Source organism: Manis javanica, chromosome 3 (assembly GCF_040802235.1).
Source record: "Manis javanica isolate MJ-LG chromosome 3, MJ_LKY, whole genome shotgun sequence".
In the NCBI taxonomy this organism is placed as follows: Eukaryota; Metazoa; Chordata; class Mammalia; order Pholidota; family Manidae; genus Manis; species Manis javanica.
The window spans coordinates 148,170,208-148,278,604 of NC_133158.1; the positions used below are offsets into that span (position 1 = coordinate 148,170,208).

General features: G+C 41.2%; 1 long non-coding RNA gene across 3 annotated transcripts; it reads left to right on the top strand.

Annotated features, from left to right (window-relative positions):
• The first annotated feature begins 5,450 nt into the window (after window positions 1-5,450).
• LOC118970481 (uncharacterized) lies at window positions 5,451-95,614 on the top strand. Of its 3 annotated transcripts, XR_005058534.2 has the most exons (4): window positions 79,551-79,630; window positions 80,412-80,507; window positions 92,252-92,381; window positions 95,088-95,614. It is a non-coding gene; the product is annotated as an uncharacterized lncRNA (long non-coding RNA). The 3 variants fall into 3 exon arrangements; XR_005058536.2 differs by lacking the exons at window positions 79,551-79,630; window positions 80,412-80,507 and adding an exon at window positions 5,451-5,582 and having other exon boundaries at window positions 92,224-92,381; XR_005058537.1 differs by lacking the exons at window positions 79,551-79,630; window positions 80,412-80,507 and adding an exon at window positions 5,451-5,582.
• Window positions 95,615-108,397: the final 12,783 nt, after the last annotated feature.

A 108,397-nucleotide genomic window follows, 5' to 3' on the forward strand; every position in this document is an offset into this window, starting at 1 on the left:
TAGTCTACATTACATCATTATAACCCCAAGTCCATAGTTTACATTAGGGTTCACTTTTGGTGTTGTACATTCTATGGTTTTTACAAAAGTATAATTATATGTATCCACCATTGGAGTAGTGTCAAGTAGCAAGCAAACTATAGGCTTCATGATTGCAGCTGGTCCCAAGATCATAGCTGATACTGATCAACTCCCTCACCTGTCACTCATTCTAATTTCTCTCAGCATTTCAGCTGCTCTAGGTTGCTTGCCTAGTATTTTGAGTCTCTCATCTCTGGTAGATGTGACCCCTTGGTTACTTTCCTTTGTCCAGTAGGTAATAGTTGGTGTGAGTGTCCATTTAGAACTATCACTGGGCACAGAATCACCAAAAGGTGCCTCAGTGAGCCTTACAATCCAGATATACTCATGTTTGCCCCCACTGCATAGCAACAACCCTAGCTTCTCATGATTTAAGGGTCCATTCAACCAGTCAGTACAGTAATTCCTGTCCACTGGCATGAGGAGTTCAAAGTAGTTCAGCTTCAAGTTCAGTGAAACTGTTTCTAGGAAGCAATGCCTTCCTGAGAATCACAGTCTCTAACACAGCAGATATAAGATGACAAGGACAGAAAGTACAAATTCTGCAAGTGAGTCATTGAGAGAGTTGGTGAGATGGGCTGATCCCAGTTCCACCCCTTCATTCTTTGAGCCTCAGCTTTTGGATCCATATGTGGCATCTGGATCTGCCACCATGCCGCTTTGTTCCCTGTGTATGGTGCCTGCAGTGGATTGACCAAGGAGAGAAGCTGGCTGAAACCAGAAAACAGATCATCCTATCTACCTGGCTGTTGAGAGCTTCCTTGGGGCTCTACCTTTTCTTTCAGAGTCACTCCTGAGAAGGGCTGTGTTGGGGCAGTGATCCATTCCTATAGAACCCCAATGTAGCATACTAAACTGTCTTAGAATTGGGTTTAAGAGCTTTCCTTCTCAGTCAGTTGGTTATTGGGAATTTCCCTTGAGGCCATAGGTGTGACACCAGCACAATAGAAGTGGGTGCAATGAAGTTCTAGGCCAACAAGTCATTTTTTTTGCATAGTCTGGACTACTTAAGTCTTCTCCTAAATACACCTTCTCCTTCATACAATAGTTATTTCTATACCTCTCAATATTCTGGGAGTTTCTGTTATCACCAAGCTCATGATGGGGACTTCCAACTGACAGTTACTTGGTGTATCATAGTCAGGTTCTCAGGCTTTACTTCAGAAGGTATGTCCCTTCATTTTCCAGACCAGTGAACTCCTAGAAATTTCACTGATGGAGCAGTCTCCTTAATTATCAAGGACTTAACCACCTACCTTCTGGCATAATATGTGTTTTATGAGGGCATTCAAATTACTTGACCTGTTCTCCTTATTAAGTCCAATTAGTAAAATGTCAATCAGTATAGAAGGCTGGCTGGCATGGTTGCACTGTACAATATCAAGGTGATTGAGATCACTAGAGAGCAGACCATGACAGACGACAGGAAAATTAACACAGACCTAGGAAAGACAGTGAAAATTTACTGCTATCCTTGCAATGAACAGGTGAACTGCTTTTGATCTTCTCTGTTGATGAGAATCAGGAGTAAAGTATTCAGCAAAACAGTAGTCACAAATGAAGTGACTATTGTTCAAATGAAGGTCATATCTAGAACAGAAACACTGTGGATATCACTTTAAGTTTATAGTCTACTGGCATCCACCATGATCCATATGATATTTTTGCAGAGGCTAGATAAGGTGAGATGAATAGGTATACTATAGGAATTACCATTTTTAAGTCTTTTAAGTCTTTGTTGGTACTAATTTCTGTGCTTCCTCCTGGGAGTTGATGTTGCTTCTGATATACTATCCTGGCCTGGAGGAAAGAGTCATTTTACCTCTTTTTCATAATATACTTTAATTCATAGCTTAGGAAACCGGAGGCCAACTTCTAAGTATATTTGTCCCTTTAGACATTTAGAGATTAGAGAAATAGCTGCAGAATGGGTCCTTGAATTTATTGGATCCATTGTGAGATGGGCTTGAGCCCAACCATCATTCACAGTCTGGCATCTATAAAGCTCCAGTTTCAGCTGGAGAACCATGGTAGTGTTTTGGGTTCCCTGACACAAGTGTCAGCTGTGACTTCATTATGACCATCCTCAGGAGGGCTGAGTATTTCTTTTCCTTGAGTGCACAATTACTCTAGCAAATTTGCCAGGCTTGCGGTGGCACTGCGAAACCCAGCTTTCCCTTCAGTCAATGGTTGCTGGATCTGTGAACTTAGATCTAGTAACTAGAAATTGCAAATTTACATTAGATTGTCTAACATCAGTCTTATGGTCACCAGATTTCAATTATTTTCTGTTGTACAAATCAAAACCCTAGTTCAGTGGTGCTCAAACTTTAGCGTGCATGCAAATCACCTAGAGTGTTAATTAACACAAAGAACATTAGACCACATCCTCAGAATTTCTATGTCAGTAGATCTTGGAAAGGATGTGAGAATTTTCATTCCAAGTAAGTTCCTGGGTGATGCTAAAGCTGCTGATCTTAGGACCAGACTTGAAACCATGGCTCTGCATGATTGGTTGGTTGTTACCTTTGGGAAAACCTTCATCAGTCAGGTGTAATAATGGATTCACTTTGGGCCAAGGAAGCTTGATTGCCATTCTGGCCATACTACTCAATATGGTGATTATGTGCACCCCACCTCTGCCTTTCCAGAACCCCATTATTCCCATTGATACTAAAAAGCCCAGTGTAGGCCGGGATCTTCCACTGTTGGCCTTGGCCTGAAGAGGACAGCCAACAGTGAGTTTCTCAGTGATGTTGGCGTCCCATCAGCGGTGCATTTCTCAGTGAGGAGAGTGTCTCCTGGGCCCTCCTTGGAGATATACTCAGGTGGTGGGTGTGTGTGTATCCTTTTTCCTGAGCCTTCAGACCCCTTCCTCATTACTCTGCCAAGGAAGTTCCAACAAATCCACTTCAATTTACTGATCCATTATGAATCCAGGCTTTTAAGGGTTATTCCAGCTTACTCTTAGACTGGTACACATTAAATGTTATTAGGAAATTAAGACTTGCTGCACATTAAGTTCCAAGTTATGGATGAATTGTCTATTTCAATGAGTTCTCTCCTGTTCAGTCTTAAGTTCCACTTCTCTGGCCTATCCTCCTCAAGACCTACCCCCACAAGTGGTGCTATGTTATGCTCCCTGCTTGATGTATTCATGACTTAGCACCTGCCTTGCAACCATCTATGACTTTCACAGAATGCCTTAAATGACAATTAGCTGCCCCAAACCTATCAAGGATTTCAATCCCATCAGAAGTAGCCAACCACTGCAAAAGTCCTATAATTATAATTACCCCCATATTGATCAACTGTAGTGGCAACTTGATATCCCAAGTCTCAACCTCCACCTTATACCAATCAACAACAAGTGAGAGCATTGGTAATACTGATGCTATAGCATGCCTGCTGTTATTACCAACTCCTTCTGGCACCAATTATCTCAGGCTGGGTTTCTGAGGGCATAGCTTCTGTGCTAGTGTTTTCTTGAGGTACAGTCCCAGGAAAGCCAGAGTAAGGGGGAAAGAAAACTCAAGAAAGAAGGGAGAGAAACTACACAGAGTATTGCCAGGCTGGCCATGGCTTCAAGACAAACATAGCTGGTTGCCCAGTCGTATGGGACATTTCTAGAGAGTGCTTTTCAGAAAGTCCATTACAGGCAGGAATGACAAAGAAACTGCTAGTCTCTTGTCTTTCATTGTCGAAATCTGCCTCCTTAGACTGTAAACTTTCCCACCTTTCCAGCTGTGTCGCCCAGCCTTTCCCAGCTGCTCTGAGAAAGCCAGAGCCTCCAAGGATCCTGTCTGGCAAGTGTGCAGACCTGGTGCTTTCACCTTGTGAGCTGGGCTTGTACACGGGGACTCCCTGGTCAGTGGGGGTGGCAGTGGCCATAGCAACTGGGATGTGAAACTGTGGATCAGGTGGGATGCCTTGCGGGGGCTGTGCTGGCTGGGAAGCGCGGGACAGAACTGTGGTGCTGGTGGTGGCAGGCCTAGTGGGGATGGTGCATAAATTGGGCCCAGCTCAGCCAGTCTATTTTTCCAGTTGTTAAAATACAAATCAAAAGCCTATTGAGAAGCACTTTCAATACTGAGAATACTGTATTTTAATTTCAATACTGAAGTTAAAAAATACAAGTAAAGATTGAGCCAAATTCCTTAACTTTAAGAAGTTTACAAAATATTTTGTGCAATATAAATATAAATAGGTAATATTAACATAATGTGCTAAATTATGATAGATGAAAACAGGGTGCATAGACAGGGGCCACTAGCTCTGTGGGGCTGGGCAGGGAAAATTTCTGGGAGGCAGGACCAGCTTCATGCTCATGCAACCAGTAGGTCAGCACCCCGATGCTTAGAAGTGTCCATGCCTGGGGCTTGATGCTTTGTGGTCTGTTTTTGAAATTCGTAGTTGTTTTATCATTGTGTCTCTTGTAAGTGAAGTCCAGCGGGGCAGTGGAGCATATGCCAGGAGCTCGGAGCCTCAGCTCAGCGCAGTCCCACCTTCTGCTCCCTCTCAGAAGGGTTTTAAGGGTTATTCGGACTGGTACACATTGAATGTTATTAGGAAATTAAGACTTGCTACACATTAAGTTTCAAGTTATGGATTAATTGGTCCCCCCAAGAGGGGTTCTCAGTGGTCCATTCTCACCTTCTTGGAGCCAAGGGGCAGTGCAGGCAGGGGGAAGCCTGCATGCTGCCATGACCCCTCATCCCCAGCACAGCTCAGGGCTCTGGAGCAAGGAGAATCAAGGTCAGGCTGTGCCCCATAGTGTCTTGGGGTGGGGCAAGGTAGCCGTCATCCTCACCCTGTGCTGGCAGCACTGCAGGCATGTTTTGTAGGCAGTCAGTGGGGGGTGCTCTCCCACCCTCTGTTCAGGTACCAAGTGTGTCCCTATGCGGAGGCCTTTGGCTGTATGACAGGTACATTGACTTCTCTACCCTCATTTCACTTTGCACTGGACCCAGAAAATTATTTGATCAGCCCTGCCTGTAGGTAATGAGTCTGGAGCTGATTCTTGAATAGGAACTTTCCTGGTGAAAAGGATGGGGAAGGGGCTGAAAGGATCTCTAAGAAGAGGGAACAAATATGTGAAGCAAAACAATGTCACCATGTAGCTAGAAAATGCTTTTTAAAAATCTGTCTTGAACATCTTGGTGAATGGTGGTTCCATTTCCTGAGATGGGGAGGAGAGGAGGGTATGGGTGGGTCAGGGTAGAGTTCCTTTTTGGCCCTGACAAATTGAGATTCCTACTAGACATCCGTTTGGAGTCATCATGTTGATAGAGTCCGGAGTGTCTGGCAGAGGTCAGGGCTCAATATAGTTTGGGAATCTCTGGCACATGTAGCAGAAAGCCATGGGATCAGGCTAAGTTTCCCAGGGAGAGGACATAGATCAGAGAAGGGGACCCAGAATACCCTTGTTTGAGTTGATGAGCAGAAGAGGAAGAACCAGAAAAGGAGCTGAGGAGCATCCGGTACAGAAGGAGGAAACTCAGGTGAGTGTCATGGAAGAAAAAGGTGAGAGGGTTTTAAGAAGGAAGTCTGCACACAGTTTGAAAAGTTTCAAGTAAGTATTGGAAGGTCAAGTTATTTCCTACAAAATGTGAAATTTTAAGCCTTTCTAGCACAATTGGCAGGTCTGACAAGGCTGGAAACCCATTCTGCATGGGAAAAACCAGCTGCAGGCCCAGAGCCTGTGCCCATCTGTGGGTGGGCCTGGGCTCTCCAGCTTCCCATCCTCCCATCCAGTCCTTCTTTTATTAATGTCTCCCTGATTATTAGGTTTGTCAGTCCTCATTTATCATAATGCTTACATCGCTGAGTGTCCCACAGGAGAGCACTGTTTCTCTATGCATAGGTTTCTCCATCAAAGCCAGGAAAACAAAAGGTAGCCTGAAAAAGCTGTGTGTTTAAAAGCAAAATTGAAGAGAGCATATTTCTATGTGGAAGTAATGAATTGTCTGTGTGCTTAAGAAGGAAACAAAGCCTCTTCAAAAGCAACAGCTCTGCCTGTTTTACTCAATTATAATCCATTACCTTCTTGGCTTCTGTAGGCTTTTGAGTCAACCCTGCTCTAAATTCCTTTGCAAATTTTGTTTCCAGAACAAATATTTCTCAAATGTTCTCATGATGTTACTTTTCCCATTCAGTTACTTTTCCTATTCAGTTAACCTCAGTGAGTCCTGACCTTTGGTGTCCGTATTCTGTGAACACAATAGGAACTGGTTGAGGAGGTTTTTCACATCTAAATTCACACTTAGGAGCATTTATCCATTGTCTTCCACTGACTCCTCCCAGTTATCAATTTGGTACCAAGTGTTACCTGCACCAAGGCCCTGACATCCCCAGTTCAAATCAAATTTGACCCAAATGACCATTTTCTAATCATTCCACATGCAGGAGACCATCTTGAGAACAAGGCAAAGAGTGTCTGCACAGCAGGAAGGTTTACTCTGGTCCCTCCCAGAGCCCTGCCACTAGGGGGGCTGCCACCAGCCTCAGGGGCGGCGTGAGCCATGTGGCTCTGCACCTGATGATCTGAGCCTTCTCGCCATCCCTTCCCTGCGGTCAGTTCCTCACCTTGCCACCGATGCCCTAGTCATCACTTCCTGGTGACAGGAAGGTCCTATTTCTGGGTACTGATTATGTTAAGTCATAATAGTGTTATAAGTTAGAAGCTTCATCTTCCAGAAGGGGAAACTAATCTATTTAGTCAAATCTTTTGCTGCAGATTCAAATCAGTGTCATCTTGTGGTTAAAAGCTTCATCTCTGGGCCATACTGCTTGCAATCAAATCCCATTTTTGCCATTTGTTTTACTGTCATCTGTTAAAACAGGAATAATAGTAAATTTACCTCATATGTTGTGAGGATATATGAATTAATGTGCAAAGTCCTTGATTAATAGTGGTTGGCATATAAAAAATGCTCAAATTTTTGCTGACTATAATATGTCATTTATTATTATTATTATTATGGCAGACTTTTCCATCTTCTTTCCATTTAGCTTTTGTGGACCACTGGGCTGATTAAATTTTTTCTATTTGGAGTACCATCCCAAATTCTTCCACAAAATTTTCTGATTCATGCACAATTCCCTATACCCACCCTTTCCTGCAGAGAAGTTTCTATTAATAATTTATAGCCACCTGCATATTATTAGAAGATATATAATACCTATATTCATCTATAGTGAAACACATTTATAATTTATTATCAGAAATTAATAGAGGAAATCACTCACATATATCAAAATCTTTCACTTGTTAACAGTCACATTTTTCTTCACTTATAAACCCTTCAATCAGTTCTTTACTCTGAATTCCTTTGACATTTAAGATTGAATATGGTCATTTTGCATTGTTCTTCATGCTGTTTTGTGATTTTTTTTACATCTAGTTTCTTATTTCCATTTTGCTTTTCACAACAAAACCATGGCTTGCTTTGAACCTTGTATGATTTCAGAGGGCTAATCAGTATTCTGGATATTTTCACATTTGCTCCCTCACTATCTTTCATCTTCAGTGACTATTTTAGTGCATGTTTGTGTAATTTAATGTTTTAAACTTATTTTTCAACTTTTGTTGCAAAAAGCACAAGTAATTCCTACATATCCTTCACACAGATCCCCCACCTGTTGACACCTTACATAACCACAGTATAATTATACAAAATAGGAAGCTAATATTGATTTAGTACTATTAACTTATCTATGGTCTTTATTCCAATGTTATCAATTGTCCCACTTATGGCATTTTTCTGGATGAGATTCCAATCCAGGATTCCACATCGCGTTTAGCTGACATGTCTTCTTGGTCTCCTACAATTTGTAAAAGTTCCCTAGCCTTTGTTTTCTTTCATGGCCTTGACACTTTAAAGAGTATTGGCCAGTTATTTTGTAAAATGTCCCTGTTTTGGTCTGTCTGATATTTTCTCATGATTAAATCCAGGTTATGCATTGTTGACAAAATTCCACATACCTGATGCAATGCCACTTCACTGGGAATAGGGAGGCCTCTTCCACTGGTAAAGAAAACTCATCAGAAGTTAGGACCTCAGTGTCCCCAGCTGTGTCACAGGGTCCCCACATATCCCTGTGCTGGCTTACAGGATACCATTCTATGCCCTCACTTCAACATGAGCCACTCTGTGAGGTTGGGAGTTCAATTTGTGCTGTAATTCAGTTAATCACAGAATGCGGTTCTGCCTTTGACTTTCAGCAATCTCAGCCCTGCAGCTGCAAGAGCTGGGGTCCTTCAGAGCACACACACGTCATTTATGTGGTGTCTGAGCTGGGAATTTGAATCTGTGAAATCATCCTTTTTTTTTTTTTTTCACCACTTTGTCCAGCAATATTTAGGAGTAACCAGCCATCCTCATATTTGTTAGATTTCCAAAAATGTTTGAAAGTATCATATACAGTTATCCAGCATCTTGTTTCTTATAAGTGGTTGATGAGGAGTATCCAGTGCAGACATTTTGCGTATCTCTATTGTCGGATCCTGCCGTGGACTATCAGTGCTCTATTTACTACTGGATATAGAGTCATTGCCATCTTTAATCAGATTAGAGAGCCAATTCCAGAAATACTAGAATCAATTTAGAAAATTCATCTGTAAAATTCTGTTCCTCTAGAACCACTCTTGGTACCAAAATGTCTGTGTTCATCAGGGTTCTCCAGAAAATAAGAACCGACAGTGTGTATATGAAAGAATTGGCTTGTATGATTATGGAAGCTAAGAAACCCAGACCCAGGAGAGCCGATGGTATCGTCTCAGTCCAACTCCAAGCCCAAGAGCCAGAGAAGACTGATGTCTCAGCCTGAAGATAGTAAGGCAGAGAGAATTTTTATTACTCAGCCTGTTTATTCCAGTTAGGTCTTCAACAGATTGGACAAGGCCAGCCACACTGGAGAGGGCAAGCTGCTTTACTCAGTCTACTAATTCAAATGTTAATTTCACTTAGAAACACAAATATACCCACAAATAATGTATAACCAAATATCTTGGCACCCAATGGACCAGTCAAGTTAACACATAAAATTAACCCATTATACCTTCTCAGCATATCAAATCAGGAAGCAATGATACCATTTTGTCTGATTACTCATGTTTACTTAGATAAGGCAGAGACTTCCAAGTTTCTCTGCTGTAACATTACTGTTTTCATATCTGGTACTTGTGGGGAGATATTTGAGACTATATAAATATATATAGTATTCTGGTAAGAATTCACTACTCTCATTATTTATTTTGTTTCTCAACTTGTCCTAAATTTGAATGTTAGGAACTTCTCTTTAAATCATATTTAAATAACTTCTATTTAGGAATTCTCATGTTCAGATATATAAGATTAGCATAAATAACAAGACTTCTCTATGATTATAGCATTATAGATGTATTTGCATAGAAATCTCTGAAGTACTTTTTACTCTAAAAAAACATTTAATTTAAAGATTCTACACAAAATAATAGGAACTTAATAGCAGAAAAAAATAAAACAGCAAACAAAATGACCCCTCCCTACTACCAGCAATTTATTTTATTCTTGCAGATCAATAACTGTTAATGGGAACTTTGTTGAAATGTGAGAAAGACATTCTTACCAGCTAGAGATTCTATTTCGGTAAAATGTGAAGAAACATGAAAACACTGACATTTGCAAGTAACTTGTATGGATTTGATTTTATGAATAATATATAGCATTTAGTGCTCTTATACTTTTTATAACTCATTCATTTATATCACAAAATTTTAAAGCTGAAAGAGCTTAATATACCATCTATATTTATTGGTTTCTTTCACTTCAAGTGCTAGAAAGCAATTCTAGCTATCTCATCCCCAAATGAATTCTTTGAAAGGATACAAAGTAACTTGTAGAACTGGGGGAAATGACTAAGGGATCTGGCTCAGAAAAGACAGGTGTTGGAGGGGCTGCAGGAATCCATAAGGAAGGGATTAATGAGCAGACCTTCTGAAGAGCCTCTTCCTCTCTGAAAATAGTCTTTGTGTGATTCCAGTCAATGTTCAAATCTCCAGGACAGAGCAAGTAATGTGCCCTGATTGACAATCCCCAAAAGACTGGGTCATTTGGGGAGGGATAGTGTCTTGACTTGGGGTTCCCTAGATTCTGACTCTCAGACAAGGATTCAAGAGCAAGCAATCCTTTTAAGAGCTGATCCTAGAGTTTTATTTGGGAGTGGAGAACAGAGGCAGGGAAGGGAAAGAAGCCAATAAAAGATGTGTTGACAAAGCAGTTCCCATTCTGGGCAGCTAGAGCTTAGTCTCACAGGAAGACAGTTCAGAACACACATCGGAGTTATCTACACTGAATGATAGGAAGCTAGGATATTTTCCAACATACGTATTTACATGAGTTGAGGGCTCCTGAGACATTAACTCTTGGGTACTTCTGGCTTGCTCTGTATGTGAATTGAGCATGCTATTATAACTAGCCCAAAGTTCTCAGGCAGAGTCTTAGGAGTTTGCAATGAGTGGCTTTCTGTGTGAGTGGAAGTGGTGATGAGAAGACATGGTGGGGGAATGCACATGTCTGCTGCAGTGGTTTCCTTATGCAAAACTGGGATGTTTTTACTAGAAGATGGAGATGAGCTGGGGAGGCAAAAATGGTAGGCATGCATTTCAGTTGAATGCCACCCTCTCATTTTACAGAAATAGTTGTTTGCAGGTCAAATTGCAATTAGAATGCTTTCAGCTGCAAGTAGGAGCGTGTCAAACTACAAGTGGCTGAAAGAATGGAGATTAGACCAGGCACAATAGGTTTCAAAATGCTGTGGCAAAAGCAACCTCCATCGGTGGCTTAACACAACAGAAGTTTATTTCTCACTCATGCCAAGTCGGCTGAGGGTTCAGGCAGCTCCTTACAGCAGCTGTGTTTAGGCATTCATTGGCTCATCATCTCAGGCTGCTTGGAGTTTGGGCTCCTCCGTAAATGTACATACCTCCCTGATTACCACTGCGGGGAAGAGCAGCAAGGAGTCAGCACTGGGCATGGCACACAGCCCTTCTGGTTACATTTCATCCCAAGGCACAGAGCCATGCTTTGGTGGCAGGGAAGTGCTGTGCTCTGTGTGTCTGCAAGTGGAGAGAAACGGGACATTGGCAACCGGAGACATAAGTATTCCCAAGGGTTTATTCTTTCCCCAAGAGAAAATCTGGGGTAGGTAGTCCCAGGGCTGTTTCAGTGGCTCAGCAATTATTGAAGCCTCAGATGCTTGCAGTCTCTCAGTCTGGCATCCCTGATTCATCAGGCACATCTTTTTCTCATGAGAGGAATACAGCAGCTCCACATTTACATCCTCTCACATTAGTATCCAAACACAGGAAGAGATGGAAGGGACCTCTCTCTTTTGTAATCAGGTATGGTGGGGCCTCCTTGCCTGTCAGTGCTTCCCACAACCACCCTTCATCAGTGAAGAAAATCTTGCCTCACAACAAGCTTCTCATTACACCTCACTAGTCAGAACTAGTTATATGGAATCAGCCTGGCTGCGAGGGAGATGGCAAAGTGAGCATCTGACATTTTCATTCTCTCATGAGAAGCAGGCCCTGCCAGCTTAGAAAAAGAGGCAGGGGAATGGTTGTTGGGATCAAAATCAACAGGATACCACGTGTCTGCCACACACAACAGCATCTTCTAGGTCCGAATATAGAAAAATCAAATATTTGCCCCAGGTCACCATGTTAAAACATGACTTCCTAAGCTCTTATCACGTGGGACTCTGAATCACTACTGCTGATGGCAGAGTTGGACTCAATCACAACCTCCGGAGAAAATTGATTATTTCCTGAGATCTAATATCAAGCACCTCCTGGGAACAAGTCTGTTTGGCTGATTAGATGAAAAATGATGGCTCTGGCTTGATAATTCAGAACAATTCAAAATAAGTTTCTACTACACAGTTTTTCAGAACTCAATAAAAATGGTAGACTGCAGATGAGTAGGAAACAGGGCCTTAATTGTGAAATTTTCCCTCCTGAAAGACACACCACAACTCGGCTTATTTTTCAACAGAACAGATTCTCAGACACTAGGGAAAATTGAAAGACACTAAATAATTAGTTACTGTGTATTTTAGAATCATACACATTATCTGGGACTTTAATCACAGTTAAAAATTAGAAGAGATGGTAGCAGAGACTTCTTCCTGTTTTCAAATATCAGCTGTCTAACAGTTTCCAGTTAAATTGCTTATGATGACAACAGAAGAAAAGAGATTGCAATACATCAAAAGTGAAAACTTAAAAACAATTATAATAAATGGGAAGAACGTCCCTAAGTTTAAAGCAAATGGAGCTGGACTAAAAAAAATATTCCCATTTAGTCTTTTATTCTGAAAACAAAGACAGTTTAAAAACATTAGAACATGTTTTCTATCCCCTCTGTCTGCCTCAGGGATCCAGAGTCTGCCCCAAACACAAAAGACATTTGCTTCTCTAAGAAGTCTAGAAATATTCTTCCCCAATCTCTTCTTCTCCTAGATTATTTCAGAGATATTAATCTGCCACCTCAAAAATTCAGCTCAGGAAGTTTGTAAGTTAGTTCCCAGAATGCAGTGTGCCATCACCAATCACAAGTCAGGCATGGAGAGAGGAGGTTGGGTAGAAAGGATCCTGGGGGCTGTGCATGTGTGACCCATGTCAGAGACACTGTGTGTGAACTTGCTTGTTTTAGGTGTGCAATATCTGATGACTAACATTTACTGAGTGCCTACTCTGGGCCATGCACTATTTTAAACGCTTTATATGAATCAACCAGTAACCCTCACAAGAACCCCATGAAGTAGACACTATTATTATTTATTCTCATTTATAATTCTCATGGGATTTGAATCTAGAGAATCTAAACCAATTCTATACTCTTAATTACATTTCTGTATGGTTCTTAAAATATATATAGTGAAACAATTTGTTTGCATTGATGTGCATATTTATGTAGGTATAGACAAATATGTACATACATATGTTTGTCAACTGATCAATGTGAAGATATAGAAAGGCATGAGCTGAATAATATTCCATTGTGTATATGTTCCACATCTTCTTTATCCATTCATCTACTGATGGACACTTAGGTTGCTTCCATTTCTTGGCTATTGTAAATAGTGCTGTGATAAACATAGGGGTTCATCTGTCTTTTTCAAACTGGGCTGCTGCATTCTTAGGGTAAATTCCTAGTAGTGGAATTCCTGGGTCAAATGGTATTTCTATTTTTTTTTTTTTGAGAGGGCATCTCTCATATTTATTGATCAAATGGTTGTTAACAACAATAAAATTCTGTATAGGAGAATCAATGTTCAATGCACAGTCATTAATTCACCCCTAGCCTAATTCTCGTCAGTCTCCAATCTTCTGAAGCATAACGAACAAGTTCTTACATGGTGAACAAATTCTTACTTAGTGAGTAAGTTCTTACATGGTGAACAGTACAAGGGCAGTCATCACAAAAACTTTCGGTTTTGATCACTCATTATGAACTATAAACAATCAGGTCAATTATGAATATTTGTTTGATTTTTATACTTGATTTATATGTGGATCCCACATTTCTCCTTTTATTATTATTATTATGTTTTTTTAAAATAAGATGCTGAAGTGGTAGGTAGATGCAAGATAAAGGTAGAAAACATAGTTTAGTGTTGTAAGAGAGCAAATGTAGATGATCAGGTGTCTGCCTGTAGACTATGTGTTAATCCAAGCTAGACAAGGGCAATAATACATCCACGGGTGCAGAAGATTTCTCTCAAAACAGGGGGGTGAGGTTCTAAGCCTCACCTCTGTTGATCCCCAATTTCTCACCTGATGGCCCCCCTGCGACTGTGCCTGTCTTAGGTTGTTCTTCCCTTGAGGAATCTTACCCGTCTCTGGCTAGCCAGTCATCTCCGGGGCCATACAAGGAAATGTAAAGTTGGTAAGTGAGAGATAAGCCATATTCTTTGAAAAGCTTAGCTTTTTACTTCTTTGCAGATTTATGCCCTGTGGCTTCTATGCCCAGCATTTCTCTTGAGGTATCTTTACCACTTGGAGGGGTTATGATACTCGGTGAATTCAATATGAGGCACGAATTCTATTTAAGGGTTGTAATTAGGCAGGAAGAAGAAAAGCTATAGAGGTAGCAGATGGAAGAAAACATGGGAAGATTGATTATTTCTTTGACATATCTTCTTGTAGATTAACTTAAGCATGTATAGGTTTTAAACTCCTAATTAAATTGCACACACATTAACATAATAGGAATACAGTTACATAACCAAAGCAGATCTATATGGTATTTCTATTTTGAGCTTTTTGAGGAACCTCCATACTGCTTTCCATAGTGGTTGAACTAATTTACATTCCCACCAGCAGTGTAGGAGGGTTCCCCTTTCTCCACAACCTTGCCAAAATGGAATATTATTCATCCATAAGAAGAAAACAAATCCTATCATTTGCAACAACACGAATGGAGCTAGAGGGTATTATGCTTAGTGAAATAAGCCAGGCGGAGAAAGATAAGTACCAAATGATTTCACTCATATGTGGAGTATAAGAACAAAGAAAAACTGAAGGAACAAAACAGCAGCAGAATCACAGAACCCAAGAATGGACTAACAGTTACCAAAGGGAAAGGGACTGGGGAGAATGGGAGGGAAGGAAGGGATAAGGGCGGGGAAAAAGAAAGGGGGTATTACGATTAGCAGGTATAATGTGTGTGGGGGTCATGGGGAGGGCTGTGCATAGAAGACAAGTAGTGATTCTACAACATCTTACTATGCTGATGGACAGTGACTATAATGGGGTTTCTGGGGGGGACTTGGTGAAGGGGGGACCCTAGTAAACATAATGTTCTTCATGTCATTGTAGATTAATGATAACAAAAAAAAATTTAAAAAAAGAAAGGCACGAGCTAATAAGTTGATGCTAATATGGTAAAGGCTGGGGTAGGGGATATATTTATATAAGTATGATCTGTCTTTCAACCTAGGGGCCCCAAATATAGAGAAAATAGGTGAGAAGACCCATGTAAAGAGACAGATAAAGATGGACACTCACACTGGGTAAAATACTACTAGACCTGGCTCCTGGCCCTGCCTGCATTGTCATACTAGTCAGTTAATGGTGTTATAATCTTAAGTAAATAATATAATCTCAAGTATAATCTACCTCAGGAACAAATAACTTTTATGGACTGCCTTTATCTCAGAATTCTATAAAGGGGCATCTCTACTTGTCATCTGCAAAGAAGTGTAGGAAAACTGCTCTGCCCTATCAGCTGTATGTTTTCCAGACCTCATTGCGTACTAAGACCCAAGGAGAGCTGATAGGACTTCTCTCACCCTCCCTTTTCCCTTTTTGTTCTTTGAGGGTAAAGAGGAGCATGTAGGGGGGCATCAGAGAGTGAGACAAATAAATATCTTTTCAATCATACCTACCTTTATGTTTGTTTTCAGGTCTTAAGTTACTGTGGATAGTGACAATGATAGAAAAATGTAAGCTTGTATGTATTTTAAAACCCTGGAAGGATAAAATTGGTTACATAAAACTTCAAAATTTATAAAAAGAAAAAAATGAAGAAAGAAAATACAAAACGAAGTGTGAAGGAAAAATATCAAGGGGAGGTAAGATTGCATAGGTAAGTCTGAAGTAGTTCATACTCATGATGATTGTGAGTGACTCTTGGACTGGATTCAAGTCTAAGAGAGAGATGTATGGGAGCTATCTAAAATGAAGTGACTTAGAAAGACTGAAAACAAAAGGAATAAAAAATGTATCCCAGGCAAATAATGGTTAAGGGCATGTTCCTTGTCTTCATTGACTGATTGCAGGGGAGCCCACAGGTATTCCAAGGACAGCCTAAGCAGTGCAGAGCCATCATGGGTTCTTAATTTGGGATTTATGAACTTGGATGCCAAAACAATTTTATCTTTATTTTCACCAATCTCTAACAGAAATTCAGTATTTCTTTCAAACACTACATCATCAAAACATAGTAACTAAAAGTATCTGAATTCTTTTGAATACTTCCACCCCTTTCTCCTATGTTAAAAATCTTAAGGAATGCAATAGACAGAAAACCAAAACAAACAAATAAACAAGCTCTGTTTGGCTTCCGGGTCCCAATTCCAAAGTGTGTGGGTGGAGGAGGGGGTTTTCCCATGCATGACACCAAGCAATTCTCAAATAACAATAGGGTGTTCAACAATTCAACTCAGTTCTGACACTATCTGCCTGGAGACAGCACCAGATCACCCAGATTAAGGACTCAGTCCTACAAAATTGCCCTCCAACTCCCACTCCAGATGCCATTCACAAGCTCCAGCTGTTGCTTGTGCTTCTGACTGACGCCAACCTGCTGAGAGCTCCCTTGCGCACTATGTGAGAACTCAACCCGGGAAAGGGTTCTTAACTGGTTGAGAAAGGATGCATGAGCAGGCTGAGCAGGTACAAACAAAAAAGGTCTTTTAAAAAGGCCAAAGCACACCCTCCAGGAGGGAGTACAGCTGTACTCCAGAGAGGAGCAGCCCAGGGGAATTCTGGTTGTGTGGTCTTACAGCTAGAGTTCAAGTAGGGGGTGGAATATTCATAGGGTTAGGCAGGGTATTCTCAGGAAAGGAAGGGGACTTCTGGGAAACAGGGTGACACCCTCTTTTTGTCCTTAGATGTTCTGCCTTGGAACTGTCATAGCACCAGTGTGGTTTTTAGTATACAAATGAGTGCATAGCGTATTTTGAGCTGAACTCAGGGTCAACCTTACCATGTTGGAACTAGCCAGTTTTGGTAGGTCTGTTATCTATAATCTCACTCCCCACATCCTTCCAGAATGTTTAGGATATAAACAAACATCTAACTGAATGTAAACACTAGCCAAAGTTCCCAACAGCCTTCCTGCTTATGTCTGGCTGTCTACCTACCGTAACAGAGCGGCTCACAGAATTCAGAAAAACACCTACCTTTACCAGTTTAAATAAGAATACTGTAAAGATACAAGTTAACAGCCAGAAGAAGAGATACATAGGGTAAGATCCCAAATAAAGGAGCTCTGTCCTCATGGAGCTCAGGACCTGGCTCAGTGGTGCATTGACACATTCTGGTTCCCCAAGCATGGAAACCCTCTCTGACAGGAAAGCAGGATGCAAAAAGGAGAGAGAGCAAAATGGTCTTCTCATGGGTTTTTGTGAAGGCTTCATTGTGTTGTCATGATTGACAAAATCATTGGCTGTTGGCTGATTTTAATCTCTAGCTCTTCCAACCTCTCCTCTCCCAGGGGTTGGGGGATTGGAGCTCAGAGGTCCTGCCCTCTAATCACATGGTTGGTGCCCCTGGTAGCCTACCCCTACCCCTGGGTGGGCTCTGAAAGACTCCATTAACATAACAAAACACCCATTTGACGTTTATGTCTTTTTATGTCTGAAGTCTTTTTTAGGAATGTGGACGAAGACCAAATATACCTGAGAAATATTTTTTGGTCATCTGAATGGCCAGATATGTATTTCTTATAACTCACACACAAGGAAACAAAAAGGTCATAGCAACAATGGCAATCAAATAGAAAATAAAAGGAAAAAGTGATTCAATTCCAAATAGCCACTAAAAATATTAAATGCTTATTCAACCAGTCCTATATAAGAAAGCTAAAATATTTTAATGAAGGACATAGATGGCTTGATTAGGGAGACAGAGTGGCTGAAAGGAAGATTCAATTTTGCGGAACTGTCTGTGGGGAAAATGCAAGTTCCAATGGCAGGATCCTCACCTGACCCTGAGCTTGATGATGTAACTGGCCTCCTGCTGGGCTAATGCCTCCACATCCTAGGTAATGAGCCAGTACTGACTGAGTCACTGGATAAAGAGTTCTGCAGAGACAGAGGTGGGTTACGGACCTGCAGACTGCTGGATGCAGACATGATCCTAGTGCTCGAGCTACCTCTGGGAGAATGAAGCCAGATATAAACCCTTTTATCCTAGGAACATTTCATTGTCATTTCTCAGTCTAGTTGAATCCATAGTGAACTTGCCCAGGGCTGAAACCCTCAGGCAACACACTGTGCATCTCCCTTCCTATTATATAAACACAAAATATAAACCCATCACATAACAATGTTAAAAAAAAAAAAACAAGGAAAGAACAAAAATTTCAGAATGATCTTAATGATCTATGTATGGACGTTTTTTAAATAAAGAAAAGTGATGAAGAGGGTCAAATCTATGTTGAAAGTATGTATTTTAAAAGAAATCATTTACAAATAGGCTAATTTGCTATGGGGGTGAGGGTAGAGTTGAGGAATAGGTGTCTTCCTAGCTTACATTTTAAATCTAAATAAGTTTCAGATATTAAAGTTATAAATATAAAAAATAGAACCATATAAGCTGCAGAATATAATGTAGGTGGATGTTTATATAGATTCAAGGTAGAGGAGTCCCTACTCAGACACCAAAGGTAGAAACAATAAGGTACAATAAAAAGATTTGATGTCATGGAGATTTAATTCTTCAGGACATAAAAAACACGTTAAAATATACAGACAAGTGAAAACTAAGAGAAAAAAATGTTCGCAGCATTTATGGAACACAAGGGGTTAATAATCTGCACAGAGAGCTCTCATTTGTCAGTGAGAACAAGGCAAGTGCCCCACAAAACAGCACCTGCGAAGGAAACAGCCATTAAATTGGTGATACATTTTCCAACGTACAATGAAAGAAATTCAAAACAATACAGTGAGCTACTTTCTCCAATGATTGTGTTGACAAAGTAGGTCTTTATTTTGAAGACCATAGCTAATAATCAAGGAAAGATTTTTACTTATTGCTGGTAGATACATAAATTAACCTTTGTGGAGAGCAGTTCAAAAAATTTGTCCAAAGTTATTATAAGAAAAAATATTCACATTACTTGGCCAAGTAAAGAAAAAGTTATTTCATAAAATGATTTACATTGTAAGTATATATGAAAATTACACATAACTGAACAAAGAATATGTTATAAGCAATACAAATTACTCCCTAATGAGAAGTAAAAACAATTTAATAGGTAGTAGTTCTTTCAGTAATTATAATCTACTGTACCTAATGTTGTCTTTTCCCCATAAAAATTTTAAATTATCACTAATATTACTGATTTAAATATCACTGATTTAAACCAGGGGCTTAAATTTCTTATATTTGCACACCATAATGTAAGATACATAAAGGGGGAATGATTTACTGCAACTTTATGAATACCCTCTATCCTCATACCATGAAGCCTTTTACCCAGAGAAAAAAGAAGGGAGGGGGGAGAAAAGATCCATTCTACGCTACATAGTATAGTTATTATAAAATATATTATTTGTATAATTTAAGGGTTAGTAAACTAATTGAAAGATATCTCCAGTATTATGCATTTTATAGTGTGGTAGAAGTTATATGCAACTGCAGACAGGCAATTATCCCTTTTTTGCAGCCTGGAAGAATATGTCCTCATTTTTGTCAGTTCCATTCCATTTCTTTTATGCTGGTGTTCCCTATTCTTTCTTCATCAAGAATATAATTCTAGGTCACGCTAACCTGAACATGTTGGGGATTATCAATATTCAGTTCTGTTATCTTGCCTTGCAAGGTAAGAGAATGAGAGCAAATATTAAGTTAGCTTATGTGCAACATATACCTTTAAAGATAGCAAACTGAATCTGTATGAAGTAATTCTCTGACTGCAAATATGTGCTGGTCCCCAGTGTTGCCAATTCTTGGTGTACTATGAAATATATAAGCTGGTGTGCCAATGAGAAATAAACCCCCATTTCCATGACATAGAAGAAAGCACGTCGGTGGGAGGTAAGCTCCTGCTTTTCAATGTAGCAATCCCAGGGGACATGGCCTTTCATGGTTAATTTTATGTGTGAACTTGCCTGGACCAGGGGATGCCCAGATATCCAGTTAAACATTATTTCTGGGTGTGTTCATGAAGGTGTTTCTGGAATAGATTCACATTTGATTTGGTGGACTGAGTAAAACAGATCCCCCAACCCTTAGTGTGGGTGGGCATCATCCAATCTGTTAAGGGTCTGAATAGAACAAAAATGTAGAGGAAGTCTGAATTATCTCTCTGCCTGACTGTTGAGCTGGACTTTCTTCTATGCCCTCAGCACTCTTAGTTCTCAGACTTTCAGACTTGAACTGGATTCTACACTATTGGCTCTCTAGTCTTGGGACACCACTGCTAGATACTGACATATCATCCATAATTTTCCAGAAGAAACTGAGATGCAAATTCTGAAAATGTTCACACATTCCAAACTATGGAGATGCTAATAACTGTGTCCATTGGGTTAACCCAGGCAAAACAGGATACCACCTGGGGTTGAGGAACCATAGGTAGAGATGTAGGAAAAGAAACCGGGGTTGATCATTAGAAACCAGATGAGCTGGACTATCAGTTTTTTAGACTTGTACCCAACATGCCAGGCATGGTTGTGCTGCCATGAGTTCAAAGGGGTCAGTGCCCTGGAATGTTCAGACTGGTATTGAGAGTGGATGAATAAGCTGGGACACCACCTAAGGTATAATTCTGAAAACAGACACTAAATCCAATAGAGTTCCTACAGAGGGATCTGAACTGCCTGTACCCTAAAGTGATATTTGACATTGATGAGCCATCTCAGGTATCATTCCCCTGGGTGCTTCCTCCTCTCCCCACCCCTCTAGCTTCAACTTCTAGAATTGGCTCAATTCAAGTACCTGAGGCTCAGATGACATCATCCTTTCTGAAAACTTTGGTTTACTAAATACTTCAGGGTCTTCGCCTAAATATTAAAGGAACAATGAGAAAAAAAAAAAGCTCATTGCTTCCCAGCACTAATTCTTCTCATTGGGTTTTTTATTTGAGGGGGTCTTCAGATCTGTTTTTGGGTTTGTATGGGAAAAATAAAAGACCTTTATGAAAAGATAGTATAATTCCAAGTCAGGGGATTTGAGGGGAAAATAGGATTTAGGGTTTATCAAAACTTGAAAGCTGAAAACAAAAAGTGATTTTAGTTTCTGAAATAAACTCTGGATCTGAGGGGTAGGTGTGATTCTGAAATTTCAAATCTGTGTAAAACCAGTACTCTTTCCAAAAGCCTTCTTACCTGTGGTGTAATTTGTCTTATAGTGCCATTTGTTCAAAGGACAATGGAAGACGGTTTTGTTTTTGTTTTTGTTTTTTTTAAGAACAAACTTCTGAAGTGGGTGAAAATTTTCAAATTTCACCAAACATTTCTTCAAAAGTTACTAGTAACCCCTGAGCTCTGAGCTAAAATGGGTAAATACATGAATGGTAATTTCTTGGTCTTGCTGGGTATAAAAGCATGCTGGTAGGTGCCCAGGCAATGCGAAGCAGAAAACTGGCAAGTGGACATCTCATTTTCTATGCAACTCATGTTTCTACTTTATTCACTCTGGAAACTTGTTTAACACATTTAATATATTAGAGTAAATAATTTCAAAAAAATTTCCATAATTATGCATAATATTATGAACAAAAGTAATTGAAAAACACCAAGAGTATTTTTTTAAATTACCCATTTGAAAATTGAGCTTTAAGAGTTCACATTAAATATAGAAACTTGGAATAAAAAAAGTTTATAGAACCTATGTAATTGAAGAGGTCTATGAATGAGTGGGTGGGAGCACAGTTTGGTATTGTTGACTGAGCATCAGTGTAAGAACTAGACAGAGTTCTTTTCTAATTGCCACCACAGTTTGAGTTTTGTAGCAAGAGGATGCTTTAGTCCAGGGGTTCTTGAACAGTCTATGAACTAGCAGTGACATGGACTGAATTGGGTGCCTCTCTCCTCCACCGGAAAAGATACCTAGAGTCTTTAGAGGTAACCAAGTTAAAATGAGGTCATTGGAGTGAGTCTAAATCCAATAGGACTGGTGTCCTTGTAAAAAGGGACATTTGGACCCACAGATAGACATGCATAAAAGAGAAATAACATGAACAGACACAGGGAGAAGATGGTCATCTACAAGCCAGGAGGGGGATTTGGAACAGATTCTCCCTCTCAACCCTCAGAAGGAACCAGCCCTGCGGACACCTTGCTTTTGCATTTCTAGCTTCCAGACTGTTACACAATAAGACACCGCTGTGGCACTTTGTTACGGCAGCCCTAGTGAATGAATGCAGGCGGTTAGTGCATATTATTTTACAACTGTGTACAAGATTTTGTGTGTTTGTGAGTGGAAGAACACATTTTTCCTCCTTTCCCTTCCTCTTCCTACCACTGGACAAAGTGCTAGGATAATGGAAGGAAACGGGTTCTTTAGAAAGCATTATCTTAAATAGGCAGAAGTGGGTCAATGTCCTGGGAAAGGGGTCACTGTTTTCAGTTTCATATTGGAGAAGGGGTATTATCAGAGACTCCTGATTGAGGAAGACGAGATAAGCCCCAGAAGGATGCCCACATTCTGCTGAGAATTTTTGGCAGGCAAGATGCCTCTCTACTGCCCCTGTGGGAATGGGGTGGGCAAAATCCTCAATGAGAAGTCTCAAAGCTGTGGGTAGTGGAGGAAGGGGAAAAGCCAGCCCTGTAGCAATGAAGGTACAGGGCTTTTTCCAGACCAGGAGGGCTCTGCTCCAGAATGGAGTGTGATATAAATTCATTAAATGCACCATAAATGGACTATGAGAGCATTTGGAAATAGTCTTGTCTGGGACCTAGGGTGGTGCATGATGACCTGTGCTATGAGGGGAGTAAAGAAACTCTGGGGGTACTTAGGGCAGTTCTACCTCTGAGGATGGAGACTGTGGTGACAAAATGAGATTGCTGGGTCTGCTGCATTCAAGGCAAGTCCTTTCCCCAAAGGCAGTCTGTCTAGAAATCACTCAATTAGCAAACCTCTAGAATTGATTCACATTGACATTTTTGTTTGTTTGAGGGCTAGACATCTGAATCCTTGATCATTTATTGGTGGTAATGGACTGTTTAATCTACTCTTTTTCCCTATCACATATCACACAGTTACAGAAAAGAATCTTAACAATCTAAAGATTTCTCTCTTGGATCTATTCTGATCAAAGAAGACATTTTGAGATCTATTTACCACCAAAAGTGTTTTGTGTGAGATTAAAAAGTCTAAGACTAGTCCACTGTCACCTGCAGAGGCATTGGCAATCCAAGATACATAACAGATGGATACTAAACAGAATTTGAACCCAACATTCAGTCTAATAAAAGGCCAGCTGGGATACCTTCAAGTTTATAAAGTTTGTTTGAAGGTAGGACCAAGCCAGGGCTCAGAACGCAGAACGCTCTCCTATTCATTTGCAGTTTGGTGGGGGAGAGGGTCTGCTATTTCTCAGGAGGCTGACCTTATCTCCTATGGGAGCTTAAAAGCTTTGATTCCAAAATCAGCAAGAGTTCCCTCTACTCTCTTACTCTCCCTAGGGGGAGAGAGAGAGAGATAAACAGATGAATACTTGAAAGTGAGGGTTTAGGGATTCAGTGATTCTTCCTCTGAGGTGTGTGGGGAGATTTTTACCATTCCGAATCAGGGAGGAAATGCATCCCTTGTAAAGAACTTAATCTGAAGCCAGCAGTATTCAGATGAGGACTGAAAATGTTATACTGGAAACAGAGTGCCCTATGGGGTGTACTGGTATGGCAGAGGGCGTGCTGGTGGTGCAGAGCTGTGTCTAAGCTCTTGGTCCCGGGACACTGCTACAAGTCTAGAGACTGAACGGTGTAGGCCAAGGTGGGGAGAAACCTCAATACCTCTTCACCCACAGGTGGGGTTAGGGAGGGATACTGGTCTCCGTGAAGACTGAGAGATTTCCATGGAGGGGGCATATCAGAGTGGGTCTGTTTGCTCCTTTTCTCACTGGTGGAAACACGCGTAAGAACACACTGGAGGTGCACAGGATTTCTGGGCACTGTGAAAGTGCTCATTACCAGGAAGCTATCACATCTCAAATGCAGACATCCATGAACTCCTCTTTACCTCCCTAGATGCTTTGCCCAGGAACCATCTAGATGGCATTTGGTAAAGGGCTGACTATCTGAACATACAAAGAAAATATTCTACAGGCAAAAAATGAAAGAGGAACCTCTTTGGTGTGAAAAGATCCTTGGAAAAGATAAAGCTGGAGTAGGAGAGGGGGTTTCCCTGCTCAGGTGGTGGCTATGTGGATGTGTGAAGGGTTAAGAACTTAGGTTCAACCCCAGTCAGAAGTCAAATCTGAGGGAATGCACTGTTTGGTATATGCTTTTGGATTCTGTATGTGTTATGAGCTAACAGTAAGACAATTGAGGTCTAGACTTTACATTTTCCATGAGAAGCCAATAATACTAGAGTGTCAGGAAGATGTGTGATCTTCTCCCTAGGGGACATACAGCTTGAAAGACGATGTAATTTGAGAACCATTACTTGAATTATGGTTCTTGTATTTTCCCTTGCCAGCTGTTATAGCTGGGGACAGAGGATGCTGAAAGGTATGATGGCCACCATTGGATGTAGCCTACTCTGTGCTGGGTTCATGTACACATAACCCCTTATTAATCCTCACAAAACTCCAGGAGGTAGATATTATCACCTCTATTTTCATAATGAAGGATTTGGAGCTCTACAAGTTTAAATGATTTAACCAAGGTCAACAGTGGATCAACCATGGTGAAGAGCTTGGATTCAGATTGAGTTCTGCCCTCGTCCACAGCCCTGTCCGGGTTCTGTTCCTCTTACCACACTGTCTCCTTGGATGTATGAGTGTGTGTGCGTGTGTGTGTAAAGAGTCTTCTTTTGAGTAGAATGGTACTACTCACATGGCTAGAGGCTAGATGCCTTTCTTCCTTAGGCTTTCACCTTGGCAGCTTTGGGACAAAACTACATGGTTAATCCCCACCTCTATATTGAAGGTTCAAGTGAGGCTCAAAGCTGGGATTGTCTTGTCGAATTATTTTGTTAACCATCTTTATCGAGCAAGGAACTTTTAAAATGCATTATTCCTCTGAATATATTTATGTGAGGAACACTGAGTGAATTCAGTGGGAGACTGAAAGGGTTTGGGGGCCTTCACCAGAAATGTTGATTTATATGCACATATTTTGCCAAGTGAGATTTGTAAATTATAATATTTTATTCAATCCTTTTCTTTTGAGTCATGCAAAATATTCTTGAAACTATTCCTTGAAAATAATTTCATTGTGTCAAAGAGCTAAGGCTGTGGAGGGGATAGTATGAGGTCTGTTGCTGAGGGGAGAATGAAATAACCTTTAGTGAAAATTGAATCCAAATGGCTACAGATGATGGAGTTGACGTTGTGTCATTTAGCTTGTTTCACCACTGTGCTTTTCAGAATCTCCTGCAGCAACAGTGGTAAACAAAACCTTTGAAAATGTTGCTTCTCAGAGGTCTTACCATCACAGGAAAGAAATCTGAGTCTAGCCATTCTTGCCTCCGTTTGCTAAGATCAGAATTTCATTGGCTTGTCCGTTTTATGTTGTGCTTATGAACATATTTAACAAGTTGGTTCTCAGTACTTCTTCTTTCCTCAGTGTAAACACTGACCACTTTCATGGGTGGAAACATTGATATTCTTTTAAATTTGTTAAGGTCTTTGCATCTATTCTATCTTGCAAAGTTGGGCTTAGTCATCACATTATGTTGGGAATGCAAGATGGAGCTTTTCTCATTTCTCAGTCAATGTTTAACATGCTTTATTTAGTGGCAGAAAGCAAAGAATGCAGTGGTAGATGATTCCTGAGAGCTCTGAAATCCAGAAAAATTTCCTGGGAATTCTGAAACAGATTTTTTATGTTTCTTTTAATTTATGAGCTGAGGAAGTGATCAATATTAATATTCAAGGGGCTTGAATAGGAAACTATGTCAGGGAAAATTATTTTTGGTTCTTGATGACCAGTAATGAGACAATTGTACCATATTTACTCATATTTTTCTCTACACAGGCATTTCTGTCCATTTCTCACCTCCTCACCCTTCCCAGCTCCTACCAACTATGCCTCTAGTTTGAGGATAAAATCTGTGTCTCCTCGGAACCTGCTACATTTTTCTAGTTTAGGTTCTGTAGTTGACAACAGCACCAGATGATGCGTGGAAGCCTTTGTGAGAGCAGCTGAAGATACCAGAAACTTCCTGTTCCTGGAGTGTTTCCTAAGAGTTGCCAAGTTGGGTAATTTCTTAGCATATATGGCTTCCTTCTCTGGGGTCCCCTGGCCATTGGTTATATTTGAAGGCATTTTTAACTTGCATGATTTCTCCTCACTGCCCCACTATAGTTGTAAAATACTTTAGTTAAAGGGGAATTATTACTTAAATAAATGCAGAACACTCCTGGATCTGCCTCTTCATGTTTATTCACATGGAATAAACCTAGTTCTGTTCAGAATATCCATAGTCAAAAAATGCAGGGTTTATATTCCCTCATGTCTCAGGTTTACAAATGTTCCTATGTTGTCAAGGCTCCTCTTCCAGAGGAGTTGAAATGATATTTGGGTATGCCAAAGTTATATTTTTAAAAGTGTAGGAGATTCTTGGTTTTTAGTTTCTTACAATAAACATTAGGAGTGTTCTAAGCTGAGGGTATTCTGTTAATTCTCACTTAATATTCCTTTCTTTCTTTTCTTAAGTTATATTAGATCTTCTCACCATTCCCAGGAAAAACAATAGCTGTTTTTTTTCTAAGTGTCCCTTCTATATCTGCAGTTTCTGCCGATTTCTATCCAGGTTCTCTACTGGTTATAGTAGAAATCATAAGGCTGATGGGTAAATATCTGTTTGGGTTTTAGAAGCAGGCCCATAAAGGGGTTAAATAGCACAGAGAACATTGAAACCAAAGTAATAAAGGAGAGAAAAATGTTAATGCATGCCAGACAGCAGTAACAAACCATGTAATAAATAGTAAATGTTTTAGTCCAGTTGAGATGCTCTAACAAAATACTGCCAACTGGGTTGCTTGTAAACAACAGAAATGTATTACTCACAATTCTGGAGGCTGGGAGGTCCAAGATCAAGGCACCAGTGGATTCAGTGTCTGGGGGGATCTGCTTTCTAGCTCATAAAGCAGCTGTTTTCTCATTATAACTACACATGGAAGGGGCCAGGGTGCTCTCTGGGGCCTCTTTTTTTAAGAGCAATACTTTCACAGGGGCTCCACCTTCATAACCCAATCGTCTCCCAAAGCCCACCTCCAGATACCTGTAAACTGGGGGTTAGGTTTATGGCATATGACTTTTGAGGGAACACAAACATTGAATCTATTGCAGTAGGGAATTAAAATAAGATGTATTTCTCCAGAGCTTATTTCTTTAGTATCTCAAGACTGAACTTTTGAAAGACACACAAGAAAAATTCCCTTTACTAAGGACTTAATATAATGGAAATCTCTTCAGTATTTCAGTATCTAGTAAACTATCTATCCCCTGCCAGACTGAGGAGCCTCAAAAAAAATATCAGGCTGAAGAGGGGTCTGTAAAGTATGCAAACTGAAGCATATAAAGAAAACAAAGTTGCAAATGTGGACACAAATGTTAGAAAAATGTAGGTCTCAGTGAAGAGTTTTAACATATATGTAATTCGAATCCCAAAAGGAGAGGGAACATCCCAAAGGAATCGGACAGAAATATTTGAAGTTATAATGGCTACAAGTTTTCAAACCTCCAAAAGAGATCAAGTCAATAATTGAAAGGGTCCATAAATTACAAATGAAATAAAAATTTCAGACCTCAGTCACATAATAATAATGCTGAAAATCAAAAACTAAAAGCGCATCTTAAAAACAACAAAGACACATTCCTTTCAAGGGTCAGCAGTAAGACCTGACCACAGACTTAAAAAAGCAAAAACAAAAAACCCAATAAAAACCTGGGGACAACTGAATGAAATTTTTAAAGCACTCAAAATATTTTTGCCAACCTAGAATTCTATTTACAACCAGGGACAGTGAAAGTGAATGAATGGTTTTTTTTTTAGACAAACAAAACTCAAGAAAATTCATTGCCAAAATTCCATTTATTTATTTATTAAACACTATATGCCAAGAACTATGCTAGGCAGTATTTATAAATCATTTTTCTTAAATCCAATAACAAATCAATGAAGCAATATTATAATTATTACCATTTTGTACATGAGAAAACTGTGACTCATAAAGTTTAAGACCAAAAACAATTAAGTTGCAGAGTTAGCTTTCAAGTCCCTAACCTCAGAATCCATATTTTTAATTATGTTACTATAATTGTGTTCAGGAGATGATGGATCATACAATTGTAAATGCATTGATTCAGTCCCTGAGTGCCTTGAATCTCTCAAACCTTTTGGGAATGTCAGCGGTTTGTGCTTTGACATAGTTAGGTTTTTAAGAATGCAGTGCTCTATCACAGATCCATCACTAAACCTAATTTCTTTGCTCATTCATTCTTTTATTTATTTTGAGAGCCCATTCTGTGCCAGATACTTCGATAGACATAAGTATTATATTTTTATAAGCATAATTTTATAGGCCTAAACATCATACTCACTGTCCTTAAGTAGCACTTGGCATAGTAGGAAATACAGATAAAAGCATAAATTACAATGTAATACCATAAATGTTATAACAACTGTCAGTAGCTGGCATTACTGGGCACTTATCAAATCCAAAGTATTGTTTCACCCCACCCCCCAGCTTTATTGAGGTATAATTGGTATGCAAAAAACTGCACACAGTTAATATATTCAATTTGGTGAGTTTGGACATATGTATGAATTTATGTTATAATCAAGGTAATAAACATATCTATCACCTCCAAAAGTTTCATTTTGCCATTCACCCCCACCCCGCTTCTTTTTGGTAAGAAGAACTAGACCTACCCTCTCAACAAATTTTTAGGTGTATAATAATTTGTTAAATACAGGCACTGTGTCAGACAGTAGATCTTTGGAACTTACTCCTGTTGCATAACTGTAACTTTATACTCACTGAACAATGACTACCTAGCTCTCCCTGCCCCCATCCCCTGGTAACTATTCTACTGTCTACTTTGGCAACCAGAACATGGAGAGGCTCAGGGGTATACTGTTAGGAAGCAGCTTATATAGTGAGAAAACAGTGACTTTATTCTTCATAGAGATTGATTACAGTATTACAGTTGTCAGTAGTTACCTCATATCAACTATGGGAAATGGCTCAAGTTTTACTTGTCATTTGCAGGGACACAAGCAAGAAATGATCCAGATCAAGTTAGTATTGCAAAATACACTGAATTAAGCTTTGTTTGCATAACTAAACAGCTGGGAATTTTCAAGGTTGGTCTCCATTTGTTTCTGATTTTAACAAGTACCAATTACCTATTTTTACTATTGTTTTCTTTACTTTTGATGTCATATCCAGGAAATCATTGCTGAGACTAAGCTTTTTCCTTCTAATGTTGGGATGATGATTTTTAAGAAAATAAGATTTAGATTCTGGACATTCCTAAGGAACAGGGTCAGGGTATTAAGATGTATAGGGAGATCAAATAACGTATTTGAGATTTTTCCGGTTGGTTCTTTGATATGTAAGCAAGAAGGATGAAAAAAAGGCAGCTAGAGGGAGGGAATGTTTGAATATTATGACTTTTTGCTGTCATGGGCTTGGTTTTTACTTTTGAGAAATTGCATTTCACTTTGAAACCTCACATGTTGCTATGATAAAATGGGTGGGTCACTTCACCTTGGAAGAATAATATAAATCATTTCAACTTTGCAAAGCAAGTACTTTGTTTTCTCTTAAAGTGAAGATAAGTTCTTGCCAAAAGGAAGGAAAAATCGTTAGAGTGTTTAATTTTTCTCTGACAATGTCTGTCATTTATTAGTATTCTTTGAATGAATTGTCCTTTGATTTTATTTTGGATGGGGTGAGATGATTTTTAAGACCCAGGGAAGAGTTGATGTTGCAACTTGAATCCAAAGGCAGAAGTCCCTCTTCCTTATGGAAAATCAATCTTTTTTTCCAAAATCCTTCAACTGATTGATAAGGCTTACTCACATTATGGAGTGTAATCTGCTCTACTCAAAGTCTACTGATTTTAATGTTAGCCATCTGAAAAATACCTTCACAACAAAATCCAGTTGTGTTTGATCAACTACCTGGGTATCATAGTATATATTATGTATCTTTCTCATTTCCACTATATCCTATCCATAGGAGCAGGTGGCTTTGTATATTAATTACCACTATTTTCAGGATATATACCATTGGTTACATGAGCCAAAAGCCCATATTTCAATGGTATTCTTAGGTGTTAATTTAACTCCCTTTCCCTAACATATTTTTAGTCTTTCTGCCCTGTCATGACAATACTCAGACTATTTAGATTCTACATGCTTATACAGCATGAAATACTGTCTCATCTTTAGGGTCATTTACTTCACTAAAAACGTAATTCTAATTATAATTGGAGAAACATTTACTGAAAAACTGAAAAACAAGAAGTATACCCTCCATCATAGCAAACAATTGAAGAATTAATTGTATGTAAAAGCTTATGGGTTCAAAATACACTTGAAATACTAAAATAGCAGCCCTTTGAGAGTCAAATTCCTCAAAACTAGTTTCAATCTCATAACTACAAAGACTTTTAACAGAAAAATCATTAGTAAAAACTATTATACAAACTTGTCAAAGTGACCTACTGATTAAAATTCCTTATGCCATAATGGTGTACTTATGTCAACTATAGTTTCAAAATGCAACTTCTATTTTAGAAAAATTACTGTATTTCTGTAACCATGGCCTTATAATTACATTTCTTTACATGCAAAATTATCTTATATAAGCATGATAGACACCCATGAAATAAAAACAGTATGTAGTGTTACCTGCAATTATTTTAATTTTAATTTTATTATGTTTACAAATTCTTTGCTTAATTCTGTACTTAATGGATAACATTGATAATATATTCTTAATCACAAGATAGTAGGACATCAATGTTAGTTATGAATATATAGACTATGAAATACTAACTTTGATTCATTATATGATTTCAACACTGACTTAAAACCGGGAAAATTTTATCTATTAGAACTTGAGAATCAAATAGTATGACTCATAGACCTTCTCAGCAGTATATTAGTCTCATCAAAAGATGTGCTCTACTCATGAGCTGTGCTATCTTTAGATTTAAAAAGACAGATTTAAATCAAGCTATGTTAACATTCACAAGACCTGATACTTGTTAAGGACAGTGCTTCAAAATCTTGATGCAATCCTTGAAATGGCACCTATGGAATATTTCAAAAGCTGATCTGCATCCATACTCTAAATTAACTGAGGAGCTCATATAACATTAACCTTTTCAGTTAAACATTGAGAGCTTAAATTCCTCCTCAATGTCATGCCCAATTAGCTACAGCACCAGAACCACTAGTGTCTTATCAGCAATTCTAACACCAGTTAGCAACTTTCAATTTAAATTTCTGGTTCTATTTTTACACTACCACCCTTGATCAAAACACTTGAAGTAACCAAACACCCAGCCCCTTTAGAGAGAAAAGGAAGTGAAATGTATTTGCCTCTTTCATTACCTTACAATATTAGAATTACCTATTGTAATCTTGATTATATTTCCAACAATCCGTTCCTCTTACCAAACCGTTTTATTAAGAACTACATAATCCATTACATTCCAGCAGTGAGTAGTCTAATTACTCTTAAAACAACTAAAGTTAATTCATAGCCACTGAGGACAAACTTGATCTCTAATATTTATGTGACTTGTTTTATTTATTGGGACTACAGACCTGCCAGTTGTGCTATTCCAGACATTTTCCACAATCACTCAAATCTCAATAACCCTACAAATTGCAGTCCTACTAAATCAGCAGAAACAGTTATTACTGGTTTCCTTTATAAGACCAAAACCTCATTTTACATTTTGTAACCCAAGGAACATCTTTTATACTTATTCCTATGTTGGTAGTCAACCAACAGCCCTTGCTGTGCAGCTTATAGCAAATGTTACAGCTGGTCATCTATTAATTCACCTAATGAGAGGAGGCCCTATTGCCAGTTAACCCATTGGTACTCTCAATTGAATTTGTTATTTTAGTTCTTTCTACAGATTTAGAGTTAGGCATAGCTTTAATTCCATATGATTTCATTCTCTTAGGAAATATATCAAGACTCATCAAAAATATACTTAGAAAACATATACTCATATAGGAAACCAATCTCTTAGCCATTAACAGAAGCAGTATTGATCTTATTACCTATTAATTATCTCAGGATTGATTAATGATTCCACTTCAATCTTATTAATAGTAGGAATATTAACCATCACATTAACAATATACTAATGATGATGAGACATTGTGTAAGAGTGTATTTCCCAAGATTGTTGCACACAACAATTGTACAAAATGGCATTGATATGGAAAAATATCTCTTCATTCTGTCAGAAGCATTTTTCTGTTTTCTCAAACTTAACCCTATGCCAGATGTTGGCAGATCCTGAGCAGCAACATATATTTATTTACCTAAATAAAAATGCCATTATTGCACTTTTCAATCCTTCCAGCTTCTCACATTCTTATTACTTGAGCCCACCACTATCAAATAGCAGGAAATCACAAACATATAATACAACCAGTATTTATCACCGCTGCTGTAGGAGTTTACGTTATTATAAACTTCAGAATAATATGAAAGAGATTCACTGTTTCTGACAACATCTATAGCTCACCATTTTTTAGAGAGAGAAGGTGTCATGGATAAGATGTCATTGGTGCTCTTAATGGGTCAACTAAAATTTTATTTCATCTTATCAGCATTTTGGGTTTGAAGCTGCCACCTGATAGTGTCCCTTTGTAAATGTTATGTAACTATTCCTTTATGTATCAGTTTATTGATGAGGAGCCTACTTTTTAAGTATTCACAGTATAACTGGCTTCAAATCAACTACTTTTTACACAAACTCAAGAGTGCTTTAATACAATCACTAGAATTAATACACTATTCATTTATTTATTAGTAATGATTACAATCTCATCATCACAGAAATGTATTCATAGAAAATCAAGTCCAATCTGGGATGACCCATTAGGATCTGCTTGCCTACCATATTCAGTAACATTCTTCATAGAGGCAATTACATTCTTACTATTTGATTCCGAAATTATGCTGCTTTGATCACTACCTTGGGCTTTCCACCTACAAATTATAATCCACCTACAAACTATGCTTATTATAGTATATGTTCTCATTCCACTCTCAGCCAACCCACAAATGAATCAGGGATACTTGAAGAAGAATGGGCCTCAGTAGGAAGTCTTGCTTTCATTTTTACATTCTTTCATCATTGTCTTAACAAGTATCATGTCAACACATTATTTTAAAAACTCTGCTGAACACCCTGACATGGGAAAGTGCCCTGTGGTACCAACTGTGCCCCACTCACGCCCCTTCAGGGCTACTCTAGGGCCAGATGCATCTCTGAATGCACATATTTTGACTGTTTCTTCTTGCTGAAGAAGTCAATACAATCAAGGGTGGCCTCTGCCCACAATGTGAGCAGATAAGAAATGCAGGACAGGTGGGCCTCCTGCCTGCCCTTAGCCCTTTTCCAGGGCTCCTTGCCTTTCTCCAGGTCTGTTGAATCCTCATCCTTACAGACTCTTCTACTCCAAGTCATTTCCTCAGCAGCAAGGGCTTCCTGCATTGCCTTGCTCCCCAGACCCCTCAGAGAAATGGGAACCTAATTATCTCAGCTCTGTCTTATTGTGCCCAGTGACCACAGGTTAGCGATACTGAGAAATCTAAACCTTCTTAGAGCCCCAGGTCAAGTGAACCAATACAAATCTATCCAGTTCATTTTACATCTAAGCAAATATACCAGTTATCAAATCTGACTTCCATTCCTTTGGATTCTAATATCAGAGTGAGATAACTACACACAGAACTGTAAGAACACTCTCAAAGTGTGCCTGGCAGTTTGGAATCACTTATCCACCCCCTGACTTTCTTAGAAATCCTTTTCTCCTTTCACTTACAACCAAAAGACAATAGAAACAGACATTATGGGGAGAATCCTTATAGGGAGAGGCTCTCCTTTCAAAGGCCAGTTGCGGGTAGACAAGCTGGTGTGGACCCAGCTTGTTTAGTGCTCGCAGCCCCTTCTCCCTGCCCTTTTGGGTCTGTCATTTTGGTTGACTTGCTGTCACCTTCTTCCTCCAGTTTCCTCTCAAGGAAGGATCCACTAAGAGCTGATGTCAGTCACGTGTATCTCAGCATGAAGGGAAGTCCTCAGTGACCTTTCGTCTCCTAAGGACAGTAGGCCTGGTCTCTGTTGGACATCTCATTCCTTGGTAGTGTGTCAGTGCAAGAGGGATGCTTTGGCTGGGCTCACCCTAGTCCCAGTCCTTACAGCGGCTAAGGCAGCCATTCTAGGTGTGGCCCTTGGTTGGACAGCATCAGCAACATCTGGGCACTTGTTCGGAATGCTCACATGTTGCTCACACCACATCTCCTGAGAAGTTTGGGAAGGTGACGGGGAGGCAGCGATGTGGAATCTCCCTCAGGTTTGGGAACTACTGCCCAGAATCACCACCATCCGCCCCATCTAAGGCCAGCAGGCCTAGTTGCTCTGACGGTATCTATTGTACAAAGTTATTATGTGTGGAAAATTTGTTGTAATCATATGAACAAAGCACTGGGAAGGGCCCAGGGATTAATATTTGCGATTATGGGAGACCCTGGGATTAATTTTTTGTGATGAATAGTACTTTGTAATGGGATTTTATGCGCCTAAGAGAAGATGATTTGCTAATGGAATTAAGAGCACAAACCAGGGAAATGCTCATCTATTTGGGAGCCTGAATTTGCATTTAAACAATGAATAGGCTAATTACAGCTTGATCCGTTCAAGTGCAAGACTTCCTTATTCTCTTCTCAACCAGTGTTATCCTGTCCTTGGAAGTAATGAAACTGTATTTCTTTTAAAATGCTCGGAGACCCACCAGACTGATACTTGTTCTCAAATAAGGAAAACTTGCAGGATTTTATAATTTTGAAAATCCTCAAATCTAGCATCAGAAAACAGAAACCATCAACAACAATGAGGAAAGGAAGGAGAAAGAAAGAGGGAGAGAGATGTTGATGGTACAAAAGGCATAACTGGGGAGAGAAACCCAAACAGTGGTGGAGAGTCCTTGCGGGAGAGGGGTGAGAAAGGGTGGGAGAGGGGCTGGGAGACACTGCCGTGGAGAAAAAGTGCTACATGTCTCTGTTTCCAAACTTTAAAATTATTAGGTGGTTAAATGGCTTCCCATGTATTTTATATATTAAAGTTAAAATGCTGAACTAAGACCAAGAGATGTAAGATGAGAGGAGGAAAGAAGAAAGCAGGGGAAAGAGGTGGAGGGGCAGTATGGACATCATAAATAATAACAACTTTATTGCTTCACAGTATCTGTTTACAAAACACTTCTTTCTCATAATACTGTGATGGAGGCAGAGGTTAGCAATATTCACTCCATTTTGTACAGTAGGAGACTGTATGAAAGACCACTGAGGTCCCAAGGCAGTGGTCAGGGATGTGTCAGGTACCCAGCAAGTGATGGAACCCTACTGTAGAGATAAAAGGAGACCAATCGATGACAGGAAGCAAACGCTATTTATTCAGAGCTTGTTCTAGCCAGGGAGGCAGCCACTGCCCTTGTGCTCTGGCAGAGACTCAAAGATAGGCAGAGGAGTGGAAAGCTTTAAGTGGAAAAAGGGAAGACTTCAGGGGTGCCCTGATTGGAGGCAGTTGGCAGAGGAAGCTGGAGGCGGGCATCCAGTACATATCTGGCTTTCTATAGTTGATCCTAAGTTGGAAACAGACAAATATTAGGGAAGCTGCCAGTTATTAATCAGGTTCTGGACTTTTTGAACCAATTGTTATAGGGATAATTGTTTTTCTTCCTGGATTTTACTGAAGATAGCTGTCTGACCTCCTGTAAGTCTGTCATAGATAACAGGCTGGCTTCCTGGCCTGGTTAATGTAGAAAATGGGCTGGTTTCTGCACGTTGTGGGTCAGGGTTCTATGTTATATATTATCTGGCCATTGTCCATTTGTACATTTAGTCTCTCATTCCCGAGCCCTTTTTTATTTTATTTATATTTTTAAGTAAGACAAAACTTATGTCCTGGTGGGTAGAATTGCAATATTTCCAGAATCTCTCCCCTGACTTTAGTGAATCTCCAAACAATAGGTGTTTCCAAGGGTTGGAGAGAAGTAGTTCATCTTCATATTAATAAGTAATTACAGGGGCGAGCAAGGGCTTGTCTGGACCTGGAGAGGTTGGGCGGGGTCTCTTCTGCAGCCGGGTCGTGAGAGACACAGGAGAGCAGAAGTGAACTGCTTGTAAGAAATACACAGATTTCTCCCACTTTATTTCTCCCTTTGACTGATTTCAGTTTCAAAGGTATTTTGCCCTGGGATTTTCTCCCTGGGGTCAGTCAGTCCTCCACTTTGCTATTTTGCCCAAGGCTATTCTGGAGGGTTCTGGAGCAGCCTTTCTCTGGGTATGTAGATCTTAAGAGCGCCAGCTAGTTCTGTCAGGCAGGTAAATGGATATGAGCAGGATGGAGAGAGAATTAAGGGCAGTAAAGCCAACTACAGGGGACTCAGAGTTAACCAGTTAAAAGTAGAAACCCAGAAAAGACTCAGAGTTAATGAGTTAATCAATTAAAGCTCAAAAGGCCAGGAGCAGCTTGGCCTGGAATGCTTGAATATTCCCCAGATAAAGAAAAGTATCTGAGCACAGCCCATGTCTTCATTGTGTCAATTAGATCATGCCATTGTAAGATTTACTCTGACCTGCTAAAAGGCCCAGCTATAAATGGCATAATAAAGATGGGGAGATTCCACCTTAAAGCTGAAATTGCATTTTAAAACCCAAGAAATTAAGAAGTAAAGTTCTTAACTTACTCTCTAGCGAACAGACAATAACTCGGCCCACCTTGGAGGCAGAGCGGTCAGTCTGAATTGATGATATGCTCCCAGACCAGAAAGCTGGATCCTGGGAGGGGACCAGAGCAGTAAATTTCTTGTGTTAAAAATAATTTTGCAGAATACATGGAGGACTGATAAGAAACTCAATGTCTCAACAAAGATAAACATCTTGAGACCACTTAACAAGTGCACACGCCTAGCCTTTTGTCACATTCCTAAAAATATCCTTAAAAGGGAGAACCCCCAACCTTTCAGCGTGCTCCTCTCTCTGAGGTTGCCAGAAGCCTAAGTGCGTAGTCTTAAACTTTCTCCAACCTTTCAGGGTGCCTCTCCACCCTGAGGTCATCCGCACTTTTCCTCTTTAAGTAACTTTAAATAAAATTTTTAATCTGCTCCACTACTGTGTCTCTGCCCTTCAGTTCTTTGTTGCGGAGGAAACAAGAACTGAAGAAAATAAACAATGCCCCCTAAAAGTTCCATATTAACATTTTATTGGAAGTTAGTAAGTGTAACTCCGGGGAAAGGAAATCCTGGGGCAAAATACCTCTAAAACCAAAATCAAAGGGAGAAATAAAGTTTAAAACCCGTTTATTGCTTACAAACTGCAGTCTGGGGCCACCTCTTTTTCTCCTACTCAGGCAGAAGCAAGCAAGGGCCTCTATCTAACCTCTCAGGTTCAGATAAACCCTCAGTTGACCAGGTAAACCCACTGATATGGAGATGAACTTCTCTCCATCCCGGAGTAATTCCTGTTGATATGCAAATGCTCTGAAGCCACGCGAGATATTCTGGAAATATTACAATTTTACCCACAGCAAGGACAAATTCTTTTTGGCTCCTTGGATACCAAGCCTGTGCCTTTATTGAAATGCAATGAATTAACAACTTTTTGGGCCTATTTGTGCTCAGACTGGATGGATGGCCACCTACCTCAGCTCTGATTTCCTAATCAGCTGCTCCAGCCCCAGGTCTGAGTTTGCAATGCAACAAGGGACTGCTGAAGGCACCCCCTCTCCACCCACCCCTGGAAGGGTCCTGGATGGCAGCCTCCTCAAACTTGCCCAGATCATCTCTCCTGTTAACCAAGGCAGAATTACTGATGCAACAGGTAACAGGTAATTGAAACAATTAGCATACTCATATTACGGAAATTTCTCCCTTTCCCAATTAGGAGGGAATTAAGGGATTTTGAAGTGCAAGGCCAGGCTGCCTTTGGCCGTTTTGGTCTGAAGTGGGAGGAGAGAGGAAGTGAGGGAGCTCTTTGCAGAGAAGCTTCTGCTTTGGTCTGAAGCCATGTCCCTACCCATTGGTGTTGGCAGTTGCCACGTGTGATGCAAGCAAAGCCCCAGTAACCTGACACGCTGCCCCAAATGTCAGCAATTTGAATAGCCTGTCAACATAGAAACAAGAAAACCCATTCAAGAGGCAAAGTGTTTATGTGGGATCAAAGAATTGCAATTCAGAGTACACAGATTCAGGTAGAAACTCAAAATAGTCCTGATGAGATTAAGCATTTTTATGGAAAAAAAAGAAGATTAGGTACACTCTTATTTATTTATTTATTTATTATTATTATTATTTTAGGTATGCTGTTTTAAAGAAGAGGTCACTGATGCTGACAAGCAGGGTTAGATTTGCACTTCATTGATTGGTTAGACAAAGAGGTCAGTAGGCAAAAGTTCACTTTTATCAGTCTTTACAAACAGGATTGTCTTGTTCTTGCTCCCTTCTTGGAATGTTGGCAATCTGGCCTAGTTCAAAGGTTGAAAAACAGGATGTTCGAGGCAGTTCCTCTGAAATGGCTGCTGTGGCTCCATTTGAACATAGCTTACTTAGGTCATTGTGATGCCGGGGTTCTTGTTTGCGGAGCCAAAGAATGAGCTTCACAAACAGTCAAGGTAGGAGAGCAAGGTACAGGCTTTTATTTAGAAATAAAGTGAAAGGACAGAGCTCCCGGTTCATGCCAGGAGGGCACAAGAGAGTCTGTAGTGGTGCCTTGTCTAGAGGGTTTTATAGGCAAGGAGCTGTGTCTTCAAAGCAAGGAGGCCTCCTGCACAGTAGTTCACAAGCTGACCAGGGTGCACTTGTGCAACGGATATTACCTAGAACCTTTCAGGATCTGAAAGAAGGTTTTTCTGTAAAAGCCCTTCATGCTGTAGCCAGTCAGAGCTCTCAGCTATTTGATACTGTGAGAAACGTGCTCACTGGCCCAAACTTAGGTAAAGAGAACAGCAGAGCAGTGTTTTAATGACGGTCTTTCAAGATTGGAAGTCCAGTGAGCAGGCACACTCAGGGCAGTTACAACAAGCAGTTCATTCCTTAGCCTGTGAGTTCCCCCCCCGCCCGGTTCCTTACAGGCAGAGGACCATGGGGTTCACTTTCCCGGATGTTGCCTGTTAGGCTGGAGAAAGGAAAAACAAGGACATGCAAACAGACCAGAGAGATGCCATAGGGGAAGAACAGACCAGACCCCAAAATCTGTGCCGTATATGGAAAGGGGACAGCTCTCCCTGAATTCCATCCTGATGTGCCAACTAAGACCCAGATGTCAGCCTCCTCCCTCTTGGAAAGAAGAAAGTTTCTAGTTGTCTATTATGTCACCTTTAGCCAATCATACCTTTCCACACCCCCTAGGATAGCTTGCCCACTCCTCCCCCTCCTAATCCCTTATAAGCGCCCACCTCCCTAACCGTGTGTGACTTCTCTGGCCTCTGGCAAGAAGGCCACCGAACCTCACCCGGGGGTATTTAAATAAATTACCTGGCCCTTTCTTGCCTCTCTTTGCCTGCTTATTCTGGCTAGAATTTATCTTACATTGCCAAAACAAATTATATCTATATTAGGCTTTTTTTTACATTTGTCTTAATTTCATTGGCTGGTTTAAAACTTTTTCTCCATTTTTTTTCTTTCAAAGAGATATACAGCCCCCTCTTTCTTTTCTTAATCTCCCTCCCCCTCCCAGCCGGAGTGACTCCCTGGTACATGTTCTGACATGTAGACTTCTTGCTAATATCTTTTTGTTTAAACATTAATTCTTCTGGAAATAAATCACATATAGTTTTATGCCATTTCTAACAGCACCATGTTCCATGTTCACACTGGCCTCCTTACCATTCTCAAAAGTGCCACATTCTTCCATACACAGGGCCTCCCAACATGCTGTTTCCCTGCCTCCAATGCTTTACTTCCTCACTCAGCTGGATGCTACACTTCCTTCTAATGGGCTTAACCTGATAAAGAAAATAACATTTTTCAACACGGCCGATAGAGCTAACAGGAGAATCTCAGCCCCCGCCTCAGGAACCTTCCAGGTTCTTCTGCCCTGCTTGCCACACACACCAAACTGCCATGTATATGGAAGTAGAAAAGTATAAATTGCTCCCCTTGCCTGTGCTCGGGGCTCAGACCTTTGGAGATCACTCTCCTCTGAGCCCACCTGTGTGAAAAATAAACCTCTTACCCTCCAGGATCTCCGAGCACTGCTTGGTTCTTCTGTTGGGCGATTCAGTCCAGGTTCTGTAACATTTGGTTCCCTGAAGGGGAAACCCAATCACGCTGGTCCATTGTTGCCACCAGTTTGGGGCAACAGCGGGGCAGTGACGGACCAGGCGCGGACCAGGCGATCATAACGGAGAAGCGTGCCCTGCCTAATCTTTTGGCAGTCTCCCGGCTCAGACTGCCCTGCTCCGCTGTTCCCACTGGACTGAAGGAGACTTGGCAGGTGAGGACCTGGTTCTGACAAAGAATTACAGTAATGCCTGGGACCTCTGACCCAGTCAGACCCATCTGTCGGGGTGGTAGGGGAGCCTGATCACCTCCTAGAGACTTCTTAGAAGTCACAGGTAGGGACTCCCAGGGAGGGAGTATTTAGAATCTGGTCTGAGTGTGTGAGTGATTGTACAGAGCAACTGAAACTATTCAGTCTGTACTAAATCTGATTCCACAGCCTGCACTACGGAATCCGAATGGGCCCTTTGCCGTATTTGCGGTCAGCTGCCACTATATAATGGTGACTCAGCTTCGGCTGACCTGGTCTGGAACTTATACAGGTGCACCTTAGTCAAGGCTGACCAAATTCTCCACAAGAAGAACAAACAGAAGGGCATCTGACTGGTCTCCTATCTGAAGGGGGCACCCTCTCCCTTGTCTGTCTTTGTGGCACCGTTACACAGACACGTCATGGGGTCAGGAAAGAGCAAACTCACAGTTCTCGACACCATGATCAGAAATTTCAGAAATGGGTTTCTGGGGGACAATGGAGTAAAAATGACTCTCACAGGTTGAAAATCCTGTGTGAATCTAAATGGCCCACCTTTGGTATATGATGGCCTCCGTAAGGAACCCTAGATGTCCCAAAAGTTCGCCAAGTCTGGCGGGTAATCACTGGAGATTCAGGTCACCCTGATCAGTTCCCATATATTGGCTCCTGATTAGGAATTGCCCAGACCCTTCCCCCTTGGGTGCAATTCGCTTGCAATAGGCAAAGACAAGGTAGGGTCTTTGTCACCTTGACAAAGCAGCCTACAGAAGGCCAATGGAAGCCTGAGCCTCCACAAATTCTTGCTAGTGATCCAGAGGAGGAATCAGTATTGCCTTGACTTTATGCATCCCCAAGGCTGTCAGCACGCAGTCCCCTGGTCCCAGACATTCTGCCACCATCAGTCTCCCCGCCACCTCCAGGTCCAGTGGACTCACTCTTCCCCAGACCAGCAGACAGACTGCACCCTGACAGGGTTCAGGCACCCTTCAGATGCCAGTTTGAGAGACACGGGAGCCTGAGAAGTGTGATGAAGATGGGACCATCCAGCCTGGCTGGTCCATGCTTTACTATCAACCCTTCTCCATGACTGACCTCCTCAATTGGAAACACAACACCCAGTCATACTTGGAGAAGCCACAAGCCCTGGTTGATCTCATGGAGTCCCTCTTCCAAACCCATTGGCTGACCTGGGAAGACTGCCAACAGCTTCTCCACACCTTATTCACTATGGAAGAAAGAAGGCAGATTATCAGAGGGGCCCACCAATACCTGCAAGAATGCATGCCAGATGGGGTCCTTGATTGGGGTGGATGGGCTGAAATTGCTGTCCCTGAGGAGCACCACAGGTGGGATTTCACCACAACTGAGGGACAGCACCAGATCCACTGATATCAGGAAGCCCTCCTCGAAGGGATCAAAGCCGGGTCCAAAAAGCCCATGAACATGACCAAAATATCTTCAGTCACCCAACAATTAGGAGAGTCTCCTGGGGACTGTTATGAGAGGCTGTGTGAAGCTTGTCACATCTATACCCTCTTTGATCCCGAGTCACAAGAGAGCCGGCAAATGGACAACATCTCATTCGTGGCCCAAGCTGCCCTGGATATCAGACGGAAGCTCCAGAAACTTGAATGCTTCACTGGGATGAACATCACCCAGCTGACTGAAATTGCCAACAAAGTATATTTGAACAGAGAAGTTTGGCTGACAGGGAGGGTGAAAAATGATTGAAGAGAAAGGTCAGTCTCCTGGCAGCTTCCCTAAAGGAAAGGGATGACCAAAAGGCAGAAAGAAACTTACTGTCAAGAGTGGGGACCCCTAGCCAGGGACCAGTGTACTTACTGTAAAGAGAAGAGGCATTGGAAGAACAAGTGCCCCAACTGAGGGAAGGCCCTGAAGCCCAGTCATTACCGGAAGAACCTCACTGTGAGAAATTCATTGGCTTGCTAGGAACAGACTCAGATTGACAATTACCAGGCTCTCTCTCATTCTCAGCCCCCATGAGCCCATGGTCAAAATGAAAGTGGGGGCCAAAACATGACTTTTATGGTTGACACAGGGGCAGAACATTCTGTGGTCACCCTCCCCATAGCCCCCTTCAGTGGAAGGACTGCAGCTATTCTGGGAGCCACCGGGACAAAAGCAGTTCAGCAGCACTTCTGCCAAGCCCGACAATGTGAACTTGGGGGCCCCAAGGTCCAACATGAATTTCTCTACCTACCTGAGTGCCCCATTCCCCTCCTCAGATGAGATGTACTCTCAAAACTTAGAGCCCAAGTAACTTTTGAACCCACTGGACATACCAGCCTCAAGCTAAATCCAGGGCAAGAAGAGCCAGGGTCCCTCATACTGGCAATAACCACACCCAGGGAAGAGGAGTGGAGGCTATTCTGTGCCCAGGCCCCCTCAAGCAGCCCACCTGAGTTCAGAGCTACCTTCCCCTCTGTGTGGGCGGAAGACAACCCACATGGACTTGCCCATAACTGAGCCCCCGTCATTGTAGAATTGACTCTGGGGACCCAGCCACAGAGACAGTACCCCCTTTCATAAGAGGCAAAAGTAGGCATCCAAGAACACCTGATCAGATTCAGAGAAGCAGGCATTCTAGTCGAGTGCCAGTTGCCCTGGAACACCCCACTCCTACCAGTCAAGAAGCCAGGAGGAGAGTACCAGCCTGTTCAAGACCTGTGAGCCATCAAGAAGCTGACTGTCTTTTTGCATCCAGTGGTTTCAAACCTGTTTACTCTCCTCAGCCAGATCCCAGGGTCTGCCAAGTGATTCACTTGCCTAGACCTAAAGGATGCTTTTTTCTGCCTCTGGCTGGCCCCCCAGAGCCAGCCCTTGCTTGCCTTTGAATGGAGTGAACCGGACACGGATACGGGGCTGCAGATGCAGTTAACATGGACGCAGCTGCCACAAGGGCTCAAGAACTCACCCACTCTCTTTGGAGAGGCATTGGCTGAAGACCTTGCCAGCTTTCCAAGGGAAGCCATGTGCTGCACCCTCCTGCAGTATGTAAATTACTTCTTCCTTGCCAGTGATATCCAAGAGAACTGTAGGAGGGCATGAAGGCCCTCGTGCAACTCCTGTCAGGCTTGGGATACCAAGGCTCATGGAAAAAGGCACAAATTTGCCAGCAGCAAGTGTGGTACTTAGGCTTCCTCCTCACCCAGGGAAGAGGCACTAGGGCCAGAGAGGAAAAGAGTCATTACCTCCTTACCCCAGCCCCAGACAAAGAGGGGCCTATGAGAATTCCTGGGGGCTGCAGGGTTCTGCCAGATTTGGATTCCTGGATTCTTGGCAATAGCAGGACCCCTCCACAGCCTCCTGGGGGGGCCAGACAAAGAGCTGCCTGTCTGAACAGAAGAGGCAAGAACCACCTTCCTGGAAATAAAGGCTGCTTTAGGACAGGCACCAGCCCTAGGCCTGCCAGATACAGAAAAGCCCTTCAATCTCCTCGTACATGCAAAGGAAAAGGTGGCCCTTGGGGATCTCACACAGACTGTTGGCCCCTGGCAGCAGTCGGTCACATACTTGTCAAAGAGACTGGATGCAGTTGTGGTAAGATGGCCACCCTGCCTCGGGGTGCTAGTGACCACAGTTCTACTTATTAAGGAGGCAAACTTACCCTGGGACTAGAACTGAATATCAAGGTTCCCATACTGTCGTGCCCCTCATGAACACACAGGGATACCACTTCCTCTCCAATTCTTGGCTAGTGCAATACCAAGGGCTTCTCTGTGAAAACCTGCGGGTCACTCTGGAAACAGTACAGACACTGAATCCAGCAACATTCCTCCCCACCAAAGAGGGGAAACCAGATCATGACTGTTTTGGGGGAACTGATGAAGTCTACGTGAGTTGTCTGGATTGTGGGATCAAGCAATACAGACAGAATCCAGAATTCAGACTATTTAGTGATGGCAGCAGTTACTTAGAAGAAAGTATCTGGAGAGTAGATTATTCAGTGACCACTGTCACTGAGGTCTTAGAAGCTAAAGACGTACCGCCCATATGGTCAGCACAACGGGCCAAATTACTTGCTTTAATCCAAGCCCTCACCATCAGCGAGAGCAAGCGAGTCAATATCTACACCAAGTCCCGATATGCCTTTGCCACTGTACACATACATGGGGCAATCTATAAGGAAAGAAGTCTCCTCACTACAGCAGGAAAAACAATCAAGAACAAGGAAGAGATACTGAAACTCCTCTAGGCTGTTTGGCTCCCAGAAGAAGTAGCAATTCTACATTGCAAAGGACACCAAAAGGGAAATGACCCTATAACACAGGGGAATTGGCTGGCAGATGAAGCAGCTAGAGCATCAGCCTTTAAGGAGACAGGTGAAGCTCCTTCCCTCACAATGGCCCTAACACCCCCAGTGAAGGCCCCTCCACCCAAATACAATGAAAAGGAGAAAGACTGGGCCATGGCTGAAGGAGCCACCCTAGACACCTCTTTGTCCCAACTGCAACAGGAAGGCATCTAGTCAGCAAGTACCATCAGCTCACCCATCTAGGAAGGACTGCAGTGGAAGCCCTCCTCAAGAAACAATACTACATCAGCCAGTTGCCACACACTAGGGCAACAAGTGCATAGTGTGTGACTTGTGCCAGGAATAATGCTCAATCTGTGCCACAACCCCCGCCAGGTATCCAAAGGGCAGGAGCTGTCCCCTTTGAAGACCTAGCAGAAACTTACTGTGCCCCCACAGAATTTTTTGCCTGTGTGAAGTGTTGCCTTCTGATGCCTCCAGATGAGCTGGACAGGTTTATACATGCTGGTCTTCCTCACCCCTGACATGTCTGTCTGGTCTAACCAAGAGGTTGAACAAGCTCTCAGCCCCTTTCCAAGGATAGAAAAGTGGGTGGCTCTAAGCATGATTTTGTTGGGTGTGGGAACACTTGCAGGAATTGGAACAGGGGCAGCTAGCTTAGGCTCTTCACTCCATTTTTATCACAAACTTTCTCAAGAACTAAATGAAGACATGAAAAAGTTTGCAGGCTCCCTCCTTTCCCTGCAAGGTCAGATTAATTCGCTTGTGGCAGTCGTACTACAAAACCAATGAGCCCTAGACCTGCTCACAGCTAAAAAGGGAGGAACTGTGTATTCCTAGGGGAAGAGTGCTGTTATTATGTGAAACAATTAAGAATAGTAGCTACAAAAATAAAAAAACTGAAAGAAAGAATATTAAAAAGGAGAAAGGAATTAGAGACTGGGGAGATGTGGGGGAGTCAGCCAGTGGTCCTCCTGGTTGTTCTCATTGGCTGGGCCCCTCATCTCCATCCTCCTCCTCATCACTATAGGCCCCTGTGTACTAAGTGCCCTCATAAAGTTCACAGAAAACACTGTTCTGTTACATATTGAGCCACCACTTGCATACTGGCTCTGCTAGGCTATTGGGCTGTCATAAATCAGGATGATGCCCCCTGAAAACAAAATGTTTAGAGGGGCATCAGAGGGGGCAGTGAGAAGGGAAATAACATTTTCAACATGGCCAATAGGGCTAACAGGAGAACCTCAGCCCCCTCCTTGGGATCCTTCTGGGTTCTTCCGCCCTGCTTGCCGTGCTTGCCAAAGTGCCACTTATACGGAAGTAGAGAAGTATAAATTGCTCCCCTTGCCTGTGCTCAGGGCTCAGACCTTTGGAGATCACTCTCCTCTGAGCCCACCAATCTGAAATAAACCTCCTGCCCCCCAGGACCTCTGAGTGCCACTTGGTTCCTCCATCGGGCGATCCAGTCCAGGTTCTGTAACAAACCATCACTTCCCTGGATACCCTTTTTCTCAGTCTGGTATGTTCCTTTGTTTTTCACTCTCCTGGTGCCCTGTATTTTTCCTTTGAAATGTTTGTGCAGTGAAGGAAAAATTTTCCTCAAGCTTCTTAGCCTCCCTTCCTGGGACTGAAAATTAAACTGACAAAGAGAGATTAAGAGAAGAAAAGCATACACACTTATTTAAGTTTTATATGACACAGGATCCTTCTTAAGGAAATGAAGACCTAAGGAAATGGCTAAACCTGCATGTTTTTATTATAGGTCTGATGAAGTCTGGAAAGTCATGGAAAGATGTGATAGTGTTATGGGCTGAGTTTATTCACCTCGGTCCTTGTCTCGGCTGCAACAAAGAATTGAAAGGCAGAGACAGTTTTATTTGAAATAAAAGTGAAAGTTTTATTTGAAATAAAAATGAAAGTTTTATTTGAATACACTCCAAGGGAGGAGTTGGCCAGAGTCAAGGTAGATAACAGCAAAAAAGAGAAGTCTGATAGTGTTATGGGTTGAGTTTATTCACCTCGGTCCTTGTCTCTGCTGCAACAAAGAATTGAAAGGCAGAGACAGTTTTATTTAAAATAAAAATGAAAGCTTTATTTGAATACACTCCAAGGGTAGAGTGGGCCAGAGTCAAGGTAGACAAAGGCAGGAAAGGGAAGCTCATTGAACTCCTGCTCAGCATTGGATAAATCCCTTGCCAACTCCTAAAGCCAGGGTCACCTGGTGTCCAGTGTCCACTTGAGTCTGCATGGCATGGGTACTAAGTCCCTACCTCTTCAGGATTTGGGGGAGCTGCAGAGCACTGAATGGGGTGAGATTATGTTCTGAGAACTTCCCAAAGCAAAGAAAGGAGATTTTCAGGCAGGCTACTAAAGAGCAAGATTGTACAGCTGCAGTCTTGTTGGGTCACCCAGGTGACGGGAACTTGCAAGCCCAAATCAGAGCTCTCAGCAGCCTCTCCCCACTAATATGGAGTAGAACAGAGAAAGTGACCCACTTGAAGAAAGGGGAGTGTGGGCAACCTCAAAGAAGAAGCACGCTTAAGCTTTTGGGGTCTGGGGTTTTATAAGGCCTGTTTGGGTAGGAGTCAGCATAAGGCATGACATATTAAGATGATTCATAATTCCTTGAAGTTTTGTCTTAATAATAGGGTTATTTAGGTGACTATGTAGTCCAGGTCTCAGTATTTTTTATCCACATGTGTTTATTTACACTTCAGAAGTCTGTCTCCTGTCCTGGTTACATGTTACTTGATTAAGGGGATGGAAGAAGAGAAAGACAGCATTGAGATTAAGTTAAAGAATAAGGTGGGCCTTTTTGCAGGCTAAGTAGATTTTATAATGGCATGATCTACTGGTACAATTAAGACATGAGCTGTTTGTTCTCTGATACTTTTCTTTATCTGGGGAATATCTGGACATTCCAAGTCACTCCTGGCCTTTGGAACTTCAACTAATTAACACATTAATTTTGCAAGTCCTTTCTGGCTCTCTGGTTTTATCTTGTTAACTTTTTGAGTCCCTTTTAGTGGGCTCCGCTAGCTGTATTCTCTCTCCACCCACTCATATTTTATCTTTCTGCCTAACAATAGGACAAAGGTAAGCTAAATGTAGGAAATAGGAAATTTTACCAGGGTCTGTTGGTTCAGATTTCTCTCTGTCCCTTGTCTTTGGAGATAGGTAAGGACATGCCTTTACTCAGGTATAAGGAGGGCACCCCTCACATGAGGGTTTTGTGGCCTGCTTCAGGAAAAGTCAGAAAGTCCTTTCTGAATATGCCATTTCTCAAATTCCTGCAGCTTGAAATGTTCAGTGTACCAAGGTACCACGTTTTGTGTTGGTGTGCTGTGAACCCCATTGTTAGGCTGGAGGAAGGAAAAACAAGGACATGCAAACAGACCAGAGAGATGCCATAGGGGGAGAACAGACCAGACCCCAAGGTCTGTGCCTTATATGGAAAGGGGACAGCTCTTCCTGAATTCCATCCTTCTGATGTGCCAACTAAGACCTGGATGTCAGCCTCCTCCCTCTTGGAAGGAAAAAAAGTTTCTAGTTGTCTATTATGTCACCTTTAGCCAATCATTCCTCTCCACACCCCCTAGGATAGCTTGCCCACTCCTCCCCCTCCTATCCCTTATAAGCCCCCACCTCCTTGACCGGGTGTGACTTCCCCGGCCTGTAGTACCCAGACCGCAGAACATCACCCAGTAGTAGCATTCAACTAAACTACCTGGCCCTTTGTTGCCTCTCTTCGCCTGCTTATTTCAGCTAATTTTTTCTTACACCCATCACTTATCCCAGTTCAAATTGTTGGGGTGATGAGTTTGCTCTCCTTGGTCCTTGTCCCCTCTGCAAAAAATAACTGAAGGGCAGAAGCATGGCAGTGAGGCAGAATGAAAGTTTTATTTGAATATGCTCTAAGGGGGAAAGAGGCTAGAGTCAATCAAGGTAGATAAAAGGTTTATGGCTTATCTGGAGTAGGAAAGAGGGAGTGAAGATTTATGCTTCAAGTCTGGGAAACAGAATAGAATAGCAAAGTGCCCAAGACACTGCTGAAAGAGCACAGAGACAAAGTATAATAAGTTGAGCAGTAAAAAGACTTTTGAAAATAGTGCGGGCAACCTCAGAGAAGAGGTGTGCCTAAGGTTTTCAAGAACGGGGCAAAGGTAAAGGGTAGGGGGTGTAGGCTCTCAGGGAGTCTCATATCATGATTCTATCTCTGGTGAGAGACAATATGTCATTGTCCATAGGTAGTCCTCTAGGTAATTCTGTGGACAAACCTTTTGTTTCTTTATAAGACAGTGGCCACTCTCAAGTATTGAGAACACATCAGTTAAGACTGCTTGCCTTGCCTTAAGATAACTCATTTACTAATTACCAAAGAATGCTAGCCTAACTTTCCAATTCTGTTTCAAAAGTGGAATCTTAGCCTTAGGTGAATTCTCTTGTTCTTAGTATGCTAATCGTGGCATTTTTCAGGAAAATTAATCACAATACTTGTCCCTTGTCTCTGCCCTATGGCACCTGCATTAGCTAGAGCAAGCCTCCAGGTCAGCTCAGAATCAGAGTATGTGAAAAGAACTCACACTGTAGAGGGCCTGAGTCCTTTCTGGCTTTCTGGCTTAATCTGATTAACTCTGAGTTCTTGGTGGGTCCCATCCTCTTTTCATTCCACTCATATCTGTCTTTCTGCTTAACAAAATTAGTATCTATTTGTGTGATTGTTTGTTTTAGTATCTGCCTCACCCATCAGACTGTAAACTTTCTGGGGGCAAGGACCATGTCTACCTCTCCTGCTGAATGCCACCACAGTGCCTGACAGAGCACAGTGCTTGGCACAATAGACACATAATACATTTTTTCTGAATGAATGAAAAACACAATAAAAATTCTGGTACTGCTCTCTTCTGCTCAGTCTGATTCCCCGTGGACTAATCCAACTGCTGGAGTGTCTTTTCTCTGTTCCAATATACTCTACTCAGGTCCTCCAAGTTGGCATGTTCTCTGCCTGAAGAACAACCTACATCCTTCTCTCAGAGACCTCATAGCTGTGTGCCCCAGTTCTTCTCATTCTCTTCCTAGTGCTTGCCTGTGTCCCTCATCAAACCTTCATTCCTTATTCTGTCATTTGTCTTTATTCTCTATATAGGGAGGGATGTTTGAGACTCCAGCAGTCCTTTTTTTTGTCATTTAAAAATGAGCTGTGCATCACATTACAAAGACTGAAGGAGCAACCGCTCAACTAAGGGTGCAATCAGCTTGTGCTCTGAGCAGGACAGCCATGTCTATGCATAACCTTGACATTTGTGCACTGGCAACAGCTGAAAAGATGGTCTCACTGCTGTGAGCACAGATCTGGTAGGGACTAGCTCTCAAGCTAGTAAGTGTATTGTTTGCTGCTTTCTGGAGCAGGTACTGTTAGGGCTGCTTCTGCAAAGCTCCAGGGGTCTCTATTTACATAGAATACAATGTTTGTGGCTCCTTCTCTGAGTTTGCAATGTTTAGGAGGTGCTGTTGTGCGTTCCTATTGATGCATCATTCCAGCGCTTGTGTAAGGATAAAAAAAAGTAGCCCTCCTTTGTGGTTCTGTGGCTTTCTGAGTCTGGGCCCTTAAATCAAATAGGCAATGACTTTATCAAGCTACAAGTATAAAGTACCCCATAGGAATGCCTTAATTTTCCAAAACAATTAATCTGATAACCAGCAACCAGACTGAAATGATTATATTAGAAAGAAAGAAATAAAGAAAGAGAGAGAGAGAGAGAGAGAGAGAGAGAGAGGAGAGAGAGAGAGAGAGAGAAAAAAAAAAAAAAAAAAAAAGAAAGAAAGAAAAAAAGAAAGAAAGAAAGAAAGAAAGAAAGAAAGAAAGAAAAAAAGAAAAAAAGAAAAAAAGAAAGAAAGAAAGGAAGGAAGGAAGGAAGGAAGGAAGGAAGGAAGGAAGGAAGGAAGGAAGGAAGGAAGGAAGAAAGAAAGAAAGAAAGAAAGAAAGAAAGAAAGAAAGAAAGAAAGAAAGAAAGAAAAAAAGAAAGAAAGAAAGAAAGAAAGAAAGAAAGAAAGAAAGAAAGAAAGAAAGAAAGAAAGAAAGAAAGAAAGAAAGAAAGAAAGAAAGAAAGAAAGAAAGAAAGAAAGAAAGAAAGAAAGAAAGAAAGAAAGAAAAAGAAAATCTCTCTAAACCTCCATCTAATCATTTTGTAAGTCTGTAAGTCTGTCAGGACTTTTTTTCACCATTTTGTAAGTCTGTCAGGACTTTTTTTCACTCTTGATTTTAGCATTTGAGTATGTGTGTTTCCTTCTTCTTCCAAACAGGATACATTTCAAATTCATCTGGGATTTAGATCATGGGGAGAGCCTTGTAAAATGACATGGGCTAAGCAGGGTGAGAATGGCAGCCTGGGAAAAGAAAGACAGTGGGTTCCCCTGCTACATTTTTGTTGGGAATATTTTCCACTTGTGCACAGAATAGAAAATCTAAATGACTATTCTCAAAATGCTTATGGATAAAATATATGGATGGTTAGTTAGGTCCTGATGGAAAAGTCTCAGGGGTATGTGTAAGACAACTTGAAATTCAGCCAAATCCTTCCAACATAGGGCTAGATCATGGATCGGAAATATCAGTTAGGAGTCTCTTAGAGTAATTCTGGAAAAATATTATGAGTCCTGAATCAAGGAATTGCCATATAGCAAAGATTCACTGAAGCTGTGAGGACCTGCGACAGAAACTTCTAGTTGGCTACTTAGGGGCCATTCCAATGCACTTCTATTAACTACTTCCCATTACAGTAGCTGAGAAAAGCCAAATGCTCACTATGCAGCCTCCCTTGCAGCTACAGTTTTTTTGGTATGACCTGGTTCTGTCTGTTGAGGCAAGAGAAAAGGAGAGAAGACCATCATGACAGCTATTTTTTTCCTTCCTCATATTATGCAGCTGTCCACTCCTCCTGGCTTTGGACATGCTCATGTAGACCTGATGCCTGCATTTGCAATGACCATTCTGTGATCATGTGAGGAAGTGAGGAATAGAACAGGACATGTTGCCCTGGTAGAGATTGGCCAAGTGGGGTGCTGACATCAGGTATTGTGGTCAGCTAGCCAAGCAGGACATGTTAAGAAACCACTCCTTAGAATGGCCAGCCTGAGAAACAAAGGGAGTTTCTGATTCCAGCCCAGCCCTAGCAACAAGTCCTAGGCAACCAGGTGGACTTCCTCCTTTCCAGTGCTTATAATCCCCTAGACACCACCACCCAAACAGCTGTCTCTCTTGGAGCTCCTCCTGATTAGTGGGAGCTATCTTCTTTTCACTCCTCATTAAAGGCTTTGCTGGTCGCTCTATACTCTTGTCTGTTGGCTTAATTCTTCATCACCTCCAAGATACCATCCTGGGAAAAACAGCATCTCAGCCAGTAACAGAAGGTCATGAAAACTGCAGAGATGTTGATCAGCATCTCCACCCTGTGTTGCTTTTGAGTCAGTTTTAGACCTACTAAGTTCAGATTTAATTTCTTTGTAGTTTAAGATACTTTTAGCTCTTTGTTATTGTTGTTATTATTGTTATTTGCAGCCTAAATCATTCCTAATTGATACAGGACATATGGTTTTCACTAGCCTGTGGAATCAATGAACACTGATAAGGGAAAGCATGGGTTTCTAGCTCCATCATTTACTAGCTATGTGAACTTGAGCAAGGTAATATACATCTTGGAACATGAATTTCCTCATGTGTTAAATAAGCGAATTGGGCAAATGGATCTAAGGTCATACTGTGAAAAAAAAAAAACAGTGCCCTAATACCCTAGAGGTTAAAAAAAAAATAAGGGCAGAAATACAGAATATACTTTAGGGACAACCAAAGGAGACATATGCTCTTAATGTTCCATAGATTGGGTTTAGTTGCCCCAGATGTGACCCAGCATTGTGCAACAAGGAATTTATCCATGGGAGCTCTGTTCTTGCCTAGAGCTTACCTCAGAATATGACACCATCTGCAGCATGTCAGAGGGAGTTTTCTTGTTGCTTTAATATATAATTAGTGGCTGCATCTTACTGTCACTGTCGGCTCTGAGGATGTGGTCTCTGTGGAGACTGCAGCATCTAAAGCTTTGACTGGATGGCTACCATGGCAACGGCTATATTCCTAGCACTGGGGATGTGCTTGTTTTTCTAAAAGCCAAGCATTGGCCTTCTAGTCTGGGGGAAAATATGCTTTCTCGTTCCTGTGTCCTGCCACAGAGCTCTCTAGCCTTACTATTAGTCAGTAGTTATACAACAACTAGACAACTGGTTTTAAGCTACAGTGTAGAAGTTTTTGGGGTGGCACTTCTCTGGGCAGATGCTCATTTGGATAAAATATCCTGGATCTAGTAAAGTACAGCTTCTAAAGGAAAAGAAAGGGATTTGAAGATACACATCCCCTTCTTAGAAAAGCAGGTTTCTATGGAGGCCATTGGCTGAATTTAGCCCTGTCAAGAAGTGAGCACTCTTCTTGTAAAATGTTGGATTCAGGAGGATTTTTAACTGTTTTAGGTTGCTTAGAAGCTTCAATGCATATATACAACTTTCTTTCCACAGAGGTTTAACCACGGTCTGATCATCCCAGTGGTTCACTTTGTTCAGCTCTGGCATTCACCAGCCCCACCCCTCACCCTTCTCTTGCAGGCTAGGCTGCCAGGGCTGGAAGAGCCAAGAAAACTGCTGGAAGCCCACACCTATGTAAAATTTTGAACAACCGAAGTTCCTTGAGTTTTCTCTCTGACCAAGTAAGGGGCTCTGGAAGATCTGTATTTTTTCTGTCTATGAAGGATTCAGATATAATAGTATCTCCAGTTTAGAGAAATAACAGCCATGTCCTATTTGGTTGTTTATACCCAGTGCCTGGCATTATGGGTGAGAGAGCAGTGGGGATACCACTGCTACTAAATAAACTAATCTAAATAGAGATTATTTCTGGGATTGGAGCTTTGGGGACAGGTCTAGAATACTGGGGGGTGGGGGGGATAGGACCACCAGGAGTCTGTTTGCATGTGAAAATAAGAAACCTACTGGGGCAGAACTTCTCTTGAAGTGTAATGAGTCAGCACAAGCTATGCCCAAATTTATGGTCTCAGTCATCAAAATGGCAGGGTAGTTGTGACAATAGAATGGTGCCTGAACCTCATTTATCCTCTGGATATCTGAAGCTTTGGTAGAGAGCAGCAGCTATTAATGAAAACCAAAGTAAAATAGAAAGAACTCTTTTCACACAAACATTTGACAGGACCAAGATATTTGGCCTGCTCTGGCACAGAGTGGACTCAGCCACAGTTGAAGAAAGGCATGGAATGCTAAGTAGGTGCCAGCAGGCTCAGCCTCAGCACTAAGTAGTATAAGGAAAAGTAGTCTAACAGGGGCAACCGCCTGGGAAGAGGGACTGGAAATAATCTCCAGTCTGGATCTCAGTAGCTGGTGCAGGCAAAAGGACTTATTCATGAGCAAACATGAGACCCATGAGGACTCTCACAAACGTAGGAAAATAATTTCAAGGATACAGAAGGTCTAGCCATAGTGGTCCAGCACCAGAAAAATATAACTCAGTTGGCTACTGATCCTGGGCTGGCATGGCCCGGGCAAAGCATTTGTACAGGTATCCACTTCTAATACACCGTGATCGGTGCCATGACAGGAGGAATAGCAAAACATAGTGAGAACATACGAGAGACCCCCTCAAATCGAACTGTAAAGGTTAATGGAAGCTTCTGAGAACAGATGATTTTGCAAGTCAGCCTGAAAGGACAGGAACTGGTTAAGTAAAAAGGGTCAGGAAGAGCATTCTGAGTAGAAGAAAGCACATGTGTCAGGGCAGAGAGGCAAGAGGCATGATGCAAGGAGGGATTGTAAGTTGCCGGGTAAGAGTAGAACTTAGGTTGCCTGTGGGAGAGTGGAGTGGTGGGAGGAGATATAGGAGGGTGGTGACCATGTAGGCAGATGACAAACTGAGAAAGACTTCTGGTGGCATATCAAGGAGTTTGGGCTTAACTTCAAGGCAAGAATTTTCAGTTGGGGGACTGACATGCTTAATTTCCTTTTTGGAGAACTACTTCTAGCAGTGATATGTGGGCCAATGAGCTAGAGATTTGGAGACTCATTAGGAGGTTCTTATAGCAGGTATAGCAAAATTATGAGAACCGGAATTAACAAGCTATAATATTACAGGTGTTTCTTCAGAGAAGGTCAAACTGTTAAGGATGTAATGCAGTTTCCACAAGTGTAAGGGGCATTGTGAGACTCTGCGAATGTAAAGGTGTTCCTTGGGGGTACATAGGTGGGTTCAGATCCCAAAGTCTCCACTGACTGACCAAGGTGTCCTCAGTAAGATATATATGCCAGCTGTCTGAGTCTACATTTTGTTCGTTTATAAAATGTAAATAATGCTACTGACCTCAGGTAGCTGTGAGAGCTGAATGAAACATGAGGTATGTGAAGATTTGCTCATAAGTAGATTAAGATGTATGACTTCCTTTTCCTGCTCTTTTCATGACATACATATGAAAACTTACACTGTGGCTACCTAAATCTAAGTACTAGTTGTTATTTACAGCAAATTACCTCCCCATTTAAATACTACTATGCAGAAATAACTCTCCCAAAAAGCTCAGGAAAGATGTTGAAGCAATAAGCAGTTGTCATATCCCCTTGTGATTTTTATGCCTAGTGAATATAAATTTGATAAATCAAAGAGATAGATTTTTCTAAAATGTACTTCCTAGCGACCTTTTTCTAAGGCTTTATCACCATAATTTTAAAGAAGATGGAAATATGAAAAAATATTTTCTTTGAAACCAAAGGATGCATCTGAGGATTCTGGATATTTTTAACCAGATACAACAGTTTAACACACATTATATTAGCAGTCTCATTTTGTATTTGAGACTTTGATGGGGAATAGATCCTCCAGGTAATGGAATAAGGAGCACTTTCAGTTCTAAGAAGTCCAAAGCTGAATTCTGATAAAAACTATTCTCCAACTTGTTCATGGTGGAGGAACATTAAATAAAAATTGTTTGAGCAGTGAAAACAACCATCATAATCCCCTGGAAACACAAACTGCTGAAGCCCAGTTCTAGATTTTCTGATTCAGTAGGTCTGGGGTGGGTCCCGGGCTTTGCATTTCTAACAAGTCTCCAGGGGATGCTTGTATTAGTCCCCTTGGGCTGCGATGACAAAACATTATAGACTAGGTGGCTAAAACAACAGAAATTTATTTTCTCATAGTTCTTGAGGCTAGGAAATCCAGGAAAAAAGTGCCAGCTAGTTGCTGGTTAGGACTCTCTTTCTCGCTGACAGACAGCAGCCTTCTTGCTGTGTTGTCACATGGAAGAGAGAGTATATATGAGTCTCCGTTTATTTTTCTTATAAGGGCACTAATCCTATCATAAGGGCCCACCTTATGACCTCATCTAGCCTCCGTTAGCTCCCAAAGGCCTGATCTCCAAATACCATCATATAGGGGTTTTGGCTTCAACATAAAAATTTTAAAAAGGACACATATTCAGTCTGTAACATTCCATCCTCACTCCCCCAATTTCATACCCTTCTTGCATGCAAAATACATTCATTCCATCCCAATAGCCCCCAAAAGTTTTAACTCATTCCAGTATCAGTTCTAAAGTCTAAAGTCCAAAGTCTTATTTAAATATCATCTAAATCAAGTGAGACTTCTGGTATGATTTAACCTGAGGCAAAACTCCTCTTCACTGTGAACCTATGAAGTCAGAAAAGTTATGTGCTTCCCACATACAATGGTAAGTCAGGCATAGGATAGACAATCACATTCCAAAAGAAGAAACTGGAAGGGAGAAGGGATGATGGATCCCAAGCAAGTCCAGACCTTGGCAGGACAAATTCCGTGAGATCTGAAGGCTTACATATAATCCTCTTTGGTTTGATGCTCTAGCCTTCAGGCCCCCTGGGGTGTCAGTGTCACCTCCATAGCTCACGTAGGTGGCCAGCACCGGGTATCACCTCTGTAGCTTCCTGAAAGGGACCCCCTCAACCCTCTGAAACTGGGGAAGAAATGGCCTCGAGCCTGCTTTGAGAATGGCAGCCCAGATGATATCTGAATCAACTTCAGGGTCATTCTGCCTTTTCTTGAGGAATAAAGAATGCTTGCAGCTGGATAGCTCTGTTTGTATTGTTTGGTCTGTCCTATAGAATCCCGAAAGTCTGATCGTCTTCTTTCATTAGTTCCATTTTTTCTCTCCCCTATATTCCCAGATGGTAATGTGTCTGCTGGTGTAATCCCGTCTCCATTCCTGCTTTCTTCAGAGATGACTGAAGTCCATAAGTCATGCCATGGCCTCCTATTATTGAGCCACACCATTAGTGTGTTCTTTTCAGAACAAGTTTTCTCTTTTTTTTTTCAGTAAAAGGCTGAGAAATTTCAAAATCCCCAAGTTTTGGTTCTTTTTTGCTTAATAATTCCTTTCTTAATTCATCTTTTACTATAAGTAATCAGGAGGAACCAAATCACTTTTTCAACATTTTGCTTAGAAATCTCAGTTTAATGTCCAATTTCATCATTCACAAATTCTACCTTCCACAAAATACTAGCACACAGTTCAGCCAAGCCAAGTTCTTTGCACTTCATAACAAAGATCACCTTTTGTGGGTAAAACTGTAATATTTCCAGAATCTCTCACCTGGCTTTAGTACTTCTTCATATCAATAGGTGTTTCCAAGGGGTGGAGAGAGGTATTCTGTCTCCATATCAGTGGTTGATTACAAGGGAAAGCAAGGGCATATCTGGATTGGTTGTGTGGGGGCTCTTCTGCTGCAGCCGGGTTGCAAGAGACGTGGGATGACTGCTTGTAAGAAATAAATGGAGAATACCATTCTCCCTTTGACTGATTTCAGTCTCAAAGGTTTTTTGTCCCGGGATTTCCCCTTGGAGTTACATCTTGTGGTAGTCAGCAGGACCTCTAAACCTGAAATCTGTCTAAATGGGTGGGACCCTTGGGCAGGCTGCCTCTAGGGATGATGGGGAGGCCCCAGCAGATGCAGCAGTAGAGGGTGCAGCTTCACTCAGTAACGCCCTGTATGTGGGGCTTCCAATTGGGGAGCCCCTAGTGGGGAATTGGTCTAGGGCAAAGCACCTCCTAGACAGGTGGGGCCTTCCCCAGAATTGGGGAAGAGTAGAAACACCAGAAGCTACAGAATTAGTCCTCTGTCAGATAGAAGACTGCTTAGAGGCCCTGAGCAGCTGTGCAGCAGCTGGCATTGTAGGATCTGTTTTTGTGGAGATAGTGGAAAGTGTTATTGAGGTGAGAGGGTTATCAAGGACAGAGAGAGGGTTGTCGAGGAGAAAGAGAGGGTTATTGAGGAAAGAGAGAGATTTCAGAAAGAGAGAGACACACTTCAGCATCGCTTGGAGGAGCTGGGTGATGACCTTAAGGAAGAGACACAGTTATTGAGGAGACAGGTCATGCTCCTGGAAGATTCCTTAGCAGCAGCTAGGGGGAGGCAGCAGGAGAGTCTGCATAGAAGAAGGTTGTGGGGGAGCAGGACGAAGAGCGGTGCCTTCAGCTCTGGAGATGGTAGAGGAGGTGTTGGGAGAGGATGAGGGGGTCGGGCTGAGGGCCGATGTGTTGCTGAAGCCACTGCCCAAGTCACCAGCCTCTCCCATATTTAAGGCCTGCTTGGTTGTACTTAAGAAATTAAAAACACAGCAACTGTGGGCTCCTGACGGGGAGGAGCCACCTCCTCCCCAGATTGTGGAGCACTCTGTGCTCTGACCCAATAACCAGGATGAGCTGGTGGACATGAGTGTCCAGTATTGACAGAAGCCATTGGAACCTCTGCCTAGGCTTTTGTGTCTTGGGATATGGGGGTGGAAAACATTGTTATGTCAGGTTCTGAAATGAGTAGACTGGCTTTGCTGATGACTCACCCTTCTCTCTGGCAGCAGTTACAAAGTGCCCGTCACACCTCAGGGAATCAGGTGCTTCTGGACTGGCTGACAGCAGCGTCAGGGCAGTTTGACCTAATCAGGGTGATTTACCATACTTACCCACTAGTTGTAAAATGCATGCAGAGCTCCAGTAGGTGCTGAGGGAATTGGGCAAGAAAAATATCATTTTTAATATGAACCCCAAGGGCCCCAATGAAGTTGTTCACTGTAGGAATGAGAAATCTGGTGCTCCATAGAGCTCTCTCATCTCTCTTTGGGTTCGTAGTGACTATTCTTGCCTGCCCCCCACATAGGACAGCCCTTAAGTGAGGCTACTCGTACTTTAGCAGTTCTGGGGGAGGTTGAAAAAAATAAGAGCCCAGAAGGAAGTATGGGCTATGACTGAAAGGAGAGGTGCAAAAGGCCCCGTGAAGGTCTTGAGGACCCAGATGTGGGTTAATTTGATAATGGCCAGGGTAGTGAAAGAAAACCTTGATGGGCAGCCCAAAAGAATCTTGTTAGAACTCTGTCAACAATTAAAGCCAGAGCAGCAGTTCCAGCCGCTGAGTTCCAGGACATGGAAGTCAGAGGCAAAGCCCCATGTCTGGCAGGTGTTCATGCAAGACTTCCTGGGGGACAGTACTCAGACTCTGCCTGGACTCTCACCCCAAGAGGACAATGATTGGGGGTTGTGTTTTGACTGAGGGGAGGATCAAAGTCCCCACCTTGGGGGACATGGTGGGAGCCAGAGGCCACACGTTTAATTGTATTCATTGGTCCTCAGTTAATGTGCAGTATGTCCTGGCCCTGGGACATAGCAGATGAATTCTCCATGATTTATTATCACCCAGAGGGTTTTCCAGGGACATCCCTCCTACTGTTCACAGAGTGGGGCTGAGTGGAACAAGCCCCAGTCCCCTTGGGAATAGGGTGTCTAATACTGTGTGTGATGTTACACTCATGTCTGATTACCTTACAGATAAATGTAGCATTTTTGCAAGAGGTTTTGGGTCTTGTAGGCTACTGGAGAGTGTTTATTCTGCACTTGGCACAAATTCTGAAGCCCTTATGACATTTGGTACAAAAGCGCATCAGGTGGGGATGGCATGAAATGTGTGCATTTACTTCTGCTGTTGCAAAATGGACAGTCAAGGCCATGAAGGTCTTCAGTAAGACAGACCCATCAGGGCTCTGTAAGCTGGATGTCCATGTGACTGAAGATGGGTGGGGCTGGGTCTCAGCAGCACCTTGTAGATGATTTGCCTTTTGCATTGTCCCAAGTGCATTGGCTAGCAGCACAGCCTGCTCGGGCAGAAGACAATGTACACTGTAGCCTGTCAGTGGGGCCTGCCTTTGACCTTTGAAGAGGTCAGCAGAGTCCTGTCAGAAGTGCACTGTATGACTAAGTCCCAGAGAAACCTGGAGACTACATGGCCTTGAACATTTTAACACATGGATCAACGATGCCTGGCCCTTCTGGAATCTCATTGACAAGGCCTGGAAGCTGGACTCCTGTGTATTTCTGGAGTAACAGCAGAGTGGCCCCCAAAGATGACAGTAGTGTAATAAAAAAGGCCAGAAGGTAAGAGCATCTTACTGGGGGGTTTTGTCTTACCATTGTGGCCAGTGCATGTGCCTCCTGTAGCCCTACATATAGACCCATCAGTAACCCCCACAGGGAGAGGGGTGAAAGTCTGCTATACTAGACCAGAACGAGGTCCCATTCTTGCCACTGCCCTGTCATAGGACCATTCTCTTGCATGTATCCTACCTGATGGACAAGATTTCCCTATGCTGGTGTCATTAAACATGTATAAGGTTATTTTTTTCTATAGTCTTTGTGGCCTGGATGAGCCCCTTGGCTGCAACTGCCATGTGATGATTGCTCTGACCTCCTTACCTGATCAGCTACTGACTGCCTGTGGAATGGGTGAGCTATGGACTTAATCTGCCTAGGACTTTGAAGTTAACTGAAGCCTCTGGCTTGAGGATTATCATTATTTTATTGCTGTTGCTATTGTATGTTATTAGTCTGGTTACAATGTTCCAGTTTTCTTACCCATGGGCCATTGTGGAAGATGGGGAATGTGTAGATTGTGAGGCGAGATTTCTGGAGGTGTGGCCTGTGGGTAAAATTGTAGTATTTCCAGAATCTCTCACCTGGTTTTAGTGCATCTGCATATCAATAGGTGTTTCTAAGGAGTGGAGAGAGTAGTTCATCTACATATCAATAGGTAATTACAAGGGTGTGTGAAGGCATATCTGGACGGGAGAGGTTAGTTGCAGCTCTTCTGCTGGTCAAGAGAGAGACAGGACAACTGTTTGTAAGAAATAAACAGGTTTCTTAAATTTTATTTCTCCCTTTGATTTCAGCTTCAAAGGTATTTTGCCCCCAGAATTATACCTTTCCTCCATTTTTTCATCATCTGTTTCTCATTTGTGTCTGAAATCTCACCAGTATGGCCTTTACAGCCCATATTTCTATGAATTTCCTGTTCATAACAATTCAACATATGAATTTTGGAGGGACACAAACATTCTGTCCATAACAATTTGCTGGTCTGGAGACCACACTGAGAGTCATAGAACTTAGGTCAACCGTTGCATTTTATCTTACAGATTTCCCAGATCGCACTAAATAGTCTTATGAAACCACAGTCTTCCCCAAGCCTTCCAATCTCTATTACTCTTAGGCTTGATCATGTTGAGTCCTGTTTTGTGTCCTGTGCTTAAAGGATCCCATTCTAGCCCCTCTCTGACCTCACACCTCCCCATGGGCAAGGAGTCCATGAGCCAGATGATATGCCACCATGGAGCCTGTGTCTCCATTCCTCTGGGTTCCTGGGATGCTTGAATTCCCCATCCAAAAGGCCCTGAATCATTTCTTGACTCTTTTCCCAGAATGGGCTGATAGCATGAGAAAGGGGCAGATCTAGACAATAACAAGCATGGAATTCTGAGGATCCTGAGAATTCCAGATAATTCTACCTTTGAACCTTATCTTCTGCATCATCATGAAGGTGTATTTGTCAAGAGAAAGGACAGAACATTTTTAAGCCCCTTTTTATTCAGCCTGATTTACATCTTTTAAGTATTTATACAAACATTTGTATGAAAGTCCTTTTGTGCTCTTGCCCTGGGCTCCACAAATGTTGACAGCTTGCCTCAACTAATAATAAAAGAGTCAGTAAAAGTCACCCAACATCTCTAAACTTATATAAAACACTATATATCTTTATACGCTTCATACAATTCTACTCAAATTGTGGCCCCCAGACTGGGAGCATCACTATCAACTGGGAGATTGTTAGAAATGCAGATCCTCGGACCTCACCCCAGATGTATGGAATCAGAGTCTGGGGGTGCAGCCAAGGCAAGTGTGCTTCACCAAGCTCTCCAGATGATTTCTGATGCCTGCTAAAATTTCAGAATCATTACACTAGATCATTGCTGCTCAAATTTTAATGTGCATTGAACCCCCCAGGGGATTTGGTTAAAATGCAGTTTCCGATTCTAGGTTGGCACCTGACATTCTTCCGTTTCAAGAGGCTCTCAGTGATGCCATTACTACTTTGTTCTCTTCGTTTTAAGTAACAAGGTGTAACTCCCCAGGGAAAATCCCATGGCAAAATACCTTTGAAACCGAAATCAGTCAAAGGGAGAAATAAAGTGGGAGAAACCCATTTATTTCTTACAAGCATGTATAAGGTTATTTTTTTCTATAGTCTTTGTGGCCTGGATGAGCCCCCTGGCTGCAACTGCCATGTGATGATTGCTCTGACCTCCTTACCTGATCAGCTACTGACTGCCTGTGGAATGGGTGAGCTATGGACTTAATCTGCCTAGGACTTTGAAGCTAACTGAAGCCTCTGGCTTGAGGATTATCATTATTTTATTGCTGTTGCTATTGTATGTTATTAGTCTGGTTACAATGTTCCAGTTTTCTTACCCATGGGCCATTGTGGAAGATGGGGACCAGTCATGATACTTCCAAACCATGTTTGTGGGTATGATTTTACCATAAATGGCACATCTGTCTTGAACTATTATTCCACCTGTAGCTGAAACTTAATCTTGGATAATGCAGGGCTATTATTTGAGTGCCTGGGCTTTCAGGGTCAAATCCACATCCCACATCTCCTGTGACCCGGCTGCAGCAGAAGAGACCCCACCCAATCTCTCCAGTCCAGATATGCCCTCACACACCCTTGTAATTACCTATTGATTTGGAGATGGACTAAAGCCAGGTGAGAGATTCTGGAAATATTGCAATTTTACCCACACAAGGCTAGACCTCTCCAGACTGTAGCAATAATTAGGGTATGGAAGGATGAATAGTCCATTGTTTTTGTGCATCAGACCCATCTTCTAATGTGACCCCAGCCCATGAAATTTGTGTTTTTGAACAGAGTATTGTGACCAGAAGTTGGGTGGGAAGGAGACTTTCCTGCTATAAGAAAGCATCCCCTGTACCCACTGTAATATTAGAGTCCCAGGTCTTGCTTCCTGGCAGTGCCAATGGGAGGTAGGGTGACTTCACAAAAGAAAAACCATGTAATGCTGCATCTAGGTCAGTAGGGTCACTGCAGCCCCACAGAGATCCCAACCTGGAAGACCAATGAGGACAAAAGATGTCATAAGGCCCAAGGGCCAGATAGGCTCCCCTTCTCCATGCCTTGGTACTGGGGAAAACTGAGATGGACTGAGGTTAAGTTCTGCACTGCCTGAGGTGGGGGTTCAGATTCTGAAAATACCTTTAAATTGAGCTATAGAAAAAAATAAGTGTTGGTATTTCCTGAATGCCTGATTATTTGGACTGACATTAGTTCCCATTAAGTGTATGTATTAGTGTGCTGGGGCTGCCATAACAAAATACCACAGCTGAGTGGTTTAAACAGCAGAAATTTTTTTTTCTGTTCTGGAGGCTAGAAGTCCAGTCAAGGTGTCACAGGTGTCGTTCTCCTGAGGCCTCCCACCTTGGCTTGCAGATGGTCACCTTCTCAGAAATGTTGAAGTAAACAAGAATCATGGAGAATAATTTGATGAAGGGAAGATTTGAAACCCTTCATGTTTGTAGCATCACCTGGTGCTATGGGCCAAATTGTGTTCCCCCACCCAAAATTCATAGGTGGAAGTCCTAATCCACAATTACCTAATCCCCAAGGTGATGGTAATTGGAGATGGGGCATTTGAGAGGTAATTAGGATTAGATGAGGTCCTGGTCCTTATGAAGGCATTAGTGGCTTTATAGGAAGAGGAAGAGAGACACACTGAGAAGGCAGCCATCTGCAAGCCAGGAAGGCGGCCCTCACCAGAAACAGAGTATGACATGTTGAACCTTCAGACCGTGAGAAAGGTCTGTTGTTTAATGCATCCAATCTATGGTATTTTGTTACAGCAGTCAGGGAAGACTAATATACCTGGCCTCAAATCCAAGGAATTCCCTGGGAAGGAGACGCTTTATGACCAGTATTTCTGACTCACGCACATGAAAAGAAGAGTGGGATTTTAAGAGCCCAAATGTTAGAACAGTGATCAAGTTAGCCTGTCAGTGCGGATAATCTTTATTCCCAATGACAGGTTTTAAAGCTACCTGAGCATGAAACCTTAATTTTTATCAACTGATGATTAGAATAAAGAATCTTCTGGGATTGTTTAAGGTCCAATGCACTGGGGGTAATCCATGGATCTCAACTGTCATTGTTAGTCCCAGATGGGACAAGTAACCTTTGACATACTACCAGGTCGCTGTTCAACCATTCCTGGTGGTGAAGCCTATGCTCATTTGTTCAGAGCATGTGGAAGTCTGAAGAAAAGGAATGACAGAGAACTGTAGATTTTTCAGCATAACTGGTGTCAAAGAGCATGATTTTTGGAAAGCTTGAAGATGAATAATGTAGGAATAGTATACTATGCTAAGAAATTTCTGCACTACCCTGCCAGTATAATGTGATCTAATAACAGTTTTATGCAGTAGATGGAAAGATGGGATTTGGGTCTGAAAGTCATTTTCGCAGCAATGGGATAATGGGTTACAGTGGGACTCAGGGCTTTAATTAGTCATAGGGACATTTCTCCTCAGTTCTGACCAATCTCAGGCCCCAATTCTTTCTCTTTGTTTTTAAAGCTACATTACTGGTGTGTGATTGACACTTAAAAAAAGAGAAAAGTTTGGGGATAATTATACATTCATGAAATCATGAAGTCCAGAGACATATCCATCACTCTCCCATTTCCTCCCACCCCCTATGTTGTTATTAATATTGTTATTATAATTACTATTGTGATAAAAATATTTTACCACAAGATCTACCATTTCAGAAAATTTCAAGTATATAATATATATTACAGTATTTATTGTTAGCTGTAGGCAGTATGCTTTACAGCAGATCTCTAGAACTTATTTATCTTAAATAACTGAAACTTTGTACTTTTTGCCATCACCTCCCTGTTTTCCTTGCTCCACAGCTGGTGGCAATCCCCATTATTCTCTCTGCTTCCATAAGTCAGACTATTTTAGATTTGATATGTAAATGAGATCATACAGTATTTGTCTTTTGTTTGGCTTATTTCTCTTAGCATAATGTCCTCCAGGTCCATGTTGTCACAAATGACAGGATTTCCTCTTTTTAAGGCTCAATAGCATTCCATTGTATGTTTATATCACATCTTCCATATCTGTTTATCTGCCCATGGATATTTATGTGTTTCCATATCTTAGCTGTTGTGAATAATGCTGCCATAAACCTGGGATCATAAACAGGTATCTCTTCAAGATACTAATTTCAATTCTTTTAGATACATACCTACAAGTGGGATTGCTGGACCATATGGTAGTTTTATATTTCATTTTTGGAGAAATCTCCATACTTTTTTCCATATTGGCTGCACCAGTTTGTCTTACCAATAGGCCAGGGCTCCCTTTTCTCCACATCCTTGCCAACACTTGTTATCTTTTGTTTTTGATTTTAATAATAATCATCCTGTGTATAAAGAGGTATCTTGTGGTTTTGATTTGTATTTCCATGATGACTAGTGATGCTGAGCACCTTTTCAAGCACCTGTTGGTCTATGTCTTCTTTGGAGAACTGTATATTTAGTCCTGTACCCAATTTCTTAGTTATTTGATTTTTTGCAACTGAGTTGTCAGAACTCCTTACATATTTTAGGAATTAACCTGTCATCAGATATATGGTTTGCAAATATTTTCTTCCATTTTTTAGGTTGCCTTTTCATTTTGTTAATGGTTTTCTTTGCTGTGTGGACATTTTTAGTTTGATGCACTTGTTTATTTTGTTTTTTGTACCTATGCTTTCAGTGTCAAATCCAAAAAATCATTGTCAAGACTGATGTCAAGGAGCTTACCCCCTATGTTTACTTCTAGGAGTTTTATAGTTTCAAACTTTATGGTTAAATCTTCAATCCATTTTTAGTTGATTTTTGTGGATGGTATAACATAGGCATCCAATTTCATGCCTTTTTTATATGGCTATCTGGTTTTCCAAATACTACTTATTGAAGAGACTGTCCTTTCTACATTTTGTATTCTTGGTTCTCTATCAAAGATTAGTTGACTGTATATCTGTGGGTTCATTTCTGTGTTCTCTACTCTGTTCTATCGGTCAGTGTGTCTGTTTTTCTGCTTCTACTATACTTGAGCGCAGGAGCTCAGCTCCTGGCAGGTTCATACTGGATTCTGTGAGACTGAAGAACAATAAGGCTGTCGAATTCATACCAAACTTTATTCTCCTGGCAGCCAGTTGAGTGCTGATATCACATCCACAGCATCTGCATGTAGGAAGGCTGTAATCCACAGTCCACATAGAGCATGAGGCCAGGGTTGTTACATAGGAACACAGACAATAGTGACCCATTGCCAATAGTGACCTGAGTCTGCATAGGCTCAGTAGATAGGCCTGAGGTCATGATGCATGCACACTGTGGGGAGGCATGAGACAGCACAGCATGTACCAAATGGGCAAGTAGGTCAGGGTCAGGCACACACCCTGGCATGGGAATTCCATTTTTCCTACATGTGCTTTTTTGATTACTATAGTTTCATAATGTAATTTGAAATAAAATAATGTGATGCCTCCAGTTTTGTTATTTTTCAAGATTGCTTGAACTATCTGGGTCTTCTGTGATCCCATATGAATTTTAAGATTTTTTGTTCTATTTCTGTAAAAATGCTATCAAGACTTTGATAGGGATTGCATTGAATATTAGATCACTTTGTTTAGTATGGACATTTTAACAGTATGAATTCTTCCAACCCATGAAAATGGAATGTCTTTCCATTTATTTGTGTCGTCTTCAATTTCTTGCATTAATATTTAATAGTTTTCAGTGTACAGGTTTTTCACCTTCTTGGCTAAATTTATTTCTAAGTATTTGATTCTTTTTGATACTATTGTAAACGCAATTGCTATTTTTCAGATAATTCATTGTTAGTATATAGAAACACAACTGATTTTTGTATGCTGATTTTGTTTCCTGTAACTTCACCTAAGTTGTTCATTAGTCCTAATAGTTTTTTGAGGAATTCTTTAGGGTTTTCTCTATATGATCGTATTATCTTTCAAACAGATAATTTTACTTCTTCCTTTCCATCAGAACCCAATTCTTATTCTAAGAAAGCACAGGCAAAACAAGGTAGTTTAAAATTGGAAGAAGTTAAATATAATTCCTAGCTTGGTCAGATCCATCTTACCTATTTCCTACTTAGTCTAGGGACACCTGTTTTCTGCCTGCATGTCTGGGCTGGGCACTGGTATCTTTTCCGTTTTTTTTTTTTTTCTCTTTCCCCATCCAGGTTCTCCCATGCATGGCAGATATGTCTTCTTATAACCCCTTAGTTCTATTACACATTATTGTGTACCAGTCATGATACTTCCAAACCATGTTTGTGGGTATGATTTTACCATAAATGGCACATCTGTCTTGAACTATTATTCCACCTGTAGCTGAAACTTAATCTTGGATAATGCAGGGCTATTATTTGAGTGCCTGGGCTTTCAGGGTCAAATCCAAAAAATCATTGTCCAGACTAATGTCAAGGAGCTTACCCTCTATGTTTACTTCTAGGAGTTTTATAGTTTCAGATCTCATGGTTGAGTCTTCAATTCATTTCTAGCTGATATTTGTGTATGGTATAAGGGGCTAGTCACTTTTGGGATTTTTCTCAGATAAATTTGGGATCCCTCCCTTTCATCCCATCTAGATTGTGTAGATGTGGATGGTGGGGGATGGTTTAGAGGGCACTGTGTGGGTGGAAATGTCCTTGAGTGGCATCCACTGTTGATGTAAGTTATCTTTTTTCTTATCAGCATTTATCCCCAGGCATTTACTAAGGGGGCAAATCTTTCAAATGGCTTCCAGTCAATACCAGTGGCTGTGTTTCTTAATGTAGAAGATATGAGGCTCTTGTGGGCCAGCCTCTTCTATAACTCATGGGAAAAAAACTGGGCACCAGCTGAGGGCAGTAGGAAGTGTCCATTTAGCTGCCCTAGCCCGTTGCCTTCATCCCACATTCATTATCCCATGTTGCTGCCCCTCGCCATGAGTGTTGTCGTAGAGATCCTGAGTGCTTACCCATACCCTGCTCATTTATCTTTCCAGGCATGTAGGAAGATTGCAGTTAGGCAGGGTTATGTGACTAGTTCTGGCCATGCACTGTGAAAGGAAGAGGTCTGTCAGTTCTGGGCCAAAGCATTTAATTGCCAAGTGCAAGACACTCTATCTAGGACTTTCTTTTCCTGTTGCAGAGACCAAGATCGCCTTATGTTTCCAATAGAACAGGTGCAGGAATAGCGGGGCCTCTCTCAGACTAAGCCCTGTGAGATGGTGTAGCCCTGAGCCTCTCCCTGACTTGTCTCTTTTGTGTAATGTGAGCAGCAAATAAATGTTTGTGGTGTTACGCCTCGGGGATGTAGAGTATTGTTATTGTTATTACTGTTAGTGAGTTACCAGTTATTGCGATATTACCTACCATCTCTTGATGAACACAGATGGCATGGAATTCCTGTAGGGCTCTAGACAGTAAACATCATCCTGCCATTTCCACTCTAGTGGCTTGAGGATGCCTTAAAGAAGTGGCCCCATCCTTTGACTTCAACTAGGGTAGACTTGAAATGGTAGGAGTCTCTCTTCCAGTATGTTTAGAAATAACACATGATGTTAATTCGTAAGTACAGGAAAATCTCAACCTGAACATTCATATGATCGGGGGAAGGCAATGAAAAACGTTAGGAAGAAACAGTACTAAGAACAGAGGCCCTGGTGTCATATAACTGTGGGCTCTCCATTAGTATTGCTTCTTCCCAACTTCTTTCATTGCCTTCTCCCTGATCATTTGGGTGCTCAGGTTAATTGAAATTTTCCTGTACTAATGAATTAGCATCAATTTATGTGCTATTCTAAATAGACCACAAGAGAGAAATAATTTGCTGCATTCACTATTAGCACGTGATAAGTAGTTACAGAAGAGTTCATCAGTTTTTGACAGTTATAGAGGAATTTTGCTAGGCATGTGACTATTAATTATCTTAAAGAATAAACCCACTAGAAGTGAAGAAATTAAGAAATAAGGGAAACCACTGTTTAGTCATGCTTTGTACCTGGTGTTTCCTTGACCTTTTCCTATATGGGGACTTCTCAGCCTTACAACAGCCCTATGAGTCAGGCATGCTGTTATTCCTGCTTTTAGAGATGAGAGAGCTAAGGCTAAGAAAGGCCAAATAGCCTAAAGTCGAACATTTTACAAGCAGCAGAGTCAGGATTTAGCCCCAACCCCTTTAACTCCAAAGACCAAGCTATAAACAGTAGGTAACTGAATACTCAAATTAGAAATCTTAATAAGTCCCAGGCACATGAAGGATTTCAATGAGGTCAAAGTCACATGGTCGATTAAATACACTTTATGTTATTCTGACACATCTATGAAAGGAATATTTTCAAAGGAGGCAATAAAAAGAAAAGCAATTTGGCTTTTGGTATTTTAACCATCATTTTAGACCAAAAGTCAGGATATTACTATGCCTACATTGCTGAGATTTCTTGGAGAACTTACTTATTCTGATCAAATTGCACATTGATTAATCTGATCAGATGAAGAAAACAAAATCATCCTAGCACAAGGTGATTTAAATACATACTTGTTAGCTAAGTGGAAAATTTATGAAAAAAGGAGTTTTAGAAAGAAGACCCTAAAGTATAGATACAATACACTAAACATAGATTTGATAGGAGAATCCTACTTGAATTAAGAAAAACCATTAATAACTAGAAGAAAAATTTTATAATGTATCTAAAATATTATATATCTTTAAATCATTCTAAAATAGAACCAGGTTAGCCCTTAATATCAGTTTGAGAGTCAGTTGTAGAGAATGAAAGGAGATAAAGAGATGTATGCTACTGCTTTGAATAGGGACTTATTTTAGTGGATTATTCATATTAATAAATAATTGTCTCAATCCAGTGAACTAATCCTCATAGGATGCCCTCTTACTTTGATTTTGTTCAGTGCTTTTTGCAGTGAAACAAAGTAACAAAATGAATGCTTTTATTATTAGTGCCATTTCAGACTATTGAATTATTGATATAGTATAGAAATCACACTGTTTCCATGGCACCAGCCATTCAGGTCAATGAAAAATAAGATGAGCATGTTATTGTAATTCAATATTATATTTCTTTGCAATGTGTACAAGATTTCTGAACCCATGCCTTGGGTCATGTATTCCTTGCCCTATAAGCTAATAGCAGTTTTCTTATTTTGGTGAGTTAATCCTCAGTGAATAACTTGAAAAAGCCACATGAATTAATTTTATTTAAATACATTCCTATCGGGAGAAAATAATTCTTATTTATGTAAATATTCAAGCTAATGAAAGAATCCCAAGAAATGTTAGGATGATCATGCCATTTGAGGTGAGAATTGAAATGTTTGTTACCATTCAGTTTTAAGATATGACCTTTCCTCTTTGCCCCTTGACCACTGTCTTGCTTTATTACCAACATTTGTAGGAAATAAGTTTGGGAAAAATTTTAGCATACGAACAACCATCTGAAACCAAAAACTTTCTGCACATGAAATGAAGGGTATTAACTACTGAGTGAGAATATCATTCTGTAGGTTGACAAAGAATTTTAATATGTGTATAGCTACTGTTCTCTGTAAGTCAGCAAAAAGTGCTACCTCTGACAGGCAGGGATGTAGCTGGGCAGACAAAGGACACTTTTCCAAGGTCAGTGGACTCACATCAGAAACAGCCACAGCTCCTTTGCCTACCTAATTAAGTTGCCCTTGGACACTTGATTTAGCATATTGAATCCCTATTATGAGCAAATGATTGTGCTTGATGTATGTCTGCATTAGCAGGAGAGAGCAATTGAGGTCAAGGAAAAAATCTTTTGAGTTTATAAATACTTTGGGTGTCCTCTAGTATCATACTGTTGGTGTGCTGCTGAAGAAGGCTATGGCTTCCCTCAAGGTCACATTGTTGCTATGATGTTGCAAAGTTTGGGCTACCACACATGCCTCCTGAATTTCAGTTCAACTCTATTTCCACTCCATCACCTGTCTCCCCAGATGTCTGCTTTTTGCTTGGTTTGCACAGTAAACAGATGGTTCCTCCCTACCTCTTATTTAACTCATTGGTCATGGCATCTTGGATGTTAGCCATGCTGTATCTTTGCAGTAATGAACTTAGGTCTCTCCATTCTTCCCCCAAATGTTAAAGCATTTTGATATTTAGCTATCAAGAAAGGTTCATGAGAGCACAATGGTCACACCTCACGCAGGTCAGTTACAGACTTTAAGGGTCTCACTTTCCTCCTGGGCAGGGCACAGCCCCGGGCATTCTACACAGCTGGTTTTCCAAGCACAGAGATGAAGTAAGGGAATGGAGACGGCTGCCCCTTCTCACTCTCTGGACCCATCTGCTCCTTCTCACTCTCTACTGCTGTGCATTTCCTAGTGCCAGAGGGCCTGGCTAGAGCCACACCACAATGGGGAGCAGACTCCCTCAGGGCTTTTGTAGATTGAGCTGGGGTTCTGCTAGATGAGTGTATTTTTAGGACCTATTTGAGGCTCTTTGCAAAAAAGGCTTCTGATTTTCTTACAAAAACAAAATAAAATAAACAGTAAGCTAAAAAAGCAACCCTTATACTTGTTTCCAGTATTTCATTGTCAAAGAAGACCTCCCCAGAAAAAAGTCCAGTTCCACAGTGTAATAATGAAATTGCTATTTGAGTTATAGTCACTGCATCCAAGGATCATTTCTGACTGAGTCCCATGTAAACCTAAGCATGTCAGTGATGATATTTTAGAAATAAGTGTTATACTCTAGTTTAAATGAAAAATATCTCTTAATTCACCCACATTTTAAAGAGCAAGATAATAATTCAAAATTAAAGGAATACGACAGTCATTAACTACCTTATTACTTTTGAATATCCCCTCTAAAACTTATGCTTAAGAAGTTCTTCCAAAAACTCAGCTAAGTGGGAGAGTAGGTATTTCCAACAATATGGTTCAAGAATGTTCTTCAGGTATATGGGTCAGATTCCAGATGAAAACATACTAACTGAACAGTTTACAATTGTGAGAATTTTTATTGTGGATTCACATCAATAAACATCCAAAAGAAACAGATGGCAGAAGTATTTGTGTACATGCAAAGCTCTTAGAATAGAAAGATGTAAATATTTATATATATATTTTATATTTAAGAATACAGGGAAAAAAATGACAGCTTTGCCCCTGGTTTGTAGTCCCAGTTCTGTCAGTAAGGTCTGCATTTTCATCTGCAAGACTTTACACTAAAGTTCGAGGCCAAAATGATAACATTAACAAACCATGTGGTAAGTGCAAAAAAACCCCACAACCACCCCCAAACTCAAAACAAACTCTGAACAACAAGAGGGCTGTGAATTTAACTAGTGAAAAGATTCCATACTAAAAATAATTATAGTTAGCATTAGAATAAAATAATTAAAATGTTCACCAGTGAGTGACTTTAAAGATTGATATATTTGCCTTTGGGCCTCTCAAAACTGTAAGCCAGGTCCCTTCTGTTCTGTCATTGAAGCTATTTTCTACTTTCTAGTGAATTATTATTCTTTGATTTATTAGTGTATATATATATATATGTGTGTGTGTGTGTGTGTGTGTGTGTGTGTGTACAAAGGACAATGTAAGAAGCCTTGTTTTTCTATTCCTTTATGTACAAGTTGATAAAGAATGCCAAATATTATGAAAAGAGGGAAACAAGGGAATGTATGCATTAATTAATAGCAAAACATTTGTGTCCTTTGTTTTAGCAAGATGAATGTGTTAACAATTGTTCTTTTTTATTCTTTACTGATTAAACAAACTCAGAAAATAATCATGCACAATATATGTTGATTTATTCATTTTAGCCTCATTATTTTTTTAAAGAAGGTAATTATATAAAGTATACTCTCTAATGGAAATTTACAACGGTACAGTTGACTGAGAAAACTCATTTTATATATTACATTCTGAAGATTGGCATATTCTAATTTCAATACTACAATATCATATCTCAGAAAGGATGTGAGAACTGCCTGACGAGGTGGAAAGTGACTGAGTCTTTTTGTCCAGGGGCTGGGGGTGGGGGTGGAAATACCAGGGTTGGGTGGAAAGGGCAATCTGGAATGGAGGAGATGTGAGCCATGAGTACGGGTAGCTGGGGACGGGGGAGTGTTCTTATTGTGCCCCACATTCCCTGGACGGACCATTGCCTTTCCCAAAGCCATGCCGGGCAGGATAATGGCAGAGTCAGCTCTCTGGCTGGAAGTGCGGGACAACATCAAGCACTGTAGTCTGGCTGTCAGTAGGAGTGGTTGAAAGCAGGTGCAGCCTTGTGCCAGACCCCGAATGTTCCCTCCTTCCCCTGCTCTCCTCTTCGAGAACAGGATTACTACTGAGGCAGCTATGGAGAAAGAGCAGCGCCTGGGGAGGAAGCATGGGGTCTCCGTGAGGGGCAGCATCACTTGGTGTGTTGGAGGGGGTGGATGGAATGGGTAAGGACTGAGCCTACAATGAAAAAAGGAGAATTAAAAAAAAAAAAAGACAAAACTCATCTAATGGCCCTAGAGAAGTAGTGTTTTAATAGCAACACTGAACACAGAGTACTGAAGGGAGAGAAATTCAATAAATGAAATGTGTCTGTGAAATAAAGATATTCTCTGTCATGTAAGGCTTTAAAAGTATCCACTTTGACAACACTGCTGAAAAAATTATATAGGCTGGAAGAGAAATATAAACTCAGCACTCTAGGAAATAAGTACAATTATTGTCTAAAAAAGCAGTATCATGGGCACATGTATTTATTTACATGGAAACAAGTCTTCTACACATTCAGAACTAAAGCTGAAGATGATATTGTCCTGCACATATGACACTGCACACACCTACACATGTATGGTGCTCACAAATACCTACTCTTCACAGCTTCCATCCTGCCTCTGGGCTGGCTCCATGTAGCCAAAAGAAGGTGGCAGAAGAGACACCGTGTGACTTGAGGCTGGGGTAGAAGACATCTTATAGCTTCTGCTTTGGTTTCTTGGAATGCTTACTCTGGTGAAAATGAGCAGCTAAGTTTGAATGTATTGAGAATGCCATGCTGAGACTGTCTAAGCTGGCAATATGGAGAAGAAGCCACATGGAAGCAGGGCGCAGCTATTGCAGTCATCTCAGCCGAGGTACGAGACATGTGACTGAAGGAACCATCTGGGTTATCTAGCCCCATTGAGCCTTCAGATGACTTCAGTCTCAGCCATCATCTGACTGTAATTGCATTGGAGACCCCAAGTGGCAACTGCTCATGTAAATTGGGTCATCATATAAAATCATAAGAGATAATAATGAGTTGTTGATATACACCATGGGATTTTGAGGTGTTTTCTTATAAAGCAATAAACTGAAGTAATTGGTAGATTGATTGCAAAAATGGCCCTGATTGTCCATCTCTGTATGAGTCTGTGTCCTTTGCAACATGAATTTGTAGCTCATTTAATCAAGATGTGGGATCTGTTTCCTCATCCTTTGAGTCTGCACTGGCCTTGTGGCTTTGCCCATTAGAACATAGCAAAAATGTGGCAGTTCTGAGCCCAAGTTCCGCAAAGCATTTTATACTTCGGTGTTTGCTCTCTTGGAACTCTGACTACCATGAAAACAAGTCCAGGCTAGTGCGTTGTAAGGTTATAGAACAGGTCAAGCAGAAAATAGAAAAGACTAATAGCAACCCTAGTCATTCTTGAGGGTAGCTTAACGATGATTCCTAAAACAGAGCCAGTAAACAAAAGAAAATTGTAACGCCATTTCATTTCTGACAGGAAAATCCTAAGTAAAATACTAGATAATGAGAGTCAATTATATACTATAGAAATATAATATTATCTAGTATTTATTCCAGGAATGAAAGACTAACTTAAAATCAGAAAATCTGTCACTGGAATGAACCCACTAACAGAAAGAATTTGATAAATTTTAACATCTTTGATGGGATAAAGTACCCCGCAGTAAAGGAAACTCCCTTAACTTGATAAATACTATGTATGAAAACTCTACAGAAAATGTATTTAACAGAAAAACTTGAAATACATTCCCTTTTAGTTCAGGAACAGCAAAATCATATGGCACATGAGCACTGCTTACTAGTCTACAAGTATTTAACGGTTCAGGCTACTGCAGAGAGATAAGAAATAGAACTGAGAGATAAAGGAAGTGCAAACTTGTCATTATTTGCATATAATATAATCACTGAAAACACAGCACAACAAATTGACAAACTCTTAGTATAATAAGAGTTCCGAAGTTTGCTGGTTTAAGATAATCTATAGCAATAATTTACTAGAAAACACTATGGAAAAACAGAGGCAAAACAAAAATTATAAAGTAGTAAGTAAGTAATAGCCTACAAAGAATGCAGAAAATTGTTTATAATAAAAAATTCTTAAACCATATAAGAGACATAGAATAGAACTGAATAATTGGAGAGTTATAACATTTTTATGACAAGGTGACCATATTGTAAAGATATGTATTATACCCAAGTTAATCTGTACACTTAACACAATTGTAATAAAAAGTTCTTGTGATGTTAGAGTGGAGAAGATTTTCTTAAACATGATGCTAAAATTACAAAACTAAGGTGAAAAAACTGGTAGATTTAATTATATCTAAATTAAGGATTTCTATTTAATAAAGAACACTAACAGCAATTTCAACAGAATGAGGATGAGCTTGGAGAAGGTATATGCTGGATATTAACAAGGGATTACTGCCTATGATATACAATGAGCAAATCAATAAACAAAAGAAAATCGTCAAAAGAAATGAAGAAGCAATCCACAAAAGGACAAATCTAAATGAGTAACGGGCTTGTGAAGGGAAGTCCAATTTTAGTAGTAATCAGAGAAATGCAAGTGGAAACAGTAACAAGACCCACTTTACAATCATCAGATTGACAAAAAAAAAAAGGAATTTGGATAATACCAAGGGCAGACAAACAGGAATTCTCATGCACCCTTCCTGGGCATGTAAAGGAGCAACCTCTGAAGAGCAGTACAGCATTGGTACTTAGTAATATGCAGTGGGTGCAGACAATGGAATACTACACAGCAGTCAGGGGTAACATATTACATTGTGTAGATGTAATGATACACACATATATACAATAAAAAGGAGGAACCTGAATGACATATATAATTCAATACTATTTGTATAAATTGAAATCATATTCACATATCTTTCCAAGACATACATAGATCCAAGGATATATATTAAACACATGAGAATTCATGCCTGTGGGGCAGAGGGAAGTGAAGTAAGTGCATAGGTAAGGTTATGATGGGGAAACATACAGAATTAAAACAACAAAAGAACTTTGCATGGCTTGATGATGCTAGAAAACCTGAAACTGAAGAATATTATAGTCAGTTCTCTCCGTCCACTCTCCTAAAGTAGAATAATAACAAAACAAAGTAAGGAGTGTGCAGCCCGGGTCCATGAGGCCAAGGGAGGAGTTTGAGTGCAGGAGAAGGTGCTGCCTAGGAGTCCCTGGAGCTTGCCCAGCCAGCCTCCTGCTCCCATTCAGGGCCCTGTGGCAGGGCGGTGAGTTGAGAGGAATTGAGGAGGGCTCAGCCAATTCCACCAGGCATCCACACTTACCAAGCTCAAACCTGATTTTTAAGTTTCTTTCTGCAAGCCCTGTATCTGAGTGAATTGTTAATGAAAAATGGGAATAATTTGATACTAAACATATTAGAACTAAACTAAACAGGTTAGAGCTCACTGTTCTGGCATGGTGTCTTAGCTCAAGCTGCTGTAACAAAGTACCATAGATGGGGTGGTTTAAAAAGAACAAAGATTTATTTCTTACAGTTCTGGAGGCTTGAAGTCAAAGAGGAGGGCACCAGCATGGCTGGGTTCTGGTGAGGCCCTAGTTCAGTCTGGTTGCAGACTGCTTGTCTTTTCATTCAATGTGACCTCACAGAGAGAGGGAGCAAGCTCACTTGTAACTCTTATAAAGGTACTAATCCCATTCATGAGAACTTTATTCTTGTGACCTCATCTAATTCTAATCACCTCCTAAAGGCCCCACTTTCTAATACTGTCACATTGCGGGGTAGGATTTCATTATATGAATATTTGGGGGACACTAATATTCAGTCCACACACATGGCATATAGACTCACTGGCAGCATCTCCCAGGGCAATCCATAGAGAGCATTCCAGACCTCTCTTTCCAAAAGAGAACTGTCGGACCCATGCAGTATTTTATTTGGCTGTCCTCTTTTCTGTCCCCTTATCTTAGAGGGTTCCTCTCCATATCAGAGCAGCATATCCAGAGACCTGCATGCAGGGGTGAAGTGGGCTTTGGCCCACAGCTTTGCACAGGACTTGGTATCCAAACACAGATTAGTCCCTAAAGGGGCATGAGAACATCCCAGTAATTTGTTCTGACAAAAGCTGGATTAAACATTCCAGGTCATTTGGTGCTCAGTGTGGCTCATTTAGACATAACCCGAATCCACAGGCATCTGGCTTGTATTTTTGGAGAGCGAACCAGTATGAGAGACAGCACCAAGGCGACTCTGCAAGTATGGGAGATAGGAAGTCAAAAACCCTAGATTCCTCTGCCACCCAGCACTGGGATAGACACTATTTATGTATCATTTAATGTAGCCAACTTGTTAGGTTCTCTTAGATGGGCATAGCATTCCAAGAGAACATGAATTTGCTTGTTCTTTTTAAAATATAGACTTCAAAGTGCTATTATTAATACAAGCATTTCTATCAAAGATGTCATATCTCATTTAAAAAAATTTCAAATATCAAATTTCTGTTGTCTTTACTATTTTATATTCAGGAATATTGTGTTATTCATTACACAGCATGTGTTATTGGATTCCTCAGGATTTCATACATTTCAGCAACTTCTAATGGTCTTTGTAAACAACATACCTCACTTGCAGAAAATGAAACCGTTTGGTCATTTTAAATACAGAGCAGCCCCCACTGCATTTTTGTCTTTTAAAATTTGTTTTTCTTTTAAGCTAAGTGGTTCTGTTCTTTTTCTTTTAAAATTCAACTTAATGAGGACTTAAGACCTTTTCCCCCTGTGACATCAGTTTCAAACTGGCTTTTTGTCTTTCATTTTTCTGAAGCATTTTTGATAGTGGGGATGGCTGCATAAAGCTAATGAGCTAGATACATTTTCCCCCTATTTACTTCAGTTGAGCAGCTTTATACCTGCTTAATAGTCCATAGTATACAAACAACTGAATTATATTGCAAATTGTTTTCAGATTTGAATTACTTAACAAAGTTCTATACGTGTTTTTTTAAAGGGGGATTAAAAACAAGAACAGTGGAAGCCCTTAAATATCAATTTAGAATTCTTGCTGAAAAGTCAGTAAGTGAAATAAATCATAAATCAGCCTGATTGCCCATCAAATGATAGATTGACTTCCCCTTTGTGGATATGTTAAAGCTGTTCTCATTGCATTTTCTCTCCTATCCTCTGAACACTTGCATGAGATGTTATTTTAGTGACTATATATAAAGCCAGCTACATGAGCACATGTGTAATGTTCTGATGTTGCAAGGAACCTTAGCAGTTACTGGTCCAGTTGACCACTAAATAAAGTGCCCGAAATTTTCTAAAATTAGAGGATGTCTCTGAAGCCAGGGTTAGAAGTTATTGAGACTGCTCTCCTTGCAATGAAATAGACATTTCAGTATTCTAAATCAAAGGATTTTGTCATCCCTTTCTTCACAGTGCTAAGAAATATCCTTATATTGTTTCTAGCTGTCAAAAGTGAGAACTAAAAACCTGAAAAGCCCTGGAAATCAAGGTGGCAGAACTGGTTTGCTGACAGGATACAGTAGAAAGGTTTTGCTCATACCTTGTCAATCTTTGGCAGATATGCAGTGGATGATCCAGTAGAGAACAGTAGTGCTGGGTAGGTAGTCTCATCCTTTTTTAGTCTTTCTTCAGAGCAGAAATTTTTGGTCTATTGTGTTTGTCAATGATAATTCTCTTAACTCATTCAGGACAATCAGAGATGCGGTTCTCTTCTCTAGAAGAACTATAGAGATCATCTCAACACAATCTTCAGTCAAAGAGCTGAGTAAGATATTTGGCAGGTGTTACAGTTTCTCTTCTCTCAGTGTATTTGTCTTCTGGGAAAGAGGTACATAGATCTTTCTGTAATTTGCTTACAAACAGTTGTTACAGTATAAAAACGTCCTTTTGTTCCCCAAGGAAGAGAAAAATAATTACATGGTCATGTTAGATTGTCCTAGGATTGCAAAGAGTCTTTTCTAACATTCTATCCCTTGATTTTATCAATTGGTAAACCAATGTCTGATACATTCTTTGATGCATAAAATATCTCTTATTTGACCAGTGAAGACTAAATACAGATGGATAATTATGACTGACTATTTATAAAGTCTACTGTGTTTACTCAGGTTGTCCAGATGATGACAGATAATGTATTCTATGATCATTTAGCACCTAATTTAGGACCTTAGTCTTTTAAGCATGGAATGTTCATTGGGAGGTCAGGGTGTTGCATCTATTAAAATCAAGAATTTAAATCATAATAGCAATATGCCCTTGAATTCCATATCCTTTCACCTTCCGGGGCAACCTAACTTTCTCAAAAGACCATATTACCCTGTGTTATATCCCTGACAGACAACCATCCTTCCTATTCATGAACTTATTGGAGACCAGAAGCTTACTACCTCCTAAGGCAGGGGTTAAGGGGATGATGCTGCAAAAATGTGGAAAAGTGGATGTAGGGAGTGATGGAGAGTGTGTAATATACATATAGGAAATCATGCTTGAAGACTGGGATTTTAGAGTTTAAATTTGAGCAATAGAATTATTCTGGATATTCACAGGTCTGGGGCCACCCAGGTATGGATGACTGAAGTGAATGGAGCCTAATAAATTAACTGAAGTTCCCAGCATTTTGGAGATGGGATCTTCCCTATTGGGTAAGTCTACTGTGCAGGCTCAGGTTGTCCATATGATGGCAGAAGTAGTTGGGGTAGAAAGTGTCAAAGAGTCAATGCACATTGGAAAAAAACCTGAAGGTCAGTAATTGCCATTAAGAAAAAAAAAGGGAAAGGAAAAGGGTCAGCAAACTTGTTGCCCCTCTATGTGCTATTAGGATGACTTCCCATTTCTCATTCACATATTTTTCCTACATGAAGATTATTACTGAAATTCTCTTTCCCGAACTCCATTCACCTAGGTGCATTCCAAGAACTGAAGGCTTTTCCAAGAACAACTGGGTGTAACACTAGAGAAAAGCCACCATGAACCTTTTCTGCATACCCTTGGCAGCAAAACACTTGCATTGTGAAGGTTGATCCACTCAGTTTTATGAACCCCAGGGAAAAGAAACAAAAACAAAACAAAACAAAAAAACTCTTCCTCTATAGAAAGAGATATTTAGTTTCACAAGGCAGTGAACATTTTTAAAGACTATATGGTTTGGGGGAAAAAAATGTAACATGGAAAGGTTATATGTTTTGTTGTGGATATAATTTTGATAAAAAAGTTTGTTGATTACATTATCTATGTCCAATGATGGGCTATGTGCATGGTCTCCAAACTATGGTGCATGATATCCTCCAAATCTTGGACCAAGTCTGAAAAAAACAGTGTTGATTTTGCTGCCAGCTTTTAAATTCTATCTTCTGCAAATAACAGGGCTTGGTTTGCTTACTGAAACACTTTATACAAATGCCAGGGTGCTCTCTCCTTATGAGGAAGACCTACATGTGTTTTAAATATAGATAAGTAGAAATGCTTAAACTGTAGAATGTCAAGGCAAGGGTACCTGCATTGGCCGAAGGTTGAATTTCCAAGATATCTGAATATGCTCTGCCTAAGTTTGATTTTGGTGAGAACTGCATACACCAAATAAAGCAGTGATGCTCCCCAAATATTCTGTATGCTCTCCTACTTTTCCTAGTTTTGCAAGGTGGTTAAAACCATGTATCTGGTTTTGGCCAACAGAGAAAAGAAGATAGATGTGTTTGTTTTAATGTGTTTATTTTCTTTTAACTAAGGGCAGGAGGTGGGGAGTGCTGTGGGCCCTTCACATTCTCTCCTGCTCTGTTGCATGCATCCTGGAAGCCAAGATGGGGGAAACCTGTGTCTCTAAGTCACCATATGGAGGAAATGTTACCTCAGGGAACTTTAAATAAGCAAGGAAATACGTTGTCACATTAAGCCATTGAGATTTTTTTTTGGTATCATTAATATAAAATCACATGGGCAACATTGTGGTTACTAGAATCCCCCCTTATCAAGTCCCCACCACATACCCCATTACAGTTACTGTCCATCAGTTTAGTAAGATGCTATAGAGTCACTACTTGTCTTCTCTGTGTTGTACTGCCTTTCCCATGACCGCCCTCCCTGCCTACATTATGTGTGCTAATCATAATGTTCCTTTTTCCCCTTATCCCCCGCTTCCCACCTATCCTCCCCAGGCCCTTTTCCTTTGGTAACTGTTAGTTCATTCTTGGATTCTGTGAGTCTGCTGCTGTTTTGTTCCTTTAGTTTTTGCTTTATTTTCATGCTCCAAAGATGAGTGAAATCATTTGGTACTTGCCTTTCTCTGCTTGGCTTATTTCACTGAGCATATTACCCTCTAGCTTCATCCATGTTGTTGCATATGGTAGGATTTGTTTTCTTCTTATGGCTGAATAGTATTCCATTGTGTATATGTACCACATCTTCTTTATCCATTCATCTACTGATGGACACTGAGGTTGCTTCCATTTCTTGGCTGCTATAAATAGTGCTGCAGTAAACATAGGGGTTCATATGTCTTTTTGAAACTGGGATCCTACATTCTTAGGGTAAATTCCTAGGAGTGGAATTCCAGAGTCAAACGGCATTTCTATTTTGAGTTTTTTGAGGAACCTCCATACTGCTTTCCACAATGGTTGGACTAGTTTACATTCCCACCAGCAGTGTAGGAGGGTTCCCCTTTCTCCACATCCTCTCCAACATTTGTTGTTCCCAGTCTTTTCTATGTTGGCCATCGTAACTGGTGTGAGGTGATATCTCACTGTGGTTTTAATTTTCATTTCCCTAATAATTAGTGATGTGGAGCATCTTCTCATGTGCCTGTTGGCCATCTGAATTTCTCCTTTGGAGAAGAGTCTGTTCATATCCTCCACCCATTTTTTAATAGGGTTATTTGCTTTTTTGGTGTTGAGGCATGTGAGATCTTTATATATTTTGGATGTTAACCCCTTGTCGGATAAATATATTGTTCCATACTGTAGGATGCCTTTTTGTTCTGCTGATGGTGTTCTTTGCTATACAGAAGCTTTTTAGCATGATGTAGTCCCATTTGTTCATTTTTTATTTTGTTTCCCTTGCTCAAAGAGATGCATTGAGGAAAAAGTTGCTCATGTTTATATTCAAGAGATTTTTGCTTATGTTTTCTTCTAAGAGTTTTATGGTTTCATGACTTACATTCAGGTCTTTGATCCATTTTGAGTTTACTTTTGTGTATGGAGATAGACAATAATCCAGTTTCATTCTCTTGCATGGAGCTCTCCAGTTTTGCCAACACCAGTTGCTGAAGAGGCTGTCATTTCTCCATTGTATATCCATGGCTCCTTTATCATATATTAATTGACCATATATGCTTGGGTTTATATCTGGGCTCTCTAGTCTGTTCCATTGGTCTGTGGATCTGTTCTTGTACCAGTACCAAATTGTCTTGATTACTGTGGCTTTGTAGTAGAGCTTGAAATTGGGGTGCATAATTCCCCCCAGCTTTATTCTTCCTTCTCAGGATTGATTTGGCTATTTGAGGTCTTTGGTGCTTCCACATGAATTTTAGAACTGTTTGCTCGAGTTCATTGAAGAATGCTATTGGTATTTTGATAGGAATTGCATAGAATCTGTAGATTGCTTTAGGCAGGATGGCCATTTTGACACTATTAATTCTTCCTATCCATGAACACGTGATGAATTTCCATATATTGGTATCTAATTTCTCTGATGAGTGTCCTGTAGTTTTCAGAGTATAGGTCTTTCACTTTCTTTGTTATGTTTATTCATAGGTATTTTATTCTTTTTGATGCAGTTGTGAATGGAATTGTTTTCCTGATTTCTCTTTCTGCTAGTTCATTTTTAGTGTATAGGAATGCAACAGATTTCTGTGTATTAATTTTATATCCTGCAATTTTGCTGAATTTAGATATTAGATCTAGTAGTTTTGATGTGGATTCTTTAGGGTTTTTTACGTATAATATAACATAATCTGCAAACAGTAGCAGTTTAACTTTTTCCTTGCCAATTTGGATGCCTTTTAGTTCTTTGTGTTGTCTGATTGCCATGGCTATGACCTCTAGAACTATGTTAAATAAAAGTGAGGAGAGTGGGTATCCTTGTCTTGTTCCTGATCTTAAAGGAAAAGCTTTCAGCTTCTCTCTGTTAAGTACAATGTTAGCTGTGGGTTTGTCATATATGTCCTTTTTTTATGTAGAGGTGCTTGCCCTTTATACCCATTTTGTTGAAAGTTTTTATCATGAATGGATGTTGAATTTTGTTGAATGCTTATTCAACATCTATGGAGATGATCACATGGTTTTTGTCCTTTTTGTTGATGTGGTGGATGATGTTGATGGATTTTTGAGTGTTGTACCATCCTTGCATCCCTGTAATAAATCCTACTTGATCATACTGGATGATCTTTTTGATGTACTTTTTAATTCGGTTTGCTAATATTTTGTTGGGCATTTTTGCATGTATGTGCATTAGGGATATTGGTCTGTAATTTTCTTTTTTTGTGGGGTCATTGCCTGGTTTGGTATTAGATTGATGCTGGCCTTGTAGAATGACTTTGGAAGTATTCCCTTGTTTTCTACTTTTTGGAAAACCTTAAGGAGGATGGATATTAGGTCTTTACTAACTGATAAAATTCAGCAGTGAAACCATCTGGTCCAGGGATTTTGGTTTTAGGTAGTTTTTTTGATTACCACTTCAATTTCTTTGCTGGTAATTGGTATAATCAGATTTTTTGTTTCTTCCTGGGTCAGCCTTGGAAGGTTGTATTTTTCTAGAAAGTTGTCCATTTCTTCTTTCTAGGTTATCCAGTTGGTCAGCATATAATTTTTCATAGTATTCTCTCATAATTCTTTATTTTTCTGTGGTGTCAGTAGTGAGTTTCATTTCTTATATTTGATTCTGTTTATGTGTGTAGACTCCCTTTTTTCTTTATACGTCTGGCTAGGGGTTTATTTATTTTGTTTATTTTCTTAAAGAACCAACTCATGCTTTCATTGTTTCTTTCTATTGTTTTATTCTTCTCAATTCTAGTTATTTGTGCTGTAATCTTTATTATGTACCTCCTTCTATGACTTTGTGTCTCATTTGTTCTTCTTTTTCTAGTTTCATTACTTGTGAGTTTAGAGTGTTCATATGGGATTGTTCTTCTCTCCTGAGGTAGGTCTCTATTGCAGTATGTTTCCCTCTTAGCACGGCCTTCACTGCATCCCACAGATTTTGCGGTGTTGAATTATTGTTGTTATTTGTCTCCATATATTGCTTGATCTCTGTTTTTATTTGGTCATTGATCCATTGGTTATTTAGGAGCATGTTGTGAAGCCTCCATGTGTTTGTGGGCTTTTTCATTTTCTTTGTGTAATTTATTTCTAGTTTCATACCTTTGTGGTCTGAGAAGCTGGTTGGTACAATTTAAATCTTTTTGAATTTACTGAGGCTCTTATCGTGGCCTAGTATATGATCTATTCTGGAAAATGTTCCATGTGCTCTTGAGAAGAATGTATATTCTGTTGCTTTTGTATGGAGTGTTCTGTAGATGTCTGTTAGGTCCATGTGTTCTAATACATTGTTCAGTGCCTCTGTATCCTTACTTATTTTCTGTCTGGTTGTTCTGTCCTTTGGAGTAAGTGGTGTGTTGAAGTATCCTAAAATGAATGCATTGCATTCTATTTCCCCTTTTAATTCTGTTAGTATTTGTTTAACATAAGTAGGTGATCCTGTGTTGGGTACATAGATATTTATAATAGTTATATCCTCTTGTTGGACTGATCCCTTTATCATTATGTAATGTCCTTCTTTGCCTCTTGTTACTGTCTTTGTTTTGAAGTCTATTTTGTCTGATACAAGTACTGCAACTCCTGCTTTTTTCTCCCTATTAGTTGCATGAAATATCTTTTTCCATCCCTTTGATTTCAGTCTCTGTATGTCTTTGGGTTTTAAATGAATCTCTTATAGGCAGCATATAGATGGGTCTTGTTTTTTATCCATTCAGTGACTCTATGTCTTTTGATTGGTGCATTCAGACCATTTACATTTAGCATACTTATCAATAGGTATATACTTATTGCCATTGCAGGCTTTAGATTTGTGGTTACCAAAGGTTCAAGAGTAATTCCCTTACTATCTAACAGTCTAATTTAACTCACTTCATATGCTATTACAAAGACAACCTAAAGGTTCTTTTTCCCCCTCCATTTTCTTCCTCCTCCATTCTTTGCATATTAGGTGTCATATTCTGTACTCTTTGTCTATCCCTTGATTGACTTTGGGGGTAATTGATTTTATTTTGCATCTGCTTAGTAATTAATTGTTCTACTTTCTTTGCTGTGGTTTTATTTCCCCTGGTGACAGCTACTTAGCCTTAGGAATACTTCCATCTACAGCAGTCCCTCCAAAACGCACTCTAGAGGTGGTTTGTGGGAGGTAAATTCTCTCAGCTTTTGCTTATCTGGAAATTGTTTAATCTCTCCTTCAAATTTAAATGATAATCTTGCCGGGTAGAGTATTCTTGGTTTGAGGCCCTTCTACTTCATTGAATTAAATATATCATGCAACTCCCTTCTGGCCTGTAAGGTTTCTGTTGAGAAGTCTGACGAGAGCCTGATGGGTTTTCCTTTGTATGTGATCTTTTTTCTCTCTCTAGCTGCTTGTGAAAGTCTGTCCTTATCCTTGATCTTTGCCATTTTAATTATTATATATCTTGGTGTTGTCATCCTTGGGTCCCTTGTGTTGGGAGATCTGTGCACCCCTATGGCTTGAGAGACTATGTCCTTCCCCAGATTGGGGAAGTTTTTAGCAATTACCTTCTCAAAAACACTTTCTATCTCTTTTCCCCTCTCTTCTTCTTCTGGTGCCCCTATAATGCGAATATTGTTCTGTTTGTATTGGTCACACAGTTCTCAATATTCTTTCATTCTTAGAGATTCTTTTTTCTCTCTGTTTCTCAGCTTTTTTATTCCTCTTCTCTAATTTCTATTGCATTTAGTATCTCTTCTACTACATCTAATCTGCTTTTAATACCTCCTTTGTATGTTTAATTTCAGATATGGAATTTCTTAATGTTTGAATCTTCACCCTAAATTCGTCCCTGAGTTTCTTGAATATTTTTCTGTATCTCCATGAGCATGTTTGTGATTTTTTATTTGAACTCTCTTTCAGGAAGACTGACGAGGTCAGTTTCATTTGGCCGTTTTTCTAGTGTTTCTGAGATTTTTGTTTGAACGAGGTTCCTTTGATGTTTCATATTTGTATGTGGTGCCCTCTAGTGCCCAGAAGCTCTAATCTCTGGAGCTGCTCAGCCCCTGGAGTGATTTTGGGTGTTGCAGGGGAGGGGAGCTGATGCCTGGGGGAAGGAAAGAGCTGTTTCCTGCTTCCAGGCTGCAGTGCCTGTCTCCACTGTCAGAACCAGCGGGCCGAGCACAGAGGTATATGCCTCTGTGCTTTGTGTCTGTAGCTGCATTAGGTGGGGCCTTCCTCTGGCTTGTCTGACACCAGGGCAGGGAGTACCAGTTTGCAAGCCAGTGCCGGCAGGCCAGGAGGAAGGTGCAGCAGGCTGCGTATCACATTGGGTGGCCTCATTGTTGAATAGCCAGCTAGGGGTGGTGGAGTGCCTGAAGTTCCTGCAAGTTCCCAACCTGCTGGGCAGAGCACGCCCGGACATCCTTGTCCACCAATCCCTTCTCCCGCACAGCAAGCTCCGTGCAAACCCCGCCCCTTCAGCAGCCCTCTCACTGCTAGGAAGCCTCTCATACCACTGGCCTTTCCTTTGTCCCAGGGTGGCTGGATGTGGATCCCTGTCCTCCAGAAATCACTGGAAAATCAGTCTCTCCAAGTATTCCACCTGTCTTAACTTTCCAACCCCACTAATCTTTAGAGTACCATGCAATGTAGGTTTGTGCTCCAAAGCAGATCTCCAGGGCTGGGTGTTCAGCAGTCCTAGACTCCCACCCCCTCCCTGCTCTGTTTTTCTCCCTCCCACCAGTGAGCTGGGGTGGGGGAAGGGCTTGGGTCCCACTGGATCAAGGCTTTGGTACTTACCCTGTTTCATGAGGTCTACTCTGTTCTCCAGGTGTATGCAGTCTGGTGCAACCTTCTTTCATGTTGCTCTTTTAGGATTAGTTGTATTAAATATGTTTTCATATTATAATTGGTTTTGGGAGGAGTTCTCTGTCTCACTTCTCATGCCACCATCTTGAATCTCCTAGACGAGTTCTAAGCCATTGAGATTTGAAGATTTGTGATACTTTGTCAGAATAGTCCAGTTATTTTGACTAATAAATCACTCAGCCAGGGACTTTATTGTGTGGGAATTGAAAGTCCAAAAAGAATATGGTTTAGATCTCTTTATGTCTCCTTCAATCTCTGGTTTCTTTTTAGTCTAGCCCATCAAAAGATATCTTAGTTACTAAAGATTTGCTGAGGAAATTGGACATTTTGTCTAAAATGAAATTTTTGGTATTAGTTTTAGTTATCATGGTGCTATTAATACTCTAAAACAGAATTGACTATCAGAAAAGTGAGAAATTTAATTTTTTAGGAGGCTGTAGAGAAATGGAATAGATAATTAAATTGAGGTGACACGACTAAAACATTGCAGAGGCTTCTCTTGTGGTAAAAATGGCCACTCTATTGTTATCTTTAGTATTAAACCTAGGACATTAAACAGAGATTCTTCCATTTCTTCATTTCTCCTCTTTTTCTGTGGCACAAAGGGTTGCTTTAGCTGTTTGCATCTTGTAGAATCTTGTTTGCATTCCAAGTGGAATAAGGAATCTGTCCCTTCCTGAGGATTTCCACCATGTACAGACATTCCACCTTTCCCCATTTGTCTCACCTGAGGGTTTCAGCCCTGGACAAATTCACTCTGGATTCACTGAAACCCAATAACAGCAACAGAACATTGTGGGTGAAAAGGCGCTTATACCAAGCTTTATTCTCACTGCAGCAGGTTGTGCACTAGAATCCCACAGGCTCCATCTCTGCCTCTGGCTCAGCCTCTGCCATTGCCTCCAGCCTCTCCTCTCTTCTCTTCTGCTCTCTTGCTCTCTTCTCTAGCTCTGCTCTTAGCACTGGGGGAACTTTTTATATTAACACAGGCAATAATGGCTTATCACCAACAGGTATGCAAGCACGCGCCTGTGGAGCACAGTAGAAATTATATCATTGCACACAAACAGTAGATAGATTAGGATCAGGTGAGGATCCTGGCCATGGAACCTCCATTTTCCCTACACCCTTTAATACCCATCACAAAATTCTGTTTATCCCCTGCATCTGTTATAATCTTATTTATTTGATTCCTTAACTGAAGTAAGTTCCTTGAAATAAAGTTATTTCTTTGGTTGTGTTGGTTGTATCTAGTACAGTGCCAGGATGTAGGCCGCCCCCCCCATACACACACACCCAGATATTTACTGAACCAATGATGGACAAAAATTATAGCCTTTGGGTCTGTCTTTCTTTGTTCTTTTTAAAGTCATACTTGATTTTATAAAAGATGAGAGAGGTATATCCCCAAACCTAGAGCCATTTTTCATCATTCATTTAATTTAATAACACATAAAGCAAAAGAGTTCTAATATTTGTTTCCTTTAATGATGAGCACATATTCCATTCACAGTTAGAATTAGTTTGACCACGAGTACTTTGAAGCAAGTGCTGGAGACAAAATTCCTAGTAACAATGAGTGTCTTCATATACATGCTTTTTAGGTGCCACACATTGTTCTAAATTCTCTATTTGAATGATCTCATTTCATCTTCATGACATCTTTGTCATAAAGGTACTACTGTATTCTCAACTTCTAGATTAGAAATTTTTCAAAAAGAGAGCTCAGTACCTTCCTTAGCATGGTAGTCAGGCTGCAGAATCTGTACTCCCTACACAGGAATGGTCGTGGATGGAAGGAGCCTGTCCCTCAAATATACTCAGAATTGAAATGGTTCTTAAACATTCTCTTTAAAACATTGTTGTCAAAGCACCATCATGTTTCTCCTTGAACACTTTCAATGAGAAACAGCTCACTACCTCATGAAGTAGACTACTCCATCTTCTGACAAAGTTCAAATTTTCTAAAAGCTCTTCCAAATGTTGAACAAAAATCTTTACTGTCCATGTTCCTATTTCTTCCCTTTGGCATATGAAACAGTTCCAGTCTTTCCTCCATCTGATGGTCCTTGTGACACAGGACACCATCATCAGGGGCCTCCTGAGTCCTCCCTTCTTCAAGTTGTCCACCCCTACTTTCCTGACACAGGCACTCAGCAGCTCTCTGACCCTGCACCTGTTGCCCCACCTCTGGCTGCTTGATATTCTCTTCTCTCCTGTCCCTGACTTCTGTTGCTTCAGGACCTCTTCCTGCTCCTCTGTGTATTTTTTCAGGTTCACATTAAGGCATTTAGACCAGAAAATATGTAGGCTGCTCCCCCCATCTCAATTTCAAAGTAAGTGCTGTATGATGTTTTATGATAAATATAAATAAGTCTAGAGAAAGTTCTGATTTTTCCCTATGATAATTACTTTAATGTTTTACAAAATAAAATGAATGCTAATTCTTTCCAAAATATTTCTTTTTGACACCACAATGATTAGATATAAACTTTGCTTATTTGGTAAGCAAAATGTTTTTATCCCCTCTACCAACTGATTTTTTTTTTTTTTAAATGCTGGGCTCTTAAATGGTGTAAGCAATGAGATCCGATCAGCTCAGTTAGGTCAGGACTGTGCCTGCTTGGCAGGTCCCTGAGCTAGGCTGCTGTTCAGTCAGTCTCCTTGGTCCAGCCTGCTGTTTCAGCGTTTCAGGGCTAAGTGGTGCCAAATGGCTAACTGTGGCTGGAATCCCAGAGAGGGCACAGAGCCTGGCATGTAGATTGCATGGCTGTTCATAATACATGTGTCTATACAGACCACTGGAGTACTCGCTTACTGCCTCAGGCTATACCATGATTAATTCCTTCACTTTGAAATGAGATACACTCAGTGAAGTCCAAACTAACTCATGTCGCCAGCCCCTCCAGGGCTCTCAGGTCTTCACAGGCCAGGGTGCAGTGGGCCATGTGGGTGGGCCAGGCCACTCCAGGGTCTGCAGGTGGCAAGGGTGGGAGAAGCCAGCTGGCTCTCTACCATCAGGGGATCTGCATCCTCCTCTCGACTGTGGGGGGTGTGCCTGCTGGGAACTGTTGGACGGTGCTGAGATGTCTATGACTTTATTTAGAATTTCAGTGATATCTATTTAGATGTATCTATTTTTGCTAATCTTGTCATTGTTTTTCCAAGGAGGTAAGATTTGTCTGTAGAAATAGCCCATGAATTCTCCATGTGAAAATACACATAGAAACACAGAAAGACCCTGGAGAGCCATGTATTGGGCCCTAATCTACCCTGATGCTCGCATGCTAACTGGAGGGTCCCTGGGTGGCACACCTGAGTGTCCTGAGTGCTTCCCTAGAGCCTCCTGTTCTTGTGCTGTGCCTGTGACACCTGATGTTTGCTACAGGGCAGCCTGTCAAGTTGCCCAGTATCAGAGAGCTTGTTTCCAAAGATGCGAAGAGGCTGGCAGACTGGGGAGAAAATGTAGGCTGCTTTTATTTTCATGCCCAGGAGTAATCACACAGAAAGGCAGCACACTGGGCATTTTTCCCCACAGCAGCAGATGGCACTGCTGGTGGGGAAGGCATGAAGCCTCTAGCCTCCACTTCCTTCTCCCTGTAAAGCACAAGGCACTAAAGTTAAATCAGGCATTACTCTTTTTTACATTGGAAATGCTGTGGAGTTTGAATTGTGGATTCAATGGCTCTTAAAGAGAGTACCCCGGGGGCTCCAAATGCTGCCAGATGGCAGGGGAGCTGTGCAGGGGGCCGGCAGGGGCTGCCTGTGGCAGAGACAGCACCATGGGAGGAAGCCAGCCATACACATCTCCAACTCCAGGCTTTCCTCATCTTCCTGGAGTTAGTTTTTGTGTTTGGTTGGATTCCCTGCCCAGAGTTGACTCAGAGATCTCACCAGGCCTTTTGGATGGTGGGACCCATTCATAGGACACTTGCCAGGCCCCTGGTGTTCAGCCGGGTTATTCAGGTCTGTGGTTCGTACCCTATGACCTCTCCTCTCCTTTCCTCTTCCGCTTCTCCCTCCTTCCACTCCTCCTCCGATTAGGGGCCTGGGTTGGGGGGGTGCTGGAGAAGCTGCTGGTCTATGAAAGCCTTGAGGTGGGGGAGTGTGGGAGGAAATGAACAGAGGGAGAAGAGAGACTCTGTCAGAAATTAGAGGAAGCCTGGTTGCCTCTCGGAGGAGCCACGGCTGTCTGGGGGCGGGGATGGGACCCAGTTCTGCGCCCATTTCCAGAGGATCTGAGCTAATCTGGTACTCTCTTTGGGGCCCCTCTCCGTCTTGCAGTAGTTCAGAATATCTCACCTTCCCCCAGCACCCACTGGACATCTGTCTGTCTACTCGCCCACACCTCCACCCAACAAACAAAGATGGACCTTCTACTGTCTGCTGATGCTACGCCATATGCCGGATGAGAAAGCTGGAACAGGGGAGTATTACCTAGGGTGAGTTTCCACGTGTGCCTGACCTCCAGAATCCCCTCAGGAGCTCTCAGAAATTCAGTGTTCCTGGTGCCACCCCACACCTATTAACTCTGAATCTCCAGATGTGAGGCCTGGGAATGTCTGTCTTAACATCTCCCCTAAATTTGGAGGTTTGCTTGGGCTTGAGAACCACCTGGTGGGAGGCCGGTCACAGTCACAATGACAGATAAGCTAGTGTCTTAGTCACAGGTGCAAGTTGAGTCCCTGGACTAAGTTCTCTGGGTGCTCACACCATTCTGGAGGAGTGGGGAGAGGTACGCAGAGGAGGTGACATGCAATAGATCATAGAGGGATAAGTAGTTTTCCAACAAGATATTGGTGCAAGGAAACTAGCACCAGAAAGAGCACTCACAAAAGCATGGAGGAGTTCAAGGACTGGCGGGGAGTTCACTGTTGAGGGTGGATGGGGCGCCCCTTGTATGCAGAAGCAGTGAGTCCTATATTGGGTCACATGAGCAGTAGTGCATGTTTTGGGGGAGAGTAGATAGCTTTATTCTGAGATTTCTATAAGATGCCACAGGGTGCCATTCAAGGGAAAATGGGAAATATGTTTGAAATCCAGAACATTCTCTGACTGGAAACATAATTTGGGGAACAAGAGAATATGGTTAGACACAGAAACTGCTGGGCATCTGTGCAGCAACCTATGGGAAAAGCTGCAAAATGGGCTCAGGACTCCAGCTGGGAACCCCAAGCTAAAACTCTTGAGGGGACCCAGGAACCCTTTTTGGACATAGCTTTCAAAGGCCCTGCCCATCCACAGTCGCTTCAAGGGCCTCTGCAGCACGTGCGGTGAGCCTTTGCAGTGTGGCGTCCTCCACTGCCCCCAGCAGGCCAGGGCTGGGGACACGGTGTGGCTACCGACTGAGCACCTCTACCTCGCCATTCTTCCAATGAAGAGCTGATGCCAGGGCACAGTACCTGCTCACTCATTAATTTATTTGGCAAACACTTACTGAGCATCTGCTGTATGCCAGGCATTGTGCTTGGCTTGGTGGAGATGAGGCTAAGAACCCCCTCCCTGAGTGTGTGTTTACTTATGCCAGTGATGCTATTTTTATAAAGCTCTGTGTCCTCTCCTTTATTTTTCTTTTCAAGTGTCACAGTGTAAGTGTCCTGCCACTAAAATGTGCTAGGGGTTGAATAAACTCAAATGAGTAAGGAAAATCAGAAGAAACCATTTTTACGTACCCTATTTTTAACAAAGGATTTTAATGTGTTTAGGGTGTAAGTCATTCCCCAGGAGAGCTCCACTTGAGAACAATTGCTTGAATAAAGCCATTAGCTCTGAATTATTTTTTTGGATAACAAAAACTTTTAGTGAACAATGATAATATAATAATAATAAAAGATGTACTGGAAGATGCCTTGTGTTAAAAGAGAAAAAAATCTCAGACATTTTTTATGCTATGTCTGGTCTTTATACAAAAACCTGCCAGTTTCCTGCTGTTTTTAGTCAATTTCACAGTGGGGAAGAGAGAAAGGCTGATGGCTTAGGGAAACAAGTTGGAAGTTGGTAGCACAATTACTGAAAACATTCCTCTAAAGGAGAGCTTTTTAGTTGTGGCTAAACACATGGAAATAAAAAGCAACTAGAAGTGTAAGTGCCTGTATGGGGGGTAGGATTGCCAGGTGATGTTGTGGAAAGTACAGCCCCTAGGGAGGGTTACGAGGCTGTTGTTTTGAAGAAACAGGGAATTTTAGGCATTCAAAATGACCCTAAGTTTGCAACTTTAGGCATCCAAAATGACTCTAAGAGTGCAAACATTGCTATCCTTCTGTTTGGAGAGAAGTGTGCAGTGTCCAGATCAAGGTGGGGCATCTAGGGGTTGAGTGAGCTCACCTGGATTCTCGCCCTAGCACTGTCAGTACTCTGTACCCAATGCAGGTCTCAATGACTATTTATTGCATGAATAATTTGCTTGCATTTTGGTAATATTAATATTAACAAATTCTCTAAAACAATGATGGTCCTGGCAGTATGACCATTTTCCCAGAATTTAGGCTATTAGCATAAAACCCAGGAGGAACTTAATTGAATTATTCTTCCTCATTTCTGTGTCTAGATGTTTCTAAAGGGGAAGGGACTATTTAAGTTAATAAACTCCAACACTTGACCCTCATTGCCAGTAGGTATGTCTTGGATTTCACCAAAGGAATGTCACTAAAAGATGGGTGCTGAGGAATTTGACACCATACAGTTTGGCCTAAATGCTGGAACAGAGCCAGCTATTTGGATGTGACAAACAACCACATTAAAATCTGAAATGCGGCACAGTGGGGTGAATGGCAAAGGAGACACAAGATCGCAGTGCAAGAAGCCAAGATGTCTGTGGGGGTTATTTTCCCCTGGTTACTGCCTCAGAAAGGGAAGGAGGCAGGGGATGTTTAAAATGTTGATAAATGAAAACAGGACTCTTTCCTGGCCATTGAACAGGCCAACTCCCCTGTAGCTGGGAGTCTGTTTCTGATCTATATCATAAATAGGGTTCATGGTGTTTCTATCAACCAAGGCATGCCACTCTTTAGAGGTCTATTGGAATATGTGTCTGAAATATTTCTTGTACAATGGTATCAATAAAAAAAGAAATGGTAAAGGGAAAGACTGATCCATAATCTTACTACATTAACTGACCAACTGTTTTTATTTACTGTGTTCTTTTCCAGCTCTTTTCCATATGCATGTGTTCAAGGACAGCTCCTGACTGGTCCAACTGGCCATTTGGACCATCTGTGGCACAGCTGGTCCTGCGCTGTCCCCACACGGCTTCCTTCCCCCTTTATTAGTGTCTAACACTCCCAGTGTTCTTCCCAGAGGCCAGAATGTTTATGGCTTACATATGGTCCCCATTTCCCTTTTCCAATGGGATTCTGGCAACCTACCATCTCCAGCCTTTCCAGGCCCCGCTTTTATCCAGCAAAGCTGTTTACTCACATACAAAAGTTAGTGTTTTTTCTGGGAAAGCAGGGTGTGGGGTGCAGTAGTTTCTTCTCCTTAGTGTGTGCATAGGAAATCCTACCAAATTGCCCTATATTTTGATGTATTCTAAGGCAATATCTATTCTATTTCACTATATGACTCCAGAAATCAATCCATAATACCCTTAAGTTCAAATATCTTACTTTGTTTTATCTTTTTCCTATTTTTGGATAGTTGTATCACCATCCCAAATAATGCTGAAATAAACATTTGTAACCTGTTCTTTCTTTTGGGTTATTTTTCTTAATCAGTTAACCTTAATTCCTAAGGTTAAATCCCATGACTGGGATTATGAATCTAGGAAATTAAATTTATTTTGGTTTTTACCAAGATACAATGGAAACTTGGACGTGTCCGTGGCTTACTGGTCGGCAGACAGACCATCATGATGGGTTTATTGAAATACTTCCGTTTTATGGGGTGGGGAGCACCGTTCCCTGTGTTTATGGGCAAGTTTATCGGGGCAGAGAGTGGACTGACTGGCCCTGACGTGGGCTCTCTTTGGGCGGCCTTTCACTGAGGCTCTGTGAACACAGAGGCGAGCGTGGAAAATATCGTGTGACTAAAAAATAGGCATCCTGTCATTTATTTTAGCACATTTGAATCTTTATGTGTGATGCTCACTATAGTCTCTAAGGATTGGCTGGATTACCTTTCTGCCTGGGCTTTATTTTGAAGAAATTTGGGGAAAAATAATTTCTACTTTTCCTCCAAATATAGTACTGAATGAAGTCATTTGCTTGAATATTATGTTCAATTAATTGGTCAAAGCCCGGGTAGAGAATCTCCTTGGTGATCCCCTGGTGGACACAGTGTGACCTCACCTCACGTGGCAAGGGGGTCCCATGGGGCTGCGGAGGTCATGGCGGCAGCAGGTGCTGCTCAGCTGAGAACAGCAGGGTAGAGCCATGGCTTCAAGGAAGACCCAAGAGGAGGAAAAGTGTCGGCAAAGCCAGGAAGTCCTCGCCTGGGAGGCCAGACACCTCGGCAGCAGAGCCACAGCCAGCGTGGGGACAAAACGGCTACAGAGGTCAGACTCTCTCCTTTGTTCTACCTGGTGGGAGGTGGGTCAGCAGAAAGCCTGGAATAGCAGGCAGCCTCATCCCGAGGTAGTGTTCACACAAAGGACTCACTCTGTGCCTGGGGTTTAGAAATAATCCTCTGGCTTTCAGAAATAAACAAGTATAATGAAAGCGGAAGCCATGGTGAAGCTAGTTAACGGATTATGAGTATTCACATAAACGTGTGCAAATGTCTGAGATTCAGGGGTAAGAATTTTGAATTTAGGAATGTTTTCTTACACAGGGAAGAAAACACTACTGCAAACAAATGAGATTTCATGCCTTGTTAGTTTATCTTGTTAATCACAAATTGCAAAATCTTTTACCACTTACCTATGAAATTAATGGGAGAGAAAGCCTCCAGTATTAGTCAGCTAGGGCTGCCAAAACAGAGCACCACACACTGAGTGGTTTAAATGACAGAAATCAATTTCCTCACAGTTGTGGATGCTGGAAGTTAAAGATTAAGGTGTGTCAGTAGGATTGGTTTCTTTTGAGGCCTCTTTTGGCTTGTAGATGGCTGGGTTCACGTTGTCTATGCACGATGTTTCCTGTGTGTGTGTGTGTGTGTGTGTGTGTGTGTGTGTGTGTGTGTGTGCATGATTAGTGTCCACCTGGATGACCTTAATGACCTCTTTAAAGACCTGTCTCCAAATACAGTTACATTCTGAGGGTTAGTATGAATTTTGAGAGAACACAATTCAGCCCACCCCCTTTCTTCATGAGACTTTGGAGAACATTCTAAAGGTGTGTAGATATTATGTGGTTAAAGAGTAGATTAAAAAAAAATTCCTGCCAACTCTGTGTGCAGAACTTGGCTAGGTCTAATAGGGGACGATGGTGGAGAAGTTGGAGTCCTTTTCAAAATGAAGTTAAAATGAGTTGGAAGAGAGAAATAACTTTTAAAAAGTGAAAGCGAAAGTATACTTTATAACAATTTACTAAAATGAATGTCAGTTGTGAAAGGAGGAGACACTCATGGGGGTTGGAATTTCCAAGATGGATTTTGTACAAGAGTTAGATATTTAGTAAGAACACAGTATGCTGTCTCTTCCCATCCCTGCTTCTTTCTCAAGCTCTACCAATTCCAGACCTGTGTTACATATTTTGGTGGCTTAATTAGAACAGAAAGTCTAGGATCTGGTGGTTTCTCTGTACAAAGTGGGAGGAAAGTTTTCTTCTTTTTTGCCTTCATCCATTTCTTTTCTGTTTACTTAATTGTCCTTATCTCATTTTCTTCTATAAAAGAAATAGCACAGTACACACCACCAGAAAACTTTTATGCCTAGTATCACATGCATTAGTCTCTCTTAGTTGACCAGAAAGTTATCTGAATACCTAGAATTTACAGACAAAAGTAGAGTGTCTGAACTAAGCAAAAATGGTTATTTTTCCTTGGAGGAGAAGTCCCAGACTGAACACCTACATGAATTTAGGAACTGATTAAAAAGGCCATTCACCTTGAAGTCAAACACAATTATTTCCTAAATGTTGTCTACTAATATGGGCTAAGCTTGCATTACACTTTGGATGAAAGCATGCAAAAATATGAACAGGAACACAATCCAGAGCCTTCAAGTGAGCAAAGTGAAGCAGATAATGGAGGTTAGGGTATCAGCAGACTTTTCTTATACTGACATTAAAATGTCATTTCTGCATTTCTAGTAGTTTCCAGGGTCGAAGAAAAGTTTCACAGATGTGCCATTTGGATTGACACAATCTGATTTGCCTTGACCCAGAAAGAATTTACCAGTGCTAATTTTGGCTACTGGTTTGGTGCTTTTATCACAAACTAGATTCTTTTCCCTGAAACACAATAATTTTTTCTCTATAGTATCTATCAAATTATTCCTACCAACCAGGCCTCTAGCACATGGAAGAAAGAATGAATGAACATAATTTCTGAATACTACATTCTGGAGAGTGCTGGAAAAAACACTTCTGGGCCTCAAAGACTCTGCTAAAATGCCTGAAATTCTTCTATTCAGCAAACATCTGTTGAGTACCTGCTATGTGCTAGGCATTGTGCTAGGTGATATGATCAGAAAGATGAAAAATACATGACTCTACACTCAAGAAGCTCACATTTTGGTGGAAGAAATGATCAAACATCTTAATGTTATACAATGTTGATGGTACTGTAATAGAGATATACACAAAGTGATCTAGAAACCCAGGATAGAAAGTAATTAACTCTGAGGAGTTAGTTGCCCACTAGGTTAGTATGCAGAGCAGGTGAGGCTTGAGCTGGGGCTTGAAGGGAGTGGGAGTTTACAAGGCAGAGAACAGAGGGAAAGATGAGACAGGCAGGTGACAACATAATGACAGCAGAAAAGCATAAAATGCATATGATCAGCGCACACTGTCCCAGTGAACACGGAAGCAACTTAAATGCTGGACACCACAGGGAATTGTAAGTGCATTACTAAGTATTCATGCGGTAGTCTATTACGTCACCCTTTTAGACGATGTCTACAAAGAAGTGTTAATGTCATAGGAAGTGTGTGTGCTATCATGTGAAGACAGAAAGAAGGGAATATAATTGTCGGTTTGGAATGAGTTCCTCTTTACATACATAAAATCTAGAAGAAAAAGGTACGGTACATATTGCTCTTTGCTACTTTCTGTTTTTTGAATGCTACTTTTATGAGTTTACAATGTTTCAATAGAAAAATGTAAAGTCAGAAAAAAGTAAAGAAAGTGAATGGTAGGTTCCACAATGAAGCCTCAAATGGTTGTAGCTGGAGCTCAGGACAGGGAAATGCGGCAGGCTGGCCACACCGCTGCGGTCACGCATCCTGTAGCTAAGAGGGAATCACCGTAACTCCAGTTTTGTGCTGAGCACTGACGAGCCTGCTGAAACAGAACGACGACTCCTAAGGGATGAAATACTAAGGTCTTATCACACGTTAGTTCTTTGCTTTGAGTTACGTGGTGCTGGGCCCATAAATACTGAGGATGGGATTTTCTGATTCTGTTGCCCCTTGATAAGCACAACAGGGCAGTTTTCCCCTCCAGAGCTGGAGGAGATTACAGCTGCTTTTATTGAACACCCAGAGAATGCCTGGCTTGCATTTATATCAACGTATTTATTCCATTTTATTTTTCTACCTGCATCTAAGTCAGTTTTGACAAGGTAAATATGCACACGTTCATGCTGTAACAGCTTTTCTGGCAGAGCTGAGCGTTAGTGGAGAGGGACATGGGCCTTTTAGGTTTTGACAGAGACAAAAGGGCAAAGGTTTAAGCTGTTTTTTGCCATTATGGAGTGCCATGGTGGAACACTCTGGGAATCAGGGGGGGGGGGGGTCTGTGGGGAGACCCTCAGAAGAACTTATCAGTGCTAATTTTGCCTACTTGTTTGGTGCTTTTTATAGAACCGAGATTGTCTTTTCCTGAAACAGAGTAATTTTTCTCTACAGTAACTGTCAAATTATTAGTGCCACCTAGGCCTCTAGCACAGAGGTTCAAAGTTCAAGGGGTAAAGGTGGAGGGATCCTCAGCTCACACACGTTGCCTTCATCTCAGGTTTTTCTAGGGCTGGAAATGAAAACTGTAGCAGAGCCATATTGTCATTTGACATCAGTGTGTCTAACCTACTCGATTTTATTAAAGCCAGTGCAAAAGAAAAAAAAAACCCAAAACAAAAACAAAGGATGATACATCCTGACATTGATAAGAGTGCATCTTTGTGCTCGCGGGCCTTTCATTACCTCAGGCCAGGCGGGCGCAGTGCCCCAGAGGCCCCCTGCTCCTGCACTTCTCATGTCACCCCATGGAAAGCCAAGGCTTGGGAGAATGGCGGGCCTCCTCCTCACTCCCGCCTGCGTCCTCGGGTCCTCAGCGTATGGCCACAGGCTTCCCTGAGAGAAAAGCAGAGAGGCCCGAATTTGTGCTGGTGGTTTAAGGGGCATGTCAGGTGCTTCAGATGCTCCAGTAACGAAAGACCCCCGCCTAGTGTGCAGCTGTGCAGAAGGGTGATTGCTAGGAGTGGTTACAGTGAGACTCTGCAAAAAGAAATTAGCACCTCACTATGACCCAATTAAATCTGCAGAAGTATGAATCTGAAAAGAACTTATTATCTGTGAATGAAAAAACTGGACTCCAAAGGTTCAAGGGACTTAACCAAAGTCTCTTTGCTAGTCGGTGGCAGAGCGGGAACTAAAACTCCCCCCGGACTCTACTTGAGTTGCCATCCCATCTTACATCACTGTGGTTCCATTATTTCTATTAGTAATATGATATTACCCTCCCCTTTTCCTCTTTTAATAGAGTGCATAAATACATGTCTGAAATTTTTTTGCAGTGTGGATTCCAATGAAGTCCTTTCTTAGACTACAGTTACTGCAAACTGACTGAGCGGCTGAAGCTGAAATGCTGGCAGCGCTTCTCCCCAGACAGTTAGAATACATAATGGAGATGGAAATTTCCAAGACCTACATCCCCAAGCCCAGACTGCTCTCCCCTCACTCACTGAAATATAAAAGAAAACCAGCAAGATTCATAAAATTGAACCCAAATAAATACTCATCCTTCTCCTTCTTCCATTCTGGTTCCTACAGAATAATATGTGGTGCTCTTTGCATTGGCCCTAACATATTAAAGTGCATATATGAGAGACAGAGTGTGTGTGAGCATCGTGTGAAGTGTGTGTGCATGAGAGTGTGACTGTGTGTGATTGTGTGTGTCATCATATGTGTAAGGGCATGAGTCTTGTGTGTGAAATGTGTGTGTGACTCGAGTGTGTGGGAGTGTAGTACACCTGAGTGCATGAATAGGTGTGTGAGTGTGTGAGACTCTGTGAGAAGTGTGCGGATGTGTGTGCATTTAGATGCAAATGGGAGCTGAGATATGTATTTCTTTTGAAAACAAATCAAGCTTCCGTAGACCTAGTTATGACACACCGATTCTCAGCGCTCTTCAGAGGGGAAATTGTGTTCATGTTGACAGTAGAGCTTTCAAAATAGTGCTTTTAATAGGCTGAAGGCACATCACCAGTATTTAGGTTTGACATGGTCAGGAAAACATTTGCCTTCATTTCTTTTTTTTTTCTTTTTTTATTGAAGTGTTATTCAAATACAGTCTTATATTGGTTTCAGATATATAATACAGTGGTTTAACAGTTACCCTTATTATTAAATCCTCACCCCCACTAATACAGTTACTATTTGTCAACATAGGAAGATGTTACAGAATCACTGACTCTATTTTCCATGCTGTACTACCATCCCTGTGACCAACTTACATTACGATTGAGAAATTTTGTGTCCCTTTATTCCCCTCACCCTCCATACCCATCCACTCCAACCCCTCCCCCATGGTAACCACTAGTCACTTCTCAGTGTCTATGAGTCTATTGCTATTTTGTTCCTTCTGTTTTGCTATGTTTTTATATTCCACAAATAAGTGAAATCATATGGTATTTGTCTTTCTCTACCTGGCTTATTTCACTGAGCATAATACCCTCTACGTCCATCTATGTTGTTGGAAATGGCAGGATTTCTCTTTTATTATGGCTGAATAATATTCTATTGTGTATATGTACCACTTCTTTATGCATTCACCTACTGATGGACACTTAGGTTGCTTCCATATTTTGGCTATCATAAGTAATGTAGTGATATGCATAGGGGTGCATATATCTTTTTCAATCAGGGATTTTGATTTTGGGGGTTAAATTCCTAGAAGTGGAATTACTGGGTCAAATAGTATTTCTATTTTTAGTTTTTTGAGAAACCTCTGTAGTAGTTTCCACAATGGTTGTACCAATGTATTCCCAACAACAGTGTAGGAGGGTTCCCATTTCTCCACATTCTAGCTAACACTTATTATTTCTTGTTTTCTGGAGAGTGGCCATTCTGACTGGTGTGAGGTAATATCACAGTGTGGTTTTAATTTGCATTTCCCTAATGTTTAGTGATGTGGAGCATCTTTTCATGTGCCTGTTGGACATATGTATTTCTTTTTCGGAGGAGCCACTTTTTAATCAGGTTATTTGTTCTTTGGGTGTTGGGGCATGAAATTCTTTATATATCTTGGATGTTAACACTTTATTGGATGAATATTTTACAAATATATTCTCCTATACTATAGGATGCCTTTCTGTTCTGCTGATGCTGCCCTTTGCTGTACAGAAGATCTTTAGTTTGATGTAGTCCCACTTGATCATTTCTTATTTTGTTTCCCTTGCCCAGGGAGATGTGTCCAAGGAAAAATTGGTCATGCTTATGTTCAAGAGATTTTTGCCTATGTTTTCTTCTAAGGGTTTTATGCTTTCATGTCTTATATATAAGTCAAAGATCCTTTTCAAGTTTACTTGTGTGTATGGAGTTAGGCAGTAATCCAGTTTCATTCTCTTGCATGTAGCTGTCCAGTTTTCCCAATACTGGGTGTTGGAGAGACTCTCTTTTCCCCATATTCATGGCTTCTTTATTCTATATTCATTGTCCATTTATGTCTATGTTTTTTTTCTGGGCCCTCTGTTCTGTTCCATTGATTTATGGGTTTGCCTTCATTTCTTAGCTCTTCCAAGTTTTGTTATAAGTACCCAAGCACATATGAAAGACCAATATTTTACTTTCAAATACAGCAAAGGCCTTATTTACAAGAAAGATACTCATCTGTTCTTGCCTTCCTTCATTTCATATTCCACACTTCAGCCAAAATCACTTCAAATCTGCTATTGGGTTTGTCACTCCCTACTTAAGTATCTTTAATTGGTTCTGTAGAGAACAAATACTGTTTTACGTACCCAGTTCACTCCCTGCTTCCAACTGATTTTCGTTCAGCTCCACATCCCTACTCTCTAAGCTCAAATGCTGCAGCGCCAAAGCCAGAGATGGACACTGACCAGCTTAAGCCCATCACCCTCTCCAGTCTCTCAGCAACTCTCCTGTCCATGGTTATTGGCTCAAGGCTGGCTTAGCAGGAGCTGTAGGAGTGCATCTCAGGACCCTTTCTTGAAATGCTGGGACCATGACATACTTTCTTTCAGGAGGGAACTGAGGCAGATGCAACCCTAGGAACCACTGGCATCTGAAACCAGGACAGGGAACAGCCTTGGGAGGCATTGATCCTTCTGAAATTGAAGGGATGAGAAAGAATCTGACTCTTTAGTGACTAATGAGCTATTGATTACAACAGTCTTGAAACTCACCTACTTCAGGATTCTCTGGGAGACTGGAGCTCCCTGGAGGAGAGAGCAGGTGCCCATCTTACCCACTACCCTCCTTGCTCAGCTTCCTTTGCCTCCTGCCTGGAGACATCTCTGCATAGAAAGTGAGCTGCAGTCTCTATTCATGCATGCTTCTAACTTAAGAGGACATCTGGCAGGTTCTCCTGGACACTCCTTCCCTGTGCTCTTCCCTGGAGGGATGAGCCTGTGAGATTCTGTCACTCAGCTGCATCGCATCCAGATCAGGAGACTGATGCCAGGGCCCTCCCTGCAGGCCCTTCTAGACTCTCCAAGAGATGATCTTTGAACCCCCTTCCTTGGTTCCAGAGTTCGAGGAACCAGCACTTCCTCTCTATGCTTCTTTACTTTGATGATTTCCCTCTAGATTTCAAATCTTTTCCTTACATAGACATGGAAGTAAATGACAGTCTGGGGGTGACCTTGTGAATCTTTCAGTAATTTTCACAGAATGTTTCCAGAGCTCTTCTTTAGGATATGAGGACATTATTACCGATTACCATCAGCATTGGGACATAAATAAAAAAACTTGATACAAGAAGAAAAATATCATTTGATGTCCTGTTATATATCTCAAGACTAAAGATACATGTTCAAGACATTAACTGTGAAAATATTTTTAACTGACAAATTTTAGATGCACACATTTCATAAATTGACAAATACTCATGGATTTCAGAAGGACTTTGTTGAATAAAAAGTAGAAGTTGCAAATTCATTTGGTTTAAGCAGATAATATGAATGAGTTGTAATGGGTCGTGCGTGTAAAATAATAGAGAGTATTGGGGAGTGTGGTAATTCAGAGATACCATGTTCTGTCTAAAAAGATCAGCTGTCACTTAATTCCAGAGATTTTATTTTCTGAAGAAACATGGGCCTAAAATTAGAAGATATTATTTCTCAAAAGAAACTGGAAATTCATTTTCTAATGTAAAGTGCTCCAAATTTTTAATGATGGTGAATAATTCAATAAAAAAACATACTGGATAGGCTTACCTAGCCAAACTTGGTGTTTGGACCAACAGTTTATCACCTCTGAGAAAGTGCTGTGTAAATATTAGGTGCTATGATGATGGAGGTGATGGATGCTGTTTGAATGTTTTCTAAACAATGCTTTGAAATAATAACTGCATTTCAGTCACCCAGAAAATAACAATCTCATCTCATTCTCCTGATGCTAATTTAACCTCTCCATGGTGGCCTTTGCAGGAAGGTAGACAGTCTCTGCAGTGATTGGGGGCTAACACTTAACTCCTTGAGCAGTAGTTTGCTGTACCCCAAGCAACAGACCCAGCCTGCCCTTCATCAAAAGGTGGTAGGAGCTGCGTGGTCCTCTTCATTTGCATATCACTGTCCTTCAACAAAGGAGATGCGATGGGTGGAGGGAAGGATGGAAAATAAATGACCCAGTAGATAAGATCACATGCGATCTTATCAACAAATGAATGAATAGAGTATCATGGTTATATTCAAATCCATTTATTTTTATCAAATGATTTAAAAATTCAGTCTGATATTTTCAGTTCAATGAACCCCATGCTATGGAAATGATTTTTGTAAACGTCTCTGAGGCCTTGAGGCTTTTGTTTCAGCTTCATAAAGAACCACTAATACAATGTTCTGAGTTTTGCCCTCCAAATCAATTTATGTGACAACTTTAGAATAATTGCTTATAAGATATGCAGAGAAAGACTCTGAGGCAGTGGTTCCAGATGAGAGCTTTTTCTAACACGCGAGCATCCAGACTGTCAACCCAATGGCTTCTAGCAGTCTTACTTTCTGGAGCCCTTCCTTGTCTTTCTAGAATCTGTCCCACTAGTAGTGAAAATAAAGTATTCCTGAATTCATTTGCTTTATATTAACTCCTTTAAGTGGCAAAAGGGTGGGAGGCTGCTGCTTGGAGTTTTCCCTTTCCATTCTTGTTCATCGATTGCCTGTGTCTGTCTCTCCCCTTTATAACTGTGCTTGTGCATACATGCACATACTACACACATGCACACACACACTCACACTCAAGCATCCACAAATTCCAAGAGTCTCATTTTACCTCTAGACTGCTACTGAGAGGATGTCTTGTTGGGCAATGCTCACAAGGGCTTGAAGAAGGGGGAAAAGGAAAAGATCAACAGAGAGCATAATTCTCATCAGGTTTAAAGTTAATCTTTTAGAGTCATTCTATTTTACTTAGAAATAACTTTTCACGAGAAGGAATGCCTTTGGCGATGTTTCTAACTGTGGAAGAGTCTATATTGGCTTTTTATACAGGTTGGCTTGTTTACTCATTCAAGTAATGTTTCTTGAACCTCTTATAAGAGTCAGTGGAAATAGAACAACAACAAAAGAACCAAAACATCCACCTTTCCAGTGGCTGTAAGTGAATTAGAATAAAAACAGTGAGGTTATCTCAGAGGGCAAATTATAAGCAGCTGAGCGGAAAGAGCAAAAACCCATGACGAACAGGATTTTTATTTTAAGTGCACAAATGCTGTTTTCTATAACAAAACATAGGTTCTTACTTTAAAAATCACAATCTTAAAGAATGGGGAAGGACAAAGAAGGATCGGCAAAGAGTGAGAATGCATCCTCGCATCTACCATTTACTAGTGTTAAAGATAAATTGAGACATATTACAAAAAACTTACTTAAAAGAGTTTATTTGAGCAAAAATCAATTCAAATCAGCACCCAATTTAGCAGATACAAAGGAGCTCTGAGGAGGAGCTGTGCAACTGAAAGACATTTATAGGCAGAAGAGATCAGGAATGAGAACAATATAGTAGGCAAAATACCCTGGGTTGGTGATTGCGAAGTCACTTTCCTCTAGGGGTCATCAGGGGTCTTTCAGGCAGATGATCTCGCTGGTGCTGAGTTGGGGATTCTGGACTGAGTGGTTAAAATTCCCATTTCGGGGACAGCCAAAACTGTAACTGAGGCTTGGTTTGGTGACATGGGGCTTAGCACAGGTGACTCCATTCTGGGCCTGTTGTCTTAATTTCAACACCAGCCTTGCCATATTGGGAGGGCCCCTTTCTTCCCTACTAGCATCATCTCTTGTAAAGTGGGGTTAGTCCCTAACCACCGGATGGGACTATGGTGGAATTTAGATAATGTGATCTCAGGCAAAAACATTTTGTCCCCTGTAAGGTGCTACAGAAAATATTAAACTTGGGAGGAGTTGGGAAGAGCTGGGGAGGGAGGGAAGGCATGGGGAGACAAACACAACAAACGAGATGGCCCCGGGGAGAGGCACTGGCCCTGGCAATCACAGTACCTGATTTCCTAGCGCTTGGATGAGATCATGGCGGAAGGAGCCCCTGGAGCGGTGATATCCTCACTACCCTGTGTAACGCTTGGGTATCTCTGATTAAGTTTCAGCTCTGGACAGGCACCTAGGAGAACCAATCTGCCTTCCAAACTCACTCAACAGCCGGGTAACACTGGTAAGTCCTGCACTACACTGGGTCTCCAAATTTCAAGTGATTGGCTGTGAAATGCTTCTGAAGCTTAGGTGGCTGGAGGCGGGAGGTAGGCGGACACCTACCTGTCTAGAGCAGGTGATGCCTTCCTCTCTAGATGCTGCAAGTATCCTCACACCAGTGTCTACTTTGCCTTCTTTTGGGGTTTGAAAGATTCAGTGCAGTACAGTTTTATGTGCTCTAAAGAAAACATGAGAAATAGAGAATGTGTTGTAGCGAAGATGTATATATCAGATTATAAAATCAGAGAGTGGCAAGGGGCCCTAGAGACCAATGAAGCCAAGCTCCACATTTTGTAGGTGGAAGCAGGCTGCAGTGACACACCCCATCTCACCTGCCTCCGAAATGCTTGGCATGTTCTTTGCCTTTTATTCACCCCCACTGTGACTGCCTATGTGGTCTATAAATAAGCTTATCTTTGATCCATAAAGTTGAATTTATATGTCCATCTGTTTATCAAAAAGGACTATTAGTTTTATCTAATATTAAAGGTTTGTTGTACTCATTCCACATGTGCAGATCCATGTGTGTGCATTTGTGCACATACCTGTGTGCACATAGGTACATGTGTGTGTCTTGTTACCCAGCTGTGAGGGACGATCTGGCTCACTTCAATCGTGGTTCAGGCAAGAGGGAGCAGTCACTGCTCTAAATGGATAGTAAAAGACTGGTAGGTGAACTCAACCTGAGGTAACCAGGACCTGTAGAGTCATTTTGGTTTTTCAGTCTTTTGTAATATTTGACTTCATTTCATTTATGTTTCCATTTCAATTTCAAACTCTATTTAAAGTTCTTTTCCTCCCCCAGAGGTCACATTTGTCTATGGTTTTCCGGGTTTGTGTGTTGGCTGTGGGGGGTGTTGAGATGGGCATCTGTCCTTTATAAGCCCTGCTTTCTTTTCTAAGCCAAGCCCCTCTGCTGCTTTGGGACAGAGGGGGCGGGGGGGAGGCAATGAGTGAAGGTGCCACTGCCTCCCTGGGGGTTGGAGTTGTCCTCGCTGCTGCTCCCGGGCTGATCCAGGCTGCCAGCCCCACGCCTCCCTGCATCTGGCTGGCCGGGGTCACTGCCTCTCCTGCGGGTGCTGCTGCTGTAGGCTGTCCCACACTGGCACTCCCTGCTGCCCTGAGGAGGGGGTGGGGTTGCTCCTGCCAGGCCTCCTCCACCACACCCCTCAGCCCCCAAACAGCATTCAGCTCAGCTGTTGTCTGAGATGACCGGTCCATCTTCGAGGAGACCTGGTGCCCTTGTCTCTGACAACGGAGAAGTGTG